General features: G+C 44.3%; 2 protein-coding genes and 2 long non-coding RNA genes across 4 annotated transcripts; 1 reads left to right on the forward strand and 3 right to left on the reverse strand.

Moving 5' to 3' along the window:
• Nucleotides 1-2,074: 2,074 nt before the first annotated feature.
• calm3a (calmodulin 3a (phosphorylase kinase, delta)) lies at nt 2,075-10,929 on the reverse strand. Its single transcript, XM_048981281.1, has 6 exons — nt 10,326-10,929; nt 7,945-7,975; nt 6,876-7,019; nt 5,526-5,632; nt 4,855-4,990; nt 2,075-3,841 (listed from the first exon to the last, which is right to left on the reverse strand). Exons 1-6 carry the CDS (start codon nt 10,326-10,328, stop codon nt 3,813-3,815), a joined length of 450 nt encoding a protein of 149 aa, XP_048837238.1. The 5' UTR covers nt 10,329-10,929; the 3' UTR covers nt 2,075-3,812.
• A 3,585-nt stretch (nt 10,930-14,514) lies between these two features.
• LOC125711530 (uncharacterized) lies at nt 14,515-23,499 on the forward strand. Its single transcript, XR_007383030.1, has 3 exons — nt 14,515-15,063; nt 22,990-23,058; nt 23,215-23,499. It is a non-coding gene; the product is annotated as an uncharacterized LOC125711530 (long non-coding RNA).
• A 4,850-nt stretch (nt 23,500-28,349) lies between these two features.
• On the reverse strand, nt 28,350-29,087 carry LOC125711531 (uncharacterized). Its single transcript, XR_007383031.1, has 2 exons — nt 28,958-29,087; nt 28,350-28,866 (listed from the first exon to the last, which is right to left on the reverse strand). It is a non-coding gene; the product is annotated as an uncharacterized LOC125711531 (long non-coding RNA).
• Nucleotides 29,088-29,307: 220 nt separating this feature from the next.
• Nucleotides 29,308-62,043, reverse strand: LOC125711529 (galaxin-like). Its single transcript, XM_048980513.1, has 14 exons — nt 61,924-62,043; nt 61,772-61,822; nt 54,787-54,826; nt 54,080-54,156; nt 50,415-50,546; nt 49,067-49,210; nt 48,628-48,644; nt 46,247-46,275; nt 45,026-45,051; nt 44,618-44,700; nt 35,991-36,190; nt 35,255-35,559; nt 33,002-33,049; nt 29,308-31,844 (listed from the first exon to the last, which is right to left on the reverse strand). The coding sequence occupies exons 1-14, from the start codon at nt 61,946-61,948 to the stop codon at nt 31,537-31,539; spliced, it is 1,485 nt and encodes a 494-aa protein (XP_048836470.1). The 5' UTR covers nt 61,949-62,043; the 3' UTR covers nt 29,308-31,536.
• Between the last annotated feature and the right edge of the window lie 52,095 nt (nt 62,044-114,138).

Genomic DNA, 114,138 nt, shown 5'->3' on the forward strand with positions numbered 1-114,138 from the left:
CCTTCTGGGAGGGGTTCTTTATCATCGGATGTGGACGTTCTGGTATGCTGGACCAGTGCTGCTCAGGCACTGAGATCTCAAATGCTGATTTGGGCCACTAAACAGAAGCACCCACACCAACAGACAAATATATCCAGACAAAATAAACACACTGATATTCCAAGGGGGCGGGAAGTACCAAGAGTACAACTGTATCAAATCAGAACCATTTTAGCTCCATTTAATGCCTAGTTGCTATAAACTAAGACAGTGATTAGAAGCCTACATGGGGCAGGGGGGAGGGGGGCTATGCTTTATTTTTCATTGCAGATACACACATCTGGGTTCAAACACGGGTCGGGAGCAAACAGAATATGCAGTGATTCATTTCCCGTATGGCTGGCTGGTACGTGAATCGCTAAAACGCTGTAACATCTTCATGTAAGCCTGCACTGCACTTACTGTTTTTGTCCACAAGCGACTAAATTGCACTCTGCTTTGTCTCTCTAAGTGCCCACAGGCCACATTTTCTTAATGGTGTCAATGAGGGGATCCCTGGCTGTAGTTAAGGATATTGCATCTTTTCAGATTATCGGCTATATCTGGGCTAAATGAAGGATTGGCCAAGCTTGGAAACACGACCTTATAAAGCAGCATGTACCTAGTGGACAAAATAGGAATCTGTTTAGCAAAGACAAAAAAAAGGTCACCGTTTCAAAAAGAACGTATTTGGTTGGAGATACAACTCCCTCTAGTGTTGATATTTAAATCTACACCAACCGCTTGTACAACCGGCTGCATACTAAAAAACCCATTCAAAACGTATTTGCCATAACCCTCTCACATCGTATTTTATTTTATCATGAAAACCCATTTATTTATCTGAAAGATGAATAAATTTGGGAAGAACATATATTTATTTTTGATAAACAGAAACGGGTTACAGCTGATCTTTTTTGCAAACCTCAGAAAGTTACTTCAAACAGACAGCATTTGATTTTAGATAATAAAGAATGCATGTATTTGTCACGTTGTACGTGGAGCAGCTGCGCTCTCATTTCCGCATCCAGGTACAGGTGGACATGGCAGTCGGTGGGAGCAGAGTTTACACAGCTCAATTGGTATGTGCAAACTGATTCATGTTAACGTCGACAAACACACAGCATCCGTTAGCGGAGGCGACGGTGGGAGAAAGGAAGCCAAAAGATCAGGGCGCGACCTCAAAAACAAATTTGTTCCTGAAATTGCTTGTCACCGATAACGTGGTAGCTGGGGTGGAACGTAAGCATTACTGCTACTAAGCAACTGGGCTCCTTCAGTAAAATTCAATAAAAAATGTAGTCCGACGTGACTTTTTTTTTCTTTTCTACTAGGCAGCGGACTAAGGTCCAGTGTTTTGTACTCGCTCTTGTCTAAATTATTCGCGTCGGTCAAAGGGAGATGTGATAAATCTTTCGACACGCCCACTAACCTTAAGACCTCTTGACCTCTACTTAGGCAAGTGGGCGTGCATAATTTCCAGCCCGGCGTGGCAGTCCTTTGGTGAGGCGAGTAGTAAAAATAAATAAATAAAAAGAAATAACCCAGTAAAGCAGATAAACGAATTGTTATTAATTGGAATTTACGATCATCGTTTTTAGAGGAAACGTGTACATATTCACTGTTAACCCTGATAAAAAAAAGCAATATTTATGGTTTTCTTTTTGTTTAAGGAAGTGTATACAGATGTGAAAGGGACATATCTCTGTGCAGACACAGGCTTATTCAGGTAGAGGTTTTCAAGTAATTACCACTGATGTACATTAAGTAAACCAACCTATATGTGCCAGTATTTGAGGTGATGTGTGGCTTTGCAGGTTACATTTATGTTTAATCTGCAGACACCCTAAGTGACATTAGGACTCTCTGCCAATGATCAGAAGGTTGCTAGTTCAATTCCCAGGTCTGCCAGTGATTTCATTATCATGCAAGGAATATCTTAATAACAGCGGCCTATTCGCAGTATTTATTTATAAAAATAAGTTTTTAGCTTGATTAACTCAGAACCTACAGCATCCCGGAGTATCATGCAAAAGGACAGTCATGTACAAAATGCTGTGAGTATAGTTTTTATTTTATTGGAAAACATTGATATTTCACAGCTTATATTTTGGACGCAACTTTCACAAATTTGAACAGCAACAGTTCATAGTCAATTTCTACAATGTTCCTCTGCAGGCCACGATCCATTCAGTTTTTCAACCCACAACTAAACTACTTAAAACTCTCCAGCAACAAAGGAGCCGTCCCCCTATACATAACCTTCATCAATCATCATCATCATCATCATCATCTCTCCAAACACAGCACGTCTCCCCGCCTTTGCAAGCTTAAACGCTGACAAGTTCAAAATGTGCAACATCCGTTTGCCGGCTCTCTCATCCAAACCCCTTCCCAAAACAAAAAATAAATAAAAATAAAAAAAACAAACCTCAACAGTACGGTTTAGTGGTACAGCAAAGCAGAGCATGGAACAAGTCCAGTATCGCTACGGCGTGGGGGTCTGGGACCACGAGAGGAAGAGACAGTTTGTAGCAGCAGCAACAGCAGCAAAATTTGGTTTTTCTTCCCTCCTCAATAAGAACAGATTTGAAGTCATTGTACACAAAAGTGCAAATATTTAACTACTATGTTTTCTAAAAGTCTTCTCGCAAAAAAATAAACGAACTGAGGCAACATTATGGCACAATTCAAAACCAAGAGAAACTAAACAGAATTCACAGGCCATACTAATATTTAGATTAGGCGATGCAAAGTTTACGACACACTTAATATTGACCATTACACACTTAAAAAGCATAACATTTACAGTTGTACTGATATTTATCTGTATGTTTAGATATTTACAGCAATGTGCTCTAAACTGAATGCGATGTTGCCGTTATCCATGTCGTCTTAAGTTTTACACCAACAACACACGGGCACACTGCTCTACCCAAGCGTGGGGCTGCGTTGACGTCAGATGGTAGTGATAGTGCAACTAAACAGAACAGGTAAAAATTAAGTTAAACTTGCAGAAATTACTCTCCTGTTTATTCCACACATTGCTGAAGAGCTTTTATGAGGTGGGGGGGAGAGGGACTGAGTCCTAGTTCCTACCCAGCGCTGACTCGCACACATAGCATCCCTCCATAATACGTTTTGTACAAATATATATATATAAATGTTTAAACCTCCTGACTGTACACTGCCCAGGACGTCCAATCACAGGACTGCCCAACTGTCAGGGGATACCATCAAGGGGAAGAAGAAAGAAATGTATGCATGCATAATTTTGTTTTTGTAACTTCTCAGTGAAAGCAGCCCTGCTTTTCTTGCAAGCTGCACAGGTAAGAACGTTACAAATGGACAACAATAAGCTGTTTTTTTTTTTTTTTTTTAAATCCTCAACAATGAGCGGTGGGTGGGGGGGGGGGGTTCATCGTCTCCTATCCTCCATTTCACACTCTGGCGCTACCCTTCCTTCAAAATTCAGCCGCAAGAGCAAGATTTTTACTAGCACATATAATTTTTTTTCTTCTTTTTTTCTCTCAGAGTTGGAGGGGTCTCACGCAGCCCAGCTCCGTCGCCTCACACCCCCACTGGGGCCGTTCCGCAGCCGATTGGTCGACAGACGCCTCAGAAGTAGACTGGATTCGAAACCACATTTACAGAGTTAACATTTAAGATTTTTTTTTTATAGCTTTTCTGTTGATTTGTTAAGGTTATTATTAGGATTGTATTTTTTATGTTTTTTCTTTTTTAAAATAGAGTGACTGAAGTGAGACAGGCGTCACGTGGGCCTGGTGCAGGGTTCACTTTGCCGTCATCATCTGCACAAACTCTGTGGGGGGGAAGAGAAACAATGAGAATCACCCAACAATGGAAGTTGACAGCATGACACCAACAGTTGCTCAGGGAAGATAGTATCCATTCATTGGTCTAAGGCTCCCTGCTCAAACACACCTTAATCAGTTACCATTTAATCAAATCGCCAGGTTCGGTAAGTGCGTCTTAGTGGGCAAATTTGCAAACCGTGTTGCAAACGCACCCCCCCCCCCCCCCGGAACTGGGGAGCCCTGGTCTAGGGGTATGGTTCTCATTCCGGGTGCAAACGGTCTCAAATCCTGGAGACGCCCTCATACAGATGGTTGGTGGACCTTCTTGTGTTGGAAAAATTTCCTTCCCAAGTGGCGGGCGGGCAGCAATTAAGGACTCTCAGCTTAAGAGTTTCTGTCTGGCTAAACACAGACTGTCCATCCATCCAATGTCTAGCTGCTTATTCTGGTTAGAGTTGCGGGGGGGGGGGGGGGGGGACTGGATCCTATCCCAGACAGCATAACACACAACACACAAGGCTGGGGCAAACCCAGCCAGCACACATACATACACAGTCATTTTCTATGGGCAATTTGGATACACCAATTAGCCTACCAGCATGAGCATGGGGGAGAAAAGCGTGGCATCCAGGGGGTGTGAGGTGACAGTGCTACCCACTGAGCCTCCCTGCCACTCTTCAAACACAGATTTTATTATTAATTCATTTCTTTTACCCATGGATGGGGGGGGAGAGAAATTAAATTTACTGATTAAAGTAGTACTTATGAAAAGGTAAAGTTAACTGGCTCCTACTAATTTAAAAAATGCTTAGCTTTTTTGAAATAATGATTTTACGAATCCATAGCGTACACAAAATCGCCAGGGTTTAAGTAGCCTTTTAAAACACAGAGCATCTGCCTTCAGGGTCTCCATTATGTTAAGATTTCAGGTATTTCAGATTCATGTTTAGCAGCTGTGGAGCAGGGCGGTTTAAAAAGCAATTAGCACTTAAAACGGAACTTTGTTCTTTAAAGTCACCTTCGTAGTTGACCTGGCCGTCCCCGTCGATGTCGGCCTCGCGGATCATCTCGTCCACCTCCTCGTCCGTCAACTTCTCACCCAGGTTGGTCATGACGTGGCGCAGCTCTGCCGCGCTGATGTAGCCGTTGCCGTCCTACGAGGAGACGGGCTCCGATTTGTACTCAGGACGGCACGGCAACAGGTCGAGCCAATCCACACAAAGACAGTTGATACCGGAACAATACCAAAGATGTAATCACCGGAAATCTCCTGTCCCCAAGACATGATGGGTCAACAAACACGGCAGGTTCACCCAGGAGGTGCCAACTGACAGATGACATTTTTATAATATGATATTACACACAGATCTGAGCTATCACTATAAATACCCTGATGTTTATGGGGGCTGCACTAATCCTGACGCTGCAAAACCAACTAGCCTTGGAGTAAAATCTACACAGGCTCCTAGAGACGCAGCAAAGGGAGGTCTGGATTGGGCACCGGCACAGAAACAGCAGGCCTGACCTGGCTGGGGGGGGGGGGGGGGCGGGTGGGGTGGGGGTGTAGACAAACAGGCCGACCCGATCGGATGAGGTAACCGGCTCTGAATGCTCACGCGCTGCTCTAAGGTCACGTCCTCAACACCCCTGCTGCCCGGCCACCAGGGAGCAACATGCCCCCCCCCTCACCTTGTCAAACACCCGGAAGGCCTCTCTGATCTCCTCTTCGCTGTCCGTGTCTTTCATCTTCCTGGCCATCATGGTCAGAAACTCCGGAAAGTCAATCGTTCCATTGCCTGTGGATGGAACGGGGAAGGTGGATTTACAACGTGGGCGGTGGTGAGGGGCAGCCAAACCCTAGGAGCACGTAGGGCAGAAGGGAAGACCTCCGAGGGTCAGTCTCACTAACAGAAAACAGTCCCGACAAAACAAAAGCCATTCACAACAAATTAATCGAAAACCTATTGCGACAATATATGTGGATTTCAACGTCATAAAGCTATCCGGAGAAGTACATAAGCAACAATCACATAACACAGCCATCCCATACATTTATTGCGTTTTGTCACCATAGAAACTAATTTCAGACAAACATCTACTTTTACCCCTTTCTGAACAAGCAAAACTGGAGTTAATTGCCATTCAAGCCATTGCAATGTGCATTAAGGAAAATTACACATTACTTCAAGATCAAGTTTTGCCATTTAAATTTAATGCCACATGGGCTGGGCTCCTAGTTGCGTTCATTTCTGGTTAATGGCCGCTGCGCTTTAGCAGTACAGATGCAGCTGAAGTGGTCCGTTGGTAGAGTGAACAGCCACAAGGGGCCCACCAATGCTCCATACACAGCAAAATGGCATAAAACAGCAGGCAATGGATGTCAACATGCAAGAAAAATAGTAAAAAAGGACGCAGAGAATAGGAGACCAAAACAGAAGAAAATTCTTGGAAAAATATACCCATATATCCATCATCTAACCACTTATCTTGATCAGGATTGTGCCTGCAGCATATCCCAGGCAGGCCTGAGATACAGCTCGAATGAGACACCCCTTGCTGGGTATATAGATGCATGCACACAATCACAAGAAACCCACAGCTCATAGGCACCCGTTACCTTAACTACAAGTCTATGAAGTCAGTGGCTTGGCCAACAGCCCCCCTCCCCCACCCCTTCCCCCAAGTGGCACCAGCCCCTGCTGTAATATAATTGACCCACCAGCCTCCCCTCCCCTTTTCATTGGCTTCCAGTGATGCTGATCACAGAACCCAGCTCAGAATTAGTGCCCCAACAGGTAGCTTAACTAAAATCCACAGTTTTGTAGAGAAACTAAGGGGGGTTGCACTCTCGCAGGCAACAGACAGTGAGTTTCTGTAGGCAAATTACATCACGTGCATTAAGATACCCATTAATAACGTTTCGTGCTCATTAGGTATAGGGACATCAGAGCTACGTCTCAGTCAGCTCGGGATTGGTCTACAAGAAGGGTGTGTCAGAAAAGCCAGAGTGGGGAACCCCCCCCCCCCCGCCCCCCTCACCATCTGCATCCACCTCGTTGATCATATCCTGCAGCTCTGCCTCCGTGGGATTCTGGCCCAGTGACCTCATCACAGTGCCCAGCTCTTTGGTGGTTATGGTGCCGTCTCCATCCTTGTCGAAGAGCGAAAATGCCTCCTTGAACTCTGGGAGTGCGTAAGGAGAGACGCTACCGATTATCATCGTCACCAAGAGAAGCCATGCACTCCGCAGCAGAGGCAACGCCAAAGTACTCATCTCATGCACACGATGCCCGATGACTCTACAAAATTAGCGGAAACATTTGATGATGTTAATTTCACTTCAGGAAAAAGCATCGTCTGTTTAATCGTACTCAGCGGGGATTTGCACCTAAAATGGTTCACTGATAAATTTAGCATGTCCGTCCAAGGAAATTAGCTAATGACAAAACTAATAAAAGCCAAATAACCCTGATTTTCGACGCAAAATAAGTTCAAAATAAAGAGGGCGACGTGAACTTTAACGGCATTTTTAATCCTATCCTAGAATAGCTTCAAACACGTTACTGCTTCAGTACAGAAACACACACACATTACAAAAAACGCTGGAACGCGAGATAAGCATCTCTGCTGACACCGCTGAGGAACAAGTCGCTGCGCTCGGCCTGCACAGCTGACAGCCGCTATTACAAAACAAACGTCATTGTGACGTTTCCACACACCTTCCCCAGCCCGTTGGTACTGGGGCCGCATGCGAATTCTGCCGCTACTGTACGCCCACTAAACTAGTAGGAGGTGGGATAACTCACATCTATAGCAGTCAGAAATAAGTGAACTTGGTCATCTACACAGATCTGTAGCAGAGGACTTTCAAAAAACCTTCTCAACTCCCAGAAGGCAGGAATATACAGCTGAAATATACCGTGAATGTCATATACATATATGAAAAGGTCTCCATAGTAAACCTTTGAATTGATCGAAACCTTTAACCTTTGAGCTATTTTCAGTCTTGAACCTCCCCCTGTTTCTCCAGCATTGTAAACTTCAGACAGGTGGCTGCTCCCAAAACTGTGTTTACACATTGCGAGCGTGAATGCAATAACTTACGCACCGGCAATCTGCTCTTCAGTAAGCTGGTCAGCCTGTTTTTTGGGGGGGGGGGGGGGGGGGGGGGGGGGGGGGGGCGGGGATACAGAGAGAAACAATAGATGAGTATGACTGACACAGATTTTGAAGGAAGGAGCCACGCTGAACGGTACGGAGGTGTCTGGCCTTCCTAGCCGAAGCGCATCTCCCAAGCTTTCACTCGAAATCTCCTCTGCATGCGACTGCTGCAGTCACACTTCAGACAGAGGGAATGCTTTGAAGGACGGGTATAAATACTTCACATCCTGGAACAGGCGCATGGAATATAATTAGCGTGGCATTAACAGGGCTGTAAGTGTGGCACAATTAAAAAAAAAAAAAAAAAAAAAAAAAAAGTCATGCCATATTCTGCCATATTTTGAAAGACACCTTGTTTTTAACCGCATGGTTGCTGAAGAGGAAATGCGATGCTCAGTGCAGGTGTATTGTGTGGGTACACGTCTACTGCAGTGATCTCTGGCAGGTCTCATCTCCATAGGAATGACCCTCAACACACACACAGACACACACACAAGAACCAGGAAAAACGAAATCCTTCCTGTCCAAAATGCAGGCGCAGCTCAAACATCAAGTCGAAGCAGATGTTTGCCGGACGCTTCCGAAAGGAAGGAGGCATGCTTGCTGCATTCATGCATCGCTAAGGAACACGGCACAGAGCAAAAGATGAGAATTTACAAATCCGTGCCGGTGCATGCGGTGAAAAGCCTCATCCGAGAGTGGCACCACAGCGTGCTTGAAGAGTTCAGCCTTGGGGGGGGGGGGGGAGAGAAAATGCATACTCTGCTTGTGCAGCTGGTGTGTTCATCATCACACCATTCACTGCCTGCGTTCTTGACCCTGAACCTTCTAGAGAAACCGGTGGCTACCCAGAAACTGCAAGACTGCAATGGCACAGTACGCCAGATTGCCAGAGGGACCACCCCCCCCCCCCAAAAAAAAAAGCACGCAGAAAAGGAAAAGCAACATCCAGCGCAAAAAAAGTGCACAATGCAGTAGTGCACGTGACAAAGGATCCTAGACGTCTGAGGAGCCTGGCGTTTCTTAATAATAAGCCGTGTTATTCCTGTATGCGTGCACTGCGGTTTGACTGTCAGCCTGCTGCAGCAACCATGATTTGGTTCAATGCAGGGGGGGTATGTGACGGGGGGGGGGGACTGGGGGGGTGAGGATCATTCACGAACAACAAGCTGCAGTACAGTCGTATTTTCTATGGTGCAATATGCAACGGCACCGTGCGCGCACATCTCAGAAGATAAGTTGACATACGAGTGCATCGCCTGTGTACCTGAAAACAATTTCTAATTCTATGATTGGGGGGGGGGGGGGTGTGACGCTTGTTGCTCGAAGCATACCACGGCCATCAAGGAAATAAGCCCTGTCAAGCAACACGTTTGGAAAAACGGCTTTGCCCGATCAAAACTTCAGCGACAACGTACATTTCCAAAAAGCAGTCATGTGTGCAACATGCAGCTGGCTATTTCAAACGTGCAGGTTACAAACTCTGTAGTCCGACATCCATATCGGTAGACAGCAAGGCAGTTGCTGGCGGCATGGTTTTGCCTATTTTTAACACCACTGACTAACGCTAGCTACGCCCCCTCCACGCTACCCCACATCCTCCAACTTACCATGCAGGACTGATATTATATAAAAGTATCACCACATATGCAAGATGCCAAAGAGCTTTACACATGAACATAGCTGCCTGAATGGATGCGTTTCATATGTACTGCAGGGCACGGGGAGTGAGCAGCGGTGCCATCGCCGAACTGGCGCCCCTCCTAAAAATCAGCATTCAATAAAATGCTCCGGTGTGATGATGTTTTTCCAATGTGCAGAAATAAATAAGAAAATGATAATAAAACAACGCATTATGAGCGCCCGAGCAACGAAAATATGGCTTTCAGATTTAAGCCTGGCGAGTCGGTCCCGCTCCAACCGAGCTGGACCCCGAAAACGAGGTACGAAAAACAGGGTGTCGACTCGATCCATTATTCGCCATGGTCCAAGTTGCCAGTGTGCAGGCCGATAAGATAAGGCGTGCAGTGGATTAATTCAATCCTCCCGTCACTCGCTCAGAAAATTGAAATAATTCAAATCTGTCCGTGCAAATGCTTCCAGTAACTACCGTTTCTGCAGTATAATTGCAGTTAAACACTGCTATGCAGTTAGCATTTGTTAACCGCAAATACTTGTGAATGCAAGTACTTTATTTTCCCTTGCAGCAATACGAAATCAGCTGTATTTATACAGTAGCACCAGTGCAGTTGAATTCTTTGGTGCAAAATCCTGACACAGTTAACGATCAAGCAAAAAAAAAAAAAGACGTCGCCCGTACATACTCACCATTCTGTTGCTTTGTAAGGCTTGTGCGTAAAGAGAAGGAAATGCAATCTATTGCTGCCTTAGATGGGTACGAAGCATAAAAACCTGATGCGGACCGGCTCCTCTAAAGCTACCGTACGTCGCGTCGCCCTCACCACCTGTGTAGTCTCATTTGTACTATATCCCTCCGCTCGATGACATCATTTACCCCACACGAGTGGGTCCGTTCATAAACCGCAGCCCGAAAAGTGCGCCAGAACGCCACACTTTATTTACGCCCCGATCGGCTTCGGCAGCTCTTTTATTGAAATTTTCCCGACAACAGCTGCGCTGCTCAACAATAACGAAACGCCGTGCTGCACTATTTGCAGACTGCGCAAAAAGGCCGCTGCTAGCCGAACTGCGAGTTGTTCTAAAGCCCCCCTACGCTAAAGCTGTATGGTGAGGCTGCTGGAGCGCACGTGTGTGATGTATGTATCAGCAGACACACTGCGGAGCGGCACTGCGCACTAGTTGTAGATTAGCGCTGGTAAAAGGAAAATCTTTTATATATATATATACAGCTAACGTTAAATGTGGCCAGCGAGCTGTTCAACGAAACAGTATAAGAAAAGCAACGTTGAGTTCCTACAAGGAAAAAAAGATAAACGAATTTAACCGTGGAAATGAAACGCCGCGTCTTATTGGCTCAGAATGTGTGGAAAAAGACAGGCCTGTGGTAATTGGTTACTTGTTACCTGCAATGCGTCAAATTGGGTTCAACCATTGCGGAAAAAACGGAAACTGAAACGAAAGAGATTATAGTCGTTGTATGGTATTAATATTTATTTTCTGTGCTGTTTTATATTGTTTTTCTGTTTTTACACGATGGGCTTGGTTAAAATTTAGATAAAACGAATGTAAGCGACATTTAACGAATGTGACTATGAAATGTAATAAATTGTTGATTAATGATTAAATAACTAATAGTGATATTGTAAACTTACATTTCCGTTTCGTAAAAACAAGTTTACTCCGCGCGTCTGCTGACGTGCTGTACATTCTACATCGCGAAGTGGGAAGCAAGATTTGCTTACTCTTACATTTGCCAGTAAGGACTTACGGTGAATGTAAAAGTACATATTCGAATTGCATTAAATTGTATGTTTTGCAGACTCCATAATAAACATAATAAATCTCACCATGTGGCAAGATAAGCACATACAGGTTTGAGCACATTTGGGCCAGTGGGGTAGCGTGGTGATTAAGGTTGTGGGTGTGAAACCTGAAGAATCACAATCCAAATCCCAGACGGGCTTTTCTACTCTACCCATGAAATAGGTACTTAACCTGAATTACACCAGTAAGCCATGCAAATGTATAAATAGGTAATATTATAACCTGTTTGCTGAAGAATGAAATATTATTAATAAAGGATCCTGCTTTACTGTGTTCCACGAATTACCTCTTCATTATATATGGTATATTAATCAAGGTTAAGACTTTAGAGTTGGAATCACACTGTTTAACTTCCATCCCTCCATCCATTTTTCAAACCGCTTATCCGACTGGGTCGCGGGGAGTCTGGAGTCTATCCCGGAAGCAATGAGCGTGAGGCAGGGAACAAGCCAGGATGGGGGGCCAGCCCATCGCAGGGCACACTCACACATACACACATATGGGCAATTTAGTTGAATATTCTCGGCATGTCTGGACTGTGGGGGGAAACCGGAGTACCCGGAGGAAACCCCACGATGACATGGAGAGAACATGCAAACTCCACACACATGTGACCCACGCGGAGACTCGAACCCGGTTCCCAGAGGTATGAGGCAACAGTGCTAACCACTGCACCGTCCCCCGTTAAACTGTCACACTGACTTTTATGGCTTAATTTTATGTTAAACACAATAGTTTGCAATATTTCTCAGAAAACAGTTGTTGGTAAGATTCTTTTTTTCAAAATTTTTATAACAAGTGTTATGGTAGCTTAAGGATGACAGTCCAGGGAAGCTAAGCGAACACCTACGCATGCAGAAATTTCCCTTAATTGCCTTGTAAAATGTATACGACTGGTCTGTTTATTCGTGCAAATTTTGTTGTGGCAAATTGTTAAAAGTGAGATCATCATAAAATAAGCAAAAAAACTAATCATTTTACTGATCTATAACTGTTCTTCCTCATAACTGCCCTGATGTAATCTAGCCACTTGTCTTTAATGCTGAATGTCACAATGCATTGCTTGCTTTTTAAAAAGGCAAAACATTGTATTACTGTTATGACTGAATCAGTGCCAGAAACAAACATCATGTTATACCTTATTCAGCATAATATGTTTTTTTACCTCCAGAATGACACATAAAATTATTGGAGAGTTTGTGCTGCCTGAAAATGAAATGAACTTGAAATAATAATAATAATAAATATGGTGTTGATTTATTTAAATAGGAATAAATGTAAGAACAATACAGGGAATTTGTGACTTGAGGTGAATATCAGAATACCTTGTATTTACAATTGCAATTACAATTACAATCTTCCAATGAATACCCAGATACAAGTATAAGGAGTAGGGCAGTGTATCCAAATCATGGCCCTCAAGGCCGACCCCTGCTGATTTCCCAGCCTTCCTTTTCCTGTGAGACAGGTGTGAGGCCTCCAGCCAATCAGAATCAGTCTGTATTCAACCAATCACCTGGGAGAACTGAAAAGGCCTGGATTTGGAATTGAGGGCCAGAGCTGAAGAGCCTCACAGTACAGGAAAAAAAACACACACAACATCTTCCAAAGAAAGTAAGAAACTAACAAGACAACTACTAAAATCAGCAGACACTAAGATTGGTTGGGGGACATGGAGTCTCATTCATGTTTTCCTGGAACATTTTTCAAAAGCTTTTAATTTCTACAGAAAGAGTTAAAGCCACTATCTGGACCATGTAAAATAAGGTGAAGCAACAGCTATAACCAGTTTCTCACGTGGATCTATAGAATTGCTGAGTATTTGTTACGTTAGGACTGTGACATGCATGCTCAATACTATGCATTGCATTTATTTTAACAGACACTATTATCTAAAGCAATATACATTTTTTTGAGAAAGCAAGATCACACAGCCCCTAGAGCTATTGTGGGTTAGGGGTCTTATTCAAGGGTCCAACATGAAATCAGTCTGTCAGCCGAGAGAGTTGAGTTGCCAATTGTTCAGTCTTAGGCGTAGCAGCCTAACCCACTGACCCCTCCTTGTCGGGGAATCAAACCCCAGTCTCCTGAGTAACAGGTGGGATTACTAACCACTATACGAATTATTATCAAAATAGCAAAATACTATTAGGAATGTATGAGGAATGTTTCAGCACTAAAACAACAGCAGGTCAATGATCACATCTTTGGGGGAAACAAAATCAATTATGCTACAAAAAAATACCAAAATAATTTGCATATAATCTAATTGTTTACAAGGTGCACCCAGCTTTACCTACTGTGGGAATTTACCAAAATTACAAATGCAGTCCAACAATGAATGTCAAGCCTGTTAACATCTGAAATCAATTCAACAAGTTATAAAACACTTGTTTCTCCTATCACCGGGGGGAGGTGGTGGAATTTGTATTAAGCATTTATGTGCCGAAAATTTAGATCTTACTCTTCTCCATAGTCGTAAATTATGGGAGGGATGTGGAGGAGGGGGGGTGTAACCCCAGGTAATCAAAACTGACTAATACAACCCCTCCAATAGTCTAAATGGCTGAAGACCTTAATGTTCAAACCAAAGTTATTCCCTGGCTCGTCCCATATTGCTTTATATCTAGATATAGATATACATTCAAAGTATAAGGTAATCAAAGTCATCTGAAGTGAAGTAGCCTAGCATGTGGCAGGATAGAGGAGGAACAGGCCCTGGATTATAAAGTGCATCAGATTACACAGTTGTGCAGCTGTGACTCAGCGAGTAGTCCTGTTATCTTATGTGCCTAAGGTTGGGTTACCTTTGCAGGCAGGCATGCAATAGTTACATCGTCAAAGGATGCGATGTAAGAATGATTTAAAAATGTTTTTAAAATAACGATTAACATTACTTAGGGTGCAGTTTCACAACTAAGCATAACGTAACTAAAACAAATCTGAAGCGATCCGTATGATACAATGATTTTGTCTGATATAGGACTTCAGTCTTCGTTAGGTGTATGTATCGCCCTGCGTGTGCATCGAATTGGCTTCAGTCACGCACGGATTCGTAATGACAGATAAGTAACACGCTCCTGATTCGTTTTAACCGTTTTGATGTGTATCGCGACAGTTAAATAGCATAAGGGGCCGTTACGAACGGCGATCGCAAAACTGAAAAATATCGCAAAGTGACTTTTCCCCCCAAATTATTCAGCCCTAAATAGAAATTTGTTCATGTGACATTACTGAGGACGTGGTGAAAGATGTAGAGGGCGTAGGTCAGACTCTAAGAGTGATAGGATGGAGGGGAGGGGGGGGGTCCGTCATCCCCCTGTTTCCGACATTCCTGTATGTTATATGTTCTCTTCCTGTCATGTTGGTTTCCAATGGGCTGTGCCCTGCGCCTCGTTAGGAAGGCTCCACGATTTCTAACCCCTTTATAAGATAAGCTGTTAGACGATGGATGAAAGGTGCAGTTCAACGTATATTCCACTAGATGGATGCATCTCCTTAAAAAACCACCAGTCTGAGACTTTGGCCTTACCATAGAAGACAACTTTATTGATCCCAGGGGGAATTGTTTTACAGCAGTGAGACACAATCGTGTGAAAAAGTAAGTACACTACAGGTTAAGCATTTCCTTTTTTTTAAAACATACAGGCCTGTACAAAAGTCTTAAAGTGGATGATGTTTAAACGATCCGTCAATATTCTTTGTCTTGGTCATTAAAAAATATCACGAAGTCACCCCGGTATTTGCTGCAACCATCCAATATACCCATGCATTTTTTTTACTTGACCGCTAGCAAACGTTGTTATTTTGCTAATCTGTACCTCGTTGAGTTATTTGACTAATTCAATTATTCACTTAATTGAGTTGGATGTGAAATGTCACAAATACATGGACTTGCTGCTGTGCCCCTGAGCAGAAATTTGGGAACTGATGCAGTGTTCATCTATCTATCCAACAAGATATCCGCAACTTCTTGGAGCAAAGAAGAAATTCTTAATTTAATGTAATGTCAAATGTGCTAAATTGCTTTTATTAAATGAGCGATCTTGATGGGACCTGGGCTTTGACATTTCGAGAACCCTATATATATATATATATATCCATATATATAATTTGCAGCCATTGCTTGGTGGATTTACTGGAATCTATGGGGTCATTGGCAGGTTGCCATGACAGATGGCCTTACATTATCCTCTAGCTCCCTCTGGTACAATGAAGAGTTCATAGTGGATTGCATGATGGTTGGCTGCCCAGGTCCTGATTCAGCAAAGCAGCTCAGAATCATAACATTCCCACTACCATGCTTTAGAGTTGGTAACATGTTCTTCTGGTCAAACGCTGTGTGGTTTTCAGGTAGAACTTTCTGGGGTTACCCAAGTAGAATTTCTCCGTTAGTCATGACCTCTAGCTAAGTTAAACCCAGCTAACAGAGAAATCCTGCTCTACCCCCCTGCCCTGGACATACTGGCATTTGTTTGAAATCGCCAACTTGAAGGCGATCTTCTGGAGAGTAGGATGATTGTCTATTGGGCACCAGTGTATTGCTGTCTTATTGTCTTTCTTGTATTGACATGACATGAATAATGAAAGTGATTAGTTGTCATTGTTGACATACTACAGCAATGAAATGTGTCCTCAGCATTTAACCCATACCTGACATCATGACCTAGCAGGGGGTAGCTAATTCAGCACCTGGTGGAGCAGTGCTTGGGGGTGGTACCTTGCTCAGGGTACTTCAGGGGTATTTTTACAGGTTAGGGATCTGAACCAGTAATCTTTGGGTTACAAGTGTGCTTCCCTAACCGTTAGGCCACTGCTGCCCCACGAAAGTCAACAATAACTGGGTGAGGTTTGCCGTGGCCTGGATACGAACCGGGGTTGTTGCAGCCTCAAAGTGCTAACCGCTATACGATCACAGCATAATCAATAATCACCTCCTTTTACCATCCGATTGTCTTCTCCACATCCTTTCTCCTGCCACACCATTATTGCTCATCCTCAAGATGGGGTTGTAACACCACTTAGTGGAGTGACATTCCCTCGTCATTTCCCTCTCATTCCCTCGTCATTTCCCTGCATTCCCTCATCATGCCCTGTGACATGACACTGTATCTGAGTGCAACTGGTCTCTCTTCGGTAATAGAATCTTAAAAAAAAAAAATTCACAAAAGGCTAAGTAGAGAAACTGGTGGCAATACAGGCAAAGCAGAAGCTCTGTGAGTCTGACCCTCACCCATCTAACACCTCAGCTGAAGCAGACAGTGACGCGGAGGATGTGAGTTTTAACTGAGCATTCATGATTCTTAGCAGAGTCCCCAGACTGAGCAGACTCGTGCCATGGGTTTATGTTCAGTAACGTTCCCATGGCAAATGCATCCGTGCTTGATAAAGTGTTAAGTTAAATCTACATGTCTTCAAAATCTCTCTTTTGTTAAAAGTATTGGCATTAATCTAACCAAAATATTAGCTAACCAAGCTTAGTGAAAACAACAGATAATTTATTTCACGAATATAATTTAATAATTTAATTGTGCAAGGAGTTGTGATCATGTGAAACTGGATGACTCTGTTAATAACATAAGAACATAAAGAATTTACAAACGAGAGGAGGCCATTCGGCCCATCAAGCTCATTTGGGGAGAACTTAACTAATAGCTCAGAGTTGATAAAATCTTATCTAGCGCTGATTTAAAGGAACCCAGGGTTTTAGCTTGCAATACACTAACAGGAAGACTATTCCATACTCTAACTACACGCTGTGTAAAGAAGTGAAAAAATGCTTAAAATGTTCTCCCGCTAATTTCCACCTATGGCCATGAGTTCTAGTATTTAAACTAATATTGAAATAGCCATTTGGTTGAGCACCATCCAGGCCTGTCTTATATACCTGGATCATGTTCCCCATCCATCCATTTTCCAAACCGCTTATCCTACTGGGTCGCGGGGGGTCCGGAGCCTATACTGGAAGCAATGGGCACGAGGCAGGGAACAACCCAGGATGGGGGGGGGGCAGCAGGGCACACTCACACACCACTCATGTCCCCCATATTTCTGTATTGTTTCTGTTGTTCTCCTTTAATGACATAAGGTTTAACTTCAAACTAAGCAGGAAAAGCGATACTTGAAATCTTGAAATAACTCAGATATCGTTTAAAGATGGATTTTCAGGATAAGAACTCAACCAGCACGCAGTGATGACATCATAGCGCACTCGTCACTGTATACCTGCCATGACATGCATGGCTGAGTGGCATGACTTACACCACTGCGGGTTGTTTTTAGATGTTTATGTAAACGGAAACTCTCTGATTTCCCAATCTGAGAATTATCTTCTCCTGCTAATTATTTTTTTTTTTTTACAATTCTACCTCCATATGTTGTTCTCTACTTTATTACATTTAAATTTCACATTTAGGGCATTTGAGAATACTGCCAGTCTAAAAAACCCTGTTGGCAAGTGATACATTTTTTGAAAATTAAATTATAATGCTGTAAATGCTAATCCAAGAACTTCCATGTATTCCCTATTGGGACTTTTGACTCCACACCGCACATGTGCATTTGCGATTCTCCTATTGTCTTTCTGTACAATTATTGCTGATGAGGCAGTGTTCACAGAGCAGTCCAAGGTTCGGGTCTTTCCCAAGGTCCTGGTGTTGACATCACTCAGCCTTAAGGATTTGAATTTCAGTCATAAACCACAGAGTTCACTGCGGATGTTGTTTATTCTTCGTCATATCGGCCCCAGGTGTTTATAGATAAGCCCATTTCCCTGCGTTGGGTGGCTGCAGTTTGGCAGGGGAATGGTCGATGATTTGATCTGTTTATGTCGTGCTTGCTTGTTCTGTGTGTATTGTGGAACGCAGGCTGGGGTTTAAAGATAATGGTTCGTGGCCTGATACTTTTAAATCTGGGTCCTCCAAAAGAACCCTGATAAAAATGAAAAAAAGAAGTTTTTAACTATATTATAGATTGCTTTTGGAAATGGCTGTCCGGGGTTCGCCTTAGTGTGATGCGGTTTCATCTCTCTGCACTGTGAAACAGTTAAGCTTATTGAGTGCTGTGCTTTAAGAAGTTACCAGATGTGTCTAAAATAGCTAATTAAGTAGACATTGGCAAATGTGTTACTGGGGTGACACAGCTGGGCCTAGTTTGTCCTAGGCCCACCCAGGTTGAGGTCAGGCCCCCCATTCAGCATTCACGGAGAGCGATACAGTACAAGAAAATGATTGTGTCTGACAGGTGTGTGTGTGTGTGTGTGTGTGCTGAGATCAGTCAGAGGAAATGTGCTGGTGAGAGGCAAAAAGATTTTACTTTCTCTTTGTTCATTTAATCTTTAATCTTACATGTCATTTAAAAACTGATTAAAAATGGTGGTTGGTGTGACTTTGTTGCCGAGTGAATGGTTATATAGGGGACTGGACCACTTGATTTTCTGCCAGCCCACCCACATGATGACATCTGCCTCTGCTACTGATGTAGTACGACTGTACCGAAAGTTCCACGGCTGCTTATCAACAAGCCAAAAAGCAGCCAGAAGGTGAAACTGTCGGGGAGAAATTGCAGTGAACTCACAATACCTCATACTGAGCAGACACAGACAACCACTGTTTAACTAATTGGGCATGGATTCCCAACCTAATTGGGAAGTGGTGGCCTAATGGTTAAGGAAGCCCACTTGTAATTGAAAGATTGCTGGTTCGAATCCCCAACCAGCAAGGCACCACTGAGGTACCCTGAGCAAGGTCCCGGCCCCAAGCACTGCTCCGCAGGCACTGAATTAGCTGCCCCCTGGTGTGTCACATATGAGAACACATTTTGTTGTTGTGCACTGTGTGCTGTGGTGTGTCAACAATGACAAGTAATCACTAAATTCTAATTCTAAATTGCACAGCAAAAGTTCAACAGGACTTCATACACAAGTGAGGGTGATCAGGGAAGGGTAGCTGGATCATACTGGGGTCCTAACAATGTTGCTTAATAATTTACACTATAAATCCATTCACCCATCTTCTAAACACGTATTATGATCAGGGGTACACCTGGAGTCTATCCCAGACAGCAGCCGGGCAACATGTTGCTTACCTGATCAATATTATTTTGTGATCACTTTTGATGCAATACTGTTATATTCAAACAGAATCTCCCCCCTGGGTATTAGAAGTTTCTGTTTGACTCTTTAGTCTCTTAGGGTCTCTGGAAACTCGAATAGCGAATTGCTAAGTGTCAGACCTTCTTTATAAGTGATACGGCTAATTATCATTCAGCTGGATATGACCTGTAATTGTGATTTCCTTAAAATGTAAAAAACATAAGAAAGTTGCAAACGAGAGGAGGCCGTTTGGCCCATTGAGCTCGTTCGGAGGGAATTAAACTAATAATTTAAAGTTGGCAGGATCTTGTGAAAGTCAGATTTAAAGGAATCTAAGGTTTCTGCTTGTATTACCCCTTCAAGCAGTCTATTCCATACTCCAATCACACGCTGTGAGAAGATGTTCTTCCTCTGATTCAGACTAGTGTTACACTTAGATTTCCAACTGGTTCTTAAATTAGAACTTATTTCGAAGTAACAATTTGGATATTTGGATGTTGGGATAAAGACCTTTTTCATGTGGTCTTTCTGCTACATTGGCCATCCCTCTGCATTTACATTACAAGCAAGCGTGTATTACGACAACAAAAACAGCTGCATCACAGCTGCACATATAATTGCAATATAACTATACTAAACCTATGTGGTTGTAGTTCACAAGTTATGCTGTGCGAAGCGGTGAAATGTGATCAGTACCAAACAATAGAGTTTTTTGGGTTAAGCCATGGATTCCCAAACTTTCTGGCTCATTTTGTGCCAGGTACTTGCAACCCCATTTTCCCCACACTAAATTAATTGCAATTGACTGGGTTGTCATTATGGCTACATCAAAATGCATCATCTTGCGACCCCCCACTTTGGGAATTTCCATAGAAAGTCTGTTCATAAGGTAAAGCGTAACAGTACAATAGGAGAAATTCAATGCTGAACAAAATGTCAATATGTAGGAAAAGTATCACGTCTTAATGAAACGTCTAATGAAAGACCTGCAACCAATTCCAGATTAATTGGAACAGACATTTAAATGGCCGGTAAATCGTTACGTCTGGCTTGCCTTTAGAAATGACTTTGGATTATCCCCATGGCATTCAAGCTGTTATTCCTTTTAGATCATTTGCCGTGTCTGTAATAAACCATCTAAGTTTGGCCGTACTTCTGCAGCGTGATCGGAAAACTGAGCCACGAATAACACTTTTCCACCAACACTATGCCAATCCAGCATGACACTACAGAATTGCTGGTCTGAAAAGAGGAATCTGCTGGAAAGAGGAATGTTGGTATGTCAGGGGGCCCACGCAGCTCTGGAAACTTCTGCAGAGCCATATTTGCCGACAACCAGACTGTGGGCATTGATGCTAGTAGGGAGAAATGTAATCAATGGTCGAATGATGAGAGAAATTTTCTACTGACGTTCTTTACTGAAGTTCAATATAAGTTATAATATAGTTAAAAAAAAAAAAGAAAGTTTATGTGGAAATTAAAGTCGAGCTGCAGAAAGCAGGCTACATTCATAGTCCGGAGCAAATCATTAACAAATTTAAAAAACTACAAACAGATTATCAAGAGTAAAAAAATGACTGTCACAACTGACAGGACAGAATAAGTTTCAAAGCACCCTGCTGTTCTGCATTCATTGTTGATTCAGATAGTCTTCAAAGTGTGATTGTAACACTTTTAATTACAGGTGCACAATATTGAAAATTGGTGCTTGCTCTCCTGAGTATATGCACACTGCACATTGCATTTTAATATTGTATTGTGTCTTTGGTACAGTATTGTGTCTTTTGTATATGTACAATTACTTTTTGTGTGTGCTGCTGTACCTCTTTTGGAATTTCCTTCAGAATCAATAAAATAATCAGTAAAGTGCTACTATTACTACTAAGACCCAAGGCTTCAGTTTGCATTAAGCCTAAACATTCTCCTTAAAAAAACATAAATTTACACAAGTAAATTATCATCACATGTGTGCTCATCAGGGACAGCATGGTGGTGCAGTGATTAGCACTGTTACCTCACACCTCTGGGACCCGGGTTCGATCCTCCGCCTGCGTTACATGTGTGTGGAGTTTGCATGTTCTCCCCATGTCGTCGTGGGGTTTCCTCCGGGTACTCCGGTTTTCCCCCACAGTCCAAAAACATGCTGAGGCTAATTGGACTTGCTAAATTGCCCGTAGGTGTACATGTGTGAGTGAATGGTGTGTGAGTGTGCCCTGCGATGGGCTGGCCCCCCATCCTGGGTTGTTCCCTGCCTCGTGCCCATTGCTTCCGGGATAGGCTCCAGACCCCCCGCGACCCAGTAGGATAAGTGGTTTGGAAAATGGATGGATGGAGTGAGATTTTCAATTCGAGATGTCTGCACACATATTGTAACAGTTCTTACCCTGTAAATAGTCTGCTTTTGTATGTAACCGTGTAAATACACTTTTCACGTAGCTAATTTTAGGTTTATAATGGAATAATATAGATGTGCAGTAGGATTTCCTGTGTGAGTCTGAAAGCGTGAGAGTCATGCCAGATGCTTGAGATTTGGCAACCCTGAAAATGTACATTTTTCGTTTCACCCGAGTTGATTTATATAACAAATAACGTTACTTTATACAGTGGTTAAAAAGTGGAAACTTCAACGAGGCGTTTGACTTTCATTGGTGTGAGAAACGGCGGTTCCACTACTAAACCACTATTGAAAAGTGTACAAATGCTGCGCCGGTTAAAATAGAAGCGCCCCATCAGGTTTTAAATAATAACTTTCTGTTTTGGCTATCAGTCCGAGTCTATATGGGACAGCTTCTAGGTCCGGACCCGGACTGCGGTCCACCTGTTAGTGACCTCTGGCATACAGTCATGGCCGAAATTATCTGCACCCCTGGAACTTTTCTAGGACATGCACCATTTCTCCCAGAAAATTGTTGCAATTAGAAATGTTTTGGAATGTTCTCCCACGTGTGGTCCACTGTTCTTCTGTTAGGGTCTAGTTTTGTTTTGTACCTTTGAATTCATTAATTAGACTTGTATTTCTAGTGTTAGATTTGTGTTTTCTAGTTTGTCTGTTAACCTTTCTAGTTCTGTGATAATCCCTGTTCATTAGTTGCACCTGCTTGTTACTCTGTGTTCTATTTGATTGGTTGTCTTATCAATACTTCATAAGGCATTATGCAGTATTAATACTTCAAATTAATACTTCCTGCATCCTCATCATCTCAGTTTGGTTTGTGTATTTAAGTTCCTGTCTTAGTTCTTTCCCCCCGGAGAGTCATAATATTTGATTGTGTAGGTGTAACTCTGTGTGCCTGAATTTAATTTTTTATTTTTTTGTGTGGGTGTGTAACTTTGTTAATAAATGTGTTCATGGAGCCACGAGTGAATCATCGCCTTCTTTATGCCTGTACCGTGCCCTGTGCCTGTGACATGTCACATGTGACATTTAACCCTTAGACATGTCAGCCTCATCAGAGGACCAGTTCCTTGTCAGCACCTGCACCAGCTAAGCACCAGTAAAAAAAGGTATGTAGGAGCCAGCATATTTCGCCCACCTGTGTGATGTCCCCATCAGCCAACATGAACAATAGTCATTATGATGGCAACAACTGGATGAAATTGCACCTACCGTTCAGCATTTAAATGCAATCCCCCGATTATTTGGACCATTTCTTTGAGCAGGCTGGCAGCACATGTGATCGCCGCAGATTTAGAGACCTGCATCTTCTTGCTGAGATTAGATAAGCAGATCTGAAATCAGCAGGAATCCCCCACAGGAGTCCAAGAGAAAGTTTCACTAAGGGCTCTCTAGGGTGGATACATGCATGCAAGGCTGTGTCATGCCACTTGAGGAGGGGCCACTGATTTACAGAACTACATGTGTGCTATTGTTTGAGAGTTTCATGGCGGATTGCCCAGCTTGGAAGCATCACTGGTGTAGCTGGTGTTCCAGATGACCAGTCTGACCTGGAGTGTTGTACAACATTTAATAAAAAAAAAAAAAGTGATTAAAAAAGTCACAGATTTTGGTTATCTGACGCTGGGAAATTTTGTCAAAATAATCCCATATTTTTTATGAAATTGATTACTGCATAAGGTCACCTTACTATGGCGGAGTATTAGGGCCATTGTCATGAGTATACCTACATGTACATATTTAAGTGCTGGAAGTGCCTGTCGGGGAACGAGGCATGTTGGACCTGTGCCAGCCCTGTAAATAATATAAACAGTTCCTTGTATTTGTCATGTATTGTGGTGCTATTATGCTGTATGTCGTGTGTTTTGTTAAGTTTAATAGTTGTGAATAGCACCTGTGTGTGTGTGTGTACACCCACCGTGTGGTTTTGGAGTGGTTGGGACAGCCAGCATGGTGGGCAGTGTTGTCACAGTGGTGGTCCCAGTGTTTGTCTGGAACCTGCTTTAGTCCTTTTAAGGATAAAGGAGTGGGAAGTGTCCCAGACATTTGAGGTTCAGCTGGACCAGGAATGCGGAAAACTGGGGGCGCAAAGGGAGCAGGGGGCGAGTGGAACTAGCAGCAGCTGCCTGAGTGCCTGGAGCGGGGATGTTGCAACTTGGAGGGGCCACGGGAGCAGCGTAGCGTAGCGGAAGTGGCCACCGGTTCCGACATGCAGGGGTCCGCGCAAGAGAATCAGCCTGGAGAAAGAATCAGCTGTGGAGAAAGAAGGGCCGGGGCCTGAGAGAACCCACACCGCTGGAGTCTGCTAGCACCCCAGTGTATGCTGACAGCTCAGCTTTGCCGGTGGTCCCCATTTTCCCAGCTTTCACGAGCAGAGAGGGAGCACCGGACCTTTGGGACTTGCAGTGTAGTGCGGGTATTTGTAGGGCAGCGTGGCATGTTGGACCTGTGCCAACCCTGTAAATTATGTAAATAGTTCCCTGTATTTGTCAGTATTGTGGTGTTATTGTGCCGTGTATTAAGTCATGTATTGCGTTAATGTTAATCGTTGTAAACAGCATGTGTGTGTGTGTGTGTGTGTGTGTGGTCCAGGTATACCTTACCTTGTGGGGACCAAATGTCCCCACAACGTGATGAATAACCGTTTCCTTATCCCCAAATGAGGAAATTCTATTTTATAAAAATCCGTGACTGCAATGAAAAAACTAAAAATGCAAAAACTCTTGTATTTTGCTTGGTTACTTATGGTTATGGTTAGGGCTGGATAGGGGTTAAGGTTGTCATAGTTAGCATTAGCATTTTTCCCATAGAACTGAATGATTGGTCCCCAAAAATAAGATTACAGGACTGTGTGTGTGTGTGTGTGTGTATGTATGTGTGTGTGTGGGGGTGTGTACCCACTCAGTGGTGTTGGAGTTGTCAAGACAGCCGGCACGGTGGACGGAATGTTGTCACAATGGTTTTAGTGCTTGTTTGGTACCTGTGTTAGTCCTTTTAAGGACTTAATTAAAGAGCGTTATTTTCCCTTGCAAACCAGCCTCCTCGTCCTTTGCCACAGTCACAACGCCTTGGTCTTGCCAAACACCGCTATAGTATGTATATGCATACATAGAATATCAGTTTTTTTCTCATATATTTCCAATGTTTTTATTGTTTGTTTTTTGTAGATTTGTACGTTTTTTGTCCATGACTTTTGTCTAGTGTTGACGAATATCCAAGTTTTTTAATAAGTTTTAATTTTTTTTTTTTTTTACAATTTATGACTTAAAAAAAACACCAATTTCCAAAATTGATCAGAATATTACGCCCCATCGGTGACATGCTGCCCGCTCCGCCCGTCTGGTCCCCATGTTTCCCCTTGGGAGTGACTCAGAATCAGCCACAATCTTCCCGCTTGTTCCTGCCCACTTCTTGATCATGCACCATTGTTCCTCCTGCCCCATGGGGCAGTCATTTAGAGAAAAAAATTCTATCAAGTGCATTCCATGTTGAAAACACAGTCAGACAACACACACGCCCGCACACCTCACCTACGCTGACAAGAACATGCGGAAAGCCATGCGTCAGCATTGGGAATATGGCAATCGCTGCGGGAGATGTCATGGAGGCAATCAGTCTGATCTCCCAACAACTTTGAATAAGGATCCGTCTCTTAAAAACTACCTTGCCCTGGCAAGGCCCAGCAAAATCAAGATGTAGTCTTCACCAGGTCCTGGATGTCAGCTCCCAAGGATGCACAAAGACCATAGCAAGTCATGGCAATCCAGCTGACACGTGGAGCATCTCTTAACCACATGCAAGAAAAGAAAGGACTGAAACATGCCTCTGTGTTCTCCATGGGCCAACCATACGAAATCCCTCTCAGAACACAGGACATGACCAGGCCATTGGTAAGGACCCAAATCTTTTCAGCATAGTGGGGGGCATTAGGGACAGCCTCTAGGGGGCACCACTATTACAGCTGAAGGGAGTGGTAATCGACTAAGGGATATCCATAATGGCCAGGTGCTTCCCAGGCCGATAACACGGCTCATAGTGACAGGCACCGAGGATCAAACTCCACCACAGCATGTCAGTGGAGCATCGGCTTCCAGTCACACAACAACCCCGGCAAGGCCTCTTCATCTACAAAGATGGTGAAGCACCACTTAAAGAGAAACTGGTGGAAGTTCTTGACAGCAAAAACAATGGACAGAGCCTCCTTATCAGTTTGAACGTAGTTCTGCTCCGTTGAGTTTCTGGGTCTGGGATGCAAAACAAACTGTCTGTCAGGCTCTGCATGACTCAACAAAGCTCCAAGTCCATAAGGAAATGCGTCGCAAGACAGCAACAAAGGCTTGGTTTCATCAAAGTAACCCGTTGACCTGTAGCGATGATTTAGCCTCATTTGATTGATGATTATGGCGCCTCATGTATAGCTGTCCATCTCCATGTGACCGGCTCCTCTAAAAGGCCATGTAGTGGGTCCAAAACGATGGATTTTTTTAAAGCAAACAGATCAGGAGACCCAAGAAGGGCTGCAGTTAAGTTTTGTCACATGATAGTTCACTCACTATGATTGCCACTCTGTCCTCAGTGGGTCTGATTTCCTCCTTTTCAATGTGACACCCAATATATTTTATGTCACTAGCTGAAAACAAACACTCTTCTTTCTGCAGCCAAAAACCGCTCTGAAAAAAACAGAGAACAACCTCCACCAGACAAACATCATGTTTATCCAGTATCCGGCCCGATACACTCATTTACAGGGTTTTTGTTTCATTTATAGTTTTTGGTGTTGGATATTTTATTTTGTTTTTGATTTATTTTATTATATTTTGTGATGCTGATCCTTCTATCCTCCTTCCTTTTTCCAAACCGCTTATCCTACTGGGTCGCGGGGGGTCCAGAGCCTATCCCGGAAGCAATGGGCACGAGGCAGGGAACAACCCAGGTTGGGGGGCCAGCCCATCGCAGGGCACACTCACACACCATTCACTCACGCATGCATTCCTATGGGCAATTTAGCAACTCCAATTAGTCTCAGCATGTTTTTGGACTGTGGGGGGAAACTGGAGTACCTGGAGGAAATGCCACGACGACACGGGGAGAACATGCAAACTCCACACACATGGGACCCAGGCAGAGACTCGAACCCGGGTCCCAGAGGTGTGAGGCAACAGTGCTAACCACTGCACCGCCATGCCGCCCCCATGATGCTGATCTTCAGAACAAATTTTTCTAATCACATAAGGTTCTTGAGAAATAGCCCATTTTGTAATAATTATTGTAAAATGTTTAAAACATGAGTTTTTTGCATTATACTTGTCAACAAGGATTTTTTTTTTCTATGGAACATCCAAGGGGTGTCATTTACGTATATTTTAATTCTGATTTAAGAAAAGCATTCAGAAATTTGCTCCCACCTATAGTTCTCCAGTGATGTCATTTAAGGCTGCATTGATAGTGTATAATATTTAAGAGTAATTATTTTTATGAACAAAGTGCTATAAGTCTGTTTTGCCACAGCTATAACACGTTTGGACATGGTGAGTCAGACTTCTGCTTTCTCTTTGTTGCAGGAAAACAAAACTCAAGGCAAGAGTTCATGCTGACTTCTGCTAGACCCTTAAGAGGAATATTTCCGAGGCCAAGCACAACAGGAAATCAGTTCTAGCTTTTAAGATGAGTCACTTCCACAGTGCATGTTTTCTATACATGTACGTGTTGCTCAAAATCCTTGTGTGACAGGTCAAAATGATGGGATACCTCATTTTACCACATCCCGTATAAAACTGTACGATTCACCTCTTTCGAATTGTGCGGTGAAAAGAAAAGAAATATCTGCTGACCAGTGAGTGATATCAGTGTGTCAGCCAATTGAGACGTTAATTCCTTTCCACTCATTGTTATCGTAACATGACCTTTGCTCTGGCAAAACTGACAGCCCCTCAGGCTGTAGATTAAGAAACCAACCAGCCAGCCCTGGAATGAAACCATGGTTTCCTTGCCCCTTCACAATCCTACGTGGTACTACACCCTCATTTAGACTGCAGCTGTGTGAAGTGAAGGGGCACCCAACAGGGCCGTGCTGGGGTCTCCTTTAACATTCCCATAAACCAGTAATAACCCACCCCCCCTACAGGATGGCAGCCCACCTAACGCTAGTATATCACAACATGATTTGTCAATAGGATTTGTCAAACCATAAGACAGGAAACTCTTTGTTTAAGAATGTGTTTCGTCAGCCATCATTACAGGAGCAATCTGCCCAGGCAGATTTTTTTTAATTACAATTCTGGATGTGTAGATTGCTGTTAAACCAAAGTTCAGGTTCACTGGTTAAAGTGCTAGTAAGCTACACGTCAATTCACCCACTTTGCTCTAAATCACACGTAGGAAAAAATGACATACAAAAATAACCAGACAATGAGGCATTTATTTACAGGAAGAGTAGCAGAGAGCACAAAGACCAGAAAGCAGATATCCTATCAGAGAAATCTGAAATCTGGGACATGTTTATGCTGAATAACAGAGAACAAACCAGGTGCCCTTTTAATAAAGATTAGAAACCAAACACCAAGAACGTCGCGGTTTAGTGTATGATGAAATAGGTTAAGGAAAAAAAAACCGCAAAAACACATTTTTTTAAGGGGAGGATGGGGGAGTTCAACAGCAAAATAAAATTAAACAAACCTGTTTTGGTAAAAACTGAAAAGAAAATTCACAGCGTGGCCGATATGAGCACAACTAAGCATGACTTGTGAAGTTCATTTACAAACAGGTTACACAGATGTTCAGAAAACTGACTTTAAATCATCGCTGCCGCACCTGACTGCTGCTGGAAACTGACTGAAGTCTTGCAAGCATGTTGCATCATTTTTCTCCCAGACCATGTTACGACATCAGCCATCTGGGAATCTCCGGGGGGACGACATCTGGAATTAGACGAAGGCGCCACTTAAACGTTTTGGGAGATTTCATGAAATAAACGCCTCATTTCGTAAATGGAAGACACACACTGCAGACCTTGATTCCATGATGCTTTTTAGCTGTATGAATATTCAGCTGGAATTCAGTTGTGGAAAGCCTTTTTCGTGCAGTGATCTCGCCCTTAAAAAGAAACGCAGACAGTATATGAAGAAAGAAAAGTTGTGTCTGTGCGCTGTACATTCACCGTAAAGCCTTTGATCTTGCGCTTCTAGGATTTTGCTCATGATTCTGCACAAAACATTAAATGTAACTCCCAAACAGCAAATACCCTGACTGTCTCTACCGCAATAAAAAAAGTCTTCATGCTGTGAAATGACAATGCAAATATCACCTCCTGTCACTGTCTTTCCAAGCGAGGGATGTCTAATGTACCAACCTCTGTGCGTTTTCTTTCCGCTGTTTAATGTGCAAAACGTGTGAGCACACCAAGCAAAACAGCTGACAGCACTCACTAGATGAACAAACAGACACATTCAAAACACAAAATGCCATTTATACATTTTATTGCATCAAACAAAAGTTACAATAATTGCACGTATGTTTGCTGTAGCTGTGACGGACTGTACTTAAACTCACAAAACTCCAGAAAACATTGGTAAAGAGAGAAACATACATGTAAAGACCAAAAGCTTTAAAACTGTTAGTAAAAGAAGCTTATCCAATATAGCACTGAGCCTGAAACATCTGTAAACAGGTAACTATTTGCTTTTGCAATTATAAAATAATGTTTATTGTGTTATAATACTCCCACCCCTACCCCATAATGTATAATAATCACATTTCTGGCAAGCTTATACATACTGTGTTATTTGAATATATATTTTTAGCTTTAAGTGTATGTTATTATTGCTAACATGTTGCATGTCATTTAGCTACTAAGCTTATGGTTTTATTCAAAGTGGCTGTTTCACCCATTAAAATAGCTGGATATTTTTCAGATTGAGCCCCTTGCTCGAAGGCAACACAGGGGCACTCCTGGTATTGTCATCCATAAAGTTAGGCAAAGACAGTTAAATTAATAGGTTGTCTCTCTTCCTGATAAATTTCAAGCATTTGGAGTGCTTCTTGGATAAAGCAGAGGACTGGCTATTCACCGAGAACTGAAATGCACATCAACTTGTTCCCACATTTGCCCTAAAGTCCCTGAGGTTTTTGACAGAAAATACACATACTGTAACTCCTTTGTCAAGGCGCAAGAACAGCACCGACTAACAATAAACCTTAACAGTATAAATTTGGTCACAAAGCAGGACTGGCCCCTAAAATGATTGGTCTGCTTCCTTCCTATATATTAAAATAATTCTCTCATTGGCCGGCATATGCTTTTCCAGCCTCATGATCAGTGTTGGGCAGTAATGCTTTAGGCAATGTAATGCTTCACAATTTCTAAAACAGTAATAATATTACAGTTACTAATCTGACTAATACCATGTTACCAGAACATGTTTCTTTTTTTGTCGTATGTAGGCTTTGTTAATATGAAATGCACGGGTGGCAGGGCAGTGTCACCTAAAAAGCTTAATAATAACAGAGGTTGAGAGAGAGAGGAATAGCTTCAAGAAGTGTAAATATTGTCTTTTTTTTTTGAGTCCCTGTCACTAAAAGATACAAAGGACTGTTGCCGTTCGTTGTACACTTTGTCCCAGCAGCAAAACCTTTTCAACTACAAAAAAATACAATGTGAAATTTATTAGAGCATCCGATATGGCCCCGTGGCTGCGATATCAAACTTGTGGGAAAAAATGCTGCCGTTGACCAGGGACTATGTTCCATGTCAGGCAGAGGTAACAAAACTGGAGGCTGGACATGATATCTGCCTAAAACTGTTAAGCTCCTTCTTACTGTGAGAATTCTTCAGTTAAAAAGTCGGAGAGACTAGTATTTTAATCAATATGTTTATAGTTTTTCATACAGGCTCCAGTGTTTGTGGTTATGCAGTTTGATTTTTGACTCCTTCTGTACAACGATAATTGTTCCAATAAAGTGGATTTGTTTTTAAAAGAATCGAGTTGTATTACTCTGTCATGGAGGGTTGGACATCCAATGAAGTATAGTAATATGATGAGTAATGTAACTAATTGATTTGATACTAAGTAATAAGTAAAGTAATATTACTACTCTTAAAATGAGCAATAAGTAACAAGCAACTTATTACTCTTCCTGAGTAACTTGCCCAACAGTGTTCATGATTAGGCAGGCCAGGGCTGAGGCACCTGGGACTGATGGAGGGGCTCATTCCATCCTTTCAAAGTGCAAAGAGATGCAACATACATCAATCATTTATAAATGGCACAAATGACCTAGTTATTAAACTGATTATTTAATATTAAAATATATTACTCTAAGAGGTCACTTGGGATGACATTATTAAACAAACCAATTAAAATTTAAATGGAAAGCACCACATTTGGACAGTTCCAGCAAGGAAAAAGACAGTTGATGGTTGTTTACAGTCACAGATTCAGCTATTAATCATATGGTTTTTAACGTCATGAGAAGTATAAAAGACTAAATAATAATGAAACAGGCCATGCAGAAACCTAGGATTGGATATATGGTAGATGTATCTAGATTATTAAGGTCTGACTGAAAACGCCCCTTTTCTTATACCAGAATTACTCGAAAGCAGACATGACAGCACTGAGTAAGGATTTCTGACGGATCTGACTGTCGACAAACAAGGTTATATTTTTCCCAGTACCGCACCACAGGTACTCTCTGCCTTGGTCCAGATGAGGGCAGCTGCAGTGGTCCACCACAGCCATCAAAGGATTGCTTGCAGGTTTTATGTTATATCTTGATCTTGTATGGTTGAAATTAATTGAGGAAACGCTTGTCATCTCAATGTGGCGCTCTGAGCCATCCTGCCACGTGACTTTCAGTGTACCAATGTAGATGGATGAATTGCACAATCTAAGGGACGCTGAGGAGAGAGAGAGAGAGAGAGAGAGAAATTTAATACTACTGTTTCTGTTCAGTTACTTGTGGTCAGCTGTGCTATAGCACTAAACTACTAAGCTGTGTTAATTTTCATTCAATCCCCAGCCTTTCAAAGGCTGGGGTCACCTAATGTTCTTGGTGCACATTATTCACCATCTGAAAGGAAGGGAAACATCCGCAGGATTTCAAATTTGTAAGGTCCGCAACTGTTCACACAAGTATTACCAAACTGTTGGTAATTTTATCCACAAATATCATCATTAACATTCTGTTAGCTAAACTCAAACTGTTTCACAACCACTGGCTTGTGCCAAATGTAGAATCTAGCTTCACTTTTGTTGCACTTACTTCATGACATGTAATATTATATCAGATTAATTCTGGTTTTATTTGCATGTGTTATACAGGTTTTAAGCAAAAGCCAAAAGCCAGCACAAAACAGAGAATTAATAAAAAATAATAAACTAGTATACTTTGTTTGAGCATGTGCAACAGTTGTTGTTAAGAAGTTCAGACAGGACCAATTTCCATTTAGACCTTGTAAGTCTAATTAGGCTCCACCTAAATTTATTTCAACAGTAATGAAATATATTAGTCCACATTAAAGGATGCTCTGATAAGCCTTCTTTTTAAGATTGGGTTTTAAGGTCTCGGAGTCTGGAGACACAGCAATGAGGAACAAGGACTACTCTGAACTCTACAGTTCAGGAAAATCCCTGATCAGATGGAAATAAAAAAAAAAAAAAAACTGAATTTTTGACCTTTGAACATTGTCCAAATGTGTGTTTTCTAAGTTTCATCCGACAGAGCAATAGCAGTGGGAGTAGCCTACTCTTTACAGTAGGAAAAAATGTGGAATGTCTCACAGGAAATGGGAACCAAATGAACACAATTTGGATTTACAGTCCTCTTCGTTCGTATGTCGGAAAGTTCGTAAGTTGAAAGTTCGTAAGTAGAGGAGCGTATGTGTTTGTTAGAATGAAACAAATAATAGTTGAGGCCTTTAAAGTAATTTCTTTGGGTTTATTTTACGATAAACAACTACACGTAGCTACATTTAATAAAAGTGATTTAGAAACCATTTTAAATATTTAAATCATTTAAATCATTTTAAATCATTTAAATTTAAATGATAATTACCTGAAACACTGCCAAGATCAGGGTGAACGCTGCACTGCCCAATGTCCCCTGAAGGAATTTAAATAGATAATCATTCTCCAAGTCAGGTGAACATTCTCATAGTAAATGTTATTGTAGGAGTGTGTAAAAGTCAGGCAACCATCCAAAATATAATGACTCATTTCATGCTATAAATTATTCTTAGCATCCTTCGTGAGAAAATATTATTAAATGATGTGATATCATCATTTTTATACGATCAGTTATCTCATGCGTGGTACGCTGTACAGCTGCATGCTGTGGCGAGATGAAATAAAAACATAAATGAAGTTCTGGCAAAGCATTTCCCTGCTCACAGTTTGGAGAAACAATTTTGAAAGTACAGCCACATGACTGGCAGTTGATCGCTTACATTTGACTCACTAGTAGGGGCTGTTACAATAATACTCTATTACAGTAGTTCTCTATTACAGTAGTTCTCTATTACAGTAGTTCTCTATTGCAGTACTACTGTAAGTGTATGTCACAGGCCCCTTTGAAAGGTCTTTTTGTTGTATCCATGAGTCAGTTTTTCTTTCTTTTCTTTTCCTTTCCTTTTTTTAGCAGACATGAGTAGCTGCCCTTGTAATCTATGCTTTGTTCCATACACCATTCGCTCCCACAGTTACAGACATGCCTCTGCAAAGCATGATTCTGCTGCCGTCATGCTTTTTGTCACAGGTGGTTGCTCTCAAAGCACACATTGTGGGTAGGGAGAGTGGTTAAGAGCATTCCAAGCACCGCTGAGTGACAGGGGTCCCAAATAATATGAAACATAATTGGGGGTTGGGGGCTCAATATTATATGCTTTAAGGTAGGCACGAATCTCACCCCTGTCTTTCTGTAACGAATGCCTGGCCTTTCTAATTGCTGTAATAAAAAGATTATGCATTATTTTTTATTATACTACGGGACCGTTGAATGCTTGAATCTGATTGGCTGACGAACGTTCTGTGGTGTGCAATTATTTTCAGATAAACGCACGGCGAACGTAGTTCCAGGTAGCTCTCTTGACCGCATTACAGTTCCATATCACTTCGCATAGTTAACTGTAATAACGGAAATTAGCATACAGTACCTATACAGCACACAGGACTAACAAAAACAACAACACGAAAGTAAATTTTAATATTTACGGTGAATATGAAACTTTCTACAACTGGGCTGCAGCAGTATTAGTTAGCCTAGTGTACCAACTTAAAGGCTACACATGACATTTCTCACTAGCGAGGTAATAACAGCGCTGCATCTTAAAGCAGACTTACAGTTTAGAGACGGTGCTTCAGAACACTGTTGAGGGACACACAGAGGTAGCCTAATTCATACAAGCTCTCTCTCTCTCTCCGCTTCGCGTCGTGGCCGCATTACCACCTCGGGTGTGCATTATTTTCTAATAATTCAACGGCCCGTCGTCAATTATTCCTTACATAAATGCTATATCATTTGTTATTTACAGCTCATTGTTGGTCAGTTGTGTTGCAGTCTTCATACCTTTTATTTTATGTAGTCAGACATGCACTCAGTTCATGCTCATGAATGCAAAACAAGCCCCTCCTCCGAACGGCAAATTATCTCACCATGACTGAATATCTACAGTTTTGCAGATGAATTCATGAGATTCAGTAACTATGTGGCAAAGAGGCACGAATCTAATGATACTGAACGCGGGGTGATTGCTGCACGTGGCAGTCCTACTCTCCCTCCTGAGACTTTCACGCTGTACCATGTCTAGAGTTTACAAAGAGTGATAAACAAAAAGAACATCAAGTCAGAGGCGGTTCTGTTACAGAACTCCCCTCGTTAACAGTAAAGTTGAAAGAGGAATGGCCAGACTAATGTAAGCTAAAGGGAAGGCCACAGATGCAATGCTTCAGTACAGCAGTGGCTCGCAGGAGTCTCTAAACGCACAACTTGGCAACCCTTACAGTGCTGTTTTTGCATCTCGTTTGACATGCAACTCTGTCATGCATAAAAGCAAATACCGAAACGACTAGACGGCCCCATGTCTGTCGGGTTCATCTGCCAAGAGAAAATACCGTCAAAGGAAAGTTGGAAACTAGAAGAGTGGAAACTAAAAATACAGCCAATGTCTGGGAATACCAGCCAGACTGAGATTATCTGGGACAGCAGGACGCCTGTTCATACGAGACATTCCAGACCCTAGTCTCAGATGGATCTGTAACATGCCAGACCTGCTACCTAAAACTCCAGAAATCCCAGAGCAGAGCCGCTAACCTGCAGCAGAACTGAGGTTGTGGTGATGTCGCCCCTGCAGCTTCTCCTCACAGCAGGAGTAGAGGGAAGAGTTGTAGAACTGGTGCCCGCAACAGGAAAAACCAAGCTGCTTGGAGTAAAGCAGCTGCAACTGGGAAGAGGAGCAGCACTGCTGTGTGTTCGGGTCCTCCACCAGCAGCTTTCCACAGCACTGCGCTGTTCCCGACCTGCCCTTGTAGATCTGCCCGGAGCAGCACTTCTGGCTGGGATCTGAGACATTGTAGGCGTGAGCTCCACAGCATTCCAATTCTCCTGATCTTGACCTTCTACAAAAAAATATAACGGAGTCTGGTAAAAATACAAAAATAATATTTCATTTATGGTAAATGAGAACGTTTCCTCTCGCGATAAAGCAGGAGGACCAGGAATTCCAGTTTGGGTACCATTTTGTACCTTTCTTTGTCACTGGGGTGGTACCTTACAATTCTGTACCTTTTAAGGTACAGAAAAGGACTCCACAAGGTACAAACAACATTAATATACCCCCAATGGTACAAAGATATTCCTCATAATTCATTTCTGTACCTTAAAAAGGTACATTTAAGTACAGCTAAGGGTACAACTGCTAGACCCATGAGGGTGCAGCCCCAGTGACAAGCAAAGGTACAAATTGTTACCCTTTTTTCTGAGACTGCATAAGCACATGAAGATTCCCCAAAAAAAATATATATAAAAGAATAATGAGGAAAGGCAGCACCTGTGTCCTTTGCAGCACATCTCCTTCCTGGGGTCAAACAGCTCCTGTCCACAACATTGTCCATGAGGCTCGTCATGCCAGGTGTATTCACAGACCGTCTCCTTCTTGCTGTCATACACACTGACCCCGTGGCACCGGCTGCCCTCGGTCACGTTGCAGTGCAGCTTCCCGTTACACCACAGCATGCCAGGCGGCAGCAACTGCACCAAACATACAGCTATAATGTGATATGAGCAGCAGAATCACTCAGCCTAGAAAGGAGAAGCATGAGGTATGTTCCGACTGGAAAGCCCTGCCCTGTGAGAAAGGGATTCAGAGAATAGTAAGAGCGATACTCGGTAGCACTGCGCTACACATTTATGAAAAGGAGGGACTGTACATGCGCACTGTTAGGACAAAGCAGTGAATCCCTGTCAGCCGAGCAGGGTAGGGTCACTATATATAACTATAGCACACCTTATGTACAACAACAACAACAAACAAATTTATTTTTATATAGCGCATTATCACAACATTACATTGTCTCAAAGCGCTTTACAGCATCCTCACCCAAAGCCCCCAGTGAGTAAGCCATAGGCGACAGTGGCAAGGAAAAACTCCCTAGAAGGAAGAAACCTTGGGAGGGACCAGACTCAAAGGGGGAGCCCATCCTCCAGGGGCCGGCAGGGATAGTCAACGATGTACAATTCACGCACTGCCCCATTTTATGTGTCAGGAATATAGTCTGTCCAGTAGCAGGAAAACAGCTACCCTGCCAGCCACATTTGCGAAGTCTGCTCAAAGTTGGTACCAGTGTCTCCTCACAGAGGCTGAAGAAGCCACCTGAAGACCTCAGGCATCCAAACTCAACTGCCTGACTATCGTGGCGTGAAGAATGCTACAAGATGGGCCGGCAGGGGGGCTAACTGGAAATTCTGGGATCCCTGATGAAATGTCATAATGGAATTTTATGTATTCATGGTGCCCTGTAAAGTGCTGGGAGCCCTGAATCTGCCAGGGTATTCCTGCCTCTCAGGGCCACAATGCGTAAATACGATGACACACAAAGACACTGACCTTTATACTTACCGTGGCTTAAATATAAAGTGATCAACGCACAGGGAAACAGAACACAGGATAAACACACAGGAAAAACAGAGGCCACTCCCATTCCTTGTGGCAGACCTACTGACTTACAAAATAATGCTCTTTCAGTAATAGGATGGAATGAAAAAGAGTCAGAGACAAGATGACGATCACATCATTATCACTTGACGGAAATGAAGCGATGGGGGTTTCCTACTCAAAACAGGGACAAAGTGTTTATGAGAAAGGGAGCATGGTCACATTCACTTTTTTTTCAACATTTGGGGGGGGGGGGTGGCGTCATTGTTCCTCGTGACTTAAAAAATGCATTTTAGATACAGAGTAATTCAGGTAAAAACATAGACTCTTACCCTTCACAATAATCCATTTCCTTCCTCTCTGGCATTGTTCACCCCTCCCTTATATTCATGCAGGAAATTGGTGCAGTAACCCGCTACTATATTTAACCAGCTGGAGGGTTCCTGGGTGGGACACTGTAACTGTCCATGCTGTGCAATTAATTGTTCCACTGTGAGGCAACTGCTGACGCTCAGCCATTCGAAAAGGCTGTGTGGCAACTGCATTATGTCATTATGGGGTTTCCAGCTCTTTACGGAGATAGACCACTTGGCTGAACTCACCAAGAAAATCCGGTTATTTTGGCTCCCAAACAGCCCTCCATTCAGTACCACTTCCAGCTTATATAATTTGGCCATTTGAACATTTTTTCGTTTGTGTGCATGCATATCACTTGAGTTATCCAATGTAATTTTATGAAGCCTTATAATTATATATTGTTTGGTATAAAAACACGAACGCAAATAAAACCATCAAACACACATGTGTACTGGATGTTTTATTCATAATGAACGTTGTAAATTGGCGTTTTGTTACAAACACCAAAGATAGCGCGTGTGGTCCTTGCTACAGTTCTAATGCTACTGTGATGTCACACATCATCCATCCATCCATTTCCTGAAACTGCTTGTCTTATTCAGAGTTGTGGGAGATCTGCAACCTAACCTGGAGACGACGGGCGCAAGGCAGGAAACAACCCAGGACGGGACACCAACCCATCACAGATGATCATATCAAATAAGATAAAATAATACAGTAACTATCCAAAACACAAACCATTGCAAACACATCACAGTCAAAGTGGAACACGGTGTTGGGATGCTGTGTAAAGTGTACAGTAGAATGTACACAGCCCCCTCCTCATAAATGGCCGGTGTACATTTCATACCCAATCGTCCTACTAACCTGTTGCTAATTAACCTAATTAGTTCTGAGATATTGAACCAGGTGTTTTGTTTTACCATCACACAACATTTCCAGTCTTTTGTTGCCCCTGTCCCAACTTTTTTCGAGAAGTGTTGCAGGCATCAAATTCATATTGAGCATATACAGTGCTCAGCATAAATGAGTACACCCCACTACATTTGTCAGAAAACCTTTAGTTTCCTTTCAGAATCAACATTTTCTATGAGATACTATATCACAAAATACTCTCACAAATGTGGGCCATTGATTGCAAACAAGATTTGTTGATTTGCACACACAAAAAAGTGATTTTCCTAACAAATTCACTCAAGCCCATGTTGCAAAAATGAGTACACCCCAATTATAGTTTTAGGAGAAAAGCCACACTTAAGACTACAAAATTCTAATTAACAGGCGTTCAACCACAGGTGAGTCTAATGATTCATTTAAGAGGTGTCCAGCAGACAGGTGACTATAAAAGGGCATTACTTAACAAAGAAAAGCCCTTCCCATTTCATGCTGTCAGCAATGGCTCCACATGGAAGAGAAATGTCACAAAATCTGAGAAAGGCAATCATTTCTTTACACAAAAAAGGTGAGGGCTACAAGAAGATCAGCAAAGCTTTACCTATCAGTCAAAATACTGTAGCAAAAGTGATCCAAAAATTTAGGAAAGATGGAAGTGCAACGATCTTACAGCGATGTCCAGGCCGTCCACGGAAGTTAACATCTCGAGAGGAGCATCTGCTGATGAGAAGGGTTGAAGAAAATCGCCATGCAAGTTCACTGCAGTTGGCTAAAGTAGTAGAAAGCCAAACTGGAGTGACCGTTTCCCGTGACACCATACGGCGCACACTGCAGAGGAATGGCATGCATGGGTATCGTCCACGAAGGAAGCCTCTCCTAAAGCCCATGCACAAAAAAGCACGCCTAGAATTTGCTAGGGCCCATGCGGAAAAAGATGAAGACTACTGGGACTCTATACTCTGGAGTGATGAGACAAAAATCCCTGTTTTTGGAACTACTTGTTTCAAAACTGTATGGCGTCGTAAAGGTGAGGATTTCAAAGAAAAATGCATGGTGCCTACAGTGAAGCATGGTGGTGGCAGTGTCCTTATGTGGGGCTGCATGAGTGCTGCTGGTGTTGGGGAGCTGCATTTCATTGATGGTATCATGAACTCAACAATGTACTGCTCTATACTGAAGGAGAAGATGCTGCCATCTCTCCATGCACTTGGTCGTCGTGCACTTTTCCAACACGACAATGATCCAAAACACACATCTAAAGCTACTGTTGCATTTCTGAAGAACAGGGTGAAGGTGATTGAATGGCCAAGTATGTCTCCTGATCTGAACCCAATCGAACACCTGTGGGGAATTCTGAAGCGACAAGTTGAGCATCACTCTCCATCCAGCATCCAGGCTCTGAAACAGGTTATTCTTGAAGGATGGAAAAAGATAGATGTTGCAATATGTCGCCAACTTGTTCATTCCATGCCTAGAAGACTTGGTGCTGTCCTTAAAAATCACGGCGGTCATACAAAATACTAGATGTAGTACTTTTTGTTGCGGGGTGTATTCATTTTTGCTTCAACCAATTTGAGTAAAACTGAAGATTTTGTGATCTAAGTTATATTATTAACCTTAATTTCATGTTATGGAGTTAAACAAGTGTTCAATAAAACTCAGCCTTGTGAAAATTTTGGAAGTTATTCTTTTGTTCATTGAGCTACTGATTACATTCGTACTTTTCAAAGGGGGTGTACTCATTTATGCTGAGCACTGTATTTGTGTTTTTTGAAGATGGGCTTGTAGCTCAAAACAAAATCACTGCCACCAGGAACACGTCAACAGCAGTCAACAAAGAGGGGGGGCAGAAATGTCTGGGCATGGTCAACTACGTACATGTAGGTAAATTTATAACAAACTTAGCTACTCATACAAGCCAGCTGAGATGTGTACTCTTCCCTTGCAAAATCACATAATGGAATTCGAACAGTAATCGGCAAAATCAATTTGAGGAATAAAAAATGGAATCATACGTTTTGTTTTAAAGCACTTGAATATAAATAGACAAAGGAGAATCTCTACTTCTAACTGAAAAAAATAGAGAACGGATGAAGAGAATGGATTCATAATGCAAATTTACTCAAATGAATATGAATTTCGCTAGCATTCAATGCTACCATATCACGGTGATTTCTCATAGACATGGTAGTGGAAATTAGCAGGTAGTAACTCATGATGCACACCGCATGCATGTTTTGTCAAACTGCCGATGGATGGGTAGCCTAAATAAGTATCAGAATCCTCTGAATCGTGATTCTACACCTCTGATTGAAAGCACAGATGGTTTCAGTAGGTCTACTCTACATCATGATATCACCATACAGTCCCTATAGTCCCTTAGATTCCCTGAATGACTGTACAAATCAATGAGTGGATATGCCAGAACACAATAGAACAGAGAAAAAAATGAAAGATTGAAAACCATTCTTCACCTCGAATCCATGACACTAAGACCTACAAATCCAGCCAAAAGTCTCGGTGTAGTTCTGGACCTAAATCTCAACAGCCAAACAAAGACAATAACAAAATCTACTACCACCTCAAAACATAGCAAGAATTAAAGGATTTCTGTCTAAACAAGATACAGGAAAGTTTGTTCATCCATTTCTTTCTAGCAGGCTAGACTATTGTAACAGTGCCTTCACAGGACAAAATATCAGTCAGACAGCTGCAGTTTATCCAGAATGCTGCTGCTGTTTGCTGCAGCTTTTCAAAAAATTAAATCAGCAGAGGTTTATTCGTGCACTGTCATTATAATGTAACTTCTTTTTAGTTAATTATTTATTTGTTTGTTTGGCTTTTAGTTTTTTTATTGTCTTTCGAATGTGATTTTAGTGTCTTCTATTTTAATGCATCCCTGTGTGTGTAAAGCATTTTGAATTGCCATGTTTTCCATGAATATACTTGCCTTTCCTTGACTAGACACTATGTGCAGGGAAGCACATATTTATTATACATGTTTGTTTATATCTGTTAATGTACTCCCATCTTGAACACTACGGGAAGCAAATATTTATGGCTTGTTTATGTCTATTAATGTACTCCCATCTTGAACACCACGGGAAGCACATATTTATGGTTTATTTTTGGTTTGTTTTTGTGTCTAATTATACATTCATAGTGTTTTTAATCTATAATAGACTGTCATTGAAAACTCTACAGGAAGTACGACCATGGAAAGTACAACCTTTCATTCTCAAAATATGCGCTTGATATCCTGGCTAATATCACGCCTATTTTCATAGACACAGAGGAAAAGGAAGAGGTGCAAACTCCTGTTAGAAAATCGAACAAAAAGGAAATTGCACTTCCTGACAATGTAAGCCCTACTGTACTTAATCACAGTACTCAAGCACTCTCTCCACAATGCCTTAAAATAGCTACTGTAACCCCTATAGCAAAATCCTCCGAACCAAAATGCCTCAATGACTAATGACTTGTTGCACGCAGTTACGAAGGTATTGGAAAATATAGTTCTGTCTCATCTCACGTCCTGTATTTCCTCACTGCTGGATTCATTTCAATCTGCTTACTGCCCTGACAGGTCTGTGGAAGACATCATCAGTCAAGCACTGCACAACGTTGTGCAACACCTGAAGACACTCAATACCTGTAAAGATCAGCCCAGCTATCAATGCTGTCAACCCATTCGCACGCTTCATCAGATTTATGAGGATGGGCGTTGATGCTCCTCTATGTTGCTGCCTTTTGAACTGCCTATCCTGCCTTTAGTCTGTCAAGGTGAACAATTTACTGTCCACATCCCTTGTCATCAGCACTGGAGTACCCCAAGACCGCATGCCCTCCCCCCTTCACCCAGAGGCAGTCAGAGTTGGGACCTCCAGCTCAATGCCCATCCAAACCCTTTGATATCATCGCGCACTTCAGGCACTTACAGAACACCCCACTCCATCAACCTCAGCAAATCACAGTAACGGAATCTGTCAAATTTCCGGGCACCTGCATCTGCGGTTCCGTAAAGCTGCAGATCGACTCACCACCTTATGAAGAAGGCAAACCAGAAACTATATTATATCTCAGGCAACTAGAAAACATCCGGTGTCGGTCGCCACCTTCTACACTTCCATCACAGAGCACATCCTGATATGTTCTACTGCAGTTTGGCATGGTGGAACAGATTCTGTCACAAAGAAAAAACTACAGTGAATTGTCACAAATGCCACAAAGATCTTTGGTGTTGCCCTTTCATCAAGCGACTCGTCTTTCAACGTCAGGATTTGTCCCTGTTATACCTGTCATGTCCCTGTTTGGCCAGCAGATGTCGCTTTCCCTTTCTTCCTGAGTGTTTAGATTATTAGTGAATTGTTCTCACCTGTCAGGCATCAGGTGTTAATTATTAACTGTGTATATACGCACCTACCCTGCCTCATTGGGCAGCATGGTGGTGCGGGGGTTAGTGCTCTCCCCGTGTTTGTGTGGGTTTTTGCCGGGGGCTCCAGTTTCCTCTCACGGTCCAAAATCAAATTATTTTAAAATGAACTTCCCTTCAGTGCCAGAAAACTGCTTCTTGAATCATTGATCCTTCCTGTCATGGCTAAACAATAATGGGGAGGGCCACATCCTGGCCATGATCCATTTTTGCAGCTGCACCTCCCAGTAGCTGACTCAGCTTACTCACCACAAACACAAAAAAACCACACTTTAAGAACGGCCCCTTCCACATTGCTATCAGACTTCCCAACGATTCCTCCTGCTTGTAATCACATCAACAATGCAGCATTTACAGAGAGGAAATGTTTATGGCAGCACTAGAAACTTTCCATGGGGAATAATGAGATATATCAAATTTTATGCTGTGTTCTGTTGCTTTTTATAGCCTATAACAGGCATTTTATTTATAATACTGTAAATGAGCTGAGCTGGACCATTTTAGCAAGCTGTGGAACACAGCTGTGGATATCAACATGTAGATGCATTATGTAGATGCTAATTTACGTGTGTTTTTACACACACATAATTACTCACAAGCAGCTGGTTACACAATGATATCACTATTAGTGTCATCAAGTTTGGCATCTTTAGCATTGTGGTCCTGATGGTATGATTTCTGTGCATCAAAGGGTTTTTCAGTTACTGTTTTTAAACTCAAAGCAATGCATTGTGCAGCAACGGGGTCCCAAAGGTTAAATTGTCAATGAAATGGTGCTAGCTAGCTTGCATTTACCGGTAAAACAGATTTACCGGCTAGCTATCTACTGTATAAATACATTTTGATTCAGTATTTGCTAGATAAACTTTTTAATGCCATGGATTCAGTGTATTTAACCCAGCAGTATCATCGAAACTCACTTGACTGGATGTACAAATGAGGAACATTTTGTACCACTGGGGGTACATTCATGTTGTTTGTACCTTGGAGATGTTCCTCAGGGTCCATTTCTGTACCTTAAAAGGTACATTTACGTACAGTAATATGGTACAATTGGCAGACCGTTGAGGCAGGGACGGATTATGGGTTGCGTGGGCCCCTGGGCAAAATGTTCGCGAGGGCCCCCCCCCACCACAACCACCACAATTCAAGGGCCCTTGGCAGCCAAACGCCCTCCCTATAGGGTCAGGGGCCCTTGCAGGCAGAGGATCAAAGAATGTAGGCCCTCTAAAATAGACAAACGAAAATACACTGTTGATAAGCGTTGCAAATTGTTTTGGGCTAGGGGCCCCACGGGCCCCCTGCACCCCAAGGGCCCCTGGGCAGCGGCCCCGCTGGCCCGGTCCGTAATCCGTCCCTGCGTTGAGGGTGCAGCCTAAGTGACAAACACATACTCTTTATTTCTGACAGCGTAGTACAAATGCAGATCTTTTAAAACAACAAGAATTAAAAGATAAGTTAAGATAAGTTTGACCTGTCTGCCTTAAAACACTGAACTAGGAAACGAAATGTCGGAAGCTGTCTATTGACCCAAAACACCACCCCTCCAAAATACAAGCATAATTACAACTGGTTTTTAGTGTCTTCATTTGCCTGATCTCCAGTTAGTCATTAAAGATCTACAAGGTTCAGGAATTTCAGTAGAATCTCAGAGTCGCCCATTGGATACATTCTACCTCCTTGCCAAGTTATCAGCATTTTTGGGAAATAAATCACTGCATGCAAGCTTCTACAATCAATTGTTTTTTTTCCCTCAATTGGCATAGAGTAACATGAGAACATCGTCCTTGGTGACACCTGTTATCAGAAGTGATCATGATAATTTGTGGGTTTGCATTACCTGGGTTTCAGTGTTCCTTTTTAACACCATTCCCTGCCAGGGTATTTTGATATAGGGGTCACAGATGTTCTTCTTTGAGGATCCTGGACCAAAAGGAGAAGTATGCAGATGTCATTACTCAAACTATTAATAGAAAAATGGTAGCATAGTTAAAAATGTAGTACAATGCAGCAGAATGGAAACAAAATTATGGTATGGAATGCACACAAATAAGGTTTTCTTCAAAAGAAGACAGAAAGGAAGCTAATCAGAACTGAGCAGAGTTGCACAGAGGTTAAGGACCTGCTGCACAGCGAAGATAGGTTCTTAATCGTAGGTGTTAGTAAGACGTAAGACGGCTGGTAAGACAGGAAACAGATCAATGCAAAAAAATCATTGAAATGTATAAAAATTGCAATAAATAATAACCTTGGTCAGAAGAAAGAGCGTAGACGCTGGGTTCAGCAAACAGCGCGACGTCCAGATTAGGAAGGAAAACAAAAAAAAAGTAAATGATGTAACTGTTTCTGTTGGTTTTATTATTTACGTGAAAAAGCGCAGATTTACCGCCCTTTTCTTTCTTGCCCTGACCACAGTCTATCCACTATTGCAACTGCCATGGCATTGAAACACACCAGTCAGTGGCACTTTGGGAAGCCTTTAACACCAAAGCAATGTCACCATCTGGATCCTGGTTTCAGCTTCCAAGTGTCCTGCAGTCTTTTGAGAGTCTTAAAAAAAACTGCAACACAGGCATCATGCATCCCAGTGACGCATGCTTAAACCTGGGTTGGGGGTTCAAAGTCTCCCGCTACCAGATATGTGGACTTTGAATGTTCTCCCCGTGTTCGTGGAAGAGGTGTTGGTATGGCCAGCAGGTCAGCCCATCCTGTGGTCAGTATGGATCCCAATTCCTTAGTGCAGTGATGTGGACATTGTACTGTAAAAATCGCTCTGTCTGAGATGTGAAACCGAGGTTCTGAGTCTCTGAGCTCATAAAAGACATCAGGCCTCTTTTGATAGAGTAGGGGTGGTACCCTGATGTCCTGCAGTGTAGAGTAGGGGTGGTACCCTGATGTCCTGCAGTGTAGAGTAGGGGTGGTACCCTGATGTCCTGCAGTGTAGAGTCGGGGTGGTACCCTGATGTCCTGGCTAAAGTTGCCCACTGTGGCCATTTCAAATCTGGCCTCCTAATCATCCCCTATATCTAACTGGTGAATTCTCTCCTGCCCCTTCACCACCTTAGCTACTGCATGGTGAGCAGGCTGGTGCGGAATGGTGCGGTGGGGGGGCGACACAATGGTGATGGTTGAAGTGGCTCCCCATTGGTTCCGCAAAGCGCTTTGGGTGTCTCGAAAAGCGCTACATAAAAGTGACATTCATTCATTCAGGTTCCTTCTGGGTACTCTAGTTTCCTCTCACAGTCAAAAAGCATACCGTTTGGTCTCCAAATTGCCTTAGTATGGGACAGTGTGACCACTTATGGACGAGAATCCCCTGCCTTACGTTCTGTGCTTCTTGAGAAGTGGTTAAGGAAAGATTAATGGCCTTTTACTGTCTATTCATGTTCTGTCATGTGGTTGCAATACCATAAAATATTACAATGCAGCTTGATATGGAGGAAGGCACCGGACGATGACAAAGCCTCACCTTGTGTTGTTATTTGTAGTTCTCATATTCTGGAAAGAGAAAGGAACATAAGTGTTATGAAGTATGAATGTAGCTCACATAGTCCCATTGATACAAAATGGATTAGCGCAGTAGTTAACTGTGTCAGTACTTATTTAATGTATTTTTTTGTATTAATTGTAATTTTGCACTGTTTGTGATTGCCTAGCCTGCTAAGAGGACATTCAGGTAAAAAATTTCATTGTACTCTGTACACATGAATAAAGGTGAACTTTGAACATGTAGCCCCACACCTCTAGGGTTGGGGGTTTGATCCGTGTCCCTGTATGTTCTTCCCCTGTTTGCATGGGTTTCCACAGAGTATTCTAGCTTCCACCCACAATCCAAAGACAGCTGTATTTGGCGTATATAAAAATTGCCCAGGGTGCATGGGTGTATGCAGACAGGTGAATTTGGAGCATATTAAATTGCCCAGGGTGCATGGGTGTATGCAGACAGGTGAATTTGGAGCATATTAAATTGCCCAGGGTGCATGGGTATATGCAGACAGGTGAATTTGGAGTATATTAAATTGCCCAGAGAGCATGAGTGTATGCAGACAGGTGAATTTGGAGCATATTAAATTGCCCAGAGAGCATGAGTGTATGCAGACAGGTGAATTTGGAGCATATTAAATTGCCCAGGGTGCATGGGTGTATGCAGACAGGTGAATTTGGAGCATATTAAATTGCCCAGGGTGCATGGGTGTATGCAGACAGGTGAATTTGGAGTATATTAAATTGCCCAGGGTGCATGGGTGTATGCAGACAGGTGAATTTGGAGCATATTAAATTGCCCAGGGTGCATGGGTATATGCAGACAGGTGAATTTGGAGTATATTAAATTGCCCAGAGAGCATGAGTGTATGCAGACAGGTGAATTTGGAGCATATTAAATTGCCCAGGGTGCATGGGTGTATGCAGACAGGTGAATTTGGAGCATATTAAATTGCCCAGGGTGCATGGGTATATGCAGACAGGTGAATTTGGAGTATATTAAATTGCCCAGAGAGCATGAGTGTATGCAGACAGGTGAATTTGGAGCATATTAAATTGCCCAGAGAGCATGAGTGTATGCAGACAGGTGAATTTGGAGCATATTAAATTGCCCAGGGTGCATGGGTGTATGCAGACAGGTGAATTTGGAGCATATTAAATTGCCCAGGGTGCATGGGTGTATGCAGACAGGTGAATTTGGAGTATATTAAATTGCCCAGGGTGCATGGGTGTATGCAGACAGGTGAATTTGGAGTATATAAAATTGCCCAGGCTGCATGGGTGTATGCAGACAGGTGAATTTGGAGCATATTAAATTGCCCAGGATGCATGGGTGTATGCAGACAGGTGAATTTGGAGCATATTAAATTGCCCAGGGTGCATGGGTGTATGCAGACAGGTGAATTTGGAGCATATTAAATTGCCCAGGGTGCATGGGTGTATGCAGACAGATGAATTTGGAGTATATTAAATTGCTCAGGGTGCATGGGTGTATGCAGACAGGTGAATTTGGAGTATATTAAATTGCCCAGGGTGCATGGGTGTATGCAGACAGATGAATTTGGAGCATATTAAATTGCCCAGGGTGCATGGGTGTATGCAGATAGGTGAATTTGGAGCATATTAAATTGCCCAGGGTGCATGGGTGTATGCAGACAGATGAATTTGGAGTATATTAAATTGCCCAGGGTGCATGGGTGTATGCAGACAGGTGAATTTGGAGCATATTAAATTGCCCAGGGTGCATGAGTGTATGCAGACAGGTGAATTTGGAGTATATTAAATTGCCCAGGGTGCATGGGTGTATGCAGACAGGTGAATTTGGAGCATATTAAATTGCCCAGGGTGCATGAGTGTATGCAGACAGGTGAATTTGGAGTATATTAAATTGCCCAGGGTGCATGGGTGTATGCAGACAGGTGAATTTGGAGCATATTAAATTGCCCAGGGTGCATGAGTGTATGCAGACAGGTGAATTTGGAGTATATTAAATTGCCCAGGGTGCATGGGTGTATGCAGACAGATGAATTTGGAGTATATTAAATTGCTCAGGGTGCATGGGTGTATGCAGACAGGTGAATTTGGAGTATATTAAATTGCCCAGGGTGCATGAGTGTAGGCCTGTGATAACGCAAGGTTTGCCCTTTGCTGCCAGAGCGAACTCCAAACCACCGGTGACTTAGCACTGGGTATGTGGTTGCTGAAGCGCCAGATGCGTCTGATCAAGCTAAATCCGTTCAGCTCAGATGTTTAAACAGCGAAGCTCCCAGTTAGAGATTCAGGAAGAAGCCGCAGGTGCGTGGGCGCATGCGAGCGATGCTCCTAAATGAATCATAAACATTTGCGAAGCAAAGCCATCATACTTACAGGACACGTGCCATTGTCTGTTGAGGGTTTGAGAAGAGAACGGAAAAGGGTTACAAAATAAAAGAATAAAAAGACACAGAGGAACATCGTTTTATACTTGTCACAAATTTCTTAATGCATATTCTTATACGGCTCTAGAAAAAATTAAGAGACTACAGTAACACTTTTTGTTTCGCTCAATGTATGAATGTGCATATCGACAATATATATATATACTGTACAATGACAAAAGGTATTCTATTCTCCAAGTTCAGATTCAGCCAGGTAATTTGTTTCCTGGTCTGGTCTGATGTTAGTGCTACTAAAGTGCATATACTGTAGCAGTCCAGGGGGCACTATGCTCAGTCTCCATGCAAATCTTCGCGTGTTTAACTGGTACGCTAACACATTCTGCGAAAAGTGAAAAGGAGCGACACGCGAGTGTGCGCAGCACACAGACCCTGAATCTTGACAGTCAGTTGATTGCAGCAGTGTGTAGCAGGATTGTACGATTCATCCCCACAGCACAGGTCATCCTCAGACGTCTTGGCAGTAACGTTACTTTTAGGACCACAACACAACTGCGTTGTTGTACTAAAAATCTCTGAAACGGAGGTGCAGAAAAACGAACAGCTGAATGTCCTGCTTTCACATTCTGTGAAAGTGAAAATTCAATGTGCGTTCATTGGAGATTCAATACTTCGTTTTAATTACAGGCTACCACAGGAATATACAAACAAAAACAAGCTTTTTTTATGTTTCTGTCACTGTCTGCAGGTGCGCGTTTCCGGTCGCGATCACATTTGGATAAAAATCCCAGTTAGTTTATGGATCAGTTGTCAGAGACCCAACTGGAGATGCAAATAAACACCTGAAATAAGGACTAATGAGCAGTCCGAGGGGGAGGGGCTGTCACTGGAGGTAAATCATATTGGCCCCCCAGCCCAGAACAATCTAATTATGTTTCCAATTTTTTAGGGCTGCTGTCAGTCATGGGTGCTCAGAATCATCTTTCCTGCCCCCCCCCCCCCCCCCCCCCATGTTTTGAGAGCCACCATTTGGTGTCGTAAAGTGCTGTATAGGGGTGGCTGTGTCACGCTTTAGAGATGCGTATAAGCAAACATGGGAACAACTCGTGCGCTGTATGGGAGAGAGCGTCAATCAGAAGTGACGTTACTCTGGTGTGTTAAAAACGAGACGCAGACAACAAGAAGGGACATGATCATAAGTGCGCAAAGAGATGGGAATGAAATAGTAAATGTCAACGTCCTGGTCTCGATCCTTCTGAAAATCTCTGGCACTTTTTCAACACTGCAGTTAAGAAGCACCACCAGGCAGCATAACTAAACAGAACAGTGGTACTTTATTAATCCCTTTGTGGAAATTCTCTTTTCATCGACCCCATGTGACACACAGATGAGAGCAAGTTTGGGGGTAGGGGAGGGGGTCAGTGTCACAGTGCAGGGTTAGCCAGTATGCAGTGTTCCCACGGACATGTGACTCTTCAGCTAAAGCCGGGCCTCAAACCAGTAACCTTCTGATTAAAGGCATAGAGGCCAAACCTAATGAGCTACGCACAGCCCTAAATACATGCATCACATATAATCTATAAAAATTTTGGATTTTTAACTTTCTAAGTCTACAGTATGTGATATAAACAGGCACTGCATAGTATGACATATACTGTATATATAATTACAAAGTGGGTTAAAATGCAACATGCTCATCCAACGAATTGAAAAAGCATATAACAGGCAGCCAAGCAAAAGTTATAGGAAGAGCACAGTTTTGGTGACACAATCACTGACCTGCCCCACAGCAAGAGACCTCAGGCTCCAAGGGGTGAAGGCGTGAATCACAGCACAGCTTATTCAGTGGGTTGTATGCCACTGATCCACAACAGCCGGACACCAGCTCACTTATAAATTGGGTAATGTTGTCTGCAGTATGAGACAAGATATATGGCATTATTTGCAATCTTTGAACGACAATTACGTTTTAATGCCATTTTCCTTTGTTGAATACCACAATAAAATAATGTAATATTATGATGAAACCTGCTTTCTGTAATGATCAGCGTGTTAACATTGTGAATTTACTACCTTGATGTTGTCTATATAAATACTTCCATTTTTACTTTCATGTAGCAGACACTTTCATCCAAAGCAAAATACAACAGAATTATAAGGTGTCACGCCCACACAGGCGGATACCACCAGCTGCGGCTCGTTGCGCGTAATGTGCCTAGAGATAAAGCCAGCCCAAAGTCACGGACCCATTGCGAAGTATTGCGCTGATGTTTAGAAGCCATACCGAGCACTTTCTTGTCGATCGTCTCTCCCTGAGACCTAACCCTGCCTGTTGACCTCGTGTCCTCTCCTTACCTCTCTCTCTCTCCCGTTCCAGACCCGTCCCCACACCTGACCCGTCTACCCTGCCTGCTCCGGCTCGTCCTGTTCCCGCTACCCCTGTGTGATCTTGTCTCGTGTTTCCCTGTAGGATTGACTCCCCGGCTTATGACCTCCTTGCTTGTCTTTCGACCTTACCTCTTGCCCGTCCCTTTCGGTGCCTCTGTTTGGTTTATCCAAACAAAGCGCTTAACGGTTTGCGTGCCTGGATCCTGGTCCCTCTGTTCCGACCATCGTGACATGAGGCAATTGTGTATCGTTCAGTCCAGATTAATTTCCAATTAAGACTGGATTGTGTGGGAAAAATAGGGCATACTCGGTATTTGCTCACTCTCTCCCCGCACGGTAATATTTTTGTTTGGCGTAAAACTGAAAACTGTAGATACGTCCCTGTGCAGAAATATTAAGCAAATTATTATGACTAATAAAATTGGCAAAAAGGACTTGACAGAGAGTAGGAGGGAAAAAAATACAAGAGAACCAGTCAGAGGACTGGAAAACCATCACATTTCCCAAACTTTCAAAACGGCATCACTGTACAATCGAGTATTTTGTGGCCAACAGGCAAGAAAGATGGAAAAAACACGTAGAGACAAGAAGATACGAAGTGACTGCTTTATGATAGCTGACAAGTACATATGTCTTTAAAAAGTATCTGTTTACTTTTTATTTGCCTTTTTGGATAACAACAAGGCCCTTCAGCCATTCTTAAGGGCACCTTAACTGATGGCAATATTTGCATTCGTTGAATTATTTCAGTGCAGGACAGTAATTATATTGTGGTATCTAAAGTATATGAGTCTATAAAAACACTTCATTGACATGTTTTTGACAGACTTGCATAAAATTTTCTCTCTAAACTGATTTACTTGGAGCAAGAGAAAACATCTGAATTGACTTTGATCAGCCTGCCCAACCTTCCATCCATTTTCCAAACCACTTATCCTACTGGGTCGCGGGGGGTCCAGAGCCTATCCCGGAAGCAATGGGCATGAGGCAGGGAACAACCCAGGTTGGGGGGCCAGCCATCGCAGGTCACACTCACACACCATTCACTCACACATGCACACCTATGGGCAATTCAGCAAGTCCAATTAGCCTCCGCATGTTTTTGGACTGTGGGGGGAAACCGGAGTACCCGGAGAAAACCCCACGATGACATGAGGAGAACATACAAACTCCGCACACATGTGACCCAGGCAGAGACTCGAACGCGGGTCCCAGAAGCGTGAGGCAACGGTGCTAACCACTGCACCACCATGCCTTCCCTCTCTAGGAACAGTACTTGCCAAATGACTCTGCACAGAGTGTACAAGTGAACTAAATACCACATTACTAACATACAGTGGTGAAAGAGTCAACTAGTGGTTGAGTTGAGCTTAAAAGAAAAGCCTTCGTACAAGCAAGAACCTTATTAGTGTCAACTGTGGTGGCTTCATGATTTACAGTTATGGTTTCATCGCTGGGCCTCGCTCTGAGGTTCAGTGTGCGAAGAATTCACATGGCATTTTTGTTCGTGTCTGTTCTGTGTGCTTCATTCCAAAAATATGAAGTGAGGTGAATCTCCTAATTACCAGTTGTGTTTGAATTTCCATATGACCAGGGTTATTTGCACCCTCACATCCTGAGCTTCCAGGTGAAAGCTAGGCCAGGAGTCAGCCACCTGCGGCTCTCTGGCCACATGGCTGTGGTTCTTCTCAGAACGACAGACGAATTCACATTTCTATGTCTAAACATATTATCTTATATATTATATAATGTCTAAACATACTTTTGTAAAGATAAATCATTTCTATACAGGTCAATATTATTTTTTATTTAGATATTATTTAGCTATATCTGAATGAGGCGGTCTGCCGTACGCTTCTGTGATGTCTTAACTGCATAATTAACATCTTCCTAAAAGTCATTCTCTACGATGAGAGTCCGTCTCCGGTCAAATGGTACGTTTTACAGAGTTTTCTTAAGTACCTGAGATTGGATGTACGCTTCAACATGTATTGGGATTCCTAATTCCTTCATATACTTTTTGTAGAAAATCGTCACCACGCCTTCCCAGGTCTTCGTAAAAAAAAAAATAATAAAATTCTCCGATTTGCATTTTATAGCAGCTGAGTTCGGAATGGTTAGTACATTTTGCACTGCTTGCGCGGTTACAGTAGTGGAGTGGAGAGTGAAGGGCAGACAATTGCAGAACCAAACGAACTTCACTCAGAAAGAAGGGGTGAGGGTGAAGACTGTGATGCTCCTCGAAATTGTTTCCCTTTATTTTTTGTGAGTACTTGAACGTTTGTTTTTGTGTTAAATGCATATATACACATATCACATTAAAACCCCCTTTTTTACCCATTGTAGCTCTTTGTAAATCTGGGGTCAGACATTTAGGAGAAAATAGCTCTTTGCTTTAAAAAGGTTGCTGATCTCTACGCTTCAGTGACCGAAAGACACCAAAGCACACAAACAGACACGCAGAAACTATTCTGCCTCAGAAAGCAAATGACGACAAGGGAAACCTCAAACATTTCAGGAAATTTAGGTCTGTAAAAAAGAGGATAAGAGAGGAAAATGATCAGGGAGGATGGATGGATGTTGTGTATATTTTTTGGATAAGGGAAAATTGCTGAGTGTGTGGGTTGCTGTGTGAGATCATGGAATGAGTCACAGGATTGGGTACACAATCGTTTTCTCTTTTCCTGTAGTAGTTATGTTTCACTCTCAGCGCACGTTTTGCTTTATTTCACCGGCTCAGTGCAAAGGTTCTGGTTTGTTGACCAGCAAATGATGAATCACCTTCGCTAAAAATGTCCGCTTTGAAGGCTATTTCCCACCTCCTACATACTGGCAGCCCTTTAACAATTTGAAAGCATATTTGTGCCACTTTCTGTTATCGTTTCCACCCTTTGTAATTGCATGACACAATTTCACATGGATTTCAAGTAGCTAAAACTATAAAAAAAATCTTTTTTGTTTGTTTAAATATTTATTTTAATTTCATGGGCTTTTTAAGCTCAACTCCATTCCACATTTTCCAAATAAAAGTGATTTCCTCTCTACATCCTACTTACCGTTGCAACAGGTGTCCCGGATGGGGTTGTACGCAATGTTGCCACAACAGGACAGGTTTCCTCCTGCAAACAGCTGGCTGCCACAGCAGGAGTTGACAGTAACATCATATTCATAATAACCACAGAGTGCCCATCTGTCTTGCCATAAAAGAGAAGATGGTCGTACATAGAGAGTAAAGAGCTTGAGAAATATTCCACTAGAATTTTGAAATCAGTGACTGTTGTTGACGCACCACAAGGAAATGTGTCCTCTGCATTTAACCCATACGGGGCATCATGACATAGGAGGGGGCAGCTAATTCAGTGCACATGGAGCAGTACCTTACTCAGGGTACCTCAGTGGTGTCTTGCTGGTTGGGGATTCAAACCTGCAATCTTTCAATATACAAGTGTGCTTCCCTACCCTTTAGGCCACCACTGCTCCATTTTGTTCTAGTCACTACAATTTTGAGATCAGTGATCACTGTAAACAGCTGTGGTCTCCAACCTAGCTGACAATGAGAGTTTCTTTTACAAAAAAGAAAAAATAAAAAAATCAGGTAACTTTTGCTATAAATGCCAATACAGTTATTTTGGAATTATTTAAATGATCATATATTGTTAGATACTTAAATCTGCCTACAAGGGGCCCTTAGTTATTGGAGGCCCAGGTGGCTACCTGTCTTGCCTAATGATAAAGTCCGTCTCTGACAGTGAGATACACTTACCTGCTCTGGCAGAATTGTGTTAAGTTGTTTGAGTCCGCCCCTGAAAAACAAAAAATCCAACATCCGTAAGTTCACAAATCTAAACTTCCTAAAGGGCAGTCTGAGACTCTAAAATCGGACGTTGTCCACCAACTGGAGCACCTCGCATCTCCTCCTGTACAGGTGAACATATCAGGTCCACTGTGCAGGCTGCACGCCTGGCTCACATCTGCTTCTCAAAGTACATTTCATCGATACCAAAAGCCACAGTCACCGGCTAAAGAGGTGCTTCGGATATGCAGAAGCATGCGTGGGGGGAGGGATGAGGATCTGTGCCGTATGAATGAGATTTACACCCATCCTCGTCACCAGAGGCACAGTAACAGGACAAGAAGGGCAGGGAACTGGCCGGGACCCCGAGCTGGGAGCGAACTACATTGCAAAGACAAATCTGCTTTATGTGTGTATTCCGTTTTACACAAAAGTGAAAATAAAAGACTTGTGTAATTCTCTTAGTTGATTTAGACTTCACGTTGAAATGATGGTAATAAAGGTTACAGTGCAGGGAATGAGCTGGACGGCCCCATGGATTTTTTCCCTAGAGGCCATAGATTTACCTCTGTCCGTCAAACCTTGAGAGATCAACTGTTACTAACTGATGTGCAGGAACCCATACCACTAGCCAAATTATCCCTGTTAATTGATTGAATCCATGTATTAAGAGTGTGCTTTGATCACTAGAAGTGTAATAAAAATGAATTCTCTTTACACATATTTTTTAATACATTGACATTTTGTGATGCCCGGCCTGTCCGCTCCTCCTGTGTGCCACGCCCCCTAATTATCCATGTGTGCTTTCCCGATCGTGCCCAGCTGTGTCTGATTATTTTCAACCAGTCTTGTCTTTTTAAGTCCACGTCTTGCCTAATGCCTTTGTCTGTCATTGATGTTGTCGGTGCCTATGTCCAGTCCTGCCCGTACCTTCCGTGTTAAATCCCCGTATACCCCCTATTCCGCCTGTCTGCCTGCTCCTTCCACGCTTGCCCGCACGATCGCCGCAAGGTTCCGTACTGATCGTGACACATTATACTTCTGTGTACTTTTAGAAAATATATTTTGCATTTAAACATAATTAAGTACACTGAAGCACACTTGAATAAAAGTATATCTGTAATCAAATACATTTTAGTATATTTTTTTAGGGATATAACACACTTAATAGACTTTGCTGAAAGTATATTTTTATGCTAAGTGTTTTTTAAGTAAATACTTTAGAACACTATTTTTTCACGAGGACACCTATAAGGCACACCAGGGCCCCCGTATTTTATACTCAGGGATTTTAATCACTGTATGGTAGAACTGGTGTTACCTTTACAGGCCAGTTTTGAAAAATTGTAAACCGGAGAATAAAATAGTGGCTGTGTGGAATCTATGAAAGGTTGCTTTTTGTGACGATTTTTTTGTAAGAGAAATGGGTTTTTCCCCAAACTCTGACCAGAGCCAGAACATGTGAGCGGGGTGAAGCAGGGGTGAGCAGAACGGCATATTTAAAATCTACAACGGGTCCAGAATGTCGCAGAATGGTCCAGAGGTAATATACACCAGTTATAGGGATGACATCATACCTACTCATAAATCTTTGCACTGACTTCCTGTGGCTTTTAGGATTAATTTTAAAGTTCTCTGATCATCTGGGAGAAATTTCCCAGAGTTCCCCGTGAGGTAGGGGCTGGAGTTCCCTGGTGTGGGAGAGACTAGAGTTCCCCATGAGGTAGGGGCTAGAGTCCTCCGTGAGGTAGGGGCTAGAGTTCCCCATGAGGTAGGGGCTAGAGTCCTTAGTGAGGTAGGGGCTAGAGTTCCCTGGTGTGGGAGGGACTAGAGTTCCCCGTGAGGTAGGGGCTAGAGTTCCCCGTGAGGTAGGGGCTAGAGTCCACCGTGAGGTAGGGGCTAGAGTTCCCCGCTGTGGGAGGGACTAGACTCCACCGTGAGATAGGGGCTAGAGTTCCCCATGAGGTAGGGGCTAGAGTCCTTAGTGAGGTAGGGGCTAGAGTTCCCTGGTGTGGGAGGGGCTAGAGTCCACCGTGAGGTAGGGGCTAGAGTTCCCCGCTGTGGGAGGGACTAGACTCCACCGTGAGATAGGGGCTAGAGTTCCCCATGAGGTAGGGGCTAGAGTCCTTAGTGAGGTAGGGGCTAGAGTTCCCTGGTGTGGGAGGGGCTAGAGTTCCCCGTGAGGTAGGGGCTAGAGTTCCCTGGTGTGGGAGGGGCTAGATTTCCCCATGAGGTAGGAGCTAGAGTCTTTTTAATCATTGTGCAATGTAAAGTATGTCTTTGACAATACATTTGACAATATTGTAGTTGTTCAACCCTAGCCTTCCTATGCTTTAGGATTGTTGACAAGTACATATAAGTGTTAGAACAATTAAACGTACTTTTTATTTTAAACCCGGGTCCCAGAGGTGTGAGGCAACAGTGCTAACCACTGCACCACCATGCCGCCCCGCATGGGAATCTAAGTGAATTATTATAGAATACTTCAGAAGTAATGTATTAGTACATTCTTTTCATTAAACCCAGGTATTTCTTAATAAAGAGGCACTTAGTTAGACTTCTCTTTCCATTTGGTTGTTCTATACTGCAGTATTTCAATCCTTCCTTCCTCCCAACTCTCTACCAGACACGTAGTCCACGTCTTTGCCCCTTTTGGACTGTCTGGGGGGTCCCCAAGGACCAATCCGGTCCTTGGGACCCCCCAGGCAGCCCACATTTTTGCTCCCTCCCAGTCCAGGGACTGGTTTCGATCTGTCCTGCTCTGTCCACTCTCTGCTCCTTTTTTGCTTCCTTTCCTTTTCCCACTGCTGCTGCAGTTTATAGTTAGCAGTTCTGTTTATGCTTATCTGGTATTATCTGTTTATGCGACTGGTATTTTAGGTACCGTAGCGACCTGGATTGATAACTGGTTAACAGATAGGAAACAGCGAGTAGTTATAAGAGGCACAATGTCACAGTGGGCTTGCGTTCATAGTGGGGTACCGCAGGGTTCGATTTTAGGACCACTATTGTTCCTAATTTACATAAATGATATGGATACCAATATATACAGTAAACTGGTGAAATTTGCAGATGACACCAAGGTGGGTGGTGTAGCAGATACTGAATTAGTGGCTCAGCAGCTACAGCGGGATCTTGATTTAATTAGTGACTGGGCCGATACCTGGCAGATGAAATTTAACGTCGATAAATGTAAGGTACTCCATCTAGGGAGCAGAAATATAAAGTACAGGTATTTCATGGGTGTCACTGAAATAAAGGTAGCTGATCATGAGAAAGACCTTGGTGTGTATGTTGATGCTTCCATGTCCCATTCTCGCCAGTGTGGGGAAGCAATAAAAAAGGCCAATAGGATGTTGGGGTATATCTCCAGGTGTGTGGAGTTTAAGTCAAGGGAGGTAATGCTAAGATTATACAATTCCTTGGTGAGACCTCACCTAGAATATTGTGTGCAGGTTTGGTCACCATATCTTAAAAAGGACATTGTGGCCTTAGAAAAGGTGCAGCGTAGTGCCACAAAAATGATTCCTGGTCTTAGAGGAATGTCATACGAGGAACGGTTACTTGAGCTAAATCTGTTCAGTCTCAAGCAAAGGAGACTGAGGGGGGACATGATCCAGGTATATAAGATTCTAACAGGTTTGGATGCTGTTCAACCAAATAGTTACTTCAGCATTAGTTTAAATACACGAACTCGTGGCCATAGGTGGAAATTAGCGGGAGAACATTTCAAGCTGGATTTAAGGAAGCACTTCTTTACGCAGCGTGTAGTCAGAGTATGGAATAGCCTTCCTGATAATGTAGTGCAAGCTGAATCCTTGGGTTCCTTTAAATCAGAGCTAGATAAGATTTTAACGACTCTGAGCTATTAGTTTAGTTCTCCCCAAGCGAGCTTGATGGGCCGAATGGCCTCCTCTCGTTTGTATAGTTCTTATGTTCTTATGTTCTTATGTTCTTATCTGCAAAAGAATCGAGACATCCCCCTTTTCCAGTAAATTCCAGGAGTCATTAACAGCCGCTCCCTTACATCCACACATACAGACATGAAATGTCCCAGAAATCTGTGGTTCCGGTATTCAGCGGTGCTAAAAATAACCAGCTGGAAGTTTCATCATCACTCAATAGCCTCGGGCACCAATGTTTGCCCGCCCACCTGCCTGTAATAGTCAATAACTGGCCAGCACCTCCGCCTTCCCAGATCACTCCGTGTAATCAATATCTCTAAGGTGGGATGTCTGAATGTTCCTCGACATTGTCTACAACACTATATACGAGCTATGAAAGGTGTGACCTACTAACAAGGATCAAAACTGCATTGGAGGGTGCATGCATTTCGCTAGCACTCCTAAACACGGAAAACACGTCCGCGAGGAGATAAAAGCATGTAATCAGGCACAGAGGACGGGGATTTTGCAAACACAAGTTCAACTTACATCAAAAAAAAGGAGCTAACATTAATTCGCCAGCCCTAGAGGAATGTCACATTACTGAGAATTCAAATGAGATGATGTAATACAGACGGGGAGACACATATCCTAACTACAGTCCTCCGATGGGAAACTTCCGGCGGATATTATTTTGTACACAGTGATATAATTTAGGATAAACAAGCCTATGCATTACTTATCTTACATGACTAAAACAGGTAACGCATGTTGCAATTAGCTTCGGTGGAGATCTACGTTCGTTTATTGTTCCACTAATTGCCATCTCACAATTTAATACAACGATGTAATAATAGGCTTAGTTATTATTATTATTAGCAGTATTAGTAATTAGCAATAGCAGTGGTAGTACTAGTATAACAACGTAAAAAGTTATTATTGTTTTTAGTATGTTTTTTCTGATCCGACCGATGCATAACCATTATCCTGATTTCACCTCATATTTATCATCACACTTCATTCAAACACCAAGAAAAATCTCTATTATCAGCTTCACACCCACACCCCCGACCCCGCTCCCGCTCCGATTTAACATGCATTTGTCTCAACATGCTGAAAGAGCCGAACGTCAATGCGTTACTTGAGTGGTGGGTATTTGAAACCTTTTGAATTTTTTTTTAAATAAACAATAAACACAGAACTATGCACTCAAAGAATGAAGCAAAATGCTATTATCATTACGATTATTAAATTAATTTCTTAATTAAAAGCCAAGACTGGATTTTGGTTCTCTAAATAAATGTTCGTAAACAGTGCCTGTTTGGGTTTCACTGATTATTTTTTAATTTTTTTTTGGTGGGGGGGTTAAAGTGTTCTTAAATGTTATATAGTAATTAGTTTAAATAGTGTGTTTGTCTTTGCATAAAAATAGGACTCCCTGGATAAAGCTGCTGGTCTCACAAATGTCCTGGCGTCGTGAGCAAACTGAATTGTTTTGATGTCTGGAAATTCGGTAGACTTCATGTCTACTTTCTACAGCCTCTGGCTGGACTGTTTTAGTTGTGGCTCTTTAGATTCCAATTTCCAAGAAATTACTGAAGAAAAAAAAAGTGCCATTTTTTCAAATAAGAATTTTTGAAAGCCGAATCAAGCATTTGGATGCTAGAATGAATGTAGCTCAATATAATCAAACTGGTATCACTTTACAATAAGACTATCCTTATAGGTGGTTTATGAACGGTTTATTATCAAGTTATTAATAGGTTGCAACACTTTCTAAATCATCAATAAACAATTATAAACAAGTTACAACAGTTTTTTTATTATCATTAATGAATTGCTACTATTTGTAAGTGTTAAACGGGAGCCTTACTATAAAATGGTATCCATCCGTTTTAACAATATTTGTTGTAAGCGCTGCTCATTTTACGCATTTTGGTGTGCGAGGTTACATTTAGGCGCATGTAGGCTTGAGTGGGTACTTATGTGGGATACTGAATTCAGTACACCTCCTTGTTTACATTGCCAACGTTCCAGATCATTTTTTTTTTAAATCTGCCTGGTCAGTAACTCATTTTATGTAAAAGACGTTGCTACCCAATGTATGCGTAATATTGTTTACAATACTATCAAATTCACCATCACATCGGAAGGAAATGTTAACATTATGAATCAATTGTTATAGCATCTCTTTAAGAATAGCACATGCGTGAATATTGTGATATTGTGTATGTGGTATGTAGTTGTGTGTGTGATCGCTTCCTGTCTGATGTGTCCCTTGTGTTGCGGTAGGAACTTTGGGAAAATCACACAACTGGAGAAAATGACACGGCATGATGACGAAAGTGATTGTTTCTAGCCTTGGACGTATTCATTTAAATTGAACGTATAATAGGTTTTCATGTTAATATCGATATAGCCTATATATATATATATATTATTTGTAAATATATTTTATAGAGTGTTCTTTTAATAGCTGCATGACTTTTCATTGAAAATTAAAATCATTAAAAACCAAGATCTTACATTTTGCATACAGTATACATCCATGCTGACATGCATTCACGTAACGGAAGTCATTTTTATATTAAACAATTGATATCCCATCACAACTGTTAAGATGCCACATGACGCAATTAATAATCTACTACAATGGAAACTGTGAAACGTATACTGATATTCAGTCTCTACATTCGCGCGTGTGGAATTACGCAATGCTACAAATCAGATTGGAAATGGAAAAATAAAGTGCAAAATACTAACAAAACATTTTGATCATATTAAAAACACAAGAGCATACACGATTTATGGACTTTCCCTGATGTGATAGGAGTTACCTAAATTACCAGATTTAGGTAATTTGTTACCTAAATCTGGTTCCATTTGGTACTCAGAGATGGGTCAAAATGTATACTTTGCAAATAGTGGGATGATGCTCCTTGTACCAATAAGATCTATCTTTACTATTTTTCAAATTCCATCAATATCTGATATTAAGCAGAGTGAATAGTCTCATATTTGCTGTTAGTTTGCAGTTACATATCCCAATGAAGTTCTATGAAATTCTTTACCTTGTGCAGTGATCACCATCTGTGTAGTGTACAGCAGGATTATAACAGGAGCTGCAAAACATAAACCATACAGTTGTTAAAATAATCAGAAACACCTACATTAATTTTACATAAAATTTACCAAAATAAAAATACTTTATGTATATACATACACAGTAATACTCTCCTATTATCCATTATGGATCCAGAGCAAGTTTTCACACAGTGACAGTCCTTCCCAGAAATCTTACTAGGATTAAAAAAAAAAAATCTGCCACCTTGTTTTCACTATTGGCTACTTTTTTGTTGGACAAATACCTATATAGATCCTGTTGTTATGTCATGAATACGTCACAGCTTGTAGCTGATGATTCTGGGGGACTGGATATGCATGTCTGCTAGCAAAAGCTAAATGACTCATATGAATGAGTCAAATACATTTATACTCTGCCAGAATATCTGAATTTCCTGCAGTAGCCTGACATTTAGAAAACATTACACAGCAAAATAGTAGATGAGTGTATAATCATGTGTCACGCCCAGCTTGTCCGCTCCTCGTGTGTGCCACGCCCCCTGATTACCCACGTGTGCTTCCCTGATCTAGCCCAGCTGTGTCCGATTATTTTCCCCCAGTCCTGTCTATTTCAGTCCATGTCTTGCCTTTGTTCCTTGTCCGTCATTGATGTTGGTCGATGTCAGTACCCGTATTATGTTTCCTGATCCCCGTTACCCAAATAAAACCCCAGTTTACCCCCGTACTTCGCCTGCTTGCCTGTTCCTGCTCGCTTGCCTGCCTGTACGATCGCCCGCTTTTACCCAGCGATCGCGCCCGCATCCTGACATCATGATTTTTTTTTTTCAGTAATGCAGCAAGATATAGGAGCTTGTATGCTTAATTGGGACAGGTGGGGAATATCATTATTTAATTATGCCACTTGAAGTAATAGATTGCCTGCTGTGGGTGTGGTGGTGTACTTAGTAATCATTTACATCTGCAGTTCATATAGGGTGCATCTGAAATCACATACTTCTTTGCTATGTAGCAGGTGAAAAATAGTGTGCAACCTGAGCATACTAGTGATCTTTTAGTCAGGGTCAGTGCCCGTCCAACCCTGCCTTTGTGTCTCTTCCCTGGGATGACCAGCAGGTGTCACTGGTCATCCCACGTGTCTCCTCTCTGTCTCATAGCCCTTCAGCCCTAGTGTGTTTTCCCTGCTTAAGCTGGTGCGGATGCTGGTGCTCAGCTCAAATTGGCCCCACAAAAAACTGTCTTGCCTTCACACATAAGTTAAACATACACTTAACATAAACATAAGCTCATCTAGTGGCATATTGAAGGCAAATTAGGTACTCAAACTCATGGACTGATATAGAAGAACATAAGAGTAGAACTTGTAACATGAACAGTAATATAGTGGAAGGATGCTCTTCCCCGTTTGGCCAGCAGGTGTCACTGGCCATCCTGTTCTCCCTGTGCCCAAGTCCTTTATGTGTCTCCCGAGCTCTGTGGATTGCTGTGTGGTGCTATGGGCTGAGAATGTGATGACTAATCCTTTTGTCGTGTGTTTGAGCCCAGCCTCCTCTTTTGTATTTATTAGATTTCTTGTCCTAGGTTTTTCCCTGCTTGTGTTCTGTTTTGTTCCTTTCTGGTTCGGTTGAATTATCCTTGCGGTCTGTCCCTAGTGTTTTAAAAACATCCGTTTTTGTAGGCTATACAATTAACACATTTCTTGTTGCTATGATACAAAATGCATACAGTTAACACCAATTTAAAATACTTGAACTTCTTTTACACACAAGCTCAACCAAGACCAAAACAATGTAATTTTACAGTCAAATCTACAAATGCTTTCACACTGTATGTCAGAACAGATAGCATCATGTTCTAAACATAACTTATATAGGCTAAAGTCAAAGTAAACAGTTGTTCATATTGTGAGTTGAAACAGAAATATATTCCCTGTATTTTATTCCATTGCCAATTAGAAACAGCTTATTGCAGTTATGGAAATATATAAATCACAGCTGATTCCCATCTAGGAACCACAATCAGGGTGTTGAGGTTTTTCCAATCACATAATCATATGTCCTAAAAGAGGACTCTTTGGGCTGATCTTGTGTGGAAAAGGAACAATATAGAGCAACAGAAAGAAAGAAAGAAAGAAAGAAAGAAAGAAAGCCTGCACGAGGGACGAGTACCAGGACAATTGAGAGGAGTGGGACGAGGGAGAGGAGTTAGAATGCAAATAAAAGTCTGTACTGTAGCAGTTCTGTGTCTGTATTTTTTTTTACATAAACTGTACATTTTATAAAGCTACTCTGAGATGGTCATTAATTTTTTTGTCTTGAATTTCTGCAGCAAAGGAAACAAAATGCATGCATTTACTAAACCCAACAAAATAAAAATGTAGAAAGGCTTCGAATACAGTATAAGGGCAGACCTGACACATAAAATAATGCAGTTTCTGTAATTTCAGCTGATGATAGTGTTTGTTTGTCAGTGTGTTACGATTGACTAAATGTTCCTGTTGGAAGAGAACATGTGTTAGTGTTTTCAATAATTATTTGATTTTAAAACATGTTTGCAGTGTTTTGCTAGATATAGTGTACTGTGGTGGTTTATTATTGTATTTTGAAAATTAGTTTTGGGGTTTAGTTTACAATGTGTGATTTTGAGCACAAAATTAACCGTTTTGCCAATTGTGTGTTTTAGGTGTATTGGTGCGTTAAGAGTTTAGGGAACTTGTTAAATATAAAAAACTGTAATGATTATTAGTTCTACCTGTTGCTTGTTTTCGTGTGCCAGTCCTTGTTGATTCTTCTCACCTGTCTTGTGTTTCCTTATTAACCCTCTGTACTTAAGTTACCTGATCCTGCTCTGTTCCCTGTTGGGGTCATTGACTGTGTTTTTGATGATAACTATGATGCATGTATTAGGTTTTGTTGGAGTACGCCGACTCCACCGGGTCCGTAGATGAGAAGAGATCACCCGGAGGCGCGGATGAGTTGTCCAATAACCTTTTTATTCCTTTTATTCCAACAGATCGATCTGGGAACTCTGCGACACACCGTATCCCAACAGAGTTCGACTTCCTTGTTGTTCATGTTTGTCTTATACCCCTTCTACAAGCAGCCCCTGTCCCTGTCCGTACTTTTCCACTTTCTGGCAATTTCGCCTTATCTGGTACCCTATGTTGTTCTCCTTTCCCTAGCAACTGTCACCACAGCCTGCGTCAATAGATTAACTTTGGTGAGCACAGAGCCCCCCTATATGTCCTTGGTCCCCTGCAGATATCGCTCTCCACAATTTCCGTGCTAATGGTTGATTTCCCTAGTTCTGCTCCCTAGTTGTGTTTAGTTATTGTTTCTATAACTGGTTAATCTGTGTTTTTGTTTTGACTGCCCGTAGTTCTGTTATTTTGCGTTTTTGGCCATTGTTCTCGTTTCAATAAACCCTTGTTTGTCCCTGGAGTCGCAAGTGGATCGTCACCTTCCTCCCCCGCCTGCACCGTGCCCCGAGCCCATGACAAGAACACCTGAGTTCATGGCAGCAGGGACGGATTACGGACCGGGCCAGCGGGGCTGCTGCCCAGGGGCCCTTGGGGTGCAGGGGGCCCGTGGGGCCCCTAGCCCAAAACAATTTTGCAACGCTTATCAACAATGTATTTTCATTTGTCTATTTTAGAGCACCTACATTCTTTGATCCTACATTCACCTACACCTACATTCTTTGATCCTCTGCCTACAAGGGCCCCTGACCCTATATAGCGTTTGGCTGCCAAGGGCCCTTGAATTGTGGTGGTTGTGGTGGTGGTGCTGGTGGTGGTGGGGGGGGGGCCCTCGCGAACGTTTTGCCCAGGGGCCCACACAACCCATAATCCGTCCCTGCATGACAGCATCCCCTTGGCACTCGTTGCACCTGCCTTCCTGTCAGTTCCCACTTTGTTTTATCGTAATACATTCATGTTAAGTACTAATAAGTTGGAACCTGAATTATAGTTCCAACAGAGCTGTTCTGAGTTAAAATATTCATTGACAAGCATCACTGAATGCTTTTTAATTAAGTAACACCTTTGCAACAACATAAAATGGCAACCATTTATGTTTAATATCCTAGAGGCTGGAATGCACATTGTTCAACATTTTGACCGTGAGAATTTGACCGTGAATTCTCTTGGTCACTCATGGACCTTACACCACTTAAAGTAGCACTAGTCAATGCTAGGTCACTGGTGAATAAGACTTTTACACTCAATGACTTTTTACCTCTCGAGGAATGCAACTTTGTCTTTGTACCTGGAACTTGGTTAACTTTTGGTGATTTTGGCCCCCTTGGTGAACTGTCTCCTGTTGTTTTTAAGTTTTTCAACTTAAAGAGTTGAAGAGAGTACTCAAGTTCTGAATTGCACCTGATCAAGGAGGAGCTGTCATGCACTCTGTGCTCTGGTGTGTAGACCCTCAAAAATCAGCAGGGATTTTATTCAGGAATTTTCTGATTTTTTATGTGTGATTTTCCCCACTACTGAAACTTTACATTCTATGTGCCAAGTGCACATATGGACACCCTTATGCTTGAACATGGTGTTCATTATGGACAATCCGTGACGAGCACAGAAGTCCAATAACAAAGCACCACTCAGGTTCAGATCACGCCCCTCCAGGTCCCACTGTCATTGCCCACGTAAGCATTGAAGTTTCCCAGCAGAACAAGAGAGGCCCCAGGAGGAGCGCTCTCCAACACCCCTTCCAAGGACTCCAAAAATGGTGGGTATTCTGAACTGCTGTTTGCCGCATAAGCGCAAACAGTCAGGACCCTACCCCCACCCGAAGGCGAAGGGAGTCTACTCTCTCGTCCACCGTGGTAAACCCCAAAGTACAGGTGCCCATCCAGGGGGCAATACATATGCCCACCCCTGCTCGGTGCCGCTGCAATTAAAAAATACTGCCTTAGTTTGGTAACCCTAACCCTAATTTGGGGCCTTAAGGTTAATCAACATGCTGCTGGAAAGTTGGAAATATGCAATTAAACCATGCTAAACTTTAGTTTACTATCCTACAGGGGAGCAGAACTGTCATAAAAACAGTCCCTGGTCCCTGTTCAGAAGTTTGTGTACCCTTTGTTCTTAATACTATGTATTCCCCCCTTTAGTATCAATGATGGGCTTGTAGTCTTTTCTGATAGTTGTGGATGAGGGATTCAGTTCTTAGATAGTAAAGCTGCCCGTTTTTCTTGACAAAAGGCCTCCAGTTCCTGTAAATTCCTGGGCTGTCTTGCATGAACTGAACGTTTGAGATCTCCCCAGAGTGGCTCAGTGATTTTGAGGTCAGGAAACTCTGATGGCCACTCCAGAACCTGAACTTTTTGTCTGCTGTAGCCAATGATGGGTCGATTTGGCTTTGGGATCATTGTCATTGTCAAGTCATTGTCATTGTCAAAGCATGTGCTTTCTATCTCTTCCTTCAACCAGACAGGAACTGTTTTGAAGCTTGGCATCCTGATCAGGAGCGAGGTGCGTTTATGCAGCCTCCGTTTGATTTTCAATGTGAAATAAGTTGATGGAAGTCAGATCACAGGCCGATTTCGGGTTTATCGTGACAGAATAGGGCAAATGAAAAAATAAAAAATACTCGTTTTCCGTATTTCGTTTTAATGTTATTAAATGGAAAGTTGAAAACTGGTTATACACCAGTGTTATTGTCACGGGAACGCTCGCGATCGCGGGCAGAGCGGCGATCGTGCGAGGCGAACGGGCAGAAAGCAGGCGGAAGTCGGGGTAAACTGGGGTTTATTAAACAGACTGGGAGCCGGAGACATGCAACGCCAACTAACATCAATGACAGACACGGGTTAGTACAAATCAGGAACTTAAATGCATGAAACAAGGCAGCAGGAAACAAGACATGACTGGGCACGATCAGGAAATCACACGTGGGTAATTAGGGGGCGTGGCACACACGAGGAACGGACGGAGCGGGCGTCACAGAACCCCCCCCCAAAGGCGCGCTACACCGGGCGCGCCAAGGAAGGGGGCGACGGACGGGACGAGGCAGAACAGGACCTGAAAGACAAGAGCAAAAAAATCAATGGGGAACAGGGAACAAGACAGACAGGCAAAACTGACACAGAGGCAGAAGCCAAGACAGGACACTACACAGGACAGGAAAAGCGGACAGACAGACCAGGAAGGGAGAAACAGAGGGAACAGGCGGAACAAAAGGAGCGGGAGTGACGGGAGGGAACGACGGGAAACCAGGAACAGAGCGGGGCGGAACAAAGGGACCAGGAACCGAGGACGGCGGGACAAAGGCAGGAGGAGGAACAAAGACAGGCGGGACAGGGACAGGAAAGAAGGGAGAGAAGGAGGAGGAAGGAAGGGGAGCCCGAGGGAGCCCCAGCGGGCGACGGGAGGCAGCCGGAGGGGACCGAGAAGGGGCTGAGGAGACAGGGCGAGGGACCCGCGGAGGGGCCAGGGAGGGAGCAGGAGGGAGCACCAGGGAAGGGGACGAGGGAGCTGGAAGGGGCCAGGGCGAAGGTAAGGCGAGGGGGGGAGCCGCCGCAGGCGGCGACGTCCTCCGACGGGCCGCAGGTAGGGAACCCCCAGGCGACCGACCAGGCACCGGAGGGGGGAGCGAGGCAGGGCGACGAGGCACCGGAGGGGGGAGCGAGGCAGGGCGACGAGGCACCGGAGAGGGACCCGCAGGCGACAGCCGACCCGGAGGGCCAGGACCCGCAGGCGCCAACCGAGCCCCAGCGCAGGCGAGGCAGGGCGAGCCAGGGGGCAGGGCGGGCGGGACCCCAGCCCTGCGTCTGTGTCCCCTTCCCCTGCGGGACACAGACAGGCCGACCCTAGGTCGGGGTCGACGCTGCCGGGGCGAGGGACCAGGGGTCACAGGAGCTGGAGTCCTCCAGCTCACCAGCTGGGAAGGAGGCGGGGACGAGAGCGCACGCCCCTAGGACGATCGTCCGGGCGACCGTCCGCTTCTTCCTCCTTCTCCGCGTCACCGTCGGGGGGGTAGGCTGCGCACTGTCCGAGAAAGCGGACAGCGGGAGGATGGTCCCCGGTTCGCGTAGCGCAACCCACCGCTCTTTACGGAGCTCGGCCACCCGCTGGAAGTTATCGCGCACCTCCTCCGCGAGGTGCGCGTCCTTTTCCAGGGACAGCTGGTCCAGGATGTCCCAGCTCCGGCTGATGAGATCCCAGGCCGGGAGATCTTCCCGGATGCCGGGCTGGGCGATCCAAAATAGCAGCTGATCGACGTAACCGCGGTAGTCCTCCACAGTCACGGAAGCTGCTTCTCTTTGGTCTGTCATTCTGTCACGGGAACGCTGGCGACGGGCTACAGGTGAATTACAATAGGCTTACAGTTCAAGAGGCCTACATCCCCGAACACTGTAGTGTTGATACGGTCGGCTCGTGCGCCTACACCCCAAAAGTTGTTATATCTAACTCCTTTGAGCTTCTGTTATTATTATACGATACAATTTTGTCTTCTCTCTGAACAGGCTGTGTAAGCTACGCGGGGTATAAGGGTGTTCCTATAATAAAGTTAACTCATGGACAGTCTCAAGCTCAACTGAGAAAGGATGTGGGTTGGCTGCGTGGTTAAGCTACCGCACCCCATCAAAAAATTCCTATGTACAAAAGCACCAACAAGAGATCAGATATCCTTTGTGTTACGATCGCCGGTGGGCGAGTGATGTGCACGGGCAGGCAGGCGGGCGGGTAGGAAGAAGGCAAAGAGCCGCAAGTCGGGGGAAACTGGGGATTTAAGGGATCAGGACAGAGCACTAGCACGGACATCGACCAACATCAATGACGGACAAAGAACTAAGGCAAGACATGGACTGAAATAGACAGGACTGGGCAAAAATAATCAGACACAGCTGGGCTAGATCGGGGAAGCACACGTGGGTAATCAGGGGGCGTGACACACACGAGGATCGTGGCAGCCGAGCATGACACTTTGTTAGCAGCCTATGCCCTAGGAGGGGTAGTAGATGAAGCTGATAAAGAAGCCTATTACGAAGCTTGCCCCCACCCAATCCAATAATTCTCTAATAGTAATCATGTTAGCACGTATCTTTGGAATGTCAAATAAACACTCAGCAGTCAGAAACACTTATGTTAGCATATATATTTGGAAAATGTGTGGACTGCAAATGTGACTACAAAGTATTTTTTATTATTGATGGAAACAAATCAGTGTTTTTATGTATAAACCAGCATACGTTTCTATTTCTCTCACACCCAGATTCCTCATGTCCAGCCAGCTTCTTATCTGCCTGGATCTGAGGGCAGATAAGGAGGTGTTTGTTAGAAGGAACTTTAACAAACAGTGGGATGGACATGAATACAGGAAACAGTCATTACATCCTCACCTGAAGTGGAAACCCTCTTCTCAGATTTCTCACTATATTGGATTCCCCCTGACTCTTCTCCCACGACTCAGACACTTTCATAATGGAGCCAGTGATTGGATTATAATTACAGCTCTCGTAAACGTTTTGCCCAGGGGCCCACACAACCCATAATCCATCCCTGATTCAAGGCCAATACAGCATATAGGGTTGAATAATGTTTCTGGAATCTTTCCCAGTAAGGGAGTAAGGGAGTGGTACGCCCTGGGTGGAATGTCAGTCTATTAGTCAGATAGCCGCTTATTATAAGCATGATGCTTTTTGAGGAATCTGATTAAAACATTAGGAAAATATGCAACTTATGCACCATCTGAGCTGGAGGTAGGAATCCAAACCTGCATACTGCCATGACACGCTGGTACGAAGCGGGGAAGCTGGCACAGAACTCTAGAGATTCAGGGAAATGCACGGTTTATTCGGGAAACGCGCGGTTTATTCGGGAAAGGCACACTTGGGGAACACAGAGTACTACGCAGAACAGACGTCAACGGCTGAACTACTGAAAGACACACTGACATGGACTTAACTTAACACCACAGTAAATACCATGAATAGAAACAGCTGGGATCACGGGGCTTCCACACGAGGTAGAGAGGGGGGCGGAGCACATGGGAGGATCAGGATGATCAGATACAGGGAATATAGAATGTTTACGAAAGGTAAGCAAGCAGTCCTCAGGTTACAGATGAGTTCTGTTCCCTAAGTCTGTCTTTAAGTCAAATTTGTAGGTAAGTCGCAATAATAATAATAATAATACATAATAGTACATAATAATAACAATAGTTATTAGTTATGGGGTATTACAACAATGGTGTGTATTACAACAATGAAAATTTTTTCCAAGATAACGAAGACTGTTTTGTCATGGTAATAGGAACAATTGAACAATTAAACGTGTACACCTTAAATGAAGACTGCCCACATCACTTTAAAATGATTGCATCCCTTGTGGAAGATGAAGGTGAAGCAACTATGCTTATGGGGGGGGGATTTAAATTGTATTTTGAGCACTAAATTGGATAGATTACCGGTAATAATAGGACCTCAAACCGAAATGTCTACGAGCCAGTCTAGTGCGCGACAGAGGTAGGCGTGGTGGATGTCTGTTTCCCCCTCCATTCTAAAGACAGGGACGTTACATTTATGTCCCAAGTGCATGGAAGCTATACAAGGACAGACTTTTGCTGTATTTCAAAGAAACAATTACATAAAGTAAAAATAAAGTCACAATTGAACCAATCACTGTTTCTGACCATAGCCCCGTTGTTATGAAAATTAATATAGGTGTAAATGACCATTTTAAATATTGGAGGATAAATGTTTCGATAGTAACAGACACTCGGGTCAAATAAGAAATACAATCCACCCAATCCACCTAAGATACTACAAAACCTTTGTAAACGAGCTAAGTCCCATATTGTGCAAAGTATATAACTATACATTAAACTCCTGAGACCCCCCCCCCCCCCCCCATTGCTTGGTCAGAAGCAATTATTGCAGTCTTACAAAACGAAGGAAAAGACTCCATGCAATGTAGTAGCTATTGTCCTATAAGCCTCCTATGTATAGATTACAAAATGTTAACTTCTATTCTAGCCACTAGAACACAAAATGATTTAAAGAAATTGATAAAACCAGACCAAACAGGATTCCATCATAGGCCGTCAAGGAACAAACAGTATAAGGAAAGCATTAAATCTACAGTCAATAGCAGCAAGGGATAGAACATCATCAATGCTTCTCAGCCTGGATTGGTTGTTTTTTGAACAAACACTGATAGAAATCGAATTTGGGGAAATGTTTGCTTCTTGGATTAATTTACTTGATAAAGTTAGGGTTAATGGTTGAGGAATTCGTCCAGTAATCCTATTTTTATCAACTCAAGCTTCTACACATTATCAGCATTCAGGACCAACAAAGCATACAAGATTGAACAATATGTCTGGAATCTTTGCCAGCAGGGCATGGCACAAGGGAGTGGTACATCATAGGTAGAACGTCTATTGCATGATGTAGCCTCTCATGCAGTCACTCTTTATGAGTATTTTTTTTTTTTTTATGAGTAATCCCACCAAAACATGAGGAAAATATGCAAGTTATGCACAATCTGACCTGGAGCCAGGAACCCTAACATGCAGTTCCCAGGCTTTGAGTGAGATCTCTTCCCTAAGTCTGTCTATAACTTGAATTTGCAGGACAGATAACCAAATAGCCCAGGGGGAATGCAGGCAACAACAAAGCGGGAGTGAAACTGGATTACCAGCATGTACTAGTTCTGCTTATTCCTTTCAATTGTTTGCATAATTGGCTTAGATAACATCCACACACTCCAGACAACAGGAGACGGTGGTCCATGCAACTTCAATTAGACGAAAAATAAGGTTTGAATCATATTTTGAGGTATAATGTCATCGGCTGGCAGCAATTTCCAAGAAAATACAATGATAGAGTCATATTAGTTCATAGAAACGTGAAGGCATGTGGAGACTGTGTGTTTCCAGAAAAGGCTTGTGGGTCTGTGAGTTAAGGCTGCTGTGCTTGAAATTAGAAGGTTACAGGATCCAATCTGTGTTCGGTCAGAGCCTTCAGCCCCCCAGATGTTCCAAGTACTGTCTGCATTCTCAAACATATGTGCTGTGTTGGATTAGAACTTCTGTTAAATAACTACAAGTGGCCACACTGAAATTTGACTGCGTGTGAGGTCCTCTGGTCTTCAACTTCCTACGAATGTTGTGTTACAATATATCAATAAAGATGGAAAAATGTAACTTCACATGTATGTGTTTATGTACAGTGCTGGACCCAAAACTTTAGCATTTGTGAAAGATCCTTAGATTTTCTGCAAGACTTTCTGAACATGGGCTGCTCTCTTGGGAGCTTGTGGGCAATAACATCTATGACTTCCTGCCGAGTCGAATGCTGGCTACCCACTGACACTGGTGCTGCTCCATCACTCACCGTACCACAGAAGGCTGCTTTATGAAGTTCAGTGTTTGTCTCACCACCGTTGTCTGCCTTCACCAGCCACTCTTCTTGGCTTTGGTAGAGAAATTAAAGCCCCCGGCTTCACCTGTTGTGCTCCATAAGCTCTTTCAAGGTCTTCCCTCTGGTGGGATCATCAGCAGGGTTTCACTTGGATTGTAGCCACCTCGACACGGTAGTGGACTCAGTCCAAAAGACTGTGTGCCGGACGGGCATGGTCAGCTCTTTCTCCAAAAGCCGGGCCAGTTCAGCTCCGCTGAAAGCTCTACAGAATCGACGACACTTTCTTGGGTGCCGCTTGAGAACGTATCATGACAAAAGACAGACGGACCTGGTTGCTTCGGTACTCTGTGCGCAAGAAAGTGACCAACCCATATGCCTTCTCTGAGGCTTCACAGAAGACATGGAGGTCCCCTATGGCTTTTGTGGTGGACATTGTCACTGGAATCTAGGGACAAGGTATGCTTATGCCTGGTAGCAATCGTCGCTCACCTTGCCATTCTTTCCTGGCCTGCGACAATTCATGTGGGAGATGTAGATCATCGCACCCTTTCTGCTGGTCCCACAGACGTTGTACCAGTAATTTAGCTTGAGTCGTGCAGGGGATATTGTCAACTGCTCATTATGTCCTACGGATGCTGGAAGTTTGTCAAAATATACCTCCATACTCTGGTGTCCGCCTTATCCTTATGTGACAAGGATATTACAGTAATCAAAACCTGACTGTCAAATCAACTTAACTCAGTACAATTGAAAAACCTTTTGCCAATATTTATTGTCACGTGACATAGAATTTCGGCCAGCTGGCTCGAGTGAGATTTTCAATTCGAGATGTCTGCACACATATTGTAACAGTTCTTACCCTGTAAATAGTCTGCTTTTGTATGTAACCGTGTAAATACACTTTTCACGTAGCTAATTTTAGGTTTATAATGGAATAATATAGATGTGCAGTAGGATTTCCTGTGTGAGTCTGAAAGCGTGAGAGTCATGCCAGATGCTTGAGATTTGGCAACCCTGAAAATGTACATTTTTCGTTTCACCCGAGTTGATTTATATAACAAATAACGTTACTTTATACAGTGGTTAAAAAGTGGAAACTTCAACGAGGCGTTTGACTTTCATTGGTGTGAGAAACGGCGGTTCCACTACTAAACCACTATTGAAAAGTGTACAAATGCTGTGCCGGTTAAAATAGAAGCGCCCCATCAGGTTTTAAATAATAACTTTCTGTTTTGGCTATCAGTCCGAGTCCATATGGGACAGCTTCTGGGTCCGGACCCGGACTGCGGTCCACCTGTTAGTGACCTCTGGCATACAGTCATGGCCGAAATTATCTGCACCCCTGGAACTTTTCTAGGAAATGCACCATTTCTCCCAGAAAATTGTTGCAATTAGAAATGTTTTGGTAAACACACGTTTATTTCCTTTATGTGCATTGGCTCAACACAAAAAAAAAAACTGAGAAAAAAAGCCAAATTTGACATCATTTCACACAGAATTCCAAAAATGGGCCAGACAAAATTATTGGCACCTTTTCAAGATTGTGGGTAAATCGTTTTATTTCAAGCATGTGATGCTCGTTTGAACTCACCTGTGGCAAGAAACAGGTGCTGGCAATATAGCAATCACACCTGAAGCCAGTTAAAATGGAGAAAAGTTGACTCAACCTTTCTGTTGTGCGTCTGTGTGCCACACTAAGCATGGAGAACAGAAAGAAGAGCAGAGAATTGTCTGAGGACTCGAGAACAGAAAATGTCAAGACCATCTCCAGAGATCTTCATGTCCAATGTGCACAACATAATCAAGAAGTTCACAACACATGGCACTGTAGCTAATCTCCCAGGACATGGATGGAAGAGAAAAATTAATAAAGGACTGCAATGAAGGATAGTCTGAACAAATTCAAGCTGTTTTGCAGACTAAGGGTGCAACAGCGTCAGCTCGAACTATCCGTCGACATCTGAATGAAATGAAAGGCTATGGCAGGAGACCCAGGAGACCCACTGCCGACACAGAAACGTAAAAAAGCCTGGAGTTTGCCAAAATATACTTGAGGAAGCCAAAATCCTTCTGGGAGAACATCTTGTGGACAGATGAGACCAAGGTAGAACATTTTGGTAAAGCTTATCATTCTACAGTACTGTGCAAAAGTCTTAGGCAGCCAAAAAAAATTGTTTAAATAACTGTCATGTTGGTGTAAAACTGTGCTGTTACGCCTAGCAAAGTGTGTCAGCTTAGCCATTTCAAAACCTCTGTTAAAATAACCCTATTATTTCCAGCAACCCGTGTGTTTTTTGAGCTGACCACTAGCCCACCTCATATATCTATTCGATATCTCGTTCACTTTAACTAATGAAGTTAATTAATTAAGTGAGCTGGTGGTGAAATTTAATAAGTACATAGAATGGTTCAGATGGCACTGAGGAGAAGTTTGGGAACTGAAGTGGTGTTCATCTAGCCATCCAAGTAGATATCAGTGACTTTTTGGAGAACAGAAGACATTTTTGCTACTTTTTATTGTGTTACTCGTAATCGGTTGTGTCGATGGACGTCCCTCTACAGCAGATACTGAGAAACTTCAGAAATCGAAAGAAAATGGTTTTCGATAACCATACAAGGAGTGTGCAGTCTCACTGCGGAATTCCCCAACATTGCTGCACGTTGGAAAGGTTCAACTTGTGATTCAAGAATTTTCCATAACAATAATATAATAATAATATTCCCTGGGGACAACGCACAGGAATTCTGCTTGGTGACAGTGGCCATGTACAGACAAACGTCTTGTTCACTCCCTGTCTTTCATGTTATTTTTTTAAGTATTGAATGGTATTCCTGGAATTCATGGAATTCTATGGCAAGTTTACTGCGAATGCTCAGTCTTTTCCCCCCTGGCCTGCTGGCTTTATTAGAAACAGCTTTTCCCGACTCTGGCCGGGGCCCCCAAGATCAGGGTTGTGACGCCCGCTCCGTCCGCTCCTCGTGTGTGCCACGCCCCCTAATTACCCACGTGTGATTTCCTGATCGTGCCCAGTCGTGTCTTGTTTCCTGCTGCCTTGTTTCATGTATTTAAGTTCCTGATTTGTACTAACCCGTGTCTGTCATTGATGTTAGTTGGCGTTACATGTCTCCGGCTCCCAGTCTGTTTAATAAACCCCAGTTTACCCCGACTTCCGCCTGCTTTCTGCCCGTTCGCCTCGCACGATCGCCGCTCTGCCCGCGATCGCGAGCGTTCCCGTGACAGAATGACGGACCTTAAAAAGAAAAGTTCAGTGTTTGTCTCACCACCGTTGTCTGCCTTCACCAGCCACTCTTCTTGGCTTTGGTAGAGAAATTAAAGCCCCCGGCTTCACCTGTTGTGCTCCATAAGCTCTTTCAAGGTCTTCCCTCTGGTGGGATCATCAGCAGGGTTTCACTTGGATTGTAGCCACCTCGACACGGTAGTGGACTCAGTCCAAAAGACTGTGTGCCGGACGGGCATGGTCAGCTCTTTCTCCAAAAGCCGGGCCAGTTCAGCTCCGCTGAAAGCTCTACAGAATCGACGACACTTTCTTGGGTGCCGCTTGAGAACGTATCATGACAAAAGACAGACGGACCTGGTTGCTTCGGTACTCTGTGCGCAAGAAAGTGACCAACCCATATGCCTTCTCTGAGGCTTCACAGAAGACATGGAGGTCCCCTATGGCTTTTGTGGTGGACATTGTCACTGGAATCTAGGGACAAGGTATGCTTATGCCTGGTAGCAATCGTCGCTCACCTTGCCATTCTTTCCTGGCCTGCGACAATTCATGTGGGAGATGTAGATCATCGCACCCTTTCTGCTGGTCCCACAGACGTTGTACCAGTAATTTAGCTTGAGTCGTGCAGGGGATATTGTCAACTGCTCATTATGTCCTACGGATGCTGGAAGTTTGTCAAAATATACCTCCATACTCTGGTGTCCGCCTTATCCTTATGTGACAAGGATATTACAGTAATCAAAACCTGACTGTCAAATCAACTTAACTCAGTACAATTGAAAAACCTTTTGCCAATATTTATTGTCACGTGACATAGAATTTCGGCCAGCTGGCTCGAGTGAGATTTTCAATTCGAGATGTCTGCACACATATTGTAACAGTTCTTACCCTGTAAATAGTCTGCTTTTGTATGTAACCGTGTAAATACACTTTTCACGTAGCTAATTTTAGGTTTATAATGGAATAATATAGATGTGCAGTAGGATTTCCTGTGTGAGTCTGAAAGCGTGAGAGTCATGCCAGATGCTTGAGATTTGGCAACCCTGAAAATGTACATTTTTCGTTTCACCCGAGTTGATTTATATAACAAATAACGTTACTTTATACAGTGGTTAAAAAGTGGAAACTTCAACGAGGCGTTTGACTTTCATTGGTGTGAGAAACGGCGGTTCCACTACTAAACCACTATTGAAAAGTGTACAAATGCTGTGCCGGTTAAAATAGAAGCGCCCCATCAGGTTTTAAATAATAACTTTCTGTTTTGGCTATCAGTCCGAGTCCATATGGGACAGCTTCTGGGTCCGGACCCGGACTGCGGTCCACCTGTTAGTGACCTCTGGCATACAGTCATGGCCGAAATTATCTGCACCCCTGGAACTTTTCTAGGAAATGCACCATTTCTCCCAGAAAATTGTTGCAATTAGAAATGTTTTGGTAAACACACGTTTATTTCCTTTATGTGCATTGGCTCAACACAAAAAAAAAAACTGAGAAAAAAAGCCAAATTTGACATCATTTCACACAGAATTCCAAAAATGGGCCAGACAAAATTATTGGCACCTTTTCAAGATTGTGGGTAAATCGTTTTATTTCAAGCATGTGATGCTCGTTTGAACTCACCTGTGGCAAGAAACAGGTGCTGGCAATATAGCAATCACACCTGAAGCCAGTTAAAATGGAGAAAAGTTGACTCAACCTTTCTGTTGTGCGTCTGTGTGCCACACTAAGCATGGAGAACAGAAAGAAGAGCAGAGAATTGTCTGAGGACTCGAGAACAGAAAATGTCAAGACCATCTCCAGAGATCTTCATGTCCAATGTGCACAACATAATCAAGAAGTTCACAACACATGGCACTGTAGCTAATCTCCCAGGACATGGATGGAAGAGAAAAATTAATAAAGGACTGCAATGAAGGATAGTCTGAACAAATTCAAGCTGTTTTGCAGACTAAGGGTGCAACAGCGTCAGCTCGAACTATCCGTCGACATCTGAATGAAATGAAAGGCTATGGCAGGAGACCCAGGAGACCCACTGCCGACACAGAAACGTAAAAAAGCCTGGAGTTTGCCAAAATATACTTGAGGAAGCCAAAATCCTTCTGGGAGAACATCTTGTGGACAGATGAGACCAAGGTAGAACATTTTGGTAAAGCTTATCATTCTACAGTACTGTGCAAAAGTCTTAGGCAGCCAAAAAAAATTGTTTAAATAACTGTCATGTTGGTGTAAAACTGTGCTGTTACGCCTAGCAAAGTGTGTCAGCTTAGCCATTTCAAAACCTCTGTTAAAATAACCCTATTATTTCCAGCAACCCGTGTGTTTTTTGAGCTGACCACTAGCCCACCTCATATATCTATTCGATATCTCGTTCACTTTAACTAATGAAGTTAATTAATTAAGTGAGCTGGTGGTGAAATTTAATAAGTACATAGAATGGTTCAGATGGCACTGAGGAGAAGTTTGGGAACTGAAGTGGTGTTCATCTAGCCATCCAAGTAGATATCAGTGACTTTTTGGAGAACAGAAGACATTTTTGCTACTTTTTATTGTGTTACTCGTAATCGGTTGTGTCGATGGACGTCCCTCTACAGCAGATACTGAGAAACTTCAGAAATCGAAAGAAAATGGTTTTCGATAACCATACAAGGAGTGTGCAGTCTCACTGCGGAATTCCCCAACATTGCTGCACGTTGGAAAGGTTCAACTTGTGATTCAAGAATTTTCCATAACAATAATATAATAATAATATTCCCTGGGGACAACGCACAGGAATTCTGCTTGGTGACAGTGGCCATGTACAGACAAACGTCTTGTTCACTCCCTGTCTTTCATGTTATTTTTTTAAGTATTGAATGGTATTCCTGGAATTCATGGAATTCTATGGCAAGTTTACTGCGAATGCTCAGTCTTTTCCCCCCTGGCCTGCTGGCTTTATTAGAAACAGCTTTTCCCGACTCTGGCCGGGGCCCCCAAGATCAGGGTTGTGACGCCCGCTCCGTCCGCTCCTCGTGTGTGCCACGCCCCCTAATTACCCACGTGTGATTTCCTGATCGTGCCCAGTCGTGTCTTGTTTCCTGCTGCCTTGTTTCATGTATTTAAGTTCCTGATTTGTACTAACCCGTGTCTGTCATTGATGTTAGTTGGCGTTACATGTCTCCGGCTCCCAGTCTGTTTAATAAACCCCAGTTTACCCCGACTTCCGCCTGCTTTCTGCCCGTTCGCCTCGCACGATCGCCGCTCTGCCCGCGATCGCGAGCGTTCCCGTGACAGAATGACGGACCTTAAAAAGAAAAGTAAGCGGCGAAGAAGGAGGATCCCGGAGGAGCCGATCCGCCTGGGAGCCTGCTCGCTCTCCAGGCTTTGGATCGCGCCGGAGGAAGAGGTACCCGTCCGGTCTCCAGCCCGGGGGCCGCTCCCGCGAGGTACCTGCCCAGTCTCGATGTTCTGGCCCTCGAGTGAGGACGAGGAGGAAGAGCCCTTCCTCTTCCCTTACCTGGAGCGGGAGCCGGTGTTTTCGCCGTCTGTCTTTGCAGACATCGCGCCACCTCCCGCTGCCACCAGGCGCCAGAAGAGCAAGGAGGGGTCCATCGAATACCCGGACCCACTGCTCATCCCCCCTGCAGCAGCCACCCCGGAGGCGCCGTCCGCGCCTCAACCAGGGAAGACGGCCGACTGCATCTCCCAGTTCTTCGCCCTCCAGGGGCTATTCTGGAGGATCTGGGAGGGACTGGGCACTCCAGTGAGTCCGGAGGCAGAGGACATTATAACGCGGCTCCAGAAAGACTTTGCCGCGTTTACTCCCGCCTCCGACCGGGGGGATCTGGAGAAAATGGCAGAGGGGGTTCGGCAGCTCCTCCAGCTCCAGAGGGCTGCGGACCCCGCTCCCGTGCAGCCGCCATTGCCGGCGGACCCCGCTCCCGTGCAGCCGCCATTGCCGGCGGACCCCGCTCCCGTGCAGCCGCCATTGCCGGCGGACCCCGCTCCCGTCCAGCCGCCATTGCCGGCGGACCCCGCTCCCGTCCAGCCGCCTTCGCCGCGGACCCCGCTCCCGTGCAGCCGCCTTCGCCGCTGCCGCCGCCTGCGCAGCCGCCTTCGCAGCCGCCTTCGCAGCCGCCTTCGCTGCCTGCTGCAGCTCCCGGGCCGGCGCCCCCACTGCAGCACCCTGCAGCTCCCGGGCAGGCGCCCCCACTGCAGCACCCTGCAGCTCCCGGGCAGGCGCCCCCACTGCAGCCACCTGCAGCTCCCGGGCAGGCGCCCCCACTGCAGCCACCTGCAGCTCCCGGGCCGGCGCCCCCACTGCAGCCACCTCCTGTTCCTGACCGCGCTCCAAGTCCTGACCGCGCTCCAAGTCCTGACCGCGCTCCTGTCCCTTCTCCCCCTGTGACAGTTTCTCCCTCGCCCCGGCGAACTCGACCCCGACCTGGGGTCATGTCTGTGTCCCGTAAAGGGAGGGGACACAGACGCAGGGCTGGGGTCCCGCCCGCCCTGCCCCCTGGCTCGCCCTGCCTCGCCTGCGCTGGGGCTCGGTTGGCACCTGCGGGTCCCTCTCCGGTGCCTCGTCGCCCTGCCTCGCTCCCCCCTCCTGTGTCTGGTCGGTCGCCTGCGGGGCCCCCACCTTCGGCCCGTCGGAGGACGTCGCCGCCTACGGCGGCTCCCCCCCTCGCCTTGCCTTCGCCCTGGCCCCTTCCAGCTCCCTCGTCCCCTTCCCTGGTGCTCCCTCCTGCTCCCTCCCTGGCCCCTCCGCGGGTCCCTCGCCCTGTCTCCTCTGCCCCTCCGTGGTCCCCTCCGGCTCCGGCCTCCCGGCCGCCTGCGGCCCCTCCGGCTGCCTCCCGTCGCCCGCTGGGGCTCCCACGGGCTCCCCTTCCTTCCTCCGCCTTCTCTCCCTTCTTTCCTGTCTCTGTCCCGCCTGTCTTTGTTCCTCCTCCTGCCTTTGTCCCGCCGTCCTCTGTTCCTGGTCCCTTTGTTCTGCCCCGCTCTGTTCCTGGTTTCCCGTCGTTCCCTCCCGTCACTCCCGCTCCTTTTGTTCCGCCTGTTCCCTCTGTTTCTCCCTTCCTGGTCTGTCTGTCCGCTTTTCCTGTCTTGTGTGGTGTCCTGTCCTGGCTCCTGCCTCTTTGTCTGTTTTGCCTGTCTGTCTTGTTCCCTGTTCCCCATTGATTTTTTTGCTCTTGTCTTTCAGGTCCTGTTCTGCCTCGTCCCGTCCGTCGCCCCCTTCCTTGGCGCGCCCGGTGTAGCGCGCCTTTGGGGGGGGGTTCTGTGATGCCCGCTCCGTCCGCTCCTTGTGTGTGCCACGCCCCCTAATTACCCACGTGTGATTTCCTGATCGTGCCCAGTCGTGTCTTGTTTCCTGCTGCCTTGTTTCATGTATTTAAGTTCCTGATTTGTACTAACCCGTGTCTGTCATTGATGTTAGTTGGCGTTACATGTCTCCGGCTCCCAGTCTGTTTAATAAACCCCAGTTTACCCCGACTTCCGCCTGCTTTCTGCCCGTTCGCCTCGCACGATCGCCGCTCTGCCCGCGATCGCGAGCGTTCCTGTGACAAGGGTCAACGTCAGTTCATATTTGTACAGAAAAACGTCTAGTATTACTTTTGAGTTCAAGCGTTGAGGTCATTAAATCAAGTCTGTTATGAGAGCAAGATAGGACTCACATTCAGATATACTACAGGTAGGTGGGATAGTACATGCTAAATGAGTTGTCCTACCAAATAAGTCAAGCAGAAGTATGAGGGTTTCTTTTGCAGTGGTGCTATAGGCTAGCTGATGTTTCACGAACCTTTTGGAAAAATAACAAATGGGGTGTTCGAGGCTGTGGTCATCCTCCTGTAGAAGGGCAGCGCAGGCATCTCCGCCGGCATTCACTTCTAATTTAAAAGGTAAGATCTGGTGTGACCAACACAGGAGAGCAACTGAGTAACGACTTGATGGAATCAAAGGTGGATTGAGAAGCGGGGGACCACACAAAAGGGGGTGTTCTTATGAAGTAGATGGGTAAGGGGCGAAAGAATGTCAGAAAACTTCCTACAGAAACGTGGTAATAGCCTGTAATTTTGTGGGTTTCGCAGGACTGGGATCAAGCCAATAGTTTGGACTTTTGCATCTGTGACCCGACCATCCCATGACCCGCCAGCTTCCCAGGTAGCCGACTGTACCCTGTCCAAATTCACCAAGCATTGTTTGATAGGGAAATGATCCCCAACATCCACACCATGCTCCAGCATTGATGTTCTCCACAAGGTGTCTTCCTCCTGGAAAGTTTGCTCTCTCGCTTTCTGATCATGGCCAGCCATCAGTACCTCCTGAGACGAGCTTAAGGAGCACTTGGCCAGCTCCTGGGCTGCACCAAGGAGTTCACGCAGAGTTCGTACATAACTGAGCGCATTCCTAGCCTGAGGAGGTGGTCTCAGGGATAACCTCTTGCAAAGAACCAGTGTGTCCGAAAACCAGTTCAGCTGGGCTGAAGCCAGGGGAGCCTTGCCTGGTGTCCCGAATGTCGAACAAAACCAAGGGCACACCCTCATCCCAGTCCTTCCCTGCCTCTAAACAATATGTGCGTAACACAGTATTAACGGACTAATGAAATCACTCTAGAGCTCCCTGGAACTCCAGTTGACAAGCAGTGGGTAGCTGATGTTGGATATTTAACTTCCGTACCGCCTGAGAACAGCTTGGAGGTCAAGTTTGAACCCTGGTCTCACTGCAGGTATTTTGATAGACCGAAGTGCAAAACTTAATCATCACGCTCTTGGTTTTCAAGGCTTTGGGGTGTCTAGTATCAGTGCACATACTGTAATAGTCAGCAAATAGCTATTCCCCAAACGAGTTTTTGGTAAGGGACCCACACAATCAGTGAACACGTTAAAGTGATTCCCCCATCACCAGGATCGGGTGCAGGGGAGCAAGTGGAATTGTTTGCTTAGGTTTCCCAAACGGCTGACAAGCGTGAGACAAACGACAGTACCCGCTTCACATCAGAGTTTATACTGGGACAAAAGAAATGTTTCAGAATTTTGGCCGAACATTTTCCTAAATCCTGAATGACCAGAATACAGATGGCCGTGAGCTACAGAAAGCGCATGACTTCTACTGGGTTGCGGAGCTACAACCTGAAACGCAGCAGCCTATTCTGTAGGGTTATTAAGAGGAGTCCATTTCCTCATAAGAACCCTATCATCAAGAAAATAAGTTACAGGATGGTCTTCCAGGTTTGTTTTCCTTACGGCCAAATCAAGCATTTAGGAACAACAGAAACTGAAGTGGCAGACCATGTAAAGTAACAGTGGGGGTCGCCAAGTGCTGAGGTACATAGTGTGTAAAAGCTGCCAACGCTGTATTAGCTCAGTAACTGCAGAGTTGCACACTTCTTCTGGCATTAATCCGGGCATGAAAACTCTTTGCCGGGAGCTTCATGGAATGGGCTTCCATGGCCGAGCAACTGCATGCAAGTCTCACATCACCAAACGCAAAGCCAAGGGTCTCTGGAGCAGTGGGAAACTGTTCTGTGGAGTGACGAATCACGCCTCTCTGTCCCATTTTCGGGCCCATCCCCACAATCAGCCGTTTCAGCAGATTACTGGTACGATACACATAACTCACATCCGCATATTGACTCACAAAGTACATTGACAATGTTAATGTCCCTTTAAACATGATGCATTGCACGTCAGCTTTTCTGGAGCACAAATGCTTATAGTAAATCTGTTGCACAACATCTCCCACCTACCCAGCAGACAGTATTGTTCAGCAAAAGCCACAGTCACCTGCTAAAGACGTGCATTTCGTACACAGAAGTGAACTTGAGGGAATGGATGAGGATCTCTGCCGTATGAATGAGATTTACTCATACAGTGAGATCAACTCTTAGTTACTGATGTAAAAGAATCTATGGCACTAGCCAAAATATCCCAGTTACTGATAATTATAGCTGGCATGGTAGCAGGGGCGTAGGTTTTATATTGACATTTGGGGGGGGTTGGATATATCAGAGTCAGAGATGTGACATGACGTCACATTATGGGTTTATTCTGTAGTCATGTTGTTTTTTTTCCCTGTTAAAATTAAAACGTGCAAAGTGATATTCATCTTTCCATTTTTATGGACATTCGTGTTTCCTCATGTGGGGCTGTGGTAATGCCCTGTACTTGTGCATGCACCCCAACCAGGTGTGTCCTGATCTTCACTAATATGGCAGTTTAAGTGTGGAGTTTGGAGGAAATATTTAAATTATGCACAGATCATGAGATTCCGCCACGAATGTCAGATCATCTATTCTCACCTCCACTATGATGCTTTAGTGATGCTGTAGAAACCCATATAAGTAAATATATTTATGGAATCTTTTCTGGGACTTTTTGCCGGCACTGTTTTTGAACACAATGATTCTGATTAACTGAGTAACTTACTTAAGAGTATTTTCTGGTCTGGCTCCCTTTTTTTTGACAGGTTTCTCACTCATTCTTCCCCCCCCCCCCCCCCCCCCCCCCCTAACACCATGAACTCATGACTGAGTGATCGGTATTATTGCAAGTGAGAAGAAGCTGTACGCTGTAGCATATTGGGTTGATGTTCCATGGCTGAAAACGTGCGACAGAAGGTAGCCTTTGGAATAGATGGTTGCTTCGGTGGGAAGGATTAGCAGTGATATCTGCTCTTCGTTTCCTTACCCTGGACTTGGATAGGTGGCAGGCTGCAGCAAGAGATCTTTACACGTCATTTGTTTACGCGCTACAGTCTGGGCAACACCAAACATAGAGAAATTATGCAGAAAATATTTGTGAACGCAATCTATTCTTGTTCCAGCCAGTTTCAAACACCTGCATGAAGTTAACTTAGATTAATCTTATTTCAGAAGAGATGAATGAAACCATTTTGAGAGCTATTCCCTTCATAATCCACCATAATCCACGAACTCTCTTTTGTCTCAAATATGCCCTGTATTTCTGTATTTCTCCTAGTGAGTAACAGAAGGAACATACTAGCCAAAATATAATGAGGCTGAAATGAGAATTTCACTTTTTGAGTATATTTCTGACCCTGTTTCCAGACCTTGTTTGGATACACTGCAAATATTTGGTTGGTAGTCAGGATACAGATTAAACAACAACAACAACAACAACAAATTTATTTTTATATAGCGCATTATCACAACATTACATTGTCTCAAAGCGCTTTACAGCATCCCCACCCAAAGCCCCCAGTGAGTAAGCCATAGGCGACAGTGGCAAGGAAAAACTCCCTAGAAGGAAGAAACCTTGAGAGGGACCAGACTCAAAGGGGGAGCCCATCCTCCAGGGGCCGGCAGGGATAGTCAAATAGAGAGAGGAGAGCAAGGAAGATGATAAGCCAATGCCGAAGCCGAGTCTTCTTCCAATTGCCAGGCAACCAGAGGTAAGGCAGCGGGTCATACATGGAAGATCAGAACGGCGAGCTGGATGCAGGGACGTCACTGGTGGTGGCGACGTCACATGTGGCCGGGTGTGCTGGATATCTTGATAGATTGAGGTCTCCAGGCATCACCCCCCAGGAGGAGTAGGGGAAATAAAATGTACAATTAGGCATAGTAGAGGAGGCTATTGGCAGTGCTAAAAGCTAGGTGAGTACAATATGAAGTGCAATCTGCAAGCTCCGGCAGATATGGCTATGGCAGCATCAGTAGGAGGGAGAGGCAAGTGGGAATGCCGGCATGGGGAGTCCCTGAAATGTCAGCACTCCAGTTCCACAAGAGATTGCTTGAACTTGACCTTCATATATGGAATACTCTTCAGTTGTATGCTACCTAATTTTTTTTTAATTTATTCCAGTGTACCCCTGCTTCCCCCTCAAAATCCTTTTTTTTTAACAGTGGACCTGAAATATATCATAGGAGTCAAGCATTGCCCCACCAGCCACGGGAACTCAGCCAACACTCAGCCAACACTCAGCCAACACTAACAAAACCCAGTAGCCTTAATTAATATGAGTATAGAACATAAGGTAAGTCTTTATGCGGATGATGTGGTACTTTTTCTCCAGCATTCACAAACCACTCTTTCCGAGGTAATTACATTTATAAACTCTTTCTCAGTCTCAGATTGTTCGATAAACTGGTTAAAATCTACAGTTCTTCCAATTAATTGCTCCTTCCAGAATAATTCTCCCACTCCACTGCAGTCTGGAGATATTAAATACTTAGGTATTAACGTTTCACAGAGGCTGGCAGATTTAACTAAACTAAACCATATCCCACTTTTAAAGAAGGTAGAAGATGATCTGGTTAGATGGAAGTCCCTACCCATATCACTTATGGGAAGGATCGCCTCAATAAAAATGATGGTTTTGCCAAGAATTAATTATGTAATTGCAATGATCCCGAGCAAACCATAACCTGACTGGTTTAGATCTCTGGACTCCGCCATCTCTAAATTCCTTTGGAAAGACAAACCCCCCACGCATTAGCTTAAACACACCGCAAAGGACCACGGACTACAAGGAATACACTATATGTAATAAGCATCTCTTTCTCCTAGCTAAATTAGACTCTGTCTTTAAAGAATGGAATAAACCAAACCAGGGCCTGTCCACATTCATTGACATTTACAATAGGGACACATTTGCCAGCTTTTGTTTTTTTTTTATCCATCCGAGATAAACTTCTAAACTCTAATTTATTCTGTTATTTTGAAATCCAACAGTTTATTAGATCTCACTCTTCCACCCTTCCAGAGTTTTCTGCGCAGTTTCTCGTCAGCACCCCCTGCCCCCATCACTGAATCGTTGCAGTTATCCACTTGCCAGACCTCACCCACACTCACACACCCACTGAAAATATTATGGTTGGCAATGGACCTTGGCATCATGTCACTGAGGGCATATTCAGAAAGGTAGTTGTATATCCTTTTCATAGATGATGCCTCGGCATCCCCCCTCCTCTAGGTAGATAATTGCCTTCCATTGTTCCACAAGGACCAAGACAGGATCTTGTCAGCACATCCACTTATATTGCAACACATCCACTTATATTGTCAACACATCCACTTATAAGGACATTGTGCATTGAAATACTGTCCCTTGGGCTTTCTATGGTACTACACATAAATGCTGGCAGTCCCCAGGTTACATATAAGATTTGTTCCCTAAATCTGTCTTTAAGTCGAATTCGTAGGCAAGTCGGAAAAATAATGATACAAAACATCATTATGATAATGATTATACAGTAATAATAAAAGTAAGTGTATATGGTACTATACTGTACCTGGAGCTGAAAAAACCACTTAAGCCACGCAATGTTTTCATGAGTGTGACAACGTAGTGCATGCATTAGGTATTACAGACCTCAGTGCTGTATTTCTCAGTGCTGTAAGCAGATGACTCCACTTGACACAGTCAAAGGCCTTTTCTGCATCAAGCGACACGACATGTTCCTGGGTGGCCACTGTGGATGAGTATATCCCAATAGGCGACGATTCTTTACGAAGCCAGTCTGCTCCGGGGAGATAAGTGTAAGGAGGGCATTCTCCAGTCTGTAGGACAGGACCTGGGCTAAAATTTTGGTGTCTGTATTAAGCAATGACATGGGGCCCTTCTCTTTTTTTGCTATAAGGGTAATAAATACCCTGTTCATCGGAGTCAGTTAATACTTTAGTTAGTTTCAGAGCAAGTAAAGACCTGACTGCATGGTAGAAGTGACTCTCATAATCCTCCTGTGTTATAGGCATCTCAAGGATAGTCCTGGAATGGGGGGGTTAAGGCCGGAGTATTTAGGTTAACCAGAAAATCTTTTATGGGTCTAGGATCCTTGGGAGACTGAGACTTATCAAGTTCAGTATAAAATTCTTTAAAAGCATTATTAAGTCGTGATTGGTCAGAAGAAATGTTCATAAAGCATACTTTTATTCCTCAATAAGAGGCTTTCGATTTGGTGGGTTGTAAGAAGGTCAAATTTAGTTCTGAGTTCCAGCCATGTTTTATCCTGGTTGGAACTAGAAATTTAGGCATATTGTTTTTGAAGTTCATGTATCTGATTCATATTATCTAAGCATTGTTTAGGGGCTTTCATCTTCTTATTTGCAACAAAAGATGTTATTTGCTCTCTTAGATATGCTTTGATTGCTTGCTTTGAGCAGTCCTCTAACTTGCAAGGGGGTTGGTGCTGAGGCTGCAGGGCAGGCCCATCCAGAAATGCCCGTGGGACATCTTGTCTTTCTGGCAAGATGACCATCCTCCTCTGCTTTCAGGGAAGCTTTGAAAACTCCACATTTCAGTGGCGTCACTCTCTGAGGTACAAAGACCAGGGAGTGGCCAAATCTCTATAACAACTGCTGCTGCAATGATAACACAACAAGTGTGATAAACATCATCAGGGCATCACCAGACCACACCCCAAATAAGTGGGATAAGAGTAGACTGTCATCATTATATACAAAGTATAACATAAGTAATCAGTAATATCTAAAACATATAGCATATCATAATAAAGAGGTTAAGGAGAAATACTCATTCATGCCATTTGGTGCTACTCTGTTTAAAGCAAAAATATATCAGGCTTCTAAGAAAGTGGTTTACTCTTTTCCATTGCAAATGGCACATTTATGTTCACATATTCTGGTGTTCAGTTGATGTGGGCATGACGGTAAATATACAGGAAGTGTGGATGGGCTGGGTGATCGAATCTGCTTTACAGATTGTGACCCTAAATAAATGGACATAGTATCGAAAAGCTGACGTCTGAAGCCCTGGGGATTACTGCACATGCTCAGTATAATGTGACTCTGACATCTCCCAGCCCTAAGATGCAGGCCATGCTGCTCTCCCTGCCAGTCCTTCACAGCACTATTTTTGGCATTATGACACTCAATCAGCCTTTTATTGGATTCTTTAATGACCTGCTTATACTGTGCAAGTTTGCCTTTGATCATTCCTGCCAAATTTATCTCCTGTGAGCCATAACCTTATTCCACCTACTCATACATTTTTTGTTGTATGTGTCATTTGCTCATTGCTGTATGTATCCTGTTCAGTCTGTCTTCTGTTCTGCCTCTCGGAGCACATTGGGGGTCCTTTGGTCTGTCTTTTTCTGATATCTTTTCATGCCCTAGTTCCCATTTAAGATGATTTATGCTGGTTATTTTCATTATTTAATCATCTATCTTTAAGATAAGATAGATCAGATAGATCTTTATTGTCACTGTTACAGAAATAGTGAAAAACAGATTAGCAGCTCTACTAAAAAAGAGAAATAAGAACACAAGAAGAGACAGATATCCTATTATACAATATAGGGCAGAAATATTGTAGAAATATGTTTCCCAATCTTCACATGTTGCGTCCTGTTGGTCAGGAAGTCTGTGATCCATCTGCAGGTGGAATCGGGTACGTGCAGGTAGGAGAGCTTGTCGTGCAGGAAGGTCGGGATGATGGCGTTGAAGGCGGAGCTAAAATCCACGAAAAGGATTCTTACGTATGTCCCTGAGGAGTCGAGGTGCTGCAGGATGAAGTGAAGGGCCATGTTGACACCATGATCTACAGATCTGTTGGCTCTGTAGGCAAAATGCATGAGTCCAGCAGGTGGTCAGTAGTGGCTTTGAGGTGGCGGAGTACAAGGTGCTCAAAGGACTTAACTACAGACGTCAAAGCGATGGGTCTGTAGTCATTTAGTCCTGTTATCTTAGGGTTTTTTGGCACAGGGATGATGGTGGAGGTCTTGAAGCATGCTGGCACATGGTATGACTCCAGAGAGGTGTTGAAGATTTCTGTGAACGCAGGAGTCAGCCGGTCAGCGCAGTGTTTCAAGGTGAATGGGGAGATGGAGTCTGGACCTGCAGCTTTGCGGGGGGTTCAGCTTCTTGAAGACCTTGTTACCCTTCCTCTCTTGAATATGAAGAGATGGGTTGTGAGGTTTCAAAGATGCCACACCAGCAGTTGGTGTGGGAAAGGTGGTCTGTGGTCAGCGTGGGGGGCTGTGGGGGAAGATGACGCATCAACTGTCCACTTATCTTTCGAAGTGGCAGTAGAAGTTGTTCAGTTGACTTGCAAGGCGCAGGTCGTTGACAGAGTGGGGGGGCTGTGGGTGTAGTTGGCAATCTGTCTGAGCCCTTTCCAGACAGGTGCAGGGTCGTTGGCTGAGAACTGGTATTGGAGTTTCTCAGAGTACAGCATTTATCACCTCCTTTCTAAACCTGTTCCTCAACATCTTGTACCTGTCCTTGTTCCTACTTGTGGATGTTCCCATGTTATTAGCATTAAGCTCCAGGGCTAAGTGATGCAATTGCGAGCAGCTGATGAAAGGTTATGTTAAGGGCAAACACCTGCTTCATAGCTAGGCCCTGTTGCTGTGTCTATATCCCTCATCGTTAGTTCTAGTCTATCTGTATCAGACAGATTGTTTTTTTGTTTTTCTTGAAAACACAGATCTGCAGCATTTGCAGGGCATTTCAGGTCCAGAAGCTACAAATCCAGACCGAGATTTTGTTTTTATAAGCCAGTTCAGTACAAAGAGTCACAGTCACAGAGGACTCAACTGGTTGGTAGAAACAAAATCTTGGTCCAGATTTGTAGCTTCTGGAACTGAAATGCCCAACACCGCAGATGTTACAATGTATACAATATTTTCGCAGGCCTATTTATTTACTTTTGGAAACCTGTCTTAATATGTAATCAGTCATTTTTATATTGCATATTCCCATACAAATAGTTATCATGGTATTATCATGTCAGTATGGTTGTACTGGATTGTACTTCCTGGGTTTTCATGTTTTATGCATGATACACTTATGGTATGATGATATACATTCTTAGCATTTGAATATTATTTTATTTTGTACTACGGTACTTTGTTCTTATACCCCCCCCCCCCCCCCCCCCCCCATTTACTTTTTTATTGACTCCCTATAGCTGCTCTCATCAAGTTCAAGTCCTCGATGCTGGCTTTCAGAGCAGGACAGGCACCCAACTCTGTTAAGGAACTTCTTAAAATCTGTGTCCCATCTTGGCCTCTTTGGTCAGCAAATCACTGGCATGTAAATTGCTTTGATTTTTCCAGTGATGGCGTGAGCTGCTAAACCACATTCATTCATCAGATACTCTCCCTACCTTTAGAAAATACTTCATGACCTGGTGAGTATTCCACAGGAATTTCCAGTTAGCTGGGTACTTTATCCCAGACAGTGCTGCTTTGTGGACAACCAGTCAGATCCAGACCTGGACAGAAACTCTTGCACTAGTCTACCTCAAAATGTCTTAGAGTTGCTTGTTGATGATTTGAATGGTTGTCTTATTAGGTCCTTGCTTTGTTTGGAAGATACTGTACACTTCATTTTTATTACTGCTTACATTGGGCAATGAAGCAGGTTTGCTCTCTCTATCATGTTTTTCCTCCTGTCCACAAAAATGGAGTTTTCAACATGAGTATCTTTAAATAATCCGTAATATGTGAAGGTGCTCTGTAATGGGCTGGCAGGCCATCCAGGACGTTCTCCTCTCCTCACAGTATTTCTTGGGGAAGGTTCCTGACTCACACCAACTGTATAATTGATGTAAAAAAAATGAATGGTTATGCATGCTGTTGCAAAGCATGCCTGCATTTATGGAATATTACATGGAATATAAAACTACACTTATCACTTAGAGAATGTAATCTGTAGGACAACTCAAAACCCACCGAGAATCTTAGAAGACAACATTAAGCCAATGTACTTTGTAGTGAAACAAAAGCGTTTTAAGAGATTCCAGATGCTGCTGCATTGACATTGACATTGACATTAAAGCACAAAGGGCACTTAGGAGCTCACTGGACAGGAACCCAGACAGGAATCAGGACTGGACCCAGGGCAGGAAATGGTGGATGCTGAGGGACCTATGAGGCCCAGAAGGTTCCACTCCAGGTCACCCAGGGGAATGTCCTTCTCTGGGATGGAATTGCCCGGGAAATGAGGAGCAGGGTTAGCAGTCACTGGAAAATCCAGCGTAGGGCCGGCAGAAGTGAGAAAGGGGTCTGGACAGCCATCAGTAGCCTCATGGCAAGTATAGGTACAGAGTTTGGCTGATGCGAGGCATACACTGGTTAGGGGCCAGGCGGCGAAGTAGACCTCACCAGGGAAGCTAGGGAAGGAGATTCCCCTGTTCAGAGAAGTGATAGAGATGCTGTGTAAAATGTGGGAACACAGACCATGAGCACTGATAACTAAGGGGACGTAAGGGATGTATAGTAGGGTGCGAGGAGATGGAAAAGATGTTAAAAAAAATTACGAGGGTAGTAAGGATGCAGAAAAGTGGAGAAAGAAAAGGAGTGAGGAACTGGAGGTTCTGAGGTTGTTAAAGGCAAAAGGAAAGGCCTGGAGTAGGGGGCAGAAAGCAGTGAGAACGGTGTTGAGTGAGAATCAGGTGGGAGTAAAAGGTGACAAAGAGCAGAAGGAGTCACAGTCTCCGCCGTACCAGAGCCTGAATCCGGTAGCAGAAAGGTCGCCTCCTTCATATAAGGGTCAGTTGCCAATGATATAAGGAAAGGCCTAGTTCAGGGAGGAACTAAAACAGAATGATATAAAGGGAGAAAAGAAAGGAATGGCAGGTTGTCTAGATGGGTACTGGGAAGCGAATGCCCTGCTGCGGCAGGCTATGGAGGAAGGAGAGCGAGATGGGGAGGTAACGGTGGAAGGCAAGATGTGGGGATGTGAGTAAAAAGGCGATGGTGAAGCAGAGGAGCTGGTGTGTCTGCTGGACGCCCCTAACCCTCCATACGAAGGATGGAGTCAGTACCAGGAGAGAATATCAGGGGAAGGGTCCAGGAAGTCAGGAGAGGAAGAAAGGGGCAGAAGACACAGAGTACGCTTCAGTTTACCTCTGGGGGGCGGTGGACAAGTTTGAGGCAGGAGAGAGTCAGAAACTGTGGATGATTGATGGGAGGACGTTGTTTTTACAAAATCTATTCTATTCTATTCTATTCTAAAAAGATAATGAAGCAGAGCAGAGAACCATGAGAAGCAGGAGGACTCAGAACTCCTCGAACCAGTACTCTCCAATGTTCCCACTAGTAGTAAAAGGATACCAGACGAAGTATGTAACGTGGGCAGAACAGGATCCGGAGGGCCTGCTCCGGAAGCTTCCGGTCCTGGTAGAGGGGGCCGGAAAGTAGGTTTCGGTCACATGGAAAATAAAAGTGATTCTGATTCATGGTATGCGGGAGGGAGCGAGGGGGCGGAATGGGGCGGAATGGGGCGGAATGGGGCGGAATGGGGCGGAATGGGGCGGAATGGGGCGGAATGGGGCGGAATGGGGCGGAATGGTGCGGAATGGTGCGGAATGGGGCGGAATGGTGCAATCCAGGCTGCTTTTCTGCAACCACAAAGAGAAAGCTGACGTACTGGGATGAAAACTGTTGAGAGAGGGCACTGCAGGAGCTGATTAAGACCCGTTGTGGGGCTCATTACTTTGCCTGTGGAGCAGTAATGCGAGCAGTTAATTCACATTATTGGTCGTACACACAGAGGAGAAAGCCTCTGCTGAAGAGCATGGGAGGAAATTGACCAAGAAACTTGAATCAGATGCAGCCGGAGGAGCTGATTGCCAAAAAGAAAATGGTCCAAGCACCAGTGGTCTCGCCGGCTTCGAGAGACTGTGACTGGAGCCCCCCAGCAAACTAATTGGTTCCTGGACTTACATTCCTGGAATGGAACAGGACAGGCAGATGTGATGGAAACGGAAATTACCAGAGCATTTCCCTCTGCCCACAAACTGGACGATTCCAGTCTCTAGGGAGACTGGGGAACAGGCCACTTCAGCTGGTGTGCGGATAATGTAACCAGCCCAGACACACTTGTAGAACTTGCCTGTATTCTCCATTTCAGGGGGCGAGCTGGGAGGCCCCGCAGACCCAGGTCCGGTAGGTCTAATGCAGAACAGAGGGAGACACGTCAACCCACAGGGCCCAGTTAATCTGTGGGTCCAGGGGTGGTGATTTTAGGGATGCCTGGAGAATCGTAAAGGGGGATCTCAGCTGACAATATTGAGTAGGGGATCTGAGGCTGAGCCGATGCTACTGGCTCAAATAAATGGTAAAGTGATGCTGATGATGACAGGTACTGGAGCCACTTACATTTGTACAGGACTAAAAGATGTCAGTCCCATCTGCCGGTCGGCTGAATAGTTTAGAACCATAGGATTCTTGGGACAAGTGCAGCACTTTCTAAAATCTGCTCCAATGGAGGTTCAGGTAGCAGATAAAAGTATAAATATGGCCATGATAGTAGTACAGTACATACCCCAGTGAATTTTAGTGAATGTTAGGAAGAGATGCTCTGTGGGGGGGGAGGGTGAAGTGCTCAATGGACAGTACAGCCTTCTGCCAAAAAAGTTACTTGATAGGGATCAATATAGACTATACAGAGTGAAAGTTGTTACTAGAACAGTTTGGGAAATGGTACAATAATGTGGAACATTGATACAGGATCGATATATCAATAGGTTGCATTGGAAAAAGCACAAACATAATTGCTGGTTGACGTTGGAGAGATTTCAGTGATTTAAGGGAGTGTGGGAACAGCTGATAGATTTGACACCCAGGCGAGAGGAGGACAGGATGTGCGTGATGACAGATGGGATAGTACAGACGAGGAGCCTCACATAACACTGACTAATCAGCCCATGCTGGAGAAATGGTAGGACAAGCAAAGCAGGCAGTCTGGGTTCCGACACAGTATGAAGTGCAGGCAGCAGCTGGAGAACCAGTGGAGTAAAGAGATTGTAGGAGACTTGAAGTTTGACAGCAGATTTGTGGCCATGGAGCATGAAAAGGGTGGTGTGTGAAGGGAAAGAAGTGCAGGGGAATGTTGGCAGGAGATGGAAGGGGAGGTACCAGAGGAGGTGTGAACCACTCGTGACGCTGATGTGGGAATGGTGCAGACAGCTAGCCCTGTGAAGATTTAGCTCAAGCCTGGGTGGATGACACCATGGAAGAACAAGTATGCTTTGAAGCTTGAGACTGAGGAAGGTATAAGGCAGGGGTGCCCAAACTGCCGATCGCGATAGACCAGTCGATTGTGGAGTAATTCTCAGTCGACCGCGAAGTGCGTCCCTGCACTTGCATGCGTGTGCCCATTTTACAGTGTGCAGCTAATTGTGCTGTAAACATTTAGTACGCAAACATGTCAGAAGCCAAAAGATCAAAAACGTGTCATTTTCATTGAGTGGAAGAGGATTTTTTTTTTTTTTTGTTTACTCAAATTCAAAGTCCGTATGTCTTATATGCGATGCGAGCGCGGCTTTACCGAAGAAGGAGCGGCATTTCAAAACGATGCACAAAAGCTACGAGTCCGAGTTCCCTGCTAAAGCAGCCACACGCAGCCGAAAGGTGCGAGACCTGATAAGTCGGTCAGCAGCACGGCAGTCAGTTTTCTTCCCAGTGCCAGCGGTCCCGCCACTAAAATAGAGAAATACATTTATTTACACTTTTTCGATTTGGAGAATTACCTGGATTTCTGCATGTTAACTATGTAGAAAGGCAATAGCTAGAGTAATAATAGCGTAAAAGAGTAATAGCTATTGCTCCCTATTTGAACTGTTAGATCTCTGCATGGGGGCGGCATGATGGTGCAGTGGTTAACACTGTTGCCTCACACCTCTGAGACCCGGGTTCGAGTCTCCGCCTGCGTTACATGTGTGTGACGTTTGCATGTTCTCCCCATGTCGTCATGGGGTTTCCTCTGGGTACTCCGGTTTCCCCCCACAGTCCAAAAATCAATTGGACTTGCTAAATTGCCCATAGGAATGCGTGTGTAAGTGACTGGTGTGTGAGTGTGCCTTGTGATGGGCTGGCCCCCCATCCTGGGTTGTTCCCTGTTTTGTGCCCTGTGATGGGCTGGCCCCCCATGCTGGGTTGTTGCCTACCTTGTGCCCATTGCTTCCAGGATAGGCTCTGGACCCCCCGCAACCCAGTTTGGAAGATGGATGGATGTTTTATTGTACCGGAGCAGGGGGACTGAAGTGGGTGACAGGCTGAGTTGAAGGGTTTTTTGTGTTGCCCTGGTTTCCGCTAGAGGTGTGTTCATGAGTGGCGTGTAGCGTCTGCAAGGTGCCCTCTTCCAGCCAGCGACAGTGAGGCCGAGCGCTGCTCCTCGGTGCTCCTTGGTGTTTTTATTTTAATGGCCTAAGTGGCTTTTATTGTGTTTTATTTTTGGTGTGTGTGACGGGGGCAGATGTTAGCAATGTCACTCATTGTGGCCATGTAATTTTTTAAATTTCCCTATTACGTTGTTGGATAAGCATCTGTGTTTTCATGTGGGGAAATCACATCTCTGGTGTAATGCAGTTGTGTATTGAATCTGCTTGTGCGGTCACACATGAAAGGCAGCTACTTATAGTTATACACTATAATTATGCCTCCAAATAACAAAATGACTGGCAAGGAGAAGGAAGAGATGAAGCCGTAAGACTTCCCTGTGAAACTATCTGTTAAGAAGAGAGTGTGTAAACGACGTGTGTAACATGGCATTAGCCACATGTCTGCAGTGTCCAGCCTTGGTTGTAACTTTGTTGTTGCAGTAAAGACTGAATCTGAATATCTACTCTAGCAGGCTCCCGATTCTTGATTGACTGAGAGGAAAAACCACAACACTTTCGTTATTGTGTGTCTATTAATGGATACTTTTTTCATTACATAGCGTTGCATGTCGAGATGCAGTGTGAGTACATTTCTACAAGAGCTGATTGACAAGAAAGGTCTCCTACCACATGGCATCTCTGGCACGGGGGGAAAAAGAAGATTGCTTGTGTATTTGGTAGTCGATACTGTAGCGTAACTGAGCTTAATTTCAATTCATTTTTCAAAGCCCTTAAGCAATAGTGTTCATTAGTAACAGGTGCTACATCTGACTTGCGTATTAAACAGTGTCAGAGAAAGTTTTTGACGGTAGAAGTTTGTGCGCCAGTCGAAATTCATAGGTATATGAAAGCAATTCATAATGATGATTGTATGGATGTGAAAAATGTACATAAGGTGGTTCGACGTGCCAGAAATCTGTAGTAAAGGTGAGTTGAGTGCCTTTGATGAGCAGAGACCAGGATGACCCCTTTCAGTGACTCCTGACAAAAGCCAGTGCAGAATGGATGCCAGGATTCAAGACTGGGGATGATTTCCTCACGAATATTGTCACTGGTGAAGAATCCTGGGATAATTATTATGATCCAGAAAACAAAAGGCAATTCATGGAATTTCGCCACCCAGGTTCTTCAGTTGTCTGGGATGCAAGGGGCATGGAATTTCTAACTAAAGGAACGACGGTCAATTCCAAAAGGCATTGTGAAGCCTTACCAGCACTCAAGACGTACCCACAAGGTCAAACCAGAAAGAAAAACATTTCTTTTGCATCACAAGAACCACATTTGCCACACTGCAGTGGACAAACAATGAAAGCAGTGACAATCCTGAACCTCACTTTTATTCCACACCGTGCTTACAGCCCAAATTTAGCTCTCTCCGACTTTTGGGTGGTCCCGTAATTGAAGGAAAGTCGAAAGGAAAGCATTTTTTTTTTCTGATGGTGATGATGAAGCTGCTGTGTGCAAATGGAAGAGAAACCAACCAGAAAATGTTCTTCATGAACAGAATTAAAAATGGGCAGCGCATTTGGAAAAATGTATAGCAGTAAATGGGGACTACGCTGAAAAATGTTTACAATGTTTAAGAGAGAAAAAAATATCCTCCATTTTGGTGTCACTTCTTATTTTACATTATTGGAAACTGATTTTATACAATTGGAAACCTGGCTTATCAACCAAGCGTAGTATTACGTTGTATTTGTTTACCTACAGGGTCCTCCTCCCCAGTTACTAACAACCCTTGTGAAGATCAGTAAACAAAGGCTAGAAAAAAATCCACCTCTTGGTGAAGTAGGTGTATCCCACACTGAAAAAAGCAAGAAATCTTGCCATTAACTAAATTTTTTTTCAGAGAAAAACAAACTTTACTGTTGTTGCGGCACATGTGTCTTTTGTTAAAAGTAACATGAGGGATTTGTTTTTTTCTGATGCAATAGTGAACGTGAACCACTACAGTATCACACTTTGAAGGTTAGGGGTTGGAACCCTGCCCTGTATGTTATGGCTTTCCTCCTGACGTCCGAAGAAATGTGACTTAGAAACACTTGTGTATCTCAATTACCCATCATGCCTGCCCTGTCCATGATGGGTGGCTGGAAGATGGATGGATGAACAAAATTTGCTTTAGGAAATATACAAAATTCTTATGTCCTAAGTAATGCATGTAAATATTACCCATTGAAAAAAGGCACGTAACAAAAACACTGTCAAGGTGCCTGGTTTCAGTTACTATCCGCTACCACCAGATGGCAGATTTTTCATACTGGTCGGTGTTCAACGACGTCAGTATCTGACATTATACAATCAATGGGTAAAGAACAGGGAAAAGACTTACGTGCAAAATACATGCAGTCGAATAATCAAATATACAATAATGTCAATGAAATAGTGAACTAACAGGTTTTTAACATGGCTTTATATTCAACCATCACTGTACATAAATATCTATAAAGATGTAGGTATCATTTTTGAAGAAAATGTACTTTCTGTAACGGTGAGCCTTGAAAATGAAAATAAAACGTTTTTTGTTCAAATGATAACGGCGGCGGGGGCGGCATGGTGGTGCAGTGGTTAGCACTGCTGCCTCACACCTCTGGGACCCGGGTTCGAGTCTCCGCCTGGGTCACATGTGAGCTTGCATGTTGCATGTTCTCCCCATGTCGTCATGGGGTTTCCCCCCACAGTCCAAAAACATGCTGAGGCTAATTGGAGTTGCTAAATTGCCCGTAGGAATGCATGCGTGAGTGAATGGTGTGTGAGTGTGCCCTGTGATGGGCTAGCCCCCCCATCCTGGGTTGTTCCCTGCCTCGTGCCCATTGCTTCCAGGATAGGCTCCAGACCCCCTGCGACCCAGTAGGATAAGCAGTTTGGAAAATGGATGGATGGATAAGGACGGCTTAATAAGTTTACAACGTTTTGAGTAACAAGAATCAGCCACCTTTTAAATATTCGGCAGCACTTCACAGAGCACAAACACTTAGTAATACCTCAGTTACTACTGAAGTACAAATCATAAACAAATATAGTTGCCACTTGATATAAGATGCATTTAATTGATTAATGATGAATGATCAGCATTTCACTTGTGTAACTCAATGGTTGTCCCTTCTTTAGTTCCTTCATTAGTTACTTCATCAGTTCAGAAATGTTTACAAATTAACCGCAAACTAAGTCTTAGCTACATACTAATCTCATGTAACTTCATCATTAATCAATCTGAAGACACTATATAATAATAATAATAATAATAATAATAATGAGATTAGTATGTAACTAAGACGTTATTTGTGCCCCGTCAAGTAAAGTGTTATCAAATATTCCTTAGAGGTAAATGGGCTTAATTATTAGCCAAAGGGGGTGCAGTGACCTAAGTTTTGCAGATCTCTCCTAAGCACTCCCTCCCACAGGCCAAGCTGCATGCCGAGAGGAGCCCCGCGGGTCGGCCATTTTGGATGTCAGTCTACAAAGCCATGGCGCTGACGCATGGGAAGAGTTCCGGCTGCACGGTGCAGCAGGCCACGCTGGCACTCAGCGAGATTCCCGTGAGACCCTCCAGCATTTTGGAATACCCCTCGGCCCTGGAATCCTCTTGGCGGTGGATGTGAACGGAGGCCACCAGGTGGTCCTCTGTCAGCTGCTACGAATGCAGCTCATGCACCGCCAGGACCCTGGGGATGCGGGAGATGCGACATGCCAGTCTCCCCAGGTGAGTATGCGGCCCTGTAGGACCGAAAGCCCGTTACGGCGTGCCTAGGGCAGGGAGATGAATAGCAACGTCAACAATGCTAAGGCAGAGAAGCCAGGGTCCAAGTAGACCACAAGGCCACAGTTGCATGGATGGAGAACACCGTCTGGGTCAGTGCAGGAGCAGCACTAGCATGTTAGTCAGAACCAAAAGACCCCAGCAAGCACTGACCCAGCACAGTTCAGTTACGGTGCCTGAACTGCCTGTAGATCAGAGGGAACACTGAGCTCTCTTTCATGACCTGGAAAGAAAAAAAAACAGTATATAAAAGAGACATTGATTGCTACAACTGCCATGTCTTTTACAGCAAAAACCAGAGAGCAGCAGACAAATTGTCACGATCTGTCACGATCGCTTGGTAAAAGAGGGTGATCGCACGGGCAGGCAAGGAGCAGGCAGGCAGGCAGAACACGGGGAGACTGGGGATTTATTCGAGAAACTATGGAAACAGCCAGGAAACATCAAACGGCACCAACTAACATCACTAACATCAATGACGGACCAGAAACTAAGGCAAGACATGGAATGAAATAGACGGGACTGGGGGGAAATAAGTGGACACAGCTGGGCAAGATCAGGGAAGCACATGTGGGTAATCGGGGGCATGTCACACACGAGGATCAGACGAGTGACACAAATGCTTTCCTTGTGTCTGTAAAATATCCATTCACTCCTCACAAATTATTATTTATCGGGATAATTTGCCCTTTATGACACAGAACAGAAACACTCCCATAGCACTGGGGAGAAAAAAAACATAACAAATCATTTTGGTTGGGTTTAGTTGAAGGTTTGTGTCCTTATAGGAAAACCCTGATGACAGGCAGGAAAGGAGTTCACACAAGCGTAACCATGAAATGGTTTTAAGTGGTGTTCTGGGGTACTGGGCACCAATGAACCAAATTTATAGTAAACCTCAATTGACTAACAGCCAAATTCCACACCACAAGGCAGGCAGGAATCTTTAATAAAAGATAGACTTAACCGAGGCCCAGTACCCAGGTGGAGGGGAGAGGGGAAGCATGGAACTCATAAAATTAATTCTAGGGAGCACGTTCATCTTAATAACAGCCAGCCCAGCCCGAAATGAGAGGGGAAGAGAAGACCACGAGGAGATCGAGGCTTTAATGCCCTCGAGAGTGCGGCGGAAGCCAGCAGCTGTGAGCTCTGCAACTGATGGGTAAATGTCCAACCCCAGGTATCTGAAAGACCCTGCCTGAGGAATAGAAGGAGGAAGTGAAGAGGAGCGGCAGGCAGGATTCAACGGAAGGAGAGAGGATTTTGCCCAGTTAATCCTATAGCCAGACAGGGATTCGTATGACTGAAACAGGCTAAGGACATGAGGGAGATCCACAGGAGCATTGCCGAGGTAAAGAAGCAGATCATCAGCATATAAAGAAACTGTCTGAGGGACACCTTTCACTAGGATGGGAGAAATAACATCTGAGTGACGGAGAGCGGCAGCCAGAGGCTCCAACAACAGATTAAAGAGTAGGGGGGAGAGGGGACAGCCCTGCCTGGCCCCCTGAAGAAGCCGAAAAGGAGGAGAAATGTTGGCATTAGTCAAAAGGACAGAAGAGGGGGAGGAGTAAAGGGTCTGGACTAGGTTGATAAAATAAGAGCCAAAACCCATTCTATGCAGGACCCTCCACAAAAAAGACCAATTCATCCTATCGAAAGCCTTCTCTGCGTCTAAAGAGAGAAGGGCGGCAGGGAAGGGAAAGGAAGGAGCAGTGTGAAGTACATGGAGGAGGCGACGGATGTTGTCGGCCGCATGACGGGATTTAATAAAACCAGTTTGGTCTGGGTGAATCAATTTGGAAATCACCGCCTGCAGTCGACGGGCAAGCACCTTGGCAAGCAGTTTGATGTCTGAATTCATAAGGGACATGAATTCAGAATTTACCTTGACATATTCCCTCTGGTAAGAACGTTTTTTTTTTTTAATTTTGATTTCCTCATCCACGTGCAATTGTGCTCCATTAAAGCCACTCTCGGATAACTTACAATGATTCTCCTGTGTTTGGTGCAGTAGAAGCAAAGCAGACTGCCTGGCCCCAAAAAAAAGCTGCCATTTGAATTTAAATCAGCAAATACTTAAGAGCCAGCGATTGGATTATAATTACAGCTCAGCAACATTATGCAGCAATGAAGTGATGGTGGCCAAGGGAGACCCTGGCGGACCGATCCCCCGGCTGACTAAACTGGCTTTCAGGACATGGAATGTAGCCCAAAACAATTTGCAACGCTTATCAACAATGTATTTTCGTTTGTCTATTTTAGAGGGCCTACATTCTTTGATCCTCTGCCTACAAGGGCCCCTGACCCTATAGGGTCTGGAAAGAGGTCCCTGACTGTCATTTGCAGGGAGAGGTCCCTGACTGTCATTTGGGGGAGAGGTCCCTGACTGTCATTTGGGGGAGAGGTCCCTGACTGTCATTTGCGGGGAGAGGTCCCTGACTGTCATTTGGGGGGAGAGGTCCCTGACTGTCATTTGCGGGGAGAGGTCCCTGACTGTCATTTGCGGGGAGAGGTCCCTGACTGTCATTTGCGGGGAGAGGTCCCTGACTGTCATTTGCGGGGAGAGGTCCCTGACTGTCATTTGCGGGGAGAGGTCCCTGACTGTCATTTGCGGGGAGAGGTCCCTGACTGTCATTTGCGGGGAGAGGTCCCTGACTGTCATTTGCGGGGAGAGGTCCCTGACTGTCATTTGGGGGAGAGGTCCCTGACTGTCATTTGCAGGGAGAGGTCCCTGACTGTCATTTGCGGGGAGAGGTCCCTGACTGTCATTTGCGGGGAGAGGTCCCTGACTGTCATTTGCGGGGAGAGGTCCCTGACTGTCATTTGCGGGGAGAGGTCCCTGACTGTCATTTGCGGGGAGAGGTCCCTGACTGTCATTTGCGGGGAGAGGTCCCTGACTGTCATTTGCGGGGAGAGGTCCCTGACTGTCATTTGGGGGGAGAGGTCCCTGACTGTCATTTGCGGGGAGAGGTCCCTGACTGTCATTTGCGGGGAGAGGTCCCTGACTGTCATTTGCGGGGAGAGGTCCCTGACTGTCATTTGGGGGAGAGGTCCCTGACTGTCATTTGGGGGGAGAGGTCCCTGACTGTCATTTGCGGGGAGAGGTCCCTGACTGTCATTTGCGGGGAGAGGTCCCTGACTGTCATTTGGGGGAGAGGTCCCTGACTGTCATTTGCGGGGAGAGGTCCCTGACTGTCATTTGGGGGAGAGGTCCCTGACTGTCATTTGCGGGGAGAGGTCCCTGACTGTCATTTGGGGGAGAGGTCCCTGACTGTCATTTGCGGGGAGAGGTCCCTGACTGTCATTTGCGGGGAGAGGTCCCTGACTGTCATTTGGGGGAGAGGTCCCTGACTGTCATTTGCGGGGAGAGGTCCCTGACTGTCATTTGCGGGGAGAGGTCCCTGACTGTCATTTGGGGGGAGAGGTCCCTGACTGTCATTTGGGGGAGAGGTCCCTGGCTGTCATTTGCGGGGAGAGGTCCCTGACTGTCATTTGGGGGAGAGGTCCCTGACTGTCATTTGCAGGGAGAGGTCCCTGACTGTCATTTGGGGGAGAGGTCCCTGACTGTCATTTGCGGGGAGAGGTCCCTGACTGTCATTTGGGGGAGAGGTCCCTGACTGTCATTTGGGGGAGAGGTCCCTGACTGTCATTTGCGCGGAGAGGTCCCTGACTGTCATTTGCGGGGAGAGGTCCCTGACTGTCATTTGGGGGAGAGGTCCCTGACTGTCATTTGGGGGAGACGTCCCTGACTGTCATTTGCGGGGAGAGGTCCCTGACTGTCATTTGGGGGAGAGGTCCCTGACTGTCATTTGCGGGGAGAGGTCCCTGACTGTCATTTGGGGGAGAGGTCCCTGACTGTCATTTGGGGGAGAGGTACCTGACTGTCATTTGGGGGAGAGGTCCCTGACTGTCATTTGCGGGGAACAGTCCTTGACTGTCATTTGGGGGAGAGGTCCCTAGCAGTCATTTGCGGGGAGAGGTCCCTGACTGTTATTTGAATACCCAGCCTTCTTGGACTCGCTGAGTGGTGTGCTGGTTAGCGCACCAGGACAGGTTTCCATCGTTTTGTTAGAGGACTTCACCGCTCACATGGGCAACAACAATGTGGCCTGGATGGGTGTGACTGGGCGGAACCAACTCCCTGATCTGAACCCGAGTGGTGTTCTGTTGTTGGACTTCTGTGCAATCATGGTTTGTCCAGAACTCTCGATCTTCGTTCCTACCCTCACCTATGATCATGAGCTGTGGGTAATGACCGAAAGAATGAGATCGCAGATACAGGTGGCCGAAATGAGGTTTCTCCACAGGGTGTCTGCTCTCCCTTAGAGATAGGGTGAGAAGTTCGGATATCAGGGATAGTCTGAGTAGAACCGCAGCTCCTCTACATGGAAAGGAGCCAGTCGAGGTGGTTTGGACACCTGGCACGGATGTCTCCTGGGCGGTTACCCAGAGAGGTTTTCCGTGCAGGTCCTACAGGGGTAGACTCAGGATGCGCTGGAGGGAAGTGAAGTCAAACACACTGGCAGTATTAAAATGAGAATCAGACATCCACACTCCTAAATACGTTTAAAATGACGATATTTCCCAGAACTGCACTATATCTGTGCTGTGGACAAACTTTCCAGTTTCATTCAAGTGTGAATGCAGGCTCACCTTCTCCAACCTTTGTCTAAATCAGATCCATAAAATTAGAGGGAATTTAATCATTAACAATTTTTTGGAAAAATAATCACTATTGTGATTATCACTCTTGATATATAGGAATAAATCTCCTTCATGTTGGATACCTTATCTGGACCATTCAGGTATATAGACTGATCACACACCTCTGAAGATATAATTATTCACTATAAGGATTCTAAACCAAAGTACATATTTTCTTAAGTAACATTAAATAAGATTTAATATAAATAACATTAAATAACATTTTATTAAGTATGAGTAAGAATGTCGAGTAACATTTAATTCTTGTTCTCTTTAACATCCAATGCGAGTTATAACAGTTTGTTAACCACAAGCTTATGTTTGTCACTGAATTACTTTTCTTATAATGCAAAAAAATGGTAGAGTACTCATTGGGAACAGGCCTATTCTACTGCAATAAGCAAAAGAAGTGAAATAGAGGTGAAATAATTCTAATTGCTTTCCAGAGCTGATTGTTTTCGTAATCAGTCGGCATTTAGCTGATTTGAAGTGTTTTAGGTCTCAAACAAAATATTACATTATAAAAATGCACCAGGTGGGTGGCATGCGTGCATGCATGCATGCATGGATGGTGGGCAGCATGGTGGCCAGGGACGGATTACGGACCGGGCCAGCGGGGCCGCTGCCCAGGAGCCCTTGGGGTGCAGGGGGCCCGTGGGGCCCCTAGCCCAAAACAATTTGCAACGCTTATCAACAAAGTATTTTCGTTTGTCTATTTTAGAGGGCCTACATTCTTTGATCCTCTGCCTACAAGGGCCCCTGACCCTATAGGGAGGGAGTTGGGCGTTTTGCCCAGGGGCCCACACAACCCATATTCTGTCCCTGATGGTGGCGCAGTGGTTAGCGCTGCTGCCTCGCAGTGTGGTCCTGGGTCCTTTCTGTGCAGAGCTTGCATGCTCTCCCTGTGTTTGCATAGGTTTCCACTGGGGGCTGTGGTTTCCTTCCACCTAAAGATTCATCAGAGCCGGATGAAATGCTTGGAGCAGGAGAGCGCAGCACAACGCACAGGAATAACGCCTGGTGAGACGCAGGAGGAGCCCGGCCCGGAGACAACCCACAGTGCCCAGAACCTCCAAGTGCCCAGCACTCCAACTCCCAGCAGAGTAGTCCAGAATCATCGTATTAAGTGGCCTCAAGCGAAGCAGCATGGGCTGTGGCAGCAGTTTGATGATGATACATCTAGAATTGTAAAGCTGGAGAGAAGCCACGACCACAGCCAATTCCAACATCCAGCCTACTTTCATCGGCATCAGACTGGGAACTGCGAGTTGACTTGGGCAAGCAGCTCAAGTTTCCAGAGTATGTTACATCAACCTCATTGAGACCAGATGTAGTGCTGACTTCTGTCTCTTCTAAGCAAGTCCTCTTATTAGAATTAACAGTCCCTTGGGAGGACCGCATGGAAGAAGCCAACGAACGGAAGCGGCTTAAATACCAAGAGCTCATAGAGGAATGTCGGAGAAGAGGCTGGAAAGCCCGCTGCGAGCCAATAGAGGTGGGATGTCGAGGCTTTGCGGCTCGCTCCCTATGTAAAGTCTACACCTTACTTGGCATCACTGGAGCTGCAAAAAGAAAAGCCATCAAGTCCACCACAGAGGCTGCAGAGAGAGCCTCCAGGTGGATTTGGATGAAGAGGTCTGAAACGTGGGCCAATGCTGCTGGGACACAAGTTGGGGCCTGATCAGCCCTGGCTGGGTCGCCTGAAGGAGGGTGTCTGATGTTGCGAGACCCGAAACACCCAAAGATCTCAGGAAACATCACTGATGATGTGTCCCAGGGCATCTACGGATGTATCTATTCACCACAATCCAAAAGTGTCTGTGGGGCAGGCTGACTGGCAAGTCTAAATTGACCCTATGCTTGTGCACCTGTGCCCTGTGCTGTGTTGGCAGCTGCCCAGGGTTGGTTCCCAAATATGCCCAGTGTTTCTGGGATATGCTCTTTTTTCTCAGTCGGGATTAAGTGGTGATGGATGGAAAAATGTTCCAGACCATTTCTTCATTGCTGGTGAATCACTGCCCAGGATCTGCTGTTTTGGTTCTTCTCCAGCTCGCTGGAAGAATGAAAAGCAGACCCACTGCCCCAAACGCCAGTGCGATTCAAGGTGCAGCATAGGGGTGGTGGCCTTCAGGATGTAGCTGAAAGTATCCAGAAGTTGAGAGACGCAGGGAAGTCAGGGACTGGACGGAAATGAGGGCACCGAGAGCCACAGTCCAGTCTGCCGAGGGCAATCAGGAGAGGGGTGAGCAGGCCGTGTGCGAGTAGAGGCAACAGCTGCAGAGTACATGGAAACGGATAAGGAGCCCTGATTGGTCCGCTGAGAGAGTGAGAGACACAGGACGACGAAAAGCATGTGGTGAGGGATTCACAGAGGCGACCAGTTGCAGTCTGGCACAGGGTTAGCGCCTAGGAAGGCATTCCAAGGACATGCATGGAGAGCAGAATCCCGTGCCATCATTGCTGTAGTTAGGTCCGATCCCTGAAAAAGGAGGAATAACAGCGAAATAACAAAGCAACAGGACCTGACTTGGAGTGTCCAAAGGGTGTGTGTGTGGGGGTGGGGTAGTAATGAAGTGTTACACAGTTTGAAGATGCACACATCCAGATAAAAAGCTCCTGTTTTAAAAACCAGTCTAACACTTCAAGAAGAAAACTCAAGGTAAATCACTGAATGTGGGTATTGCACTGTGTGTGAAATTATGATGGTGCCCAAGAAACCTGCTGTGAATGTCAATCATCAGGGATTCTGGATACTGTAATGTTAGAATGTAGCTTAGATCTGGTGCCTTCGTGGTCCTACAGGCGAGATATGCGAGAAAATATAAATTATTTTAGCCATTTAATAGTCAGTGGCTAAATGCCTCAGTTTCCTTGAAAACGATATGGGTGATGACAGGGATGGGAAATAGACAGCAGGAAGAACACCCCACCCCCTTCCTTCCAAAAAAGAATAAAATAAAATTAAGTATATATCATTATATATTTTTTTTTATTCATGCAAATGATAAAATTCTCCAACAATGACAACGCTGTCAGGGAATGTCAGGTTATGATCAGATTAAGTATCAAACCAACGTGCAATGTACTTCTTTCCTGCAGAATTCCTGTATCTCTCACATTTCCTGTCATTCCCAACACATTATCGTCTTAACGTGTTAGATCATGGACTTCAGGAGGACAGACATAAGCTCATTCTTTGTCCTCGCGAATGAAGTGTCGTCTAGCAGGGCTACACCTGATAGGTTTTAAGATAATGATTGAAATCATCATGAAATGCTAGATAAGCTGCAGTTGTGCGATCGCTGTTCATATCAGTTGCCTCATGTCATTTAACGTGTTTCTGTCATGAAACAGATAAGCTGATAAGATGAATCAAGAGCGTGTTTCTTATCTTTCATTATCGACATTACTGAAGCCAATTCGCCGTGATGCAGAGTGCGAGGGTAAAACCTAAAATATATAACGAAGATTCTAAATCTTTCTTCCATCGCATTCTTTCACAATGTGACCGTTGCATGTGTGCCTATTGAAATGTTGTGATACACATTCCCTCCCCCACCCACTCTCCCCCCAATTTCAAATTCCATCCAGCACCACTCGGAGTTCCACAAAGTGGGAATTTTGTCTGTGTCAAGTCCCACCTTAATTTTTACATTGCAGATGAGTCAGGAAGGTCACTGGAAAAGATAGACAGAGGCTGTAGTAGATTGTAGTGAGAACAGGTGACAGTATCATGGGCAGTGCTTAGCGCTGCTGCCTCACAGTGAGAAGGTCCTGGGTTCGGTCGCCGGTCCTTTCTGTGTGGAGTTTGCACGCCAACCCGTGTTCGCGCGGGTTTCCACTCTGGTTTCCTCCCACGGTCCAAAAGTGTGCAGGGCAGGAATAAATTGGATCCGTAATTCTGTATGCGCCCTGCAGTGTGTTCACAATTGCCTAGGATTGATTCCTGCTTGCACTCATTGTTCCCAGGTTGGGCTCCAGTCCCGCCTGTGACCCCAGTAGGGATTAAGCGGTTACGGTGATGGATGGATGGATGGATGGATGGATGGATGGATGGATGGATGGATGGATGGATGGACGGTTTGTATGTAGTTTGTATGGCCCCCACGTGCTTGAATGCATGCCTGACAATGTCGGGGGATACTCTTAATGAGCCGACCAATGGTGTCCTGGGGGATCTCCTCCCAGATCCGGACCAGGGCATCACTGAGCTCCTGGACAGTCTGAGGTGCAACCTGGTGGCGATGGATGGACTAAAACATAATGTTCCAGAGGTGATCTATTGGATTTAGGTCAGGTGAGTGTGGGGGGCCAGTCAATGGTATCAGTTCCTCCAGGAACTGCCTGCACACTCTCACCACATGAAGCTGGGCCTTGTTGTGCCCCAGGAAGAACCCAGGACACCCTGCACCAGTGCAGGGTCTGACAGGGGGTCCAAGGATTTCATCCCGATACCTAATGGCAGTCAAGGTGCCGTTGTCTAGCCTGTAGAGGTCTGTGCGTCCCTCCATGGATATGCCTCCCCAGACCATCACTGACCATCACCAAACCGGTCATGCTGAACAATGTTACAGGCAGCATAACGTTCTCCATGGCTTCTCCAGACCCTTTCACATCTGTCACATGTGCTCAGGGTGAACCTGCTCTCATCTGATTAAAGCACAAGGCACCAGTGGTGAACCTGCCAGTTCTGGTATTTTTTGGCAAATGCCAATCGAGCTCTACAGTGCCGGGCAGTGAGCACAGGGCCCACTAGAAGACGTCGGGTCCTCAGGCCACCCTCATGAAGTCTGTATGTGAGTGTTTGGTGAGAGACATTCACAGCAGTGGCCTGCTGGAGGTCAGTTTGTAGGGCTCTGGAAGTGTTCATCCTGTTCCTCCTTGCATAAAGGAGCAGATACCGGTCCTGCTGATGGGCTGGGCAGCCAAGACTCATTGACGCAAATTGTGAATCTTGTCTGGTACCAACCAACAAAAGGGCCGCTGTGGCACAAACCACAAAAGAAATTTTAATGACAACAAGGGAATCAGTCCCTGCAACACATTGGGCTAAGTAGATGTAACCCAATCAAAATGCCCAAACACCTGTTCTCCGTTAATAATGCCTACAATGGTAGGTGAGCATTGGAAATGGGCCTTGGGCCAACGGAAGAAGGGCACCTGGTCCAGTGCATCTAATTTTCTGTTACATCATGATGACTGCTGAGAACATGTTGAGTATCTGTGAGAGATCTAACTTTGGAGAAATGCTCTGTGTATCCTGCACATAGAAACACAACGACAACAACAGTCATGCATATTAAATGATGTCATATCCTTAGCCTTCCTTATTTTTTACTGACAATAATCTATTTTGCTGTGAAAACGGAGTGGAGAAAAATGCGGGTGCAACAATACCTGGGTGTAGCCTCAAACATCCACGAGTTCCTTTGAACAAAACAACATTTCATTTGGCATGCTGAGCAAATGAGATCATCAACAAACATCACAGACGGGCCTGTTTGAGATGTTTGATGATTGAAATATGTTTTCAACTCTTATTGTAAGTTCCCCTTTTTCTGATAAAAGCGTTTGGTGGCTGGCGGCCAGCCAAAGGGGAAGGGGAATTGAAATACCATTGTTTGGTAAATTGTAGCTCTAGCTGTAAGTCAATATCCGTTACTTTTTTTAATGCTAGATGAGCATCTGGGAAAACATATTTCTACCTGTGGATATCCTTTTCCTTTTTAACCATTGATGAAGCTTTACAATTAAATGTGGCCACAGCATTAATTAAGACTGATGCAGATACTGGGGTGTTGATATCTGGGGTGATTCTAAGATTTGACCCTTGCAGGGGGCTGGGGGGGGGGGGGACTCCTACTCCCCCCTCCCCTGATTCAGCCCTGTCTATGGCCGATATTGTTGTCATTCTTACAAGTTAGATTCATTCCTGATATAAGCCAATTATTATAAGCAATCTGCAGGTACATTGAACAAGAGGTTCCAAAAATAACATACATGACATGATGCTCATCCACGCTGCCACTGAAGATTAAATGCATTAGCAAATTACGCAACACATCTTGGATGGGGTGGTGATTCTGTTCTCAATCTTCATTATTCTAAGTGCAGCGCATTGTCCATGAACTGATGGTATTAGTTATATGAGTAGGTAGAGTGCAGAGTTTTAAGTCTTCTTCCTAAACATTGATGCTGTTCCGCAAAGTTAGTTGTAGTGCAGGTGTGTTTCATGACCCTCTATGTCACATTTGTTAGTAATCAAAGAGAAGAAGGATGTAAGCCTGTGCAACTTCCGCACCCATTGCAAACTTCCTGTTTATTTCCAAATTTTTCCAAAGGTTTTACCGAGTACTTTACCACAAAAATGTATGATGAACTATTATAAAGTGCCTTCTGGTGATGATGGTATTTTTTAAGTAGTTATTTTGATTTGTCATACCCCTCGTTCTTATGGATATATTTTGCTTCATGGCCTCATTGTGATGACTTCAAACTATATATTATTTTTTTTGCACAACCTGCCACAAAAATGCATACAAAATAGATAGTTTATTACAAATTATGTCACCCCCATTTCTCTGCTTTATATGAAGATTTGTGTGTATTCAGGCTGCATTTCAGCTTGTTTATTCATTCAAACATAACCTCTTCCAAATAAATAATTGTAGGGTTGGCCAAGGGAATTGTGCAAGTTATTTCCCACCTTCACTTGTCATGCTGTATGTGATACCTTTCAGACTAAGATATATATTTGCACACATTCAATGGAGATAATAATCTGTTTTGCTCAAAAGACTAAAGTCATCACAATGCACCAGCAGCTGTACTGTAACTGTCACCAGCTACCCTGTTTCCGATGATGTCTCCCACTGCCTGCTTTTACCAGACACTCACCCCTTTACATTCGCAAGGGGCATAAGGGACATAAGGGGCATAAGGGACATAAGGTTGCATAAGGGGCATAAGGAGCATAAGATCCCCACAAATGTGAAAATTTTCAAATAATACTTGGGTCCATTATTTGAGATGCACAATTAATGGTAATGAAAAGTGTAAAAGTTACTGCAAGATTAGTCACAGACAGCTAACCCATGAGTGAGAGATAGATGCGCAGATCCCAGTTCTACTTTTTATACACAAAATATCGCTAATACTTATATTTTGTCACGATCTCGGGGGCAGCAAAGTGGCGATCGTGCGGGCAAGCAGGCAGGAACGGGCAGACAAGCCGTAATCAGGGCAAACACGGGGTTTATTCAGGAAACCGGGGATCTCAAGAGTACAAACATCGACTAACATCAACAACGGACCACAGAAACCGGGGAGACCAGGACCAGGAACGCAGTCAGGCTGTGGGGGCGCCGGGACAGGAACGCGGTCAGGCTGCTGCAGTGGAGGCGCCGGGACAGGAACGCGGTCAGGCTGTGGGGGCGCCGGGACAGGAACGCGGTCAGGCTGCTGCAGTGGAGGCGCCGGGACAGGAACGCGGTCAGGCTGCTGCAGTGGGGGCGCCGGTCCGGGAGCTGCAGGAGGTTGAGGTGGCCGCGAAGGCGGCGGCTGCGCAGCCAGCGAAAGCGGCGGCTGCGCAGGCAGCGCCGGCCGCACGGGAGCGGGATCCGCGAGCGGCGGCGGCTGCACGGGAGCGGGGACCATCGGCAGTAACGGAGGGAGCTCCTCCGTACAGGCGATCGTCCGTCTCCTCCTCCTCCTCCCTCTCTGGCGCCCGGTGTTAGCGGGAGGCGGCGCGACGTCCGTGATGACGGACGGCGAGAGAACGGACTCCGGCTCCGGGTAAGGGTAGAAGGACTCTTCTTCCTCGTCCGTACTCGAGGGCCAGTACCTCCACACGGAGTATGGGTCCCGTGGGGTCGGTCCTCGGGCTGGAGTCCGGACGGGCTTCTCCGCGTCCGGAGACTGCCACATCCGGGAGAGCGAGCAGGCTCCGAGACTGATAGTCTCCTGCGGGACTCTCCTCCGCCTCCGCTTCGTCTTTTGTGGGTCCGTCATTCTGTCACGATCTCTGGGGCAGCAAAGCGGCGATCGTGCGGGCAAGCTCATCATCAAAAAATGTTCCCATTTAAATGTTTATGCTTAACCCAAAAATACATGAAACCACAAAAGATGAAAGCCATATGCTTCTCTGCTAAACATCAGGAGATAAACCACAAGGGGCAAAAGGTTGCATAAGGGGCATAAGGGACATAAGGGGCATAAGGGGCATAAGGAGCATAAGGGCCATAAGGGGCATAAGGGACTTAAGGGGCATAAGGGACATAAGGGACATAAGGTTGCATAAGGGACATAAGGGGCATAAGGGGCATAAGGGGCATAATGAGCTTAAGGTTGCATATGGGACATAAGTCTTGCTTTCTCGTTTGTAAATAGCCTGATGGATTCTAAGCACATCATAATTAGATTATGTGCCTTACTGGAATTCGTCTTGGACCAATACCTCAGATAATTAGGACATTACAATCATTACAGATTTTAGCATTTCTGCCTTGAGTATGCATGTCTCGTTAGTGCTTTGCTCTGGCTTTTATTTCCCGTCAATAGCTTGTTATTAAGATGTACTTTTTGTCTCACTGGCAAAAAAAAATATTCAGATATTTAACAAGATACCACAAAATGTACACACACATTTTTGTGGTTAAATGAATGCTAGTTTATTTTTAATTAGGAGTGAATGGTAAGCACTCTTCAACCCTTTTTCTTCAACCCTGTCTTTTTAAAGCCATCAAATGACTCACAGGTATACTGAATACTGGTTGGAACTTCCATCTCGACATTAAATAAGGAAATATTACAAATTCCTGCCGCTTAAGAATGTGCAAATTGGACTCAGCTGAACATCACACACGAAAATGTTAACATTCCACCCACCCAGTTTCCATGAACTGTTCCACACCTCACATACAGCCTTGGTCATCGGTCATCTCATCTCCTGTTATTTTCCAGTTTGGCTTTAGTTCCTAGTGTATGCTCTTGTTACCTAGGCTTAACCCAGGTGGAGTCTGAGGACTCTCCGCCACTTCTGAGGTAGTCTGACATGCCTTGACATTCTAATGGACTGAGCATGCAGCTTTGAGAGAGGTATCTCTTGACTCATTAATAGCTCCAACTATTTAGAGTTAGACATTTGTTTTTTTTTTGTTGTATTCCCCAGGTTATGTTGTATTTGCTAGTTCCTTGTTTCTGTTCCTTGTCTCCTGCT

This window comes from Brienomyrus brachyistius, chromosome 17 (assembly GCF_023856365.1).
Source record: "Brienomyrus brachyistius isolate T26 chromosome 17, BBRACH_0.4, whole genome shotgun sequence".
NCBI lineage: Eukaryota > Metazoa > Chordata > Actinopteri > Osteoglossiformes > Mormyridae > Brienomyrus > Brienomyrus brachyistius.

Coding starts and splice junctions, on each gene's coding strand:
- LOC125711529 (XM_048980513.1), bottom strand. CDS start 61,948: ATGGATAATAGGAGAGTATTACTGT. Junction 49,211..50,414: donor GGTCTCTTGCTGTGGGGCAG/GTCAGTGATTGT, acceptor CCTCCGTTTCAG/AGATTTTTAGTACAACAACG. Junction 36,191..44,617: donor AAAGGAACACTGAAACCCAG/GTAATGCAAACC, acceptor TGTTTGGTGCAG/TTGCTGCCGCCTGGCATGCT.
- calm3a (XM_048981281.1), bottom strand. Junction 5,633..6,875: donor CAACGAGGTGGATGCAGATG/GTGAGGGGGGCG, acceptor TTCCATCCACAG/GCAATGGAACGATTGACTTT. Junction 4,991..5,525: donor CCTTCCGGGTGTTTGACAAG/GTGAGGGGGGGG, acceptor GTCTCCTCGTAG/GACGGCAACGGCTACATCAG.